A 144,179-nucleotide genomic window follows, 5' to 3' on the forward strand; every position below is an offset into this window, starting at 1 on the left:
CATTAAAACAGATTAAGTAAAAAATATGAGCTTTTATTTAAATTGTTTTAAGCTACCCACAGACTTGTACTTAATACACCTACCTATACATCCAACCTAGAACACCAACCTACTTACTTCTCCCCCTTTGACCATCATAAAAAAGAGAGGAATTATTCATTTAGCTTAAAATGCCTTGAAAGCATACTAAGACTAGTTTCATGTTGGTGAGGCGAGTATGTGCTGAACCAAAATGTCAACCTGCCTCGGTTGATTTCCATCGACGGTTTCAAGGTGCATAACCAAACCATTTCTAGTACTAGATTGGGTTTCATAGTTTATTCCATACTCATGAATACTTTTGCAATAATTAGAAGAATATCTCAAGGAGTATATAAAGCTAATTGACTGATCAAATATTTAATTAAGTGCTTATGAGTGGATCTCTTTAACTGTAGTATGGAATAGATACTCTTACAAAGGATACTTCAACAATGAATAAAGAAGAGTATAAGAATAAATTTTTCTTCTTTTGAATCAACCATAAGTTGGTGAATGCTCGACAACTAATCACATTGAATAAACACATTGATGCTCATGGTTGAGTGTGGGTAAATAGCTTCTTGATCAATCATGAATGATTATTTAGAGAACCTATTATTTCTTCAAGATTTTTGATGAGATGAATTTCCTATCTATTCAATGTTTGGCACGAATGAGTATAAGGATCTAAAAAGTTTTTTTCATCCTAAGAAGTTTCTTATTTGATTCTCAAAGCGAGACTTAACCTGATTCAAGTGAGTTAAGGATAAGATCTAGTATGTTCATCACTTGGCACTCGGAGGCTTCCATTATTGCCACTGCAGAGGACACATTTTCCTTTAATGGTAAGAGATTTTGATTTATGTGGCAAGTTAGTAGCTCTAGAATATGTCTATATAAGCATAGCAGAATGTATGATATTAAATTTTCCTAAGCATTTTGTTGAGCGTTTAAAGCTTTTGTTGAGCAAATATCTCAACAAAGTGAGTCTTAGATAAGAAGTAGATTAGTCCTATGTTAAAATAACCTTTTTGTTGAATCAGGTGTAATCCCAAAAGGGGGGGAGGGGGGGTGAATTGGGTATTTAAAAAATTCTTTGACACTTATTTACCACTTAAACCCTTCTTATATATTTACCAATGAATTTTTGTTACTCAATTACTTATGTGTAAGGCTATCCAACCTATACATGCAATATACACAATTTAAATGCAGTGCTAAAAATAAAGAGTAAAGGCAAGAGAGAAGACAAACGCAGTTTTTATGAGGTTCAGCCGACTTGACCTACGTCCTCGCCTTGAGCAACCACTCAAGGATTTCACTAAATCCCTGCTCCTTAAATTGGGACAGAGCTTCCCTTACAATCCGCTACTTACAAGAGGCACAACTCCCTTCTACTCCACTACTTACAAGAGATACAACTCTTTCCTCACACACCGGTTCACACATCGAACCGTGTATACAATAGAATCTGAAAAATAACACTCAAAAACGCTTCTAACAAAAGCGTGTGAGTACAAATCAAATTCCTAACACATTAACATATGATTAAACTTGAAGCTCATGAATGTATGAAAACGATACAATCGTTTTATGTATGATATGCTTCAACACACATACCCTCTTTAACCAAAACTCCTATGTAATGATATATTTAAAATGTTTTGGAGTATACTAGGGTTCTAGTTCACTTTGTAAAGATGCACACATATATCTAATGTGAACTTGATAAAAGCTTTATCTTGAATATTTTATCAATCTATATCAAAAAGCTTTCTATCAAATATTTAATCACAACTCGATCTTTGTAATATGTAAATGTATATGATATGTAATTCAAAGAACAAAATCCCGAGTATAAGATTTTCCAAACAAGATATCCCTTAATAAAATAGATATTTATGAATACCAAGGATATATTCTCAAGTGTTTTAATATGTATAAAATATGAATCCTATAATTGAATGCACACTTGAATCAAACCATTAAATCAATAACACAACCTTAATCAAGTAATGATCTTGTTTAAAATAAATATGTATATGTATAAGCAATTTCAAGATCAACCTTTTAATACCTAATCAAAAATAGATTTTTCAATAATATGCTCTATGAAAACTATATATATATATACTCTTGAATAAAAAACAATCAATTAATAACTAAACAACTTTATCAAGTAATGATCTTTTCAAAAATAATTTTTTTATATGTATGAACACACACAAGATCAAACTTTTCTAAAGATAATCAAGAACAAGTAATAAGATGAGAAGTTCTTGAAGATAATAACTTGAATGATCAAACCTCAATACTAGAATGAGAATTCAAATGAGTAAACAAGTTCCCTTTGAGATTCTGAGTTGATTTGCGTAAGCTTGATGGTTAGAGATTGAAGTGTAGGCAATCGTATAGCAATAAGAGCAAGTTTTCAATGTTCTTTCAACAAGATGTGTTCTTCTATATCTTGAGTGTCTTAGCTTGGTTCTTGGGTTTAGATATTTAGTATTTATAGTGTCTTACCCTTAGGATTGATCTCAACCATTTAGGATTGATCTCAACCATTGGATCAAAGAAATAGCTCGCGAGTTTGTTTAATAAAAATCTGATTTTTTAAACTTTCCCGCGACTTCAGGCTACTAAAGTTGAAGTTCAGGCTCCTAAAGTGACTTCAGGCGACTGAAGTTCCAGTTCAGGCAACCGAAAAGTACCTCGGCCTTCTTGCTGTGTTTTCCCATTAATTCTTCAGGCTATCGAACTTAATCGTCAGACTCCTGAAGAAATTCTTTAGGCTACTGAGGGTGAGTTTAGGCTATTGAAGTCCCCTTTTTCTCAATTTTACTTTTTTTTTTAAAATTTAAAAATCTATTTTACTTTCTTTCTTGGCTCTTTTATAACTTTCCAAGGTTTTAAGAATATTTCTAAGTCCATGAAAGTCCCTTAATGATATACATGAAATGCATGAATCTTAAAATCATTCTAAGTTATGTTGAGCCTCAAATTAAATCATATGAAAATGTAAGTACATGAGTTCTAAATACCCATTCCCAAGATGTTCTTGAATTTTACCGCTTGCATCTTGATTCTCGTTGAGTTCCATGGATCTTTCCAAGATGTGTCACCTTTACTTTAAGGCTTCCATGTCTCGTTATCTTTCCGTGCATGCTTAATATGGTTCCTGTTCACAAACTCAATGTACATATCAAACACCAAGTGATTTGTCATTATCAAAACCGAATTGGACTCATAGAGTCAACAATCTCGTTCTTTTTTATGATGACAAATACACGAGCAAAAAATATATAATGGGTTACGCCTAACAAGGCTCTCCCTAAATTAATGCATCAAATATTCAATGAATAAAAATATGCTCATGTTCATACACAAAGTTCCTGAATTTAAATGAAGTATGAAATATGCTCATGATGTTTCAATCCATGACTCATAATGTTTCAATCCATGACATCAACAACTGTTTCTCCCCCTTTGCATATCTCCCTCTTTGCATAATTAGTTTTTCCAACATTCTTTGGTTCCATTCTATTATTTTTGCTTCCAATTTTCTCCCCCTTTTGACATAAACAAAAAGGTGTAAAATAATAAAACATGAGTAGACGTGCCCTTATGTTCTTCTCCCCTTAGAAATCTTAAGGTTTTAAACGTGTCCAATTGTTGATTAATGCAATACCAAGTGATTATATCGTAAGTGACGTTGCTCCCCCTGAATTATATCATCTAATATAATTCTAAGCAACCTCTCGACTATACATGAGACCTAATTCACGCCTAATTTGGATAAACTTATCCTCCGCAAGTGGTTTCGTGAATATATCTGACCATTGTTCATCCGTGCATACAAACTCTAGTATTACATCCCCTTTTTGCACATGGTCATGAAGAAAGTGATGTCGTATTTCTATGTGCTTAGTTCGTGAATGTAATATGAGATTCTTTGAGTTATTTATTGCACTCGTATTATCGCATCTTATAGAGATTGTTTCATAACTTAATCCAAAATCCTTCAGTTGTTGCTTCATGTAAAGCGTTTGAGTACAACAACTACCTGCCGCTATGTATTCAGACTCAGCTATGGAAAGAGCAACTAAATTTTGTTTCTTGGAAAACCAAGAGACTAAGGAGTATCCTAAAAATGACAAGTACCACTAGTGCTCTTCCTATCCACTTTGCTACCCGCAAAATCAACATCTGAATAACTAAAAATCTCAAAGGATGTGTACTTAGGATACCATAACCCAATGTCCATGGTTCCCATCAGATATCTAAGTATCAGTTTAATAGCTAGCAAATGAGACTCTTTTGGTGCAGACTGAAATCTTGTACACAAACATACGCTAAACATTATATCGGATCTACTGACAATCAGGTATAACAAGCTACCTATCATTCCACGATATAGTTTGGCGTCTACTGGTATACCTTGTTCATCTTTGTCTAATTTCAATGAAGTGCTCATAGGTATACCTAGTATTTTCTAATCTTCCATATTAAACTTTTTAAGTAAGTCTCTAATATACTTTGATTGATTTATGAATATTCCATGATTTGCTTGTTTGATCTGAAGTTCTAGGAAAAAATTTAGTTAACTCATCATGCTCATCTCAAATTCATTTTGCATGGTATTGGCAAATTCATTACACAATTCTTTATCTGTAGCGCCAAATATGATGTCATCTACATATACTTGTACGAGGAGAATATCATCTTTCTTAGACTTTATGAACAGGTTTGTATCTATCTTTCCTCTTATAAATCCATTTTCTAATAGAAACCGCTTAACCTTTCATACCAACCTCTAGGAGCTTGCTTTAAACCATATAAGGCTTTCGTCAGTCTATACACGTGATCTGAATTCTCATGGTTTTCAAAGCTTGGGGGTTGTTCTACATACACTTCTTCATTTATGTAACCATTTAAAAATGCGTTTTTGATGTCCATTTGATATAACTTGAAATCCTTAAAAGCTGCATATGCTAAAAGCATTCGTATGGCTTCCATCCTAGCTACAGGGGCAAATGTTTCTTCGAAATCTATACCTTCTTCTTGATTATATCCCCGAGCTACTAATCTAGCCTTATTTCTCACAACTACTCCATGTTCATCTTTCTTATTCTTATATATCCATTTGGTCCCTATGATTGACTTATCCTCAGGTCTAGGAACTAATGTCCATACTTTGTTTCTCTTAAATTGATTTAATTCTTCTTGCATGGACAGCACCCAAGATTCATCCTCTATAGCTTCACTCACATTCTTAGGTTCTTCTTGAGATAGAAATGCAAAATGACTAACCATGTTCCTAAGAGAGGAGCGAGTGGCTACTCCACATAATGGTTCACCTATTATTTGATCTATGGGATGATTCTTTATGTATTTCCATTCTCTAGGTGGTTCATTAACCTCATTTTTAGTTTGATCAATTTCAATGGATGGTTCCTTAAGTTCATTTTTCTTTTCTGAATCATTCTCAATTAATAGTTCTTCAAATTCCTTGTTTAATTCAATTTCATCTTCATCAGTTCTTTCGGAGAAGGGATTTGACTCATCGAACACTACATGGATAGATTCTATGACCGTCAATGTTCGTTTGTTATATACTCTATAGGCTTTACTATCTAAGGCATACCCTAGGAAGATACCTTCATCTGATTTCACATCAAACTTTCCTACTTGCTCATTGTCTCTAAGCACAAAACACTTACAGTCAAAGACATGAAAATATTATATGTTTGGTCTATGGTCATTCCATAATTCGTAAGGAGTCTTATTAAGTGATGGTCTAATCAGAACTCTATTTAGCACATCGCAGGCGGTATTCACTGCCTCGGCCTAAAAATATTTAGGTAATTTATGTTCGTTAAGCATAGTTCTGGTCATTTCTTGCATTGATCTATTCCTCTTTTCAACTACACTATTCTGTTGCGGTGTTTTAGGAGATGAAAAATTATGGGCATTTCCTAATGAATTACAATTGTCTTCCATGCCTTGATTTTTAAATTCTCTACCCCTATCACTTCGAATTTTAGTAATTGTGTATCCCTTTTTATTTTGGACTTTCTTGCACAGGTTTATAAATTGTTCACATGCTTCATCTTTGTGACCTAAGAATAATACCCATGTGTGTCTTGAAAAATCATCAACTATGACAAAGGCGTATGATTTTTCTCCTAAACTCTGAATTGGGTTTGGTCCAAATAAGTCTAAATGTAGCATTTGGAGTGGCCTAGTAGTGGAGATCTCTTTTCTTTTTCTTTTTTTCCTTAAATCTTGTTCTTGCTTGTTTTCCTAGTTGGCATGCATCACAAATTTTATCTTTCAAAAATTTAGTCTTAGGCAGTCCCTTAACTAATTCTTTCTTAACTAGTTTTGAGATTAAATCCATGTTTGCGTGTCCTAGTCTCCTATGCCAAATCTAGCTTATTTCATTCATAGCAGATAAGCATGTCACACTCTGTGAAGTTAAGTTATCAAAGCTTGTGGTATATACGTTTTCATGACGCTTAGCAATGAACATTATCTTATTATCAGTTTTGTGTTCAACTATGCACTTGTCATGTTCAAATGATACTTTGTAGCATTTATCACATAGTTGACTTACGCTCAATAAATTGTGTTTTAAACCTTCAACTAATAAAACATCATCTATAATGAATGAGGAATCATTACCGACTTTACCTACACCTGTGATCCTTCCCTTAGCATTATCTCCAAAAGTAACAAACCCTTCATCCTTGGGTATGATGGATGTGAACTTTTCGGGTCATGTGACGTGAGCATCTGCTATTTATATACCATTTGTCTTTTGAGGATGCTGATCTTAAGCATATCTGTAAGACACAATTAAACAATTAGCTTTGGTACCCATATTGTCTTGGGTCCAGGGGGGTTAGTGCTAGATTGACCTTTGACCTTCAATACTTTCTTTATTTTTACATCTTTATTTTTGAAATGATAGTCGAATTGTTTGTGATCCAACCTTCTACATTTAAAGCATGTAGTATTTCTATAATAATTCTTAGTTGGAACATATGACTTTGATTCTTTTGTAAAATAACCCATGTAAAGATGTCTTTTCTTTAGATTTTCCTTACCATTAAAACCGAGCCCTTCCTTTTCTAGGGAATTTCTTTGAGATCATAGGAGCTTTTCAAAATTATTTTGTCCTTCAATAAATTTACAAATAATTTCAGATTTATCTTTCAAACCCTTTTCTAACTCCTCAATTTTCAAATCTTTATTTCTTATGAAAGATGCATGAGATTCATTTTGACGTTCAAGTAAGCTTGAAAGTTCTTTGACTTTACTTCTCAACTCAAAAATTTTCTTTGTTTTCTTCTCAAGCATTTTAATAGTGTACAGGTATTCTTGTTTCAGTTCATCATATGAAATCATATCATTTTCATTTTCAGAATCACTCGAATAATATAAAGATGATGAAAATGATGATTGTACCTCAAGGTCATCATGTGCCATTAGACACAGATTGGCCACCTCGTCATCACTGGATTCAGATTCTGAACCACTAGTACTGTGTGTATCCCATCCGACTTTCAGTGCCTTCTTCTTTTTCTTTGAGGCTTTTACAAGCTTGGGGCACTCAGGCTTGATGTGTCCAACTTCTCGGCAGTTGTAGCATGTTGGTGGATCCTCCTTCTTTTTTTTTTTTCATGCTTTGCTCTCCTTTTTCTAATTTAGAGTTCTAGAATTTTCTGTTGAACTTCTTGTTCTTCTTCAAAAACTTCCCGAACTTCTTTGTTAGCAAGGCCATGTCATAATCCATTTTGGAATCACTTCCTTCACTTGAATAGCTTGATGATGCCTTAAGTGAAGAAACCTTCTTTGCTTTGCTTTGCTCATTTTTCCTCTCGTTTATTGCCAGCTCATAGGTGATGAGCGATCCAATGAGTTTGTCCACCGACATCTCCTTGAGATTTCTCCCTTATGCTATTGCTGTAGCTTTCGCTTCCCACACTAGAGGCAATCCCTTGAGTATTTTCCTGATCAACTCAGAAGAAGGGTAAGTTTTTCCAATAGCATTTAAAGAGTTAATGATGTGTGAATTTGAATTCATGGATTGTATGAATTCATCAGTCATCATTTTAAATGCTTCATATTCACTAGTGAGCATGTCTATCCTACTATCCTTGACTTCCTTAGTGCCTTCATATGTAACTTCTATTTTTTCACAAATTTCTTTAGCTGAGTTATATGCCATTACCCTATTAAATTCGTTGACATCTAATGCACAGAAAAATAAGTTCATGGCAATGGCATTGATTTGTACTGACTTCCAATCCTCTTCAGTATACTCATCTTCCATTTTAGGTACACTAATCTTATCAATTACTTTCATGGGAATGTGATTTCCCTTAGTCACTATTTTCCAAACCTTCCAATCTACATTGAGTAGATATATGCTCATCCTACCTTTCCAATAGGTGCAATTTACACCACAGAAAATGGGTGGTCTAGTGGATGAGTGTCCCTCACCTAATGGAGTTACACCAATGTGTGTCATGTGATCGTTTTACAAATTGACTATCAAGTCTATGTAAACCCGCTCTGATACCAAATGTTGAATCAGGTGTAATCCCAAGAGCGGGGGGGGGGTGAATTGGGTATTTAAAAAATTCTTTGACACTTATTTACTGCTTAAACCCTTCTTATATATTTACCAATGAATTCTTGTTACTCAATTACTTATGTGTAAGGCTATCCAACCTACATGCAATATACATAATTTAAATGTAGTGCTGAAATAAAGAGTAAAGGGAAGAGAGAAGACAAACACGGTTTTTACGAGGTTCAGCCGACTTGGCCTACGTCCTCGCCTTGAGCAACCACTCATGGATTTCACTAAATCCCTGCTCCTTAAATTGGGACGGGGCTTCCCTTACAATCCGCTGCTTACAAGAAGCACAACTCCCTCTTACTCCGCTACTTACAAGAGATACAACTCTCTCCTCACACACCGGTTCACACACTGAACTATGTATACAATAGAATCTGAAAAATAACACTCAAAAATGCATCTAACAAAAGCATGTGAGTACAAATCAAATTCCTAACACATTAACATATGATTAAACTTGAAGCTCATGAATGTATGAAAACAATACAATCGTTTTATGTATGATATGCTTCAACACATAAACTGTGACGACCTACTTAATTTTCACTTTTTTTTATTATAATAAAATACAATACCACAAAGCTCAGCAGATCATAATCCACCTGGACCCGTACGTACGAGGGATACATTAGAAATACTTTACGGAAGCCTATGCAGCAGGAAACATAAATCATAAACACCTCATTATACCATATATCACAATACCAGAGTTACTACAATCACTGTATATATATGTACACAATACACGACCCAAAAGATATCTAGGGCCATCCCACAAAATACATCTGACCCTATTAAAACACTTACCCTTCTGGAAGGGCAAACTAACCGTCCTAGATCAGTGAGGCTTACCTGCTCGCCTATCAGGGGCTCCTGAAATGTTTATGAAATTCAGGGTGAGACACCTCTCAATAAGGGAAATAAACTAATAATAGTGTGTGGCAACATGAGTATTTCGTGATATACGTATACCATACATAACATATTCAATGTTAAATTTGAAAAAACATATATATCATCAAAACATGGCAGAACATACTACATTTTCATAAACAAATATCATCTCATATAATAATAATACGAAAACAATCTTGGTAGGTTAGCTGGTTGTTGTTATGTATTAGCCCCACATGACTAGGTTGTGTGGCCCGAAGGCAGGACTTGACAATAGTTGGCCGACCACTGCCAAGTTAATTAATACAGTCTGTAAGTCTGATGGGTCTGCCAGACCCGGTCCGTACACCAAGGGTAAAAACCACATCGACCACCAATCTCACACCACTCCGTACAGCAGCGTTAACACAAATATCATGATCATGATGACCATGGACACAAAGCAACGGTACCGTGCAAGTGCTAGCCTAGACCAAGCCAACCAAGTTCTGATATCATATAACATATACTGAAACGGTGATATATGGATATTTCATATCATTAATTATCAAATCAATCGTATCATTTTGCATATATACGTATATCATGAAAAGCATCGGCCCGTACACCGATATTTCACATTTTACCATAGTTTGACCCGTATGCCGATAAATCATATCCATAGCTCAGCCCGTACACTAGAAAATCATATCCATAGCTCGGCCCGTACGCCGGCAAATCATATATATAGCTCAACACGTACGTCGGAAAATCATACACATAGCTCAGCCCATATGCCGGCAAATCATACAAAATCATGGCCCGTACACCAGTTTTCACATTATAAAAATTCATATCTTATCATATTCCCAGAAAACAGTATTTCATATCAATTTCAACTCATGTCACATGAAATATGTTTTTCATATATTTAACATACCATCATTTTCAGTAGTATTTCCCAAATATAAATCATATATAAATATATTTATTTTCTTGAAATCAAATGTTGTAATAATATACAGACATTTTCATAAAAGAACTAACTTAGTTTATAACCTTACCTGATTCTTGAAAAGCCCCTAAAACAAACACTCCTGCACCCGCAAGGTTTCTTGTTCAACACCTTGAAAACAACATTCCCCAAAACTAAAGTTCAGTATTTCTATGCGTACAACACTTTCTACAACTTTCAAATAGGCAGATACTGAGCAGAAAGCCTTACCCTGGATTTGAGATTGTTTCCACCTCAGTCCCACCGATGATCCGCTCTAGCAGATTTGCAGAGAACTTTTTCAGGAGCGTCGTGGTGGCTTCAGATCCTCGAATCGGCGGAAATCTAGCCCAAAATCGAAGAGAGAAGGGGGAAGAACCGAAGGATGAGAGAGAGAGAGAGAGAGAGAGAGAGAGAGAGAGAGAGAGAGAGAGAGGTTCTGAGTAAGAAATGAGCTGAAAAAGCACATTTAACCCTATTTATCCTGCGGGATTCGTCGAAGAGCCACATCACCTCGTCGACAAGTCTTGTAGAAAGTTCGTCGATGAACCACAACCCTCGTCGATGAATTTTAGGATTCCAAAAATCCTTTCTTAAAATCTTCTCATCAACGAGATGGGACTTCGTCGACAAGATCCCAAAGAACCCTCGTCGACGAAACCTATGTGTTCGTCGACGAGGCCAGGAAAATTTCTCGGGATTGATCCATTGAAAATGCAACGTCGTTGACTGCCTCCTTTTGTCTCTGTTTCCAATTCCCTTTATTTTTATTATTTAAATACCATTATTCTTTGGGTTGTTACACAAACCCTCTTTAACCAAAACTCCCACGTAATGATATATTTAAAATGTTTTGGAGTATACTAGGGTTCTAGTTCACTTTGTAAAGATGCACACATATATCTAATGTGAACTTGATAAAAGCTTTATCTTGAATATTTTATCAATCTATATCAAAAAGCTTTCTATCAAATATTTAATCACAACTCGATCTTTGTAATATGTAAATGTATATGATATGTAATTCAAAGAACAAAATCCCGAGTATAAGATTTTCCAAACAAGATATCCCTTAATAAAATAGATATTTATGAATACCAAGGATATATTCTCAAGTGTTTTAATATGTATAAAATATGAATCCTATAATTGAATGCACACTTGAATCAAACCATGAAATCAATAACACGACCTTAATCAAGTAACGATCTTGTTTAAAATAAATAAGTATATGTATAAGCAATTTCAAGATCAACCTTTTAATACCTAATCAAAAATAGATTTTTCAATAATATGCTCTACGAAAACTATATATATATATACTCTTGAATCAAAAACAATCAATTAATAGCTAAACAACTTTCTCAAGTAATGATCTTTTCAAAAATAATTTTTTTATATGTATGAACACACACAAGATCAAACTTTTCTAAAGATAATCAAGAACAAGTAATGAGATGAGAAGTTCTTGAAGATAATAACTTGAATGATCAAACCTCAATACTAGAATGAGAATTCAAATGAGTAAACAAGTTCCCTTTGAGTTTCTGAGTTGATTTGCGTAAGCATGATGGTTAGAGATTGAAGTGTAGGCAATCATATAGCAATAGGAGCAAGTTTTCAATGTTCTTTCAACAAGATGTGTTCTTCTATTTCTTGAGTGTCTTAGCTTGGTTCTAGGATTTAAATATTTAGTATTTATAGTGTCTTACCTTTAGGATTGATCTCAACCGTTGGATCAAAGAAATAGCTTGCGAGTTCGTTTAATAAAAATATGATTTTTTAAACTTTCCCACGACTTCAGGCTACTAAAGTTGAAGTTCAAGCTCCTTAAGTGACTTCAGGCGACCGAAGTTCCAGTTCAGGCAACCGAAGTACCTTGGCCTTCTTGCTGTGTTTTCCCATTAATTCTTCAGGCTACCAAACTTAATCTTCAGGCTCCTGAAGAAATTATTGAGGCTACTGAGGGTGAGTTCAGGCTACTGAAGTCCCCTTTTTCTTAATTTTTCTTTTTTTTTTAAATTTAAAAATCTATTTTACTTTCTTTCTTTGCTCTTTTATAAAGGTACTTTCCAAGGTTTTAAGAATATTTCTAAGTCCATGAAAGTCCCCTAATGATATACATGAAATGCTTGAATCCTAAAATCATTCTAAGTTATGTTGAGTCTCAAATTAAATCATATGAAAATGTAAGTACATGAGTTCTAAATACCCATTCCCAAGATGTTCTTGAACTTTGCCGCTTGCATCTTGATTCTCATACTCTTTGAGTTCCATGGATCTTGCCAAGATGTGTCAGCTTTACTTTATGGCTTCCATGACTCGTTATCTTTTCGTGCATGTTTAATATGGTTCATGTTTACAAACTCAATGCACAGATCAAATACCAAGTGATTTTTCATTATCAAAATCGGATTGGACTCATAGAGTCAACACTTTTCTTAAATTACTTTGGTGTTGCTTCTAGATCAGCATCCAAATAATGAATCATACATTCCTTTGTAGGGGATGCTTATTTGGTTTAGTGTAGCTCGAGAGTTGTTTTTCAACCCAGTACTTGATTCCAAAGTAATTATAAGTGGACATTTTCAAAATAAGCATAATATTTGTGCATTAAGCATTATAAGTATGTCTTTACTATTTGGCAATGAGCATTCACAAGCATACAAGTGTGATGCCCCAAACCCGCCAGTGGGGCTCGGCGTGTTATGTGTTCCTTCCACCTATCTCTAATACCACAATCATCATGCACGTAGCGAAATTAATAATATATCCTCAATTAAATACTAGAGTACCATACTATATAACTAGAAAGGGCATATCCATTCCACCATATTACATATCCAGAACTATAAAACATAACCAAAATACATCAGAGTTTCTACAGCAACTCACGCTATGCTATACTATCAACCCTGCTCTGAAGCTTCCTAAGATCAACCACCATAAGGTCTTGAAAAAGATGAGTTGTATATTGGGGTGAGACACTATTTAGTAAGGATAGAATAAATTATTATCAATGTGTGGCAACATGAGTTTTAGTGTATACAAAATATAATCATTTGTTAAATGACAACAACAACTGTTAAGTCACTTATAGACTGTATTCACACATGCAACATCTTTTATAAGCAAGAGTTCCCGAGGATGGGGGAGATTACACACCCATACATGTAACGCCTCTTTACTCTGATACCTTATGTAACCTTACCCATTTAGTTTGGGTGTGGCTACAACTGATACCTATCATGGCACTCGCCTTACTTAGCAAGCCCTTGGGCGGAGAGTTTACTTCGCCCCAACCACACGTAGTACCACATTATAAATTACATTTAATACTTTGTTATAAATAAATTTCACATGCAAACTATAACTCACACCTATATAAATATTATAAACTGTAAGCTATTAATACTTTTGCAAATATAAGCTATGTACTGTAAATACTTTGCAACTATACTCTATGAATTGTAATCTCTGGAATACTTTGTTTTGTTATACTCTGGTTAACTCTAAAAATATGAATATAAGAACTCACCCTCGAATGGATAAATGACATGCTTCCCCCCATGACGAGTTGTGCGGCCCGTAGGCTGGACTTAACCTTGGCCGACCTACTACCAGGCTAAGTCAACTATAATGTATGTCTGCTAGTATGAATGACCATCCCATAGCTGGCCTAGACTGTAGGTGAGAACTCTACACTTCACTGAGCCACTCAACTAATCCATACCAACACTCTCCCCGAGACGTGTGGTTGCATTAAGCTTTTCATTACTGTAATTGCGGTACTGAGTGTTCTATGGTCCATCAAAGTTCTTAAACCTTACATTGCAGCTTAACAATAATAATACTTTATACTTTACTTTCTTTTCCAAAGTTCCAAAAATAGTGTAATACCCACAGATTTCAGTATATCAATATATCATACTATAAACTCATAACTTTAATTAAACAATAATATCCTTTCTCATGCCACACGATTTGGGTGTTTCTCATTATTATATAAATTACTAGAAAATTAGTTATTCTATTTTTAATATTTGTTTTACCGAAAACACCGGTTTAATTATCTCCCCCAATTATTTAACTCAAAATATGTATTTAAAGGAAAAACAGAGATAACCAACCCTACTCACTTTAAAATATGTATAATAAATCAAACCAATAATTTTAGCTGATCAAATCATTCAAAAAATCTACTACAATAATCCATAAATCAAATACTTTAATTAAATCAGTTAAACTTCGAAATACAATTACTATAAAAATCCCTAGGCTCACAAATGCCAGTTTAATCAACTAATAATAATAATAATAATAATAATAATAATAATAATAATAACCCAGAAACCAATTTCCTTATGTCAGAATATTCAAAAAAATATGTATATAATTCCTGTAATATCTTATTACAATTTAATCGGTTAATTTATAAAAATTCCTATCATAATTTATTCCCCTTACCTTATCCCAAGAGTGGTGCCTGTGACGCTCCTACGACAAATTCACTCCGGTTAAAATATTGGTAGTCGAATTTGGAACCCAAGGGTACTTTTTGTTTTTCGATCGGCACACATTTGGCCAAGAAAATCGAAAAGTGAGGGAGAGAGGTTGAGGAGAGAGAGAGAGAGAGAGAGAGAGAGAGAGAGAGAGAGAGAGAGAGAGAGAGAGAGAGAGACGAAGTGGGGGGGGAACATCAGGAGAGTTTCTGAAGCTTAAAGCTTCAGGAACTTATATATATATATATATATATATATATATATATATAGAGAGAGAGAGAGAGAGAGAGAGAGAGAGAGAGAGAAACGAAGTGGGGGGTGAATCTCAGGAGAGTTTCTGAACCTTAAAGCTTCAAGAACTTATATATATATATATATATATATAATATTATAATATTATATTATATTATATTAATATATTATTATATTATATTATATTATTTAATTTATAATTTTTATTTAATTAATTTATTTTTTTAATTTTAATTTTTTAATTATTTTTTATTTTTTTATTTTTTTAAGATCATAACCCTAATCAAGTATTACTATTTATGGGGTTGTTACATTCTCCCCTCCTTATAAAAATTTCGTCCTTGAAATTTGTGAACCAATAATTCTATATATATTCTGCTATTAATGAACCAACCTCATACCACACATTTCAGTATACTCCACAACTATAAATAAATACATTAATTTAGAACCAAAAATAACCATTGCTTGCCTCAAAACGTAAATATATTACCTGATTCTACACCACGAGCAATATCCGCATTAGTCGGGATCAGTGTATACACATGCGCCTGGCTGCCTCAGGGTGCCTGATTGCTCCCCTAGTTCTGATCATAAGTAGGTGCATTAATTGGTAGCCTACGACAATATTATGCAATGTGGCCTAGCCTACCGCACCGATAACAATTCACACTCCCAACCCGACAGTCACCCTAATGCCATCTGTTACATCTATAGCATAGAGGGTGCGACGAATTATCCTGATAACCTCGATCCCCTATCTCTTGCCTCTAGCCCACATTGTCTCTACCTTTCTTCTATGAACCCTAACTGACCTCGGCAGGGAAAATTGAAGGCATGGGCCTCTTCTTCTACTTTGGCAACTCTGTACTGCTCTGCAAGCTCTTCTCCAGTACTATGGTCTCATCCACCAAGTCCAAGAAGTTTTGAACCTGGAACCCCACCACCTGCTCATAAATCCTCCATTGTAGGTTTTTTTCAAACCTTCTTACCTTCCTTGCCTCATCCGGAATCATGTACAAGGCAAAACGTGACAATTCGACAAACTTGACCACGTATTCTCTCACGGTTAAGCTCCCCTGAGTCAGACTGGTAAACTCCTCAGCCTTATCTTCTTTACTGGGCGAGGGGAAGTACCGATCAAAGAACAACTCCTTGAATCGGTCCCATGTCAATGGTACTAGTTCTAACCTCTGCCCTTTGAGTAGCTTCACAAAAAGCCACCAACGTTTTGCCTCTCCAGTCATTTTAAACGTGGGGTAAAGGACCTTTTGCTCGTCGGTGCAATGAAGGATCTCCATTATCTCCTCGATTTCCTAAACCCAGTTCTCAACAGCTATTGGGTCAGGTTCTCCTATAAAAGTAGGAGGGTTCAAGTGAGTAAACTCCTTGATCGAATAGCCTTGGTTTGCATATGGGCAATTCTGCTCTCTAAGGTCCTGTCTCATCTCTCTCCTAACCTAGCGAGCTATACCTCGCAACACTACAGAGGTATCAAGATCGTCCTCGCTAGAAGCTTCCAAGTTATTGCTCCCTCCAACATTGACATTCTTATCTCTGAGATCCATCTTGAAGATAGGATAGAAATGAATTTAGAATTTCAATATCATAACTTAATCGGTGCAAACATTAAACTAAAAAACTAATATACATCGAGAACTAGTCTCACTACTTAGAAACATCATTGTCGATGGATTTTCCATAGTTTTCTAAAACCGTCGACTGATTCAGAAAATCACAAAAGTTCGTCAAGAGATTTCTGCCTCCAAGCTACAAAACAAAATTCGAAATTCTTAACAGTATCTTAATCTACCCATTCCTATACTTATCCTAACTCGAACCTATAATTGGTATTAATCCGCCCTAAAGTCTGCAAAACCTAACAAATTAAATCTCTAATACCACTCTATGACGCCCCGAATTTGCCAGTGGGGCTCGGGGTATTACGTGTTCTTTCCACCTATCTTTGACACCACAATCATTATGCACACTATGGAATTAATGATACATCCTCAATTAAATACCAGAGTACTATACTATCCAACCAAAAGGGGTATATCCATTCCACCATATTACATATCCAGAACTATAAAACATAACCAAAATACATCTGAGTTTCTACAGCAACTCACACTATGCTATACTATCAGTGTGTGGCAACATGAGTTTTAGTGTATACAAAATATAATCATTTGTTGAATGACAACAACAACTGTTAAGACACTTATAGACTATATTCACAGATGCAACATCCTTTATAAGCGAGAGTTTCCGAGACTGGGGAGATTACACACCCATACATGTAACACCCCTTTTCTTTGATACCTTATGTAATCTTATCCATTTATTTTGGGTGTGGCTACAACTGATACCTATTAGGGCACTCGCCTTACTCAGCAAGCTCTCGGGTGGAGAGTTTACTTCGCCTTAACCACACATAATACCACATTATAAATTACATTTAATAGTTTGCTATTAATAACTTTCACATGCAAATTATAACTCACACCTATATAAATATTATAAACTATAAGTTGTAAATACTTTTGTAACTATAAGTTGTGTACTATAAATACTTTGCAGCTATATTCTATGAATTGTAATCTCTGGAATACTCTGCTCTGTTATACTCTATTTTCATATGCTTTGTTTTTAAATACTCTACTCTGTTATACTCTAGTTAAATCTACAAATATGAATATAAGAACTCACCCATGAATAGATAAATGAATGCTTCCCCTTATGACGGGTTGTGCGACCTGTAGGCTAGACTTAACACTGGCCGACTTGCCACCATGCTAAGTCAACTATATTGTGTCTATTAGTACGAATGGTCATCCCATAACTGGTCTAGACTCCAGGTGGGAACTCTACACTTCACTAACCTACTCAACTATTCAATACCAACATTCTCCCTAATACGTGTGGTTGCACTAAGCTCTTCATTACTGTAGGTACGGTACCAAGCGTTCTATGGTCCATCAGAGTTCGTAAACCATACATTGTAGTTTAACAATAATAATACACTATACTTACTTTCTTTTCCCAAGTTTCAAAAATAGTGTAATACCCACACATTTCAATATATCAATATATCATACTATAAACTCATAACTTTAATTAAAAAATAATATTCTTTCTCATGTCACACAATTGGGTGTTTCTCATAATTATAAATTAGTGGAAAACCGGTCATTCTATTTTCAATATCTATTTTATCGAAAACACCGGTTTAATTATCTCCACCATTTATTTAACTCAAAATATGTATTTAAAGGAAAAACGGAGATAACCAACCCTAGTCACTTTAATTCTTTACAAAATACGTATAATAAATCAAACCAATAATTTTAACTTGTCAAATCATTCAGAAAATCTACTACAATAATCCAGATATCAAATACTTTAATTAAATCGGTTAAACTTTGAAATACAATTACTATAAAAATCCATAGGTTCACAAACGCCAGTTTAATCAACTAATAATAATAATAATAACCCAAAATCCAATTTCGATATGCTAGAATATTCAAAAAAACATGTATATAATTCATGTCATCTTATATTACAATTTAATTGGTTAATTTATAAAAATTCCTGACATAATTTATTCCCTTTACCCTATCCCATGAGTGGTGGTGCCTACAACGCTTCTACGACAAATCCACTCCAGTTAAAATGTTGGTGGTCAAATTTGGAACCCCATGATATTTTTCGTTTTTCAATCAGTGCACATTTAACCGAAAAAATTGAGGAGAGAGAGAGAGAGAGAGACGAAGTGGTGGGAAAATCTCAAGAGAGTTTTATTTATATATATATATATATAAAATAATATTATATTATATTATATTTATATATTATTATATTATATTATATTATATTATTTAATTAATAATTTTTATTCAATTGATTAATTATTTTAATTTATTTTTTATTTTAATTTTTTAAAATTAATTAATTAAATTTTTTTAAAGGATCATAACCCTAATCAAGTATAACTATTTTTGGGTTTGTTACAACAAGACCTTTTTTAACAATGCTCTAGGAGATACATTCTCCCGATTAGCCACTAATGGGAAAGTACCAAAGATTAAGAATATGCTCATAATTTTGAGCTAGAATGAGATACTATGAATAGATACTTCATTAAAAAATTTATTGTAGTTTGGTAAGCCTTTTTCTATGCAAGAGAATGCTCTTGTATTAATAATGGTTATTGAGTAGATCAAGCATAGAGAGAATATTTTCTCGATGAAACAATAACTCCTAAGCAAACGTCTCTAATTGAGCATGGAAGGATGTCTATTAGTAAGCACTAGCTGATTACTGCTTTAGAATCTATCATGATGATTAGTGCTCATAACTAGAATTAAGAAAGTTTTCACTAGTAGGGTTTGATATGCCACATTATTTGTGATGGCTAAATTTTCATTTTTGAATGCCTTTGAATTTGGATCAGACATTCAAATGTTCCAAGATGATTTTAGGGTTGGATGGTACACAGTATTTATGATGTCATGAATGACTCCCCTAAAACTCAACTTCATGTATTGGATAACTTATGATACGCTTTAGATATTCTTACCGTGTATCCAAATGTAAGCATATATCATCAAAAACAGATTATGTAACTAAGGAAGACATCTCTTGTCCATAAGAGAAGGATATACCTACTATAGCATGCTTTTGAACCTTTATTCAACAGCTAAGTTATTCATATTAAAAAAACAAGGTTCTTAAAAGATTTCTAGTGTAACCCTCAAATAGGCTAGTTAATCCCTTGACCTTTACTTTGGACCGATATCTTATGGATTCATGCGGAGATCAATATCTCACAAAAGCATTTGCAATTTTTTTCCTTTCTAGTCCTAAACAACAAGCCTAAGTATAGAGCTTGTGAGGGTGTGCATGCTAATTTATCCCATAATCTATAGCCAATATTTTTAAAAGAAGTAAACCAATCAACAAGGATATATATAGGAAAAAAAATCATATTGGTTTTAATATTTGAACTTATCAAATTGGCTTAATTTTATAAAGTCCCCAGCATAGTAATCAAGCAATTATAATGTGTAATCTGGGATTTTATACTTTGAGCGCTATTGTGGTAAGTTTCTATAATTTTTGCACTATATAGATTCACTTAGTCATCCCTATCCCTTCTTACGTAGGTGTGGTTAAATCTACCTAATTCCTATCAATTACCTAATCCTAGGTTCTAATGAAGCAATAGTCTAAAATTTAGGTACTTCGTTTTGATACCCGTTCTTCTTTGGGTCCCAAGGGGTTGGTCTTCTTAACTACCCATTCCAACTTCCTTTCTTTGCCTCTAGCACCTCTAAAGGAGAAAGTGTAATGGATATGACCATTTCTTTCACAATACAAACATATTTTGTTTGTGTTCAAGAGATTTAACTTATTTGCACTATTTGATGAGGCATTAATATAACCATGGGAATTAAAAGAGGAACCATAACTTAAATTCTTTTTATAAAAGTTATTTCTTTGGGTTCCTAAGATCTTATTAAAATTTTCTTTCCCATCGATGAATTTACTATAATCTTCATTTTTTTTTTTCAAGAGAATATTTTTAATTTGATTTTTCAAATTTCTTACTTCTACTTTAAAGATTTCATGGTCTTTTTGAGACATAGTTAAGAGCTCCTCATGTTTCTTTTTAAGAGATTCATTTTCTTCTTTCAAAGAAAATTCCCTTTGTTTAAATAAAGCAAGCTTTTTATCAATATTTTTGTTCTTTCTCTTTACTAAAACTAATTCATCATATATTTTAGCATAAGTATTCACTAATTCACTATATGAAGGAGCCTAATCATCATCATCGGAACTAACCTCTTCTTGCTCATTAGCTCTGAGACAAGAATGTTCCATGTCCACCTCTACTTCATTGTTGGTGAAAAGTTCATCAAGTTTGTCCTAGGTTGTAGCATCATCATCACCGTTCTTAACTTCGTATGTGTCTTGGAGCTTGCCCCAAATTTCTTATGCGGTTTCACATCCACAAATACGATTGTACTCTTCATCGCACAAGCTACAATAAAGATAATATTTTGTTTTGAAGTTAAGTTTTACTAACCTCTTTTCAACGGTTGTAAGCTCCATCAATGAATTGTGATATATTCATTCTTCTTGGTGAAGGAGAAGTCTCCATTTGAGATGATCTCCCACATATATAGGTCACATGAATATTGAATGGAGATGGTCATTATGCTCTTCCATGTTGGGTAGTTGGAGTCGTTTAACATCAGTGGTCTAGTCACGGATTGTCCTTGGGAAGAAGTGTCCACCAAATACACCATTTGATCTTTTCGCTCTAGAATTTACTTCCAAAAATTAAGCATTTTTCTTTGATACCACTTGTTGACCCCAGAGTAGAGTCTAGAGGGGGGGGGGGGTGAATGGACTCTTTTGCATATTTATGTTTTTCTCTACAAACTATAATATCTTGGAAAGATGCAAGTAATTATATCACAATATAAATAATATAAATCAAGCACAACATATAAATTATAGAATTTAGGGAAGAAAAGTACAATAAACAATTTTAACGTGGTTCGGCACCTTGCCTACGTCCACACCTTGAGACATACTCAAGTATTCTAAATCCACTATCATGACCTCTTTCATCGCCGGAGAAGCCTTTACACCACAAGGGAACAAATCCCTTAATGCTCACCAAGAGCCTTCTCATGGGAACAAATCCCTTTACGCTCACTAAAAGCCTTTCCAAGGGAACCAATCCCTTACCACTTGGTTGACAAAGAACCCTTACAATTTGGCTATGAATTACAATGATGTAGCACCCAATAATGCTCTTCAAATGAGCTGATATTACAATACAAAGAAAACCTCACACTAATCAATGCATATTACTAAATCAATGTTTAAAACAAGTCTTTGGCCTTGTATTTATAGGCAAAGTGGAATACTAGCCGTTTTATGGTTGTTGGGCATTTAATATAATTGTTTACTTTGAAAACTAGCCGCTTATAACCGTTGGGGCTTGAATCTCGACACAAACCATCAACTGTTTAACCTAATTAGTCGACTTTTTGCCCCAATTAGTCAACTAATTACCCTAATCAGTCAACTATTTCATCTGGGCCACATTCTACCTGAATCCATCAATTGTTTACCCCAAAGCATCGACTATTTTTCCCTTCTCATCTGTGAAAGTCTTCAACATGAAAGATGTGGGATTTTTTCTTAGCTTTCCATAGATACCAAGATCGCCCTTTTTTTGGAGTTTCTAGCAAAAGTTATGCTCCAAATACTGAAAGGTGTTTAGGAAATTTGAGAGGTGCATAAATGAGATCTTAAACCCAACCAAAACCAAGTTTTTAAAAGATTATATCACTAATATGATTTAAAACTTGTCTCATATAAAAATACATTTGAGTAAAGGATATTTTTATAAAATTCTTGTTTTGACTTTAAAAACTCATAAGTACTGAACTTATGATTTGGTGATATGCTATATACTCTTATGTCCTAGTATGCATATGCAATTTACTCAACTCTTACTCAATAAACATGTGTGAAACAAAACTACAAGAGTTACAACAAATATTATCTCAAACACTCCCCATTACATATGTTTCTATATTAGCTTCCATTGGTATGTACTTGAAATCTTCCGATTGAGTGTCCTCTTGACCTTTGCTGCTCAAATGTCGACCCGGTTCGATCTTTGCCTTTGATTCAGTACTTTCATGTATTTGTCACTTGTACCTATACTAAAGATGATATCCAAAGATAGGATACACTTGGAACTGCAAATAGGTTAATATCATTGAAACTCATTAAATATAATTATATAGCCACTAAGGCTAACAGACCGAATGCCTAAAATAGAGATAGTCCAACTTTTTTCGTATTTTCTTCCCTTTTACTTTGTGTTTTTTTTTTTTTTTCCTTTTTTGCTTTATTTTTCCAAGTTTTGGCTATCCGCGGGTGATCAAAGATGGTCCAAAATAGTAAGGTGGAGTCTGACAGCGATTTTGACTGTGGGTGTGCAAATTGAGAAAAAATCTCCATCATTATGAACTTTTTTGCACCCTTTTTGCCAAATCTACACTAGAAGATTTCAAATATTCCAAAATAGTAAGAAAAGGTATAACAACAATTTTGACTTTAGGCATGAAAATCGAGCTAAAACCCCTATCATTTTGAATTTTCTACTATCTTTCTACCAAAGTTTTCTCCTCATCTCCTTCTATTTCTATTAAAAGGGCATGAGGCCGCCTCCATCACACATGTGACTCTCTCTCTCTCTCTCTCTCTCTCTTCCCCCCTTCTTCTTCTTTTTCTTCTTCTTCTTCTTCTTCTCTATTTTTCCCCTATCCATGCATGAGTGTGTGTGTGTGTGTGAATGCAAGTGGTAGTGGCTGTGAATGTGTGCTCGGGTGTGTAAGTTCATATGCGTATGCATGAATGCATGTGAGCATGAACATGGTGCATGTATATGCATGTATGCATGTTGAATACACATGTATGTGGACATGTATTTATAATGTATGTGTACGCATGTGATGCATAATGGTACATGGGTATTTATGTGAATGCATGGGGATGCATGTGTATGTGACATGCATGAATGGATGTATGCATGGTACATAGATGATGTATGCATGAATGCATGGTACATGAGTGATGTATGCATGGATGCATAATGGTATGGGCTTATACGCACGTATGGCATGGACTTATATGTATGTGTGTGTGTGTGTGTGTGTCTATATATATATAAATTTATATGGATATGTATTAATATGTGTGTGTGTTTGTGTGTGCATGTAAATATATGTGTGTGTATGCAAGCATATACGTGGTATATATGTATGCATGCTAGTATGTATATGTACGTGTGTACGTGCGTATGTGTGTGTTTTCTAGTATTTTTTTCTCAATTTTAAAAGACCAATGATGAAGCTTTAGATTTCCAAAACTCATGCACCTCACCACATTTTTCAACTTAAAACTTTACTTCTCAAATTCACTTTTTTCATTCACCCTTTTCAAAAATTGATAAAACAAGTCTAATCCCCTGTTCTAAAACTTTGGCTTTGCAGACCGAAAATACAAACCCATCATTTTCAAATCAATTGTTTTCACCATTCATCATCATCATCATGCTTTCTTCAAAACCTAGGGTTTTGAGGCTAACCCCTTTTAGAGCAATAATTTGGGCTTCTCGAAGTCATGTTAGAGTGCTCGGACAATAATATCATTACTGAAGGACAAAAAGGATTTTTCTTTTGCATTTTTAGTTTTCTTTTCTTTTTGAAGGCAACATGTATATAATTGCAGTAACAATTCTATGAATAGGTGTTGTTAGGGGTGCTGAAACGCTAATTATCATTGTGATGATTTGCTAATCACCTTCCTTATGCACAAATGCACTCCCAAACTTTACAACTAGTTTTCATATACCTTTTCCAAGATTTTTCTTTATTTTTCTTATGTTTTCAAAAGAAAAAAAAAAGAAAAAAAAAAAGGTGGTGACTCCGTCTTTTAACTATTTTTACTTCTTTTTGCAAAAATGTTTCTTTCTCTTTTGGGACCGTCATTCCATCTTTGTAATGGACAAAATCCAATATCCATATTTGCATTGGGTGGAGAAAAGCATCATGGGGGTTTGTTTTAGGTTAACCCCTACCCTGTGTCGATTCCCATCTTACGGCGACTAGTTGCAGGGGCGGCTCTGCCTTTAGGCAATTGAGGTGCTCACCTAGGGCTCTCAAATTTTTGGGGCCCCTTAATTTTTTCTTAATATAATAATATAGTTTTTGGTCCCCAAATTTTTTTTTAATTAAATAATATTAATATTATTTATTATGCTCTATTCCCATAATTGACTTCCCAACTAACAAATAAATGAAATTATATTTTAAAATATAAAATAAATACAATTTAATTTTTTTTTTTCAAGTCTTATACTTCCCAACTAACAATTTTATTGTATTTCAAATTATCTATTACTCCCTCTTAGTCTCTCTAAAAATTTTTTTTTCATCTCTCACACTCTCACTCTCATCTTTTGGTCTCTCTATGCTTTTTGCTCCAACTATTGTGTTCATCATCTTCGGGCCTCTGATTCTCTGTAATTTTCTTCAACTCTAATTTTGATTTCAATGTTTGTATATTATTTTTCTATTATTTTCACTCTGAAATTTTTTTTTTTTTCTATTTTTTCTTAGATTTTGGAAGTTTTGAGGTTAGAGCGTTGTATCTGGCAAGAATCTGATAACTCTAAAGTCTCGCTCACCGATTGATTTGCAATAATAATAATAATAATCAAGTTATATTATTTCAATCTACTATTTTTATAGATTTATTAAATTTATTTTTATTTGTTTACATAATTTGTCAATTTATAGTGTTAATTTTGAAATTTAATAATGTCAACGAGAAAATATGAATCTAGATATGAAAAACGAATAAAGAAAAAAAAAAAGAGGAATTAGTGTCATCTCAAAAGAGAGCTCTTGATAAATTTATTTTTAGTTCTAAGCAAAATATAAATGAGCAATATGAAAATCCTCCCAAAAACAAGCAATCAATTCCAAAGATGGAATTAGAATCTAATAATAATAATAATAATAATAATAATATTAATAATAATAATAATAATAATAATAGTGATAAAGATAATATTGATATAGAGGAAATGTTCACTAATGATATTTCTTTTGAAAGACATTTTAACAATATAGAAGAAAAAAAATAATAATGATGATAATATTTATGATCCAAAATATTGGGAAAATATAGATACCAAATTATGAAATTTACTAGTTGAAAAAGGTCGTATTAGGGATAATGATTTAATTTTTCCAAAAGATGAAAATTCAAGACATTTTTCAAATATATATTATATTTAAAAATTATCAAATGGAGAGAAATATGAAAAAAAAATGACTTATATATTCTAAAGATTTAGATAGAGTATTTTGTTTTTGTTGTAAGTTATTTGGCCAAAAAGTAAATAACCAACAACTAGCTAATGAAGGGTGTAAAGATTGGAAAAGTCTTAGTACTAAACTTAAAAGTCATGAAATTAATGAAGAACATATTTTCAATATGAGTAAATGGGCTGATTTAGAGTTAAGATTGTTAAAAAATATAACAATTGATAAAAATATAGAAGAACAAATTAACAAAGAAAAAGAACACTAGAAAAAAAAGTATTATTGAGAATTATTTTTGTTGTGAAAACTCTTGCTAAAAATAATTTGGCATTTCGTGGAAAAAATGAACGAATTTATTAGAGAATAATAGAATTTTTTTAAGTTTAATTGAAATGATAGCAGAATTTGATCCAATAACGAAAGAACATATTCAACGTTTTCAACATGGTAAAATTCATAATCATTATCTTGGTCATAATATGAAAAATGAATTGATAAATTTATTAACTCTTAATATTAAAAAGAAAATTATAAAGCAAATCAATGAAACAAAATATTATTCAAATATACTCGATTGCACTCCGGATGTAAGTCATCAAGAACAAATGTCTTTAATAATACGATATTTGAATCTTTTTACAAGTCCAATTAAAATAGAATAACATTTTATAGAATTTCTAAAAGTAGATGATACGTCAGGAGAATGACTCTTTAATGAATTAATAAAATATCATACAAAAATTTGAACTTGGTATTGAGAATATAAGAGGGCAATGATATGATGATGGATCTAATATGAAAGGAAAACAACAAGGTGTATAAAAGAGACTATTAGATATAAATCCTAGAGCATTTTATACTCCGTATGGTTGTCATAATCTTAATCTAGTACTTTGTGATATGGCTAATTGTTGTTCTAAAGTTATAACTTTTTTTGAAGTAGTACAACGAATATATACATTATTTTCTTTTTCTGTGAAATGATGAAAAATTTTAACCGAATATGTACCAAATTTAACTGTAAAATCGTTATCACAAACACGTTGGGAAAGTCGAATAGAGAGTGTTAAGGCAATAAGGTTTCAAACTTCTCAAATTAGAGATGCTTTACTTCAATTAGAAAAAACTAGTGATGATCCAAAAACAAAGAGTAAATTTTATTATATAGCAACTTATAAAATAGAAAATTTTTAATTTTTACTAGGAATGATTATTTGGTATGACATACTATTGGCTGTTAATTGTGTTAGTAAAAATTTACAATCAAAAGATATGTGTATTGATGTCGCCATTAATGAATTAAAAGATCTTATTGTTTTTTTAAGAAATTATAGGGAGAATGGATTTATATTTTCTATGATTTCAACAAAAGAGATTGCACTTGAAATGAATATTGAACCTATATTTCGTAAAAAATGTGTAATTAATAAGAAAAAACAATTTGATGAGAAAGCTAATGATGATACAACACACTCAGTTGAAAAATCTTTTAGGATTAATTTTTTCTTATACATAATAGATCAAGCTATTATTTCATTTGAGAGTAGATTTGAACAATTTCAAACATATGAGAATATTTTTGGTTTTTTATATGATTTAAAAATATTAAAATCTTTAGATGAGAATAATTTGAAACAAAATGTTTGACACTTGAGAATATTTTAAAATGTGGAACACATTCAGATATTAATGGTTTTGATTTATTTTCAGAATTGAGAATTTTAAAAGAAAGTTTGGAAGAAACGAGTACACTAATTGAAACATTGAACTTTATAAAAAGATAGATTGTTTTTCAAATGTATTTATTGCTTATAGAATTTTATTAACGATACCCATGACAGTAGCTTCTACAGAAAGAAGTTTTTCAAAACTTAAACTTATAAAAAATTATTTGTGATCAACTATGTCACAAGAAAGTTTAAATAGATTGACTATGTTATCAATAGAAAAAGAAATACTTGAAATCTTAAATATAAAACTTTAATTAGTGATTTTGCATTTCAAAAAGTTAGAAAAATTAATTTTAAATAAAAATAAAAATTAAACAAAATATTAAGGGTTTTTGATTAAATCATTCACCTAAAGCCCCATATTGTGATAAGACGCCCTGACTAGTTGGACTAGTAAAGCCTAATCAGTCATCCAATAAACAAATGCCCCATTTAGTTGATCCTCAAGCTGTCTTCAACACATCCAATTAAAATAAGTTTATTTTTTCTTTAACAGCCCATCTTTGTTGACATAGTTCACACAAATCTAGTGGAAGTTCTTTAAAAAAAAAAAAAAATCATAGAAAATCCTTGAATTTTTTAAATTTCTAAATTTCTAAAAATTACTAAAAAAAAAATCTAAATAACAATTTATTGATAAAAATATGTTAGCCAGTAATCAACAATTAGTCAATGTTAAAATGGTATGTATTATTAAAAAAATTTTCTTTTTTATCCTTTAACTCAATTAATAAAATGCATATTTTATTTATTTTTATTCCCTTATACAAGGCTCAACTGTAATAATATTTATTTCAACATTAAAAATATATTACTCTTAAAATAACCTATCCTTTTTTTGAAAAAAAAAACACCTTCATCTTCGCATAAAACATGCATAAAACTCATTAGAATAATATAAAAATATTACTTTTCATAACTTGCATATTCTAAAGTGCAATAGCAAATGTTTATAAAATATTATTACTCTTTAATAACATGTATATTCTTTAAAAAAATATTGTAAAACAAGTTACTACTACTAAATACAAGTACAATTTTTTTTTTTCTAAAGTAATGAAGTCAAATTGTAAAATCATCGGAAGATAATGGGTAGAAAGATGCACACAAATCGAACAAATTTAAGAAAACATCCTATTAATAAAGAGAAGGTCAATCCAAAGATTTTATTCTATTATAAATTGGTTGAACGCAATGCGCGTACTTGTACCTGCATGTATGAAGGGCTGAACTGCTTCTAAGGGTATATGCTTTTTGTAATATTTAATTAGTATTCATAGTTATTAGAAATTCAGGGGATGCAGTGTGGTATTCATAAAGCTTGATGGTACCACTAGAATGACAATTGTATTTTAAATAAAAGCATAACTACTCAATTCCATATAGAATGTGTCATATACCAATAGTTGCATACTTGATTTAAATAAATAAGTAAATAGCAAAATTTTAACATAAAAATGAGAGAGAGAGAGAGAGAGAGAGAGAGAGAGAGAGAGAGAGAGAGAGGAATTAGAGAATTTTGTGAAAAATAAATAAATAAATTTCTTTTTAAGAAAAAAGAATTTTGGGTTTTTTTTTTTTTTTGGGCGGAACTAGAGACCAATTTGAGTTGTTTTCAATGTAAATATGAAAGTCTCTTTAAAAGTTGACGGTTGCAATGGCAAGGGTTTATAATTGCTTTCATCCCAAGCTCAGAAGTTCCATCAGTTCTTTAACTGGCTGGTTCTATGTACCTAAAAGTCAATAATGACAATGGAATCATATATTTGCAATAGTACTTTAATAAAAACTTCTAATTAACAACCACACTCATTTCAAACCTAAGCAGCTCCCAACAGAGTGCAAGGTGTAATTGCACATTCAAATATCTGGAGCATCAAAGCTGTTCTCGAGCAGCAAGATCCCATACAGTAACAAGCTTAAATGTTGCAGACATTTTAAGACTGAGCATAACAGATGCAATGTTTCAAGTTCATTCTGAAACTATTACTCGAACTGATCATGATGCATATCACTTCAAAAGATTAAAAAAAAAAAAAATTCGAAACAAAAATAGCACTAATAAGTGTAAATTCAGCAGGAACTTATACATTAGATTGAAGATAATTGTAAATACAAAAAAAATTAATGGCACCACAGAGGGGTGAATTTTGGGTCAGCTGATGAACAGGACATCATGCTCAGTTGACATGATATGAATGTACAGCTAGCACAGTTAAAAAAAAAAAAAACTTGGTAGTCTGTCAAAGAGCGATGCTATTCTGATATTTTACATTTTTCCTAAGCAAAACTTGTATGTGGACTAGCTTAAGAAACAGATTCTCCTTCTCTCTTCAGCAATTCCTTTACAAAGCCAAAACCCAAGATTTTAGTTAGTCAAATTAGGCTTTTTCGGAGAACCCAAAAGAACAAAAGTTTAACAGAATTTTCGTATGTCAAAATATGTACAGCATACCAGTTTGGTTGCTGCAACTGACAAGCTCTGCCTTTCCTTTTTCTCACGATGGCATTCTCCACACCAGCTAGAAAAATCTTTCTGATATTTCTTCAGCTCTCTAAATACTGAACTGTAAGAAGAAAATCATGGATGCAATTCACAGAAGTGGACAAAACAGAAATAAATTTTTAATAATCTGTTCTAAAGAAACATAAGCAGTAAGCACAAAATCAAGCCTGATAAAAAAATATATGATCCAAAAATGTTTGCACATTAAAGGCACACACACACACACACACACACACATATATATATATATATATTTATACATATATATTTTCCAGGTCCATACGGAGAATAGTTGGGACAATGCGACATAATGGGCAGAGAGCCCAGTCCCTTAAAACCCAACCCACTCATTCCCAAGGTTTGAACATAAGACCTCAAACATGATTAAGTCTCCTGCTCAAACCACTAGAATGTCCCAGACTGATCCGGTAATACATGATGGGGTTTCCTGATATAGAATAATTCATTAGAGTCCAGTGCATCACTCACACTTTGTATGGACTGATATTTTCAACAAATGTTTAAGAGGCAAACGCCTAAGGTGAGGTATTTTAATCGTTAGGAAGCAAGGTATAAGCCCCAAGGTGTTGAGGCATAAGCCTTTTGAGAATTTTATTTTTGGACACAACAACAACAAAAAAAAATTGTGGTATTTTTGGAAAAAAGTACGAAAATAAATTGTTAAAATTTTCTAGCCAAATGTAACTTGGTGCTTGAAAAATAATCACTAAGACTCTTTCAGTCTTTTGTCATGCAATCAAAGTAGACTATGGAAGCTAATTTCAAAATCTTTTTGAGCAATTAAAATGGGAATTTTTTAGGGGTTCAAGGTGGGAGGAAGAGGCAGTTTAATGAGATTTTTTAACATGTTACTGCCAATGTCAGCATTTTATTATAATGATCCAATTTTAAGGCCAAGAGAATTTCTGGAAACTTCGGAGCCTTTTGACTCAGCCAAAACATGAAGTTTCTCACTCCATAGCTTCCCATGCCATCTTATTCCAGCAAGTCATCCTTAGAAACCATTAGGAGTGTGCAGGTTTTCTCCCCAAGTACCTATTCCTTTGGACTTGATTTAACAGAAGGCATTCACAACCAAAATTGTCAATTAGACATTACGTTTCAACAATAACAATCCAGAATGATACTGATAAAACCATTAAAATACTTATTAAAACAAGATCAATTACCATGTATTTTTAGGAAATACTCAACTTATTAACAATAAAACAATCAATTTTCGCCCAAAGCACTCCAGAAGCAGCAGTTGAGTAATGACAATGTCACTTTGGAGTGGAAATGGACACTAGTATGGACTTTAATATCATAATGCAAGGTACACCCCTTCTATAATTTGTGTCACATTGAGACTCATACATGCACTGAAAGATGGAATTAAGCTGTACTACAAATCAGCAATCAGAATCATTTAACACATTAAATGTTAAGGTGACGTCAATAATAGTTTGCTAGCCAGACAAGCTACTATTATTATAAAGATTCAACCTAGGTTTTCCAAATTTGCCAATTCAAATTCTTGGTTTGCAAAACTTTTTTTGGTTTGGTGGGGGAACACAGGCAAAAACCGTACCTCCTGCACCACAATAGCAAGTTGATTCTGTGCCCAGTTGTTGTGGCTCTAGCACCATGGCGATGGCGACCACGATGAAGAACTGCGTGTCCCGGAACATGGTAATAATCTAAGATTTCCTGTATATGTACCACAAAGAAACACCATTGGAAGAGTCTTCAATCCATTATAGTGAAAATTTGCAAGAAACTAAGCCAATTTGTAGCTCAAACAGCATTAACAGACATCTTTTATGCATAAAAATAACTAGAATAAATTACGAAGGCTTAATGTCAACAATTTAAATCAGATAGTGCAGGGTGGAGTAACTTAAATCTCTAGAGCAATTTAGTGCTTCCTATTTTCAAAAGGCATCCCAATTCCCACTAATAAAAAAGTGTGCAGATTTCGGCTTCCACTGAAAGAACCAATCGAACCAAACTAGTTTGGTCCATTCCGTTCGATTCCATGATTTCATTCGGTTTGGTTCTGCCTTGATTCTTCTACCAAAATAAAATTGTTTCAGTTTCAGTTATTCCAAAAAAAAAAAAGTTCAGTACCAAAGTTTAACCCTTTCGACTGCTGGCTTGCCCTGCTCCAAGCAAGATGTAGGCATCTAGCAGTAATGGCACAAAGGATGGCTTCTGCCTTCAACTGGACTTGGGTAATTTTGGGGATGAAATTTAATTTTCATTTCCTGCAATTATTCTATTTCTTCAGAAATCGGTTTCCCCAAATTTTCATTTTATGCAAGTGATGCAACTCCCTCTCAGTTTGTTAAGCGCCATCTTCCTTTGTTGCTCCCTTCATTCAACTCACATGACCAAGACATGCTGTTGAGTGTGAGTGTTGAATTGGTACTCAACAAGTCATGTTACTCAACTAGCATTTTTTCAAGCAGCAAGAACAAAATTCAATGTCAGGCATGACATTCTCTTTCTTTTTTATTTTTCGCTCATTTTTTACACTGTTTTCAGGGATGGCATCTGATCAACCAATATTATTCCTGCAGCCATTGCCTATGCACATGAAACTTAACACAATGAAGATCATTGATCAAGATGCCATTACAATAAACTCACCAGATCACCCACGCAGATCTCAAACACCTGGGAGCAAGCTTTAAAATGGGCACTAGTGACCATCTTACAATGGAGTCCTCCAGCTTAAGTCTAAAATGTATGGCTAATACATCTCGTGTGCAGTGTTTCACACTTCATTGACAAAGTTGTAACAGAATCTCATGGATATGGCCACACCTGGGGCTGGTAACCAAGCTTGGTTGATGGAAAATTGAAGCTATTAAATATTTTATATATATACACAATCCACACGACCACACAAGAGGGTGGCAAACAAGTTGATTGCTTGCAGTCCCACATCCAAAAACAAGGCTTAAAATGTTAAAAAAAGCAATGGAGTTATCATAACCAAATAAACCAATATGTAACCCTTAGTATTTGTGTGTGCACACGTGCATGCAGACGTAGCATATATGCACATGCCCATAAAAATGCACATGCATTCGTATACAATACACACATAAACACACATACTATACACATACATATATTATAATGTTGCCACATATGAAGACAAACAAATCTGATGTGTATGTGGGATTATGTTTTAGGCTTATTAGCAACACAATTAGCAATGTTATGTTATACAGACTAATCAACCAGTGTTAAAAAGTTAGTTGATTACTGAAAGGCATGGAGAGTGCCTAGGAATTGCGCACCTGATGGGTAGATCATACAGGGTATCCTAAGGGTCCCAAACACCACCATTGTCAGTTCAGCCAGGGAGGAGTTAGTTTATGAAGGCCTTTAATTTTCAGATGAAGATTTGTGCTCAACCCATGAGAATCCAATTGAAGAAGAAGAGAGTAATGCAGGCATTCAAACATACACAACTATAAAAGAGATGTTGACAGCACTTCTTACAGTTGTACAAAAACTGGCAGAATATCTTGATGCAACTCCTGGAATTCTAGTTTAATTAGGTTGGGCATTGATAGAATATTTTAAAATGATTCGATTTCCCAAAATATGGGTATTAAACAAGGTCTTAAATTTTTATATCAACTAAAATTTGGAGGCTTCAAAAGTATAGAAATTTCTATGGAAGATGTCAATGTAAATTTTCATTTTGATTTCAAAAAAATGATGGAAGTATGCAGTAAAGCATGGAATTCAAACTTTCAAAACTATTAGTAAAATGATAATGCAAGATTTAGGACATGAGGACCAGGCATGTGGTGTATAAGGTGCAACAAATTGCAACGTAATCATATTAAACATATTCAGTCAGTATAAATAAAATCCATAAAGAATAAAAATGCAGATAACTTATAATTTTTTGATATACAGAAGCATGGAAGCGATTTATATATTTCTTATCTTAGTTTCAATAAAAGAAAAGAAAAATTAAGAGAGAAATTTCAATTTGGGTTTTGAATATCAAAATTGAATTTCAAATTAAAATTTTGTAAAATTTTGCTGAAATTTATTTGAAAAAATTTCAGTTAATTCGTGGGAATTTTGTAAAATGGAATTGACTGCCATTTCGATTTCGAGGGCAGTGGAAAGTGGAAATTTCAACAATTTCATGGAAATAAAGACCAAGGAATTAAAATTTTAATCATATCAAATTCCTCGGATTGCAAATTCTTTGCTTGGATGAACATTTCTAAGATTTTTTTTTTTTAAACTGTATTTTCTTCCAGCTGCTCTGCTTGCTGAATATGATCAAGTCGCTGATGATCCAATATGAAGAGGTTGGAGAGGATAATTAATGAAACATCCTGCAGAGTGAGGCCAACCAAAACTGATTATTCTGCACCTCTGATTGCAGTGCTTGCCGTAGAGCACCTTCACATGCATATGCCATGAATGATCAGTAAACAACACCATTCCCTTCGCTGGCAACATGTCAAAAGGAAGTGCCGAACCATCATAGACAGAAACCTTGCAACTTGAGAGAACCTCTGTGAGACAGGAATGAGATATCAGTTGCTCACATCTTCTGGGTTTATTTGTCAAGGGGACATTCCAAGCCAACATCAAATCAAAGCTGGAGATATTGAAGTTAATGTGAGATGTAAAGGGCTTTAGGTGTAATGAAGGTGTGAATGGGAAGAGAATGGGCACCACACCCATGAAGAAGGAGATAAGTTGCAATGATGGCACACATGAGGTGAGGCAAATTATGACACAGAAAAATGAGAGAAAAGTGTAGATAGAGAGGGAAGAGAGAGATCAGACTGAGATTGCAAATGACACCTATTCTTTCCAAGGATACTTCGTGGTCGGGTGCTAATACCCTATACAAATGCTTGGAAAATTTTAAGTTTTCTTGTTGACCATTAACTAGTTGTATTTGTTGGCCTAAAAAGGCTTAGAATCTTGTTTTAATGATAACAAATCAAGGGTGTACTTAACATGTTTGTTTAAGTATCTATCAGGTCTTCAAAAAGAGCTTACGAGATCGTGTTCATGTGTTTGAAGAAAATGGATGAAGTTTATACTCAAGGCAATGAGCTATGATAGATGTCAAAGTATATTGAAGTTAGAAAGCTTCAAGTTGGATATAGAAAGCAAGCCAAAGCATGAAGACTTTGTTCTTAAGATAGAGTTATATATATAAGTCTCATGCAAGTACTTCACCAATTCAATATTGATGCATGAAGCTCTTAGGAAAGTTTAAGTGACTTAGAGACCTTATTTCAAAATCATGGAAAATGTTTTAATGTCTTACTTATGTTTTTCCAAGATCCAAGTAAAGTTTTGAAATCAAAATTTGAAAAATCACTTAAGCTGAAAGCAGGACGGGCGACTGACATTTTTATGTGCTTTTTAAGAAAGGAAACATAGCCGAGACAGGCGATTGACCCTTAAAGCTCAGTCGACTAACCCAACACTGTGTTTTCAAAATACGCTGAACATAAAAGGCTTAGGCAACTGACCTCAGGCATAGTCGACTGAAGTTTGTGTTTTAATTTTTAAACAATGTTTGAAAAGTTTCCAAATTTGATTTCTTGGGTTCCAAACTTAGAGATTACTTGGGAAATACTGCAAGTAACTTGGGGAAAACGTAAAGTAACTTTACTACTCTATAAATACTTGATATTTTCACAAATTACATACAAGCAATCAAGCACATACAAATTACAAATTCGAAGTTCTCCTACTGAAATATTTTCTGTAGTATTGCTGTGTTTTTGCGGAAACAACCCACGGTTTTCTAATCTTTTCCATAGTAGTTAGAGGCGCGAGGCGAGCCGAGGCGCAAAGGGTCTTTGAAGCCGAGGCGCGAGGCGAAGGCGCACGCCTCATGAAGGTGAGGCGCACAATTATTAAAATGGTGTAAAATGTCTATTTGGGGTAATTGATATATGAACATATGAATATCTAGTAATATTAGAATTTAAAATGCCAAAAAATTCAATTACAAAATTGAAAATTTAGCCCAAAAGCATAAACAATTCAACATAGTTCATCATCAAAAGAAAAGAGTACAAATCAAAAAATAGTAGCTAAATTTTAATAAAAAAAATAAATATTATGTATTAATTATAATTTATAAACTCACATTAATTAAACAAAATATTACAAATTAAAAAATAGTAGCTAAATTTCAGTAAAAAGAATAAATATTATGTATTAGTTATAATTTATAAACTTGCATTAATTAAACTAAATATTTAATTAGTAATTACATATAAAGAAGAAGAGGAAAAAAAGTAGCCAAATTTTAATAAAAAGAATAAATATTATGTATTAGTTATAATTTATAAACTTACATTAATTAAACTAAATATTACAAATTTAAAAACAGTAGGTAAATTTCAGTAAAAAAAATAAATATTATGTATTAGTTATAATTTATAAGCTTAGATTAATTAAAGAAAATATTTAATTTATAAGCTTACATATAAAGAAGAAGAAAAAGAGAAGCAGCAGGCAGCAGGAAGAAGAAGAAGAAGAAGAAGAAGAGAAGCAGAAGGCAGCAGGAAGAAGAAGAAGAAGAAGAAGAAGAAGAAGAACTCGCGAGGGCTCCTGCTGGTTGGAAACGAAGTCGCGAAGGGTCGTGCTTCTTCAAAATGTCGAAGACGAACTCACGATCCTGGTTCGAAGCTCGAAAACGAAGTAGCGAAGGATTCCAGCTGGTTCGAAGGCTCGCAGACGAGCTCACGTTGCTGGTTCGAAGGATCGCGAAGTCTCCTGCTGGTTCAAATCTGCAAAACGAACTCACGAAGGGCTTCGAAGGGCCGAGAGGGGCTAGGGGCTATGTTCGTTCGAGTCGAATGAGGGCTACGGGTCTGGCTGTGGCTATTTCTCTACTTTAAATGACTAAAAATTCACAAGGCGCGACTCACTGCGCCTGTCGCCACAGTGCGCCTCGTCTCGCCTAGCGTCGCCTCTTGCAGGTCGCCTCGCCTCACCTGGTTTGAGGCGCAAGCCTCTTTGCTTCACTGCGCCTTGCGCCTCAGGCGCGCTTTTAACTAGAAAAGATTCTTTTCTACTGAGAATTTCAATTCAAATCAGAACCCTGGTGATATTCTACTGAGCTTCACTCTTCTATATTGATTATTGTTGAAGTATATTGTTTTTCAATTGTACAAATCTGCTCTAACTGAGAGTTTCAATTGTACGAACAAAGTTTGTTCTTGTTTCTTGTTTCCTTGACGATTCAGGATTGTTAGATCATTGCCTAGTGAGAGGGGATTCTCGTTAGAGAGGCGAACTCCACCTTTGAGGGAGAGAGGTTGTAACTTCACCTGGTAACAAAGTTGGAAAGGAAAATCCTCATAGCGTGTTGCTTGGGGCAAGGACGTAGGCTTCTGGCTGAACCTTGTAAAAAATCAGGTCTTCAGCTCTTCTTCCCTAATCTCTTTACTTTATTGCAAGGTTATAATCTGCGTGTATGTTTATTGAGAACTTGCTGCATATTGAAAATTTCTGAAAAACTGATTTTGGTTCATACTTGAAATCAGGGAACATATTGGTTATCATTGGTTGGTTTGACAAGTTCAAAGTAAAATTTGAATACTGATTTTTATATCACAGCTGAAGTTAATCTTGTTTAATTAATTAAAGGAAGTTTCAGGCTTTATAAAATTAATCTTCTGAAATTATTTTAACATTGTCACTATTTATTGTTGAAGAAAATTCTGATTCTGAATATTAAAGTTCTGAGATTTTTTATCAAGCTGATCTTTAACATCATTCATTCATAAAAGATTGAATTTGGATTGTTCAAAGGATTGTTGACTGAACTTGTAAGGATTGTTGATCAACATTATTGTGTTTGTGTGATTGCTGAAAATCAATTTGCTGGGTTAATACTTAAACTAAGGAATTTGTGAAACAAAGTTATAAAGAAATTTGAAAAACCCAATTCACCCCTCCCCCCTCTTGGGAGTATACCTAAATTCTCAATATTCTAATGTGAGCTTTTGGAGTAATTCATCAAATAGATTGAATTAACAAAAGTGGGCGACTATGTAAGCTTCACTGGTGTGTCCTCTAATACAAATCCAATATGCGACATCTCTATCAGGTTGTTGGTGACTAGGTTATGATTTATTTTTATGTTGCTTTTTTTTTTTTTTAACTTTGAGTGCTGAGTTAATGACCTAGATGAAGTATACGTATCATAGTTGCTCATTTCAATTACCAAGTGAAAGTTTTAATTTTGTTAAATCAGCACCCAGTTTCATTTAGCCAATTTGATGTTTTATGAGTTTACTTTGGTCTCATTAGTCATGCCCCTGAAATATGTGCTCAACGCACCCTTCTTTCGGGGATAATATCAAGGTTTGTTGCAGAGATTGTCAAGTTCAGGGGTTGGAGGGCTTTAAAGTGATGAAAAATATGAAATTTGTGATAGATAAATTGATGCAATTGAATAAAAAAGTGTTTGGGAATGTTGAGCAAAAAATATCCCATGGAATAAAACCAATATATTCCATGATCTTCAGAAAAAAATCTGCACCCTTAAAAACATTTTCTATAATTTATCAGTCTTTCTTTTTATCTTTTTAATGCATCAGTTTTGGATTGGTAAGCATTCAAGGACTGCCTTGGCTGTTGCACTATTGTCTATAATTTTTGTTGTCCATTAGCATGAAACCTAAATAAATTATAGCACTAATGACTTGCGCTTCTCTTTCTCCTAATGTGCATTCTCTTTGTCTTGATAGTTCTGAAACTGTGTCTCATTTCTTCATGCACTGCGCTTTTGCTTGGGATATATGGATAAGCTTTTTGGTCTTCTAGGAAAAAAATTGGGTTTGTCCGGGGTCAGCGGAGGATATGCTAGTCACTTCGTTTTTTGGTTTTGGTGAAAGGAAGGATGCACATGTTCTATGGACTTCTACGGTTTTCAAAGTTCTGTGGGGTTAATGGATGGAACCAGAGGCTCATACTTATAGGAGAAAAGTTCAACTTTTTTTTGTTTCAGGATAAGATTCATTATTTTGCCTTGCTTTGGTGTGCTTGTGCAAGTTGTTTTAAAGGAGTGAGGTTTTCTGATACCCAATGGGATTGGCTTTGCTTTGTTAGTCAGATTGTTGTTTCTTTGATGTATTATTGTTGTAAAGTCAGAGTAGGAGCAGAGAAGAAGAGAAGGAGAAAAGAAGAAAAATACTAAAGAAGGAAGCAAGTGAAAAAAAGGGTGGTCATTTTCTAGAGCCTTATGTACAGCTCCATTTATGCCCTCTTATGTATTATAAGAATAAAAAAGACTCGAGGATAGAAAATAAAAATAAAAAAACCCTGACTCATATTACCTAATTACTAAAATACCATATTTCTTCTAGCACTCCCCCCTTAAAGGTGTATAAATATAACCTAACCCCATGCTGTCACAAGACATCGTCTAAGTGATCCACAATTTTCACAAAGTCCCTACAACCTTTTTCAACACATCATCCCTCACAAAAATGAGGGTCAAGTGGTCAACTTCAATTTTCTGTCCTTTTATGAAATAATGAATTCCAGGAGATAAAAATGCCAGCTTGATCATCAGAAAACATATCTATTGGCTTCATTACCAAGAATCCCATGTTTGATATAAGAGGCTTCAGCCACATAAGCTCGCTCAATGTGAGCCATATCTCGATATTCTGCTTCAATACTAGATCTTGCTACAGTGGCTTGTTTCTTGCTATGCTCAGTAACAAGATTATCTCCCACAAATGTACAATATCCAGCAATAAACCTTTGATCACTAACAAAGCCAGTCGATCTCCATGTATCCCATAATTTCACAGCTTTTATTGCATACATTTATCAAGCCTTTGCCAAGAGAGCCTTCGAGATACGCAAAATCGTACAAACAACAACCTAATGTAGTTGTTTGAGATTTTCCATTAATAGACTCACCACCCCCAATAAAAGATACATCAAGTCTATTGATAGTCAAGTAGATCAATTTGCCAACCAAATGCTCATATTGACGTTTATCTTCAAAGTCGAGTTCAACATCCCTAGACAACTTCATGTTAGGATCCATAGGTCTATTAAATCGTTTAGCTTCAAACAAGCCAATCTCACCTAGCAAGTACAAGGTATATAGCTGAAATATATTCAACCCTTTTCCTACACCACACAATCTCAATATCAAGAAAGTAACACATAGTACCCAAGTCCTTGATTTGAAATTTAGCTTGAACCCACAACTTAACATATGCAACTGCACTTCGGTCACTACCAGTAACATATGGCCGTAACATAACGAAAAATGAGGGGGCCAAAACCGATACAAACCGATATTGCGGGGAGGATAAAATTCACGGCCCTAACGGCTGTTACGGCACCGTAACGGTCCATAATGGACATTACACAACGTTACACTTTGTAATGATCCATTACAGACCGTTACACTAGCTGACAGTCCCATTCGACCACTCTACTTGTCTCCTTCAAACCCACGATTCCTTGCTTTCCCCCTCTCTCAACCACTCATCCTCGCAGATCTACCATTCAAAAGATTGAAATTTTAAAATCGTACCTTTGATTTGTTGTTGGAACTTGGAAGCTGAAGAATAAGAAGGATTGTCTGTTGTAGTTGGCCTTCACATCCTCCATTTCTCCAATTTCGATCTTCAAAACCTCATATCTGCCCCCCTCAAGCAGTCGCTGACTCGCAGCCTTGCAGTAGCTCCGCAAGTCGCCGATAGCCCTGCATCAACTCCCTCCGCCAGTCGTTGCCACTCGCCAGCCCCATCTCCATTTTCGAGACTCGAGAGTTTGAGAGTTGAGACTTGAGATAGAGACTTGACTACTCGAGACTTCAGGCAATCTGGTCTAGCGCACGCAGGAGAGCTAGATTGGAGATTTGGAATCCAACGCACGCAGTCGCAGGGACTCGCAGTCCTTCAATTTTAACTTTCGAGTCTTTGTTGCTTCGAGACTCCTCGAGGCTCAGTAGTCCAGCACCCAGCGCACGCAATAGTGCAGTACCTAGCTTGGTCCCTCAGTGATTCTTCTTAATCCCTACTTTCCTTAATCCTTATCTAAGTTATCTACTTATCATAGTTCGAAATCGTGGAAGCGGGTAACGTCGCGTAACGGTCGCAGGTGTTGTAGGACGCGGGAGACGTGAGTGTTATGTAACGGGAAGCGAGCGTAACAGTAGTGAATTTTTTTCACGCATACACAACCATGCCAAAATCGAAAAATAAGCATGAAATCCATTAATACATGATTTTTAATGACTTTTGACGGCTTTCATTCAACCTACAAATGCTTTTTAATAGGCATTTTGATTTTTATATTAATTTTAGTGTGCTGCTTACAAAAGAAAGGCATATTTTTTTATAGTTTGCATTACTTTAAGGGGTAAAAAAGATGTGGAAATGTAATTAAAATGAAGAATCTATTAATTAAAGACATAAAATTACTAAAAATGAGTCAATAGACTCAATAATTTATATTACAATTTAAAATTAACAAAATAAATATGGAATTGTAAATCTTACAATTTAATTATTTAAATGGTAGTGTACTTGAGTCACTTGAGACTTAACTAATTGTGTAGAAATCAGAATTTATTATAAATTGTAGATCTAATATTAAATTATTAATTGTCAAGGTATTAAAAAAAATTAATATGTAGAACATTAATTAATAATTTTTTACTAAATCGGCACTCTAACTCTCTAAGTAACTCCATAAATTTTATATTTTAATAATTTTGTACTTATTTTTATTTTAATTAATAAATTCTACTATATAATCATTTACAAATTTACATACTAATTAAATAATAAATATAAACTGAAATTATAAAATAAACTAAATTATTAATTTAGAATAAATTGGTAATTTACAATTACATTAACCAATGAAGCATAAGTACTAAAGAAACATACTCACTCCCAAGTCCCGGGTCCCGATCGAAGCTGCAAGAGAGCTGCAGCCTGCAAGCCTCCAAAATTTGGAGGAATCAAAGGCTTAGAAGCTGATTTTTGGTGCGAATGGAGGCAACCTGCAGAGCACAGCTCCTTCAAGCGACAAATCGAAGATTGGAAGCTGATTTTTGGGTTCTTACGCTGGACAAAGGAGACAAACTGACAAAGAGGGAAAAATCAAACACCTTCAAGGGAAAAATTGAACACCTTCAAGACGATCTGCCAGTCAGCCGACCTGTGATGGCTGCGAACTGCAAAGAACACCTTCAAGGCAAAAATCGAAGCTGATTTGGGGATTTTGAACCTTCAGATCAGTAGATCGAAGCTGTACAAAGGAGACGAAAAGTGAAAGAGGGAACAGCACAACAAATCAAAGGCTTCGAAGCTGCTTTTCGGTTCTTTGGAGGCTTCAAATGAAGTGATCTAAGCTAGACGATGGAGAAACACACAAAATGGAGCAGATTCGATGAGACAAAGAAGGTACGCAGTAGTGTAACGGGCTGTTGGCCGTTACATGTTGTAACAGACGTTACGGGTATCAGAGACCTGATTTTCTGTTACGTAACAGCCATTACGCTACGCAATGGCTGTTATTTAATACCATGCTACTTATCTCTCACTTTCTCTCTCTTTAATCTTTACTTTACTAGTTTCTTTTTTTTTCCCCCTTTTTTACTTATATAGTTAAATCTTAAATTAGTATATAATTTATATATTATATTATATTAATATATTATTTATTATATCAGTTTTAGATTTATTTATATATTATATTCTGCTTTAATTATTTATATATCATAGTATATATATATTATATGAGGTTTACCTAAAATCCTAAATTTCTAATTTTTAAGATTTGAAAAATAAATTTAATGGTTTTAAATTAAATATATTGTACATAAATAATTAATATTTTTTTATTTTATGACTCATATTTTACTAATAATTAAAATATCTAATATATTAAAATTTTAATTATTTAAATATTTTAAATAAACATTACTTATTATTTTAAATCAAATATTATATTTTATTTTTAAGTAATAAATATTTGAAATTAGATGGACTATTTAGTACTTACTATTTAGTATTTACTAATTATATCATACCTTTCATTTTTTGATAAGGACTGTAACTTTGTATTTTCTATATGTTTTGTGTAAAGATCATCAAATCAAGTCTATCAAGATGCCACGTGAAAAAGGAAATGAGAACTTACCTAATGAGGACATTGGATGGCATTTTAGTACTTCGGCGGACAATAAAAGACATATTATTATGTGTAAATTGTGTGGGAAGATAATTAAAGGAGGCATTACACGCTTGAAACAACACTTCGCACATAAAAAGGGTCAAGTGGCTAGATGCTCAAATGTGACCACACAAGTAAAAGAAAAAATGATGAAGCATCTATAACAGTATGCTGAGAAGAAATGAGATAAACAAAAAAGGCAAGAAGAAGCATAAGCCCAAATTAGAAGAGATTTTAAGAATTTGAGCGATGAAGAAGACTCAGAAGAAGAAATAATGAGATTTGCTCGACAAGAAAGTAAATGATCACAGCAACAATGGGAAGAGAGAGAGAGATTTCGAGCAAGAACAAATGGAGGGGATAATATTTATGAAAAGGGAGGTGGCTCTAGCAAAAGCGGTGTCAGTGGTTTCAGTAGAGCTCGATCTTATAGTATTCGAGAAGATAGAGGTAATGGACGACAAAGGATCAATCCTGATGCCCCTAAAGCTAGACTAAGGGCAATGGATCCTATTTTAGAAAGAAGCAAGAGTATCAACACTAAGTTACTAAAAGGTTTAAAAAGTAAATTAGAAAAAACAATTGAAAAATTCCTAATTTATAATCTGATTTCAGCTAATGTAGTTGACTCTCCATTTGCGCAGCCTATGCTTGATGTTGCTACAGAGGTTGGAAAGGGGGTGAAGGGTTCATTATTTGGAGCAAAAGTATCGAGAAATGATAAATTATGTATCTTCTTTTGCTTGCATTTGGAAGGAGAGAGGTGTAAACATTATATGTGATGGTTGGTCGGGATCAACTAGAAAACACAAAATAAATTTTTAGTTTACTGCAATAGAGGCACCGTGTTTCATAAGTCAGTTGATGCCTTGATGTGCCAAGCCGACCAACTGAATATTATTTCAGAAAAATTTTCTAATTTTGATTGTATATGCAAATAGTATTATAGACTTGTATGTTTTTAATTAAGTAGTAGTAATTATTAAAAGTATAATTTCATTTTAGATTAATGGATGAGGTGGTTGAAGAAATTGGAGAGGAAAATGTTGTCCAAGTAGGGACTTATAAAGAAGTTGCAAAGAAGGCAGGAGAGAAATTATTTTATACAGAAGAGGCCTAATCTCTTTTGGACAGCACGTTCACCTTATTGCATAGACCTTATTCTTGAAGATATTGGTAAGAAAAGTAACGTAAAAAAGTTCTTAGAAGATGCAAAAACAATAACCTCCTTTATTTACAACCACACATGGACAGTGAATTTCATGAAGAAATTCACAAATAATTGAGAGTTACTTCACCCTATCATCACTCGATTTACCACCAACTTTATTGCCTTGGAGACTATTGTTAGCATAAACAAGCATTGAGGGAAATGTTCACATCTGATGCTTAGAAAAACTCAAGGTTTGGGATGGAAAAATCAAGCCCAGCATATGATGTGAAGAAGATTATCTTAAGTAAAGAGTTTTGGCAAAAGGCCTCCGATATAATTAAAGTACAGGACCCCTTATTAAAAGTTCTTAAATTGATTGATGGTGATGGAAAAACAAACCATGGGTTTCATATACAAGGCAATTGATAAGGTGAAGTTGGTCATTCAAAAAGATTGCTAGTTGTACAAAGACTATTGGAAAATTATTAACAACCGATTGAGTTTTCAATTGCACCAAGAATTGCACGCTACTAGTAAGTGTAAATGAAATACAATTTCTTATTATTTTAACTTCTAAATTATGCATAATTGAATTAAAAAACTATTATTGAGTAATAAGTTTGAAAATTTAAATTCTAGATATTTTTATAACCCCTAATTTCTTTATGGTGCCCCACCCTCTTCTGAAGTTGCTAGAAAAGTCATGGATGGGGTTAAAAAAGTGATAACCAAGTTGGTACTCGATATAGATACTCAAATTTAGGCTATTAATCAAGTATTGGTTCCATTAAATTGAATAATGAATTATTTTAGTATTCTGCAATACCTCCTAGAATAATTACTAATATATCTAATTAATTAATTATATTTCACAATCATCCTTTTTTAGTTGTTGCTATATCGAGAGACATTTGGAGCCCTGTTGGCTCAAAGGGTAGTGAAACAAACAAATCCTAGTAAATATAGCTAAATAATGGATGAATGGATATATTTTCTCTTTTTATGTTCAAATTTGTCTTTTGAAAAATACGCTATACTGACATAAAACTTTCTTCAATTATTCATGCAGCTGAATGGTGGATCCATTATGGCATGTGTGCTCCTGATTTCCAAAGAATAGCAATCAGAGTTCTTAGCCAAACCACATCAGCTTCGAACTGTGAGCATAATTGGAGCACCTTTAGCCTCATCCATACGAAAATAAGAAATAGATTAAACTACATGAGACTACAAAACCTTGTTTTCGTGCATTACAACATGAGGTTAAAGTTATGACATACAATGAGCCAACAGGAAATTAAAGATAGTTTCAATCCTATCCATTTAGACTATATTTTCGAAGAAGATGATCCTCAGAGTCCATGGTTAAAGGAGAGAGAGGCACCATTACTTGACGGTTAGGACAATTCAAATTGATTAGATGAAGAGGCTGGTGGTACTGTAGAAGGAGGTGATCAACCACCAATAAATGTGCATGATTTAAGTTCAAGCCCTGAACGTACACAAAGTGATGACAATCTTGGTTTGAGCCCACCAAGTGATGATGATGGTGGCAGTGGTACTGGAGGTAGGGTTGGGGGTGATGGTGGTGGCGGTGGCGGCGGTGTAGAATATGATTATGGGTATGACACAAAGGCATCATTTGTAAGGGATACATATCCTTCTAGTCGTTACGGACTACATGATATACCTAAAAATTATGACTTGGGTATTCCTCCAAGGTACCAATCTTCACAACCCAGGACAAAGAGTGCTACTAGTGGTGACCCTAGTGAGAGTCACAGTGCACAAACTAGAAGAAGTCACCAACACCGAGATTGTGATTCTGCTGAAGACTCATATGGTGTGGTTCGTAGTTTTGGCGACTTTGGTTTAGATGATTCATCATCACAATCATATGGATCTCATCCAGCATATCCACCATCTCAAGATTCTCAACACTATGATCCAAATTAAGCATCTCATTTTTATCCTAGTGGTTCAAGAACCTCAAGATCTAGAGAGTCTTCTTCTACGCACTACCTTGAGCCAGCCCCAGCCCTGACTTATAGATATTAATCAGGATATGGTCAAGGAGGAGAATATGCACCTTGTTAGGGGTTGACAGTGTGACCTCAATTAAATGGGGAGGAGAGATGTCTTCACTTGCCCTCGCCAGGGATTTTTATACTGGATGTCGAATCACTCGGATGTTGGCTTGTGTGGTTGTCTTGTTGATTGAATATAAAAACTTGTTCCATATGTCATTGAGTATGAAGGTCGCTTGTCTTCATGAATTCATTATTGTTGGAACTAATATTTCACCCCTATGATGGCTTTCGAAAATCCCTCGAGTGTTCATGACAGCTGGATTGAATGTACAGTTGTTCGCTGACTCGTCGAGGGAGAGCCTCGACGAGTGCCGCGCGACCCATTATTTGTGTTTAAATTGGCGGTTCGTGACGGTATCAGAGCACGGTGTGTGTGAGCCCGGTGGGCATGAACACTATGAGTTGTAAAATGAGAATTTATAAATTTTGTAAAAACTGAACAATGCGGAGGCATGTAAGGTAAGGGATGACTCAAGAGAAAGGCGTGTCAATAGAGTTTGAGGTCGCCAAAGAGAAAATTGATTTTTGAAAATTGAATTGTGCAACTTGAGTAAGTCACTCCATGCATAAGAATCCCTGGTAAGTAGTTGAAAGCCTTGAGAATAGGTTGAAATACATAAGGAGCATGATGCCATCTTCTATCTCATGAAGGAGAAAGACAAACAGGGCTTGTGGTATTCGAAGAAGGATTGGGCAATCGGAAACTCATCAAGGGTGCGATGACATACATAATCACAAGGAGTAGTGCCAATAGAGCATGAGGCCTCCCTACGGGAAGCAGACCAATAAAGCTTGAGATCTGCAAGAAAGTATTGAGTTGTCACTTTGAGTAGGCTAAAAACATATCGAGGGCGTGATGCCATCCATCATCCCAAGGGGTAGTGCCAATAGAGATTAAGGCCTCCCTACGGGAAGCAGACCAATAGAGCTTAAGGTCTACTAGAGAATATTGAGTTATTGGAAGCCTTGAGCAAGCTGAAACACATCGAGGGCACAATGCCAACTAGAATCCCAAAGGGTAGTGCCAATAGAGCTTGAGGCCTCCCTACGGGAAACAGACCAATAGAGCTTGAGGTATATCAGAGGGAATATTAAGTTGTTGGAAGCTTTGAATAGAATGAAAGACATCGATGTCAGATGCAATCCAGAATCCCACGGGGTTGTGCCAATAGAGCTTGAGGCCACCCTACGAGAGTTAATTGAGATCATTACTTATGTTGCGCGTATAGAGAATGGAAAAAGAATCCATGAAAATTTGATGGGTAAGTGAGCAGACGACTTCCAGTAGGACTACAGAGAGATGGTAATGGTTCCCGCCAAACACCCAGGAAAGTAGGCAAGGTGTCATGCCAAGGGCTAAAGGGGTTGGCTAGGTGAACGCTACACGCTCTGGTAAGTCAACTTGGCAAAGAAAGGGTAATGGTTCACGCCAAGCGCCCAGGAAAGTAGGTAGGGTGTCACACCATGCGCTAAAGGGTTGGCAAGGTGAACGATGCATGCTTTGGTTCGTATGGTGGGGAAGGATTATAGTTCACGCCAAGTACCTAGGAAATCAGGTAGGTTGACACACTGATGCACGATAAGGGTAGGCAGGGTGAACGCTGCACACTCTGACCAAGCTAATATAGAGACTTGGAAGCCTTTGATGACTTGAACAATGGTATGATGCGAGATTCGGTAGATTTCAAAACCCAAAAGACAACCAACTGGAATGAATGAGTCGTAGATCTTTTCGGTTCTTTACCTGTCAGTTGTCGTAGTTACCTCACATAGTTGATAAGTTGTATCCTCCACTGCTAGTTGTCATAGTTATCTCACACAATCAAAGATTCGTATCCTTTTTAGTCCTTTACCAGCCAGTTGTCGTAGTTACCTCGCAAAGTGGATAAGTCAGATACCTTTTTCAGTTCTTTACCAATCAGTTGTTGTAGTTATTTCGCACAATGGGTGAGTTGTATCCCTTTTCAATTATTTACAAGTCAGTGGTTGTATATTTCCTATACCATGGATGAGTAATATAGAGTAGGGATTAAATATGTAGAGTATTATCTAATAGACTTGTAGTCAATGACGAAGGTCATTAACAACAAGAGTGGAAAGTCTTCTTACAAATACATCGACGAGGTCGTCGATAAAGTGTGTGGGGGAGAATGTTAGGGGTTGACAGTATGACCTCAGTTAAATGGGGAGGAGAGATGTCTTCACTTGCCCTCGCCAAGAATTTTTATACTGGATGTCGAATCACTCGGATGTTGGCTTGTGTGGTTGTCTTGTTGATTGAATGTAACAACTAGTTCCACATGTCATTGAGTATGAAGGTCGCTTGTCTTCATGAATTCATTATTGTTGGAACTGATATTTCATGCCTATGATGGCTTTCAAATACCCCTCGAGTGTTCATGACAGCTGGATTGAATGTACAGTTGTTGGCTGACTCGTCGAGGGAGAGCCTCGACAAGTGCCGCGTGGCCTGTTAATTGAGTTTAAATTGGCGGTCCATGACACACCTCCTATATTAGTTGGATTTTCACCACCAGTAGATTTTCAGGAGCAACAAAGAAATAACAAAAACATAGGTTTATATAGCTATGTATTTCCACAAGGGTGGGGAGATAATTCCCAATCCCAATCTCAAGATAGAGATGCAGATTATGAAGACCATCCACATCATCTTTTTGGTGGTGACGTGTGCTATGTTATATATTTGTAAAATTGTATTCATGTGACGTGTATTCAACTATTGATATTTGATACCAATCATTTGATTCATTTTTCAAATTCATGTATGTGTATATTAATTATTGAGTATTAACTCATTTTTAGTAACTTTATGTCTTTAATTAATTGATTCTTCATTTTAATTACATTTCTACATTTTTTACCTATTAAAGTAACGCAAATTATAAAAAAATATGCCCTTTTTTTTGTGTAAACAGCGCACTAAAATTTATACAAAATCATATTGCCTATTTAAAAGTATTTGTAGGTTGAATAAAAGCCGTCAAAATTCATTAAAAATCATGTATTAATGGATTCCATGCTTATTTTTCAATTTTGGCATGGTTGTGCATGGGTGAAAAAAATTCACAACCATTACGCCCGCTTCCCGTTACGTAACACCTGCGTCTCCCTCATCCCGCAACACCTGCGACCGAGATTTTGAACCATGACCATAATGATGATATCATCAAAATAAACTACTAGGAGTACAAGCCCAGTCTCCTTTGGGGGAAAGAGATCGATAAAGCCAAACGTGGAGACCACCACACTAAATTTGTTCAAACCAAGCTCAAGGAGACTACTCAATACCATAAATGGCCTTATACCCAATATCCTCCCCTTGAGCAACATACCCAGGAGGTCTCCATACAAAAAAGACATTCTTCACATCTAACTCATGTAAGGGCCGGTCAATATTGCATGCCAACAAGATCAATGCATGAACATAGTTTAGTCGAGCAACAAGGAGAAAAGATCTCAAAAAAATCAATAACATATGTTTTGGTGTATCCCTTGGCAACCAATCAAATCTTAAGCCCTTCAACACAGTTGTGAGGAAGATATTTTATGTTGTAAACCCAACGTCTCCTGACCAACTCCTTACCACAAGGAAGATCAACCAAGTCTCGTGTCCATTGTATGCTTCCACCAGGATGAGCAAGTGCTTCAACATGTGAGAAAGGGATAGATAGCAAGGTAAAGGGATGGCATAGGACTAGGAAGATGAGAGCTGAAAGATATTGAGCAATAGGTTAAGAAAAAAAAGGACTACTCAACACATGTTCAAGTACATTTCCGGTAAGCAATGGGCAAACTCCAAGTCCCATTGGGATGGATCTCCAAAACCAAAAGCCAAAACAATGGTGGGCAAAAGAGGCGGTTGCATGATGATAGTGATATCTATGGTTGTTTTCCGTCATTCATAAACCCTCAGTTGTTTCTCTGGATCAGTAACTGCTGGATTTGAAAGAGTAGAACTTTTTAAGAGAGGGATAATTGTGGGAACGTACCAACACATAAGAGGATCAAAATCATTGATGGGCTCAAAATAGGTTCACGCAAGGAGAAGCATGCACTTGAGAGGTGTCCCCTCAAAGAAGATGACTTCCGCAATAACTTATTTCCTGCAAGTGTGGTGATCATAACACCAATAACCTTTATGAGTTTACATTACCCAATAGACGCATTTAACAGCACAAGGAGAGAACTCATCCTTACCAATATGTTGAACATGAACAACACGTGCACCAAAAGACAAGAGGCACACAAAGAACATGGATGTTCGCGGGTACACAATGGAGAAGGGAATTAGCCCACCTAGAACACCCACCCCATGTCAGAAAACAAGATGCAAGATCATCAGTCCAAAAGGTTTTGGGACATGCATATGAAGGAGAAGAGACTGTGGTATATCAAGTAAATGTCTATTCCTTCTTTCAACTACTACATTTTGTTGAGGGGTATGTAGGCATGATGTTTGATGAATAATCCCTTTCGATAAGCAAAAAGACTAAAGCTGATTTTGAACAAATTCAAGTGCATTATCATATTGAAAAATTTGGATACCAGTACCACATTGCGTTTTTATTTCCTAGCAGAATTGAGTTAATACTTTCAAAAATTCAAAAAGGGCAAATAGATCCAAGTCGTATATGAAAGTTCATCCCTAAAGGACACAAAATATTGATAACTAGTCAAATTCTCGACTCTACAAGGACCCCAAATATCTAAGTGAACAAGAGAAAATAGCGATTATTATGAGACTTCATTATAGATGCAAAAGCATGCTTCTATTCAACACGAGAAACAAACTTGAACATGGAAAAAGTTCTTGTAGTTTTTGAAGTGATGGATGACCCAAACAAGGGTGCCACTAATCAAAAGAAATGCCATGAATAAAAATGAGGAAGTAGTATGACAAGATCGAGACCTAATAACACCACCATCAAAATAGTGCAAGCCATAATAATGCAGTGAGAAGGAAAAGAAGATCATAAAATAGTTATGAGATATAGTAAATTAACTAATTGATAGCAGGTTCAAGGAAATTTTAAACACATATAACACAGAGGAAAGAGGCATAGAAGGAAACGAAGGAATATAGCCACAACCAGAAAACTAGTGTAACAAGAAAGAGTAACCTTAGAGCATGAAGTAGTGGTTTTCAAGAACTAAAATAAATTAGGACTACTTGTCACATGGAAGGAGACACTTGAATCAATAACCAAGGGTGAAGAGGATGAGGAGGCAAGAAGCTCGGCTGTACTAGAATGAGCCATAGTAGCATTAGATGTAGAAGACAGAGTTTGGATTTGAACCATGTGGAAAGATTGACAGTACTTGAAGTTTCAACCATGGAATCACCCTCTACAAGCGACTTATTGGCCCAAGTCGATGTCCCAAGAAGATCCCAACAACGACCAATAGTATGGTTAACCTTGCCACAATTTGTGCAAATGTGAGAATTGCCACAATGAACTCCTTGTCTTGATACACTACCTATGTTACAGCTGCTTTCAAAACCCTGTCCTTGTACTCAAACACTTCCTCTGCCACAATTGGAGGCAGTACTAGCCATGGTTGAGCTATCATTAGAGAAAATTGAGAAGAAGACTAAGCTCTGATAATCTGTTGGATTCTAGCATATGCTTCATTCATGGATTGGCTAAACCTCAGGACTCAACCCTAACCCCCCCCCAAAAAAAAAAAAAAAGCAGCCTTGGCAGCCAAAAATTCTGCCCTTTGCCTCCTAATCATATCCAATGTTTTAAAAAGCTCAAACGAGGCTCGCCTCAAGGCAAGACATGCCTAAAACACCTTGTGGCTCAATTTAAAATACCAAATCCCAAAAAGGTTGATGCACTACATGTGGAGGCTTGTGCATTTGTAAAAAATGCACGCCTTTTGCACCTTTTTAGCTGAGGCTTTAACCTTTAGGCGGTGCAATTCTCAAGTTAGATTTGGCTAGAAAATTTTACTCCATGTTTACATAAAAGGAATGTCATAACATGAGTTGATTTCTAAAACTTTTGAACATCAACCTTTCCAAAATAACTGAGATTTGTATATCTTCAAAATAAATTGATCTTTGTAATTTTATAGCTATCTCTTATCATGATTTATGTAACGCATTCAAGTTAGCAATTTTTGAATGGCTGACAAGTAGTTTGCAAATAATTTGATTTTTTTGTAGTACATTACATTTGTGATTTTCTTCTCTTTTATTTATTTATATATATATAAATTTTTTTCAAATTTTTATCTTAAAAAAAAAATCTCAAAAGGTTTACGTCCCAATGCCTTCAGGCTTATTTCTCACCTCTCAACGGTTGAAATGCCTTGCCTTACACCTTCACCTCCTAAAAATTGACCATCTCAATGTCAGAGTTAGTTGGTAGATGTTGAGTTCCTCCCACATACCATCCAATGTGCTCTAGTACTCACTAATGGACCTACCTTCTTGGTCATACTTGAAAAACTTCTCATATAGGTCAAAAACATTTGTTTGATTTTATCCTATGAGAAGCTTACAAGAAGATCATCCCACATGACCTTGGCTGTTCTATGAAACATCATGTTTGCAGCATTTCGTGGCTCCATGCTATTCCACAACCGCACAAGCAATACGTCATTCTCTTTCATCCAATCTTCATAATCCTTGGGAATCTAAAGACAGAGGAGAATGCAACAAATACATTCTTGGACTTCCCCTTCATGTTAACATACACACGTGATAGGTGGAGGATCCAACCATATGGCTGTGATATGTACGTTAATAGCATCAGATGAAGCTCTCTCTATAAGGGCCATCAAAACCACCCCTTACACACTACAATCAGCACACACTAGTAGCGGGAATGAAAAACACGACCATGCAAAATTAGGCAGCACACAAAGCCACAAAGTAGCACTTGAGAACTTCAAAGATCCAAAACTTCAAGAGGAAGCTCTAAGTTACAATCCTATGATGAATTACTTGGCTGCACAGAAGAATGCAGACCACAACAAGCACCACAGGCTAAACTACAGGGCAGCCCAGCAACTGCAGGCATTATTGCTCACAGCAACTAGAAGCAAGTGTAGGCAAGACCATGAAATATAGTTTTTGAACACCATCAAAACAAACAGATACAAGATTTCAAGAAAGCAAGCAATCACGAACACACAACATTAAAACAGCATCATAACGCCACAACCAGCCAGTGAACAGCAAAACAGCAACAGTAGTATACCCAAACACATCATAATTGCTTCACATCAGCAAATCATCAGAAACATACAAAGCATCCTATCAAGGATGTTGCACCACCAAACCAAGATGAGAGTGACTATGAAAGACTCTCAAACCAACCAGAAAAACATATTTGAGAACTAAGACAAGATAAGAGGGTAAAACAGCTCAGATAAATCAGATTTAGAGGAGATTACCATAGGTACCATATTGTAAATTTAGTGGACCAAAGAAGAAAAGAAAAAGAATGTGAGAGGAAAAAAAGAAAAGTGGTGGCAATTTCCTAGGAACCTTATGTATAGCTCTAGGTCTGGCCTCTTATATATTAAAAAAAAAAAAAATCCTTAGGACAAAATTAACCCCACCACTGTTCACTAAAATAACATATTTTCTCCTAACAATTGCTTTATTTTTTTCTTTTTTCTTCCTTTTTTGAGGAGGATTTTTCCTCATTCTCCACCCTGTATATTCTTCCTGCTATAATGAATTCATTTTCTTTTGCTATAAAAAAAATATTAATGAATTGTGTACTAACAATGTTGTTGTTGTTCTTTTTTAAGTCAAGAAAAAAAAAATGAAAAACGCAAGAAAAAAAATCAACAATGTTGAGTTGTATGCACTATGCAGTTAGGAAAATAACTGGTGTGAAGTTTTTAAAAAATGTATCGTCATATGGGCATGAAGACAGTTATATATAATTAGTCATATGGACCAGTAGCCATATATGACTAAAAACCAAACAAAACTCAAATAAACCAATCCCACTCAAAGTAAAATGGAACAAAAAAATCAACGTACCTCCGAGTGAGTTTCTGTATTTACATGTTTATCACAACGAACACCCCGAAAGAACAATTCTCCACCAGAAAATTCTTTACCCAAGCAAACATTCAAAGTGACTTCTGAATCATCCACATGAAAACCTGGAAATGAAAAGCCAATTGGATCTCCTAAAAGTTAATGAAGCAATGACATTCTCGTAAATAATATTTATCTGAAAAAAACAACCAAAATTAAATTAACATGTGATAAATAGTAAACAACTAAGAAAGGGAAAAATATGCACATGATAGGCAATTAGCAATTCCATGGCACCACAAAATCAAGAAAATGTACTGAAATAAAAAGATAGGAACCGAGAAGTTTGTAAGGATGCCCAGACCAGCACAATACACCAACATGAATACAGAAAGAAAGATGATAAGAGAAGGGAAAAGAATCAAGAAGTGTAACAACAAAGCCTCAACAGCAAATCTGAGGAACATTTTGAATTCTGAGCAAGAAAAATAGAAGAATGAAAATTTCTTCATTCACAAAATGCACTATGGACAAAATGATTTCAAAAGCTTGGCAGCCAAGAACTCTGCCCTTTGCTTCTTAATCATCTCAATGTTGGAATTAATCATTGATAGATGTTGAATTGCCACCACATATCCTTCAAAGGGCTATAATACTCATTAATGGACCTACCTTCTTTGTCATATTTGAAAAACTTTTGAGAAGCACAAGTTTGATTGTTGTCTTGTGAAAAACTTTCATCAAAGGTATGCTTATTGTAAGGGGGAGCATGAATGACTTGACACAAGCATAAGCTATAAAAATTTGAAATGAGAGCATGAATAACTTGACACAAGCATAAGCTATAAATATTTGAGATAATACTTTAAATAATGACTTGACACATGATCTTAATACTACGTATGCTGAAATGAGCTATAATACTATAATACTATAATACTTGATTATGATTTATTGAGCTTTGAACTTAAATTTGAATTCATCATTTTACATATTGTTATAAGGTATGCTTATTGTAAGGGGGAGCCTTATCAAGGTTCTCTCATCTTTGCTCCTTATTTGTCATCATCAAAAAGGGGGAGACTATCGACCTAACATGGCTTTCGAATCTTGTTTTGATGATAACAAATAAAGGTTAATTTAACAAGTTGTTGTTTAAGTGATGATGTTTCAAGAAACCTAGTATAACAAAGTTCAAAAGGTTCAAAGAAATGAAAGTTCAAGATCACAAGTACCATAAAGCTATACTTCATCAACAAGGTGATCAAAAGAAAAGCTCAAGAAGACCAAGATGTTCAAAACATGTGGAAGCTTAAAGAATACTCAAGCTCAAGGCAAATATGACTCAAAGCAAAGAAATACATGAAACTTCAAGATTCGAGAGTTTTTAAAGTCTTTAGGAAGTCTTATGTAAGTACTTCATTATAAATATCATTTTGAATGCTTTGAAGCTCATTAAGGGTTGATATGGACTTAGAGACCTTACTTTGAAAACCCCGGAAAATGTTTTTAAATGTATCAAAGCAAGATCGCTAAGGATTTTGGAAACAAACCTCAAAAACAGTTTTTATAACTGTTCATGCGACTGAGCTTTAGACCTCAGGCGACTGAAGATTTTCCTGAACTGATTTTGAACAGGCAGTATAGGTCCAGGCGACTGACCCCTGAATCCTTAGTCGCTTGACACTGTTTTAAACTAAAAATTTTGCAGTGTTCAGAAGGCTCAAGCGACTTACCCCTAAGGGCTCAAGCGACTTACCCTCGAATGGCTAGTTTTTAAACAGCTATTTAAAATTCAAATTCGAGATGCTTGTGCACCTAACTTTTCAGGGGGGGTGGACCATAGTAGAGATTGAAAACTTTTGCCCTCACGTGGCGCCTTTGGTGGTACACTCATCATGTGGGACTCTTAAAAAGTATCCAAAGTGGACAAACTGACAGTTTTTTTTCCCTTTCCGTGCTTTTTTAAGTGAGAGAGACGGCCAAAGGGGCAGTGGTGGGTTTCCTCAATATATAGACCCTTGTGAGCAACTATCAAAAGCTCCTTTTAAGAAGAATTGTATGCCATTTATGGTTCTGCTCCTAAGTGGATTGTTGGAGGCAATTTTAATGTAGTGATATTTCCTAAAGAGAAAAAAAAAGGGGGGGGGGGTGTTAGAGTGTCTGCTAGCATGCAGCACATTGATTCGTTGATTAGCGATAGTGGTTTGAGAGATATCCTCTTGGGGAATGCCTCTTTTACTTGGTACGTTAGGCCGACTAGAGTAGTGGCTAGTAGATTGGATAGGTTTTTATTTTGAAAGGAGTGGGAGGACAAGTTTTAGAACAGTTCCCATACTCTTCTTAGGATCACATCCGATTACTTTTCTATTCTTTTAGAATCCAATAAGGTGGCGTGGGGACCTGCTCCTTTTAGATTCGAAAATAGGTAGTTGAATTATGTGCCTTTCAAATCTCCGACCAGGGAGTTGTAGGGGTAGGAAATGGATTTTTTGGGGGGGGGGGGGGGGGAGGAGGTTTTAGATTCATGAAAACTGTAACTTTTGAAGGAAAAGCTGAAAGTGTGGAATAAAGAGTTTGGGGATGTTAGAATTAGAAAGTTGAGAATTATGGGTGAGCTGGAATCCATGGGTGGGAAGGAGGAGGAGGTTAGTCTTTTTTAGTTAGTGAGGAGAATAGGAGAGTTTCCTGGAAAGAATGAATTGGAAGAGATTATTTCCTAGGATTGAAGAGTTGGAGACAAAAGACCAAATTTAAACAGGCAAAATATGGTGATAGTAATTCCTCTTTTTGTCCACAGGCTAGCCAATGGACAGAGTAAGAATTTGACTAAGGAGTTAGAGATGGGGGATGGGAAAGTATCTAATAAGCATCATTAGATCACTTCCGTTATTACTAATTTCTTTTAGAATTTGTATTTAGAGGACGATAAGCGCAGACCAATGACAGAGAGGCTAGATTGGAACCCTATCATTGCCAACCAAAATAGTTGGTTAGAGAGAACATTTAAGGAGGGCGTGAGAGAAGTCGTTGTTGGGATGGAAAGGGACAAGGCCCTAGGTTCAAATGGCTTTGACATTACTTTTTTCCAAGATTGTTGGGAGGTTGTTAAGAGTGATTTATTGAAATTTTTTACTAAATTCTTTGATAATAGGAATTTGACCAAAACAATCAACTCCTCCTTTATGACCTTGCTGCCCAAAAAATCTAAGTCCATTAAGGATAAGGACTTTAGACGTATTTGTTGGAAATGTGGCTTATATTCTGAGTGGAACACATGCACCGGGGAAAGCACTGTGAAGGGAGGGACAAAGAGAGAGTTGCGGGATTGCAAGATTGAGAGCAAACCATTGACAGCTTGGGTGTAATCGTCGACAGTTTCAGGCAATGCTACAGAAGTGTTTTAGATTAACTAGAGGTCTTCTATACGCATTAGATTAGTATATAATCATTATTATGTAACACTAGTTTGATTAAGCTTCATGTAAGCTTCACAAGCTTGGTGTAAGCTTCATTGAGATAGTGAAAACAGCCGCTGCTCCCGTGGACGTAGGCAAATTTCCGAACCACGTAAATTCTTGTGTCTTTTGGTTATTGCTTTCATTGATTCTCATTGTTGAGTAGTTGCTTGTTTAGTATAGTTCATCATCGAGTGCTTTCTTGCTTGCTTGTTCCATTGATTGTTTCGTGAGAGTTCGTGTGAGGTCTTCAGCTGCACAGACTCAGCACCGACAATTGGTTTCTGAGTGCTGATTGTTTGGGAAGAACAATTGGCATCAGACTCGGGTGATTGTTGGTGTGAAGAACAACAATTCGTATAAGAGCTAGGTTGTTGTTTGCACAACAATTGGTATCAAAGCTATTAGTTCGCAATGGCTAGGATTTCTTCTGCAAGGTTCGAGGTTGGTAAGTTCAATTGAATGGGGAATTTCAGGCTTTGGCAAAGGAGGGTGAAGGACTTGCTGGTGCAGCAATGGATGGTGAAGGATCTATACGAAAAGAAGCTGAAAGGCATGGAAGACGCAAGTTGGAAGGAGCTGGAAGCAAAAGTTGTGTCCACTATCAGGTTATGTCTGACCAATTACATGTTTGTATCACGTCATGGATGAGGAATCGCCGGCAGTGGTTTGGCTGAAACAGGAGCGTCGATACATGTCCAAGTCATTGATGAACAAGTTGTATCTTAAGCAAAAATTATATTGGCTTAAGATGGCAGAGGGTTCGGACTTGACTCAGCACATCAACACATTTAATCAGATCATTAGTGATCTGGGGCGAGTTGATGTGAAGTTCGAGGAAGAGGACAAAGCGTTGATACTGCTGAATTCCCTACCTACATCGCCTAAGTACAAGAATCTCGTTACGACGCTGACTTGGGGGAAAGAAACCCTGGAGTTGGAGGACATCACGAGTGCATTGCTGAGATTCCATCAAAGGAAGAAGACCAGCAAAGAGGGTTCACATGGTGAAGGGCTCGTGGCGAAAGGTAATCAGGATCGTGGGAGAGGCAAGTCTTGGAGCGAATTGAGTGGTAATAAAACTCAATTGTAGTCCAGGAGAAGGAAGGACGTTCGTTGTTTTAGGTGCGGGATACTAGGACACATAAAACTGGAATGTCCAGAGTGGGAGAAGGGGAAAGGAAAAACTCAAGAGGGTTCGTCAAAATCCACGAATGTAGTGGAAGAAGGAGACTCGGGGAATAGTGATTTTGAGATGCATTATGTTTCATCGGGTTTAGAACACCTCACGGATTCTTGGATCCTAGACTCGGGATGTTCTTTTCACGTAACACCCAACAAAGCCTAGTTCACCTCTTATAGATTGGTGAGTTCTGATCCCATTCTAATGGGAAATGGTGCGGTCTGCAAAGTTTTCAGAATGGGGGGTATCAGGATCAAGATGTACGATGGTGTGGCAAGGGCGTTATGTGGGGTAAGGCACGTACCTGATCTACGGGAGAATGTGATATCATTGGGTATTTTGGATTGTAACGGGAATAGTTACAAGTCTAAAAGTGGGACGATGATGGTGTGTGATGGTGTTTTAATGGTAATAAGGGGACAAAGGATAGCAGGTAATATCTATACACTGCAGGGTAACACAGTTGTAGGTGGAACTGTAGTTAAGAGTTCTGAGTTAGAAAATACAGTTTTGTGTAATACAACCACACACAAAACGGAGAATATTCTTAACTGCATTGTTATGGATGTTTGGGGACTGGTGAGGGTAGCATCACGGGTTAGACATGGGTATTTCGTAAGGTTATCACAAAAGGTCTAGAGGTATCTCATGCGGCACAAGTTGGAGATGTTTGTCAGGTATAACTTGTGGCTGAGATAGAGTACCAAACAGAGAGAGAGTTCCTCAGGTCGGATATTGGTGCTGAGTACGCTGGTGTTCAAGGAGTTTTGTGAGCAGAGCATGGGGTATGCAGGTCTTGCAAGGAACTTATTGGTGAAGTCAACAAGTATGGCGAGTTTCTCGGTTAATCGATCACTAAAGGTATCACTACATGGGAGAGTTGGAGGAGAGGCTTTGACAGGTTATGCGGTATAATTCTCTGATTTGAGAGAGTTTGGAAGTCCAGCCATGCATGTTACTATTGAGGTGGGATCTAGGCTTGGGGTGATGTCCGTACAGTGCATCGTTTTGGTATATAAGAAATATAGGTTCAAGCTAGGTGATCCAATGGCAAATAGGATGGCAATTGGTGGAGACAAGGTTTTAGGTGTTTAAGTCATGAGACAACGTACTTAGGTAGATGAAGAGAAACGGGTGCCAGAAAGCTACAATAGCAGCAATAAGCATGTTGTGCAGATTGAGTTGCAGACTCAAGGCAGAAGTGCAGGGAGTTCTAACTTAGGAGGCTTGTACTATCATAGGACAAATTGGAGTGAAAAGGAGATTGTGATGCAGGTGGAGTTACAGACTCAAGGTAGAGATGACATTGGTCATAATGCAGGGAGTTCAAGCTCGGGAGACCAACAGGATCACAATGGGCTTAAAGGCATTATTAGGCCACCGCCCAAGTATGATCTGATGTCTTATGCATCCATTACTACCAAGAAAGATCCTACTACATTTCAAGAAGCAGTGCACGGCCAAGAGAATAGTAGGTGGACAGGTGTCATGGTGGACGAGATGGAGCTATTGTATAAGAATCAAACGTGAGGGTTGGTGGAGCTCCCATTGGGGGAGAGGATGCAAGTGGGCAATTATTCTATTGTTTTATGTGAGTGACATGTCGATTGCTAGGAAGGTTCCAATTGAGGTAAATCAGTTGACGACTTTGTCGAGAAAGGAAGTTGACATGAACATTTTGGGAGCTGGCAAGGGTATTCTTGCGTTGGAGATTCACAAGGATAAAGTTACAGGAAGATTGAGATTATCTTGGGGTGGTTTTGTGGATCAGGTGTTGGAGAGGTTTAGCATGGTTAATGTTAAACCAATCACCGATACACCATTAGTGAATCAAAGTAAACAGTCTACCGCTCAGTACTCGAGGACAGACGATGATGTTCAAGACGTTTCATAGGTTTCCTACCCTAGTGCAATGGGGTACTTCGGTGGGCAACAGAGTAATCTGTCAGTTGCGAGGTTCATGGATGGAGGCTACACAGGGGACTTGGATGATAGTAGGCTTACAATGGGGTACGTTATGGGAAGGCCTAATTGTTGGAAGTCTATGGTATAGTCTCAGGTCACACTGGTCGCAACTGGATCGGAGTTCTTGGCAGTGGCTAAGGCTGCCAAGGTAGCATTGTGATTTAGAGGATCGTTCAAGGAGCTAGGTGTTCAGCTAGGCGGAGTTCTCATTACCATGGTCAAATTCAAGCGTTGCTTGGACTTGGTTTACGTCTCCAGGTGTTAGACGGGAGGCGGGTCCCAATCGACTAGCCCAGGAGGAGCAACGGGGTTATGCTTTCAGATTTCTCCTAACTGGTGAATATTCACCAAAGTGAAGATTGTTGGGGATGTGGCTCATATTCTAAGTGGAACGCATGCACCATGGAAAGCACCGTAAAGCAAGGGGCAAAGAGAGAGTTGCAGGATTGTAGGATAGAGGGCAAACCGTCGACGGTTTTGGTGTAATCGTCGACGGTTTCAGGCAGTGCTGCAAAGGTATTATTCTCGGCTTCAAACCGTCAACGGTTTGGCCTAAACCGTCAACGGTTTCACTCACGGACGTCACGGAATTTTGAATCGGAGATCAGAAGATTGGGAGTTTTTGGAGGAATTTCCTCCGGGGGATTGTTATAGAAGTATTTTAGATTAACTAGAGGTCTTCTGTACGCATTAGATTAGTATATAATCATTATTATGTAACCCTAGTTTGATTAAGCTTCATGTAAGCTTCACAAGCTTGGTGTAAGCTTCATTGAGATAGTGAAAACAGCCGATGCTCTCGTGGATGTAGGCAAATTGTCGAACCACGTAAATTCTTGTGTCTTTTGGTTATTGCTTACATTGATTCTCATTGTTAAGGGGTTGCTTGTTTAGTATAAGTTCATCATCAAGTTTGCTTGCTTGTTCCATTGATTACTTCGTGAGAGTTCATGTGAGGTCTTCCGCTACGCACACTCGGCACCGACAATTGATTTCTAAGTGCTGATTGTTTGGGAAGAACAATTGGTATCACACCCGAGTGATTGTTGGTGTGGTGAACAACAGTATTAGTCTTGTTTCTAGTGAGTACAAAATTATTACTAAGATTTTAGCTAATAGGTCGAGTGCGGTGCTCGCTAACACTATATCTAGTGCCCAAAGTGTGTTTGTGGGGAGGCAAATAGTGGACGCCATTCTTGTGGCTAATGAGGTCGTAGAGGATTGTTGTAGGGATAAGAAGAGAGGGTTTGTTTTAAATTAGACTTTGAGAAAGCTATGTTGGAGTAAGTTGGAGCTTCTTGGATTAAGTCTTTATGAGGAAGGCTTTTAGTGAGCATTAGCGTCTTTGGATTAAGGGCTGTCTTTCGAATGTGTTTTTCTCGATGATTGTACATGGCAAACCCAATTCTTGGTTTAGCACTTCTAGGGGCATAAGACAAGGTGTTCCTTTATCCCCTTTTATATTTGTTCTTGTAGCAGATATGTTGACCATGATAGTGGATAGGGCTGTGGAGAGGGGGCTAGTTAAGGAGTAAAAGTTGGGGGAGATGATGTGGTGCTTTCCCATCTCCAGTTTGTTGATGATACCATGTTCTTTCTTGATCATAGTGCCTCTTTCAGAAGAATTTCTGGTATTCTCCAAATCTTCTAGAGGGTATCTAGTCTCAACATTAATATGGGGAAAAGTGGGTTAGCAGCTTTGAATGTACCCAATGAGTGAGTCAGGGAGAGGGCCATTGAAGTGGGGAGTCGCATTCTAGATTGCATGTAACAGACTAGGATTAATAGCAGCAGTATGTAGGGGCAAAGAGATCATCTTACACAGAAATGCAGCGGTGGAGGGCATGGAAGGTGCTGTTGGGTGAATCCTCAACCCACACCCACACTTCCAGATCTCAGGAAGTTCTGAACAAATAAGAATTGTTAAGCAAAATGGAAAGAAAAACTCTGTAATCCTTCAATATTTGGACTAGCATAAATAGAAGTGTAGAATTATTAGATATCTGTTAGCCTTTATTAGAGGCTAATCTTTAGGAGATTTACAGCTAACAAATCAGTTGATTTGTTAACAATTTTTGGTTCCACGATCCTAGGGGATTTGGGTAGCATGTTACCCGATTTTGTTGATAGTCTTTCCTATTTTACTGCTTTCCATTTTAAATAGGATATTCTATTTTCAGTAGGTTGTAAATATCCCTAGTAATTAGATAAGAATTATCATATATTTAAAGGGAATGTAATCTTTTTCATAAGTAAGTGAAATATTCAGTTTTCTTTTTCACATTTCAACTTGGTATCAGAGCATCCTCTAAACCCTAATCTTCTCATATGACCAAATACGGTATGGCCACTGGGAGACGCAACTCCACCTCTTCAGTCTCAAACATCACCACCATCAGGAAGCCATGGTCTCAGGCAACAGAAGCAGCTCAAAATTATTGCAGAAAATGTTCAGCCAATCTTCAGCAGCCCCTACTACTGTGGTTGGTACCAGTTCTTTGGCACACAAAGGTAATTTTTTAAGCGCTCTTAATGTTAAAAAGGAGAAGCTAGGTCCATGGATTATAGACTCTGGAGCATCGGACCATATGACCGGAGATAGAAATTTTTTTTTCTACTTATAGTCCCTTATATGAAAATTTAATAGTCAGGATAGCAGATGGTTTACTCTCAAAGGTGGCTGGTACAGGTTCTGTTAAAATTTCAGAGAACCTAACACAACTCAGTTCTATTAGTGCCAAATTTGGATTGCAATTTATTGTCTATTAGTAAACTCACTCAGGATCTCAATTGTGTTACTAAATTTTTCCCAAATATGTGTGAATTTCAAGTCTTGGACTTGCGGAAGACGATTGGCAGTGCTAAGATGTGTTCAGGGCTCTATCTTCTTGAGGTTAATGATCCTCCTCAAGGAACAACTCACAAATCCGATTGTTAAGTGTCTAGAAGTCAAAGTTATTTTTCTGTCATTCGTTCTAACAATGATGGTGCAATTATGTTGTGGCACTATAGGTTAGGACATCCAAATTTCTTGTATCTCAAGAAACTCTTTCCTTCATTATTCAATAATAAAAAAATCCAAATGATTTTCAGTGTGAGATGTGTCAATTTTCAAAACATGTTCGCAAATCTTATCCCAACCGACCCTACAAAACATCCCAATCCTTTTCAATGATTCATAGTGATGTGTGGGGACCATCTAGGATCAAGAATATTACTGGATCTCGCTGGTTTATTCCGTTATTACCTAAGCATTTCCAAACTACAATTAGGATGTTATCTAGTTCTATAGCTTTTCCATTTTTCATCTTTTCTACTGCAAACTAAACTTTGTTAACTCTGATCTTGGGAATAAATCTCATACTTTTAGTCTCACCTAGCAAGTACAAGGCATATAGCTGAAATATATTCAAGTAACACACAGCACCCAAGTCCTTGATTTGAAATTTAGCTTGACCCCACAGCTTAACATATGCAACTGCCCTTTGGTCACTACCAGTAGCATGGTTTTAAATAATGGCCATTATGTGGAAAATGAGGGGGTCAAAACGAACATGGACCGATATTGCGGGGAAGAAAAAATTCAAGACCGTAACAGTCCATAACGGACATTACGCAACGTTACACTTCATAACGGTTCGTTATGAACTGTTACACTAGCCGACAGTCTGACAATCCCATTCGGCCACTCTACTTGTCTCCTTCGAATCCACCCACGAATCCTTGCTTTCCCCCTCTCCCAACCACTCATCCTCGCAGATCTACCATTCAAAAGACTGAAATTTTAAAATCGTACCTTTGATTTGTTGTTGGAACTTGGAAGCTAAAGAATAAGAAGGACTATTCATTGTAGTCAGCCTTCACCTCCTCCATTTCTCCGATTTCGATCTTCGAAGCCTCATATCTACCCCCAACAAGCGGCCGCAGCCATGTAGTAGCTTCGCGAGTCGCCGATAGCCCTACATCAATGCCCTCCGCCAGTCGTCCCCAATTGCCAGACCCATCTCCGTCTATGAGACTCAAGAGTTGAGACTTGAGAGAGAGACTCGACTACTCGAGACTTAGGGGAATCTGGTCCAGTGCACGCACGAGAGCTAGATTGGAGATTTGGAGTCTAACGCGCTCAGTCACGGAGACTCATAGTCCTTCAATTTCGACTTTCGAGTCTTCGTCACTTCAAGACTCATCTAGGCTCAGCAGTCCAACACCCAACACACGCAGTAGTGCAATACCCAGCTTGGTCCCTTAGTGATCCTTCTTAATCCCTACTTTGTTGACTTTTTGAGTCCGATCCCTATTTTGATGCTGACAAAGCACTTGGATCTTATCTGTGCGTTGAGTGCTTAAACAGGTCTATAATTTAGCATGCACATGTGATAAAGGAAATGGAAGCCTGAAGGACCTAAAGACCACCACAGTCTGGCGTATTCCATAAAGACAAAGAAGAACAAAGGAAAAGAAGACATATTTTTAATTTGTAATGCACTTAGTCTATTTTGGTCTGTAATAATGCATGGCATGCATGATATGATTGCTAAGCTCTAGAATCTAGATCGACCATAAACTAACCTTTAGGGACCATAACTTTCACGAAAAACCCTTTTCATCAAAGACTAAAATCATATAAAGGTTCTATTATGTTTTTTGAAAATGTATAGAGTTAAAATCAGGGCAAAATCTCAATTTTTCAATAACCTCAGTCGACCGACCAATGCAAGTTTTAAATGCCCCAGTCGACTGACCTTGCACAAGTGGCCCGCTTAGTATAGCCTCGGCCGACCGACCTATTTCTCTTTTGAAATGGTCAGCCGACTAACCACTATTTCTTGACCTATCTAATTCCTCGGTTGACTGGCCCAAATGAACTAAGGAGTGCCCCGGCCAACCGAACCTACGTAGGGTTGGATTTCTCCTCTGGCTCAGCCGACCAAGCCCTTGCCCAGCCGATCAAGCCTCGCAAATTTTTTAAAAACACAAAGAGGCCAGCCAACCAGCAATTTGCCCAGCCGACCGACCTTCTTGGATTGACTTTGATTTTCACGTGGTCGGCCAACCGACACCTTCGTCAGTCGACCAACCCTCTCGGGTTGCTCGATATTTTGAGCACTAAACACGTTTATTTTCGTAATTAAACTATTCTGAAATTCCCTCCGTGTCCCTAAACGGTCAAAATTTTGAAAAATCTATATATACCCCATTCATAAGCTCAATTAGCAAGATGCTTAGATAGAAAATCCTCCCAAAATATTTTTGTGCTCTATTGATTTATACTCTCTTATACTTATTCCCTTCAAATCCTTTTTTAAGAGAGCATTCATACTTCATATCAAAAATCATCCTACTCTCTTCCCATATTCATTTGAAAAATTCTTTTTGAAAGAGAGCATTTACTTGAGGCATTTTATTTGCATCATCAAAGCATATACTCTCACTTATTCTTCACATTGAAAATCCTTTTTTGAGAGTAGCTTAAAGATTTTCCCATATATTTCTTGGGAAAAACCTTACTCTAGCCTTTGAATCTTTTGCACATCCATTGCAAGTTTCAAAAGCTCACATGTTCTCTATTACAAAAATCTTGTGAGCACAAGCTCTACTTTCCCTTGAAAATTATTTGAAAAATTATTGTTGAGAAAAATTCTCACAATATTGACAAGAGAACCTTGAGCATATTTTTAACTATTATATCTTTGTTTGAAAGGTCTCTTAATCTTGAGAAAATTATTCTTCATAATCTCACTTTTATTGGGAAAATCATTTAAGAGAAAAATATACATACTCACTTGAGCTTTATTTCATATCTATGTGAGTGCATTTTAGAGCTTCAAATTGTACATGTCTACTTTCTGAGAAGCAATTTATTTGTACAAAAAATTATTATCTATGTATTCCAGGCATGGTCTGAAGAGGGAGACTTCGCCCTGCAAGGAGTCCTGATTTGGCTTGAACCCGGTTAGGTTAGCTAGGAGATGCACCATCCTATAAAGGGTGTAAGGCTTGGTTCCGCCCGAAAAGTGAACCGAGGTGTCTCCACCTTGTAAGGAGAATTGGTTGAGCTGGGGAGACCCCGCCTCGTAAGGAGAGTGTAAGTGGCATCGCTCCGCCCAGTTAAGTGAGCAATTAGTGAAATCTTCTCGCTGGATAGCTTGAGGTGGGGGCATAGGCTAGTTTGGCCGAACCTCAATAACAATAACTGTGTTATTCTCTTCCCTACGCTCTTTATTTTCCGCACTTTAATTTTTGTACATGTATGTTTAATTTATTTAGTGTCTTGATCATTTTACATACATGCTTTGTATATCTGTGGAATTGGTAACTACTTAGAAAGACCCTAGGTTGCGAAATACTGTTTGTGATTTGAATTTAACCTAGGAAATTTAAAATTTCCAATTCACCCCCCCTCTTGGGAATACTCCATTCCTCACATACTTTAATTAATCCTTATCTGAGTTATTTACTTATCTCTCACTCTATCTCTTTAATCTTTACTTTTCCAGTTTCTTTTTTTTCCCCCTCTTATTTACTTAAACAGTTAAATCTTAAATTAGTATATAATTTTTATATTATATTATATTAATATATTATTTATTATATCAGTTTTAGATTTATTTATATATTATATTCTGCTTTAATTATTTATATATTATATGAGGTTTACCTAAAACCCTAAATTTCTAATTGCTAAGATTTGGGAAATAAATTCAATTATTTAAATATTTTAAATAAACATTACTTATTATTTTTAATCAAGTATTATATTTTATTTTTATGTAATAAATATTTAAAATTAGAAGGACTATTTAGTGCTTACTATTTAGCATTTACTAATTATATTATACCTTTCATTTTTTTTTATAAGGACTGTAACTTTGTATTTTCTATATGTTTTGTGTAGAGATCATCAAATCAAGTCTATCAAGATGCCACGTGAGAAAGGAAATGAGAACTTAGCTAGTGAGTACATTGGATGGCATTTTGGTACTCTAGTGGACAGTAACAGACATATTATTATGTGTAAATTGTGTGGGAAGATAATTAGAGGAGGCATTACACGCTTGAAACAATACTTGGCACGTAAAAAGGGTCAAGTGGCTGAATGCTCAAATGTGACCACACAAGTAAGAGAACAAATGATTAAACATCTACAACAGTATACTGAGAAGAAAAAAGACAAACAAAAAAGGCAAAAAGAAGCAGAAGCTCAAATTAGAGGAGATTTTGAAAATTTTAGCGATGAAGAAGACTCGGAAGAAGAAAGAATGAGATTTGCTCGACAAGAAAGTATATGATCACAGCAACAATGGGAAGAGAGACAAAGATTTCAAGCAAGAATAACTGGAGGGGGTAATATTTATGAAGAGGGAGGTGGCTCTGGCAATGGTGGTGCTAGTGGTTTCAATAGAACTTAATCTTATAGTGTTCAAGAAGCTGGAGGTAGTGAATAACAATGGATCAATCCCGATGCTCCTGAAGTTCGACTAAGGGCAATGGATCCTATTTAAGAAAGAAGCAAGAGTGCAAAACAACCAAAAATCAACACTAAGTTACTTAAAGGTTTAAAAAGTAAATCAGGAACAGCAGTTGGAAAATTCCTAATTTATAATCGAATTCCTGCAAATGTAGCTGACTCTCTATTTATGCAACCCATGCTTGATGTTACTGCAGAGGTTGGAAAGGGGGTGAAGGGTCCATCACCCTATGAGGTATCCGAAATTTATTTGGAGCAAGAGTATCGAGAAATGAAAGATTACATATCTTCTTTTGCTGGCATTTGGAAGTGTAACTATTATGTATGATGGTTGGTTAGGACCAACTAGAAAATACATAATAAACTTTTTAGTCTACTAAGGCACTGTGATTCATAAGTCAATTGATGTCTCTAATGTGCCAAGCCGAACAACTATATATTATTTCAGGTAATTTTCTAATTTGGATTGTATATGCAAATAGTATTATGGACTTTTCTGTTTTTAATTAAGTAGTAGTAACGATTAAATCTATAATTTCATTTCAAATTAATGGACGAAGTGGTTGAAGAAAATGGAGAGGAGAATGTTGTCTAAATAGTAACTGATAATGAAGCTGCAATGACAGCAAGAAGGAATTATTAATGCAGAAGAGGCTCAATCTGTTTCAGATAACATGTGCAGCTCATTGCATAGACCTTATTCTTAAAGACATTGGTAAGAAAAGTAACGTGAAGAAGGTCTTAGAAGATGCAAAAATAATAACCTCATTTATTTACAATCACACATGGACAGTGAATTTCATGAAGAAATTCACAAATAATTGAGTTACTTCGCCTTGTCATCACTCGATTTGCCACCAACTTTATTGCCTTAGAGACTATTGTTAGGCATAAACAAGCATTGAGGGAAACGTTCACATCTGATGCTTGGAAAAACTCAAGATTTGGGATGAAAAAATCAGGCCTAGCATATGATGTGAAGAAGATTATCTTAGGTAAAGAGTTTTGGCAAAAGTCCTCTGATATAATTAAAGTACACGAACCCTTAGTGAAAGTTCTTAAATTGGTTGATGGTGATGAAAAACCAACCATGGGTTTCATATATGAGGCAATTGATAGGGCGAAGTTGGCCATACAAAAAGATTGTTGATTCTACAAATACCATTGGAAAATTATTGACAACCGGAGGAGTTATAAATTGCACCAAGATTTGCACGTTGTTGGTAAGTGTAAATCAAATACAATGTATTATTATTTTAACTTTGAAATTATGCATAATTGCAATAAAAAACTATTATTGATTAATATGTTTGTAAATTTAATTTTAGGATATTTTTTGAACCCCCAATTTCTTTATGGTGCCCCGCCCTCTCTTGAAACTACTAGAAAAGTCATGGATGGGGTTAAAAAAGTGATAACCAAGTTGGTACCCGATATAGATACTCAAATTCAGGCCATTAATCAAGTAAGTATTAGTTCCATCAAATTGAATAATGAATTATTTTAGTATTTTGTAATACTTTTTCTAGAATAATTATTAGTATATGTAATTAATTAATTATATTTTACAATCATCCTATTTTAGTTGTTGCTATATCGAGATAGGAAGAAGACATTTGGAACCGCATTGGCTCAAAGGGCAGTGAAACAAACAAATCCTGGTAAACATAGCTAAATAATGGATGAATGGATCTATTTTCTCTCTTTTTCAAATTTTTCTTTTGAAAAATATGCTATACTGACATAATACTCTTTTTAATTATTCATGTAGCCGAATGGTGGATTTCATTACGGCATGTGTGCTCCTAAGCTCTAAAGAATAGCAATCAGAGTTCTTAGTCAGACCACATCAGCTTTGAACTGTGAGCGTAATTAGAGCACCTTTAGCCTCATCCATACGAAAATAAAAAATATATTAAAGTACATAAGACTACAAAAACTTATTTTCGTGCATTACAGCATGAGGTTAAAGTTAAGACATACAATGAGAAGAAGCCAACAGGAAATTGAAGATAGTTTCAATCCTATCCATTTGGACTATATTTTCGAAAAAGATGATCTTTTGAGTCCATGGTTAGAGGAGAAAGAGACACCATTACTCAACGGTCAAGACAATTCAAATTGGTTAGATGAAGAGATTGGTGGTACTACAGAAGGAGGTGATCAACTACCAATAAACGTGCATAATTTAAGTTCAAGCCCTGAACGTACACAAAGTGATGACAATCTTGGTTTGAGCCCACCAAGTGATGATGATGGTGGTAGTGGTACTAGAGCTAGGATTGGGGGTGATGGTGGTGGTTGTGGTGGCGGCAGTGTAGAATATGATTATAGGTATGACACAGGGTCATCATTTGTAAGGGATACATATCCTCATAATCGTTATGGGCTACATGATATACCCGAAAATTATGACTTGAGTATTCCTCCAAGGTACCAATCTTCACAACCCAGGAGAAGGAGTGCTACTATTGGTGACCTTAGTGAAAGTCATAGTGCACAAACTAGAAGAAGTCACCAACACTAAGATCGTGATTCTGCTGAAGATTCATATGGTGTGGTTCATAGTTTTGACGACTTCGGTTTAGATGATTCATCATCACAATCATATGGATCTCATCAAGCATATCCACCATCTCAAGATTCTTAATACTATGATCCAAATTATGTGTCTTATATTTATCCTAGTGGGTCAAGAATCTCAAGATCTAGTGAGTCTTCTTCTACACATTACCCAGAGCCAGCGTCAACCCCAACTTATGGATATTAATCAGTATATCGTCAAGGAGGGGATTATGCACCTCATATATCAGTTGGATTTTCACCACTAGTAGATTTTCAGGAGCAACAATAAAATAACGTAAACATGGGTTTATTCAACTACGTGTTTCCACAAGGGTGGGGAGATAATTCTCAATCTCAATCTCAATCTCAATATAGAGATGCAGATTATGAAGACCCTCCATGTCAATCTTTTTGGTGGTGACATGTGCTATGTTATATATTTGTAAAATTGTATTCATGTGACATGCATTCAACTACTGATATTTGATTCCAATCATTTGATTCATTTTTCAAATTCATGTATGTGTATATTGATTATTAACTCATTTTTAGTAACTTTATGTCTTTAATTAATTGATTCTTCATTTTAATTACATTTCTACATTTTTTACCCATTGAAGTAATGCAAACTATAAAAATATATGCCTTTTCTTTTGTAAACAGCACACTAAAATTAATTTAAAATCATATTGCCTATTCAAAAGCATTTTTAGGTCGAATAAAAGCTGTCAAAATTCATTAAAAATCATGTATTAATGGATTTCATGCTTATTTTTCAATTTTGGCATGGTTGTGCACGTGTGAAAAAATTCACGACCGTTACGCCCGCTTCCCATTACGTAACACCCATGTCTCCCGCACCCCACGACACCCGCAATCGTCACACGACGTTATCCGCAACCGCAACTTCTAACCATGCTCTTTCCCGTTCTTTTATATCTAATCTAGCATATAAATTATTAAATAATCTATGTTTAGCTTCACTAACAGCCTTTTGCATCTTTTCTCGTCTCTTTATATGTTTTAAAATTATCCATATTTCTATATTTTTGCCATGTTTTATGCCAAATGCTTTTTGTCTTTACGGATTTTTGAACATTTTGATCCCACCACTACCTTTCTTTGCTATTCAAGAATCTTCATCTTTACACACCCAAAATCTCTTATGCTGTTTTTTTAATGGAGGTAGCTATCCTACCCCAAAGAGTGTTTGTGTCTACACTATCCTCTATAGTCCAATTACCATCATTGATCATTTTATCTTTATATTTTATTATATTTTCTCCCTTTAGGTTCCACCATATAGTTCTCTTACACTAATTTATTTTATCCTTTCATTTCCACTTTTTAATACATATATCTAACACTAAAACTCTATTGTGTGTGGTTAAGCTTTCTCTTGGGATAATTTTACAAATTACAATCCTTACATGATAAACAATCTACCCTCCTAGTTAAGAAAAAATCTATTTGACTATTATTTTGTCCACTTTTGAAGGTTATTAAGTGTTCTTCTCTCTTCTTAAAACAAGTATTCAATGTAATAAAATCATAGCACATGGCAAAGTCTAAGATCATCTCCCCGGGCTCATTTTTGTCTTCATATCCATATCCTCCATGCATCCTCTCATAACCTTTATTATCCCTTCCAATGTGTCCATTCAGATCTACTACTATGAATATTTTTTTCAATCCTTGATATGTCTTGTATAATACTATCCATATCTTCTCAAAATTGTCTCTTAAGATTTTCTGATAAGCCTACTTGAGGAGCATAAGAATTGATGATATTTATTATCTTTTGGCCTAAGACCATCTTGATTTTTCTATCCTCTACTCTATTTATAGCTACAACACTATCTTTTAAGTTTTTGCCTACAATAATTCCTACCTCATTCTTATGTTTTACTTTTCTAATGTACCAAAGTTTAAATCCTGATTTATCAATTTCTCTAGCTTTCTCCTCCACCCACTTAGTTTCTTGAAGGAAAATTATATTAATTTTTTTCTAACCATTGTGTCCACAATTTCCATGCTTTTACCCGTAAGTGTCCCTATATTCCAAATTGCTAATCTAATTCTAGTCTCCTTACTAACTTCTTTACCCGCCCACAACCAGAATGATGCAGGAACCTTCACATATTAGTCACCATACCCGAGTGCCAACACGGCATGTCATAGTCCCACATCGGATGTGTACTAGGAGATCTTGGGCTTATAAGGAGGGTTTGGGCTCCAAGGGAGGTGTCTTTTATAGGACAAACCAGTTAGGCCAGTAAGCCAAAGCGGACAATTACCTCACCAAAGTTGGGCCCAAGACCATTACATTTGGTATCAAAACTACCCTAGGAGTACTATCATGTGAGCGGATTTACCTTAGGGGTATTATCATGTGAGTAGATCCTACACAGAGGTGTAAGCCACTTTGACGAGAACTTCATAGAACGGATGGGAGAGCATGCCTGAGATCAGAAAGGAGAGCCAGACTGAGATCGGAAAGGAGAGCCAGACTGAGATCGGAAGGGAGAGCCTATCTGAGATCGGACGAGACAAGAAAAGTTAAGAAATAAGTATACATACCCTCTTGTGAAATAGGATCAACCCAACACTCTAAAAAAGTTACAAACAAATTATTCTTTACTTCCCACGAAATTGAACGAAGTACAAATAAATGTGAGCATGCCTCCCACTTCAATGACAAAGCACACATACCCGGTGATAGAGCTTTGTTTGGCCTTCTTTGCAATAGATTATTAGCATTGATTCTATAAAGGGCTGCAGTCCAAGTATAAGCCTTGATTTTAGAGGAAACATAACACTTCTCAACTAAATGATTGAGATAAACTTCCAACAAAAGGATTAAGTTGGACAGCATTGTTACTAGTTAATGTAGTTATTTAGTGTTACTGCTGTGTAATTGCGGTGTTAGTAAGCATGAGTCAGTGCATGTTAGTAAGGTTAATATGGTCATTATTATGTACTCGGGATATATAAAAATAGAGAGAGAGACCGATCATTGTGATTAAGTCTTCAAATTTTCCAAATTCTTCAACTTGGTATGATCGTATGACAGCACGATTCCAAGACCTAAACCCTAATTGCCTCTGTCACCATCAAACTGAAGCCTAAACCCTAAGGCTGCTGTTATAGACCTGAAAACCAGCCAGCAGCTGCAGGAGGTCACAGCAGTTGCCAGAAAAACTATGGACAACACTGCCAGTTCAAGAGCACAAAAACCCTACTAGACTTTGCAAAACCAACACCAGAGCCACCCACAGACATTGACGATCTGTGCACCACTATAATCAGATCGCTGGAGCTGCCCACGCGCCCTCACGCATTGGTTGAAGGCACACAGGACCGACCCCACAAGCTGGCATGTGAAGCTTCTTACAGGCATATTTCTGGCCTGCATTTCTACTGCAATGTTCGAAGCCCACTGCAAGCATATTATTGAGTTTTTGTTGATGGTTTTTTGTCCAAAGATCTCACATTTTTAGTTGTTCATGCATGGCACTCCAGGAATGAGTATTTGATACCACCAGAAGTTGCTTGTCAATGTTTATTTAGTTCACTGGGACCAGAAAAAGTGGTATTTGCAGCGTTTCTGATTCATTCAGTTATTTATCTTGTTCGTCATGTGCTTGTGGTTTACGCTAGTTGTCAAAGGTCGAGTGTGTTAGAATGGGGTCCATGAATCCCACAAGTATGTTGTTCAATGTTTTTTGGCTTCCATATCAAGGTAGTGTGTATGTCAGCATGGAGTCCCCAAATCCCAATAGTATGTTTCCTTCACCAGTCACTTGTTTCAACTGTTGGTAAAACTGCATACTATAACTGTCTCAAAGGAGTATTCAAGGTTCCTGCAATATCAGGCATCCCAACAAGTATCTCATCACATTGCATCTTTTGCTCTGAAAGGTAATCCTACAGCCTGCAGTTCATCTGGTATCTCTCCCACTAGTCATGTGGTTATCGAATCTGCCACCACTAACCATATGACAAGTGTAACCAACTTCTTTTCTACTCTCCAGTATTCTAAGAATCTACCTTGAGTTGCCTGATTGATCGGCCCACTGCTAGATTTAAGGGGGACAGCAGCAGTAAATCCTACTCCCTCCATCTCTTTTTCTTCTTTTTTGTACATTCCTAAATCCCTCTTCAATCCCATGTCTGGTAATAAGATAGCAAGTCACTAAATTGTTTAGTAACCTTCTTTCCATGTTCGATTGTTATTTAGGATCTAAAGACGAGGAAGACGATTAGCACAAAAGTCAACCTACGTGAGGCTTTTACTACTTTGAGTCGCTCTTAGAGGGAGTACAAAAATTAGAGAAACACTGAAAACCAAGCAGTTTTACATTTCGGTTTAGTTTTTCGATTTTCGATTTTGGTTTCAGTTCTGAATTTAATATAAAAACAGTTTGTGGTTTTGGTTTCAGTTTATCTTTTTGGTTTTCTTGTGAAACCAAACCGAAAAACCAAATTATACATATTTGTTCTTTAATATTTATAATTTTGTTAAAAATGTATTAATAGTTAGTTGCTTTTTATCTAGCAATTTTAAATTTTTTCAATTATTAAGACAGCTGAAGGAAAGAGATTAAATATATATAAAGCAAGGACAGCTCTCCCATTAAGCATTTGTCATTGTAGGACAACCAACCAATGGAGAGGCAGTGGGCACTGGACAGTGAGCATTTGGAGAGGCTGGCAGAGTTTAGTTTGTCCCGCATCGATTATGTGAGGAAAGATCAGTCCTCCTCACTCTTATAAAACCACCCCTCAACTCCCACTTCTTCACACTCTGGTTGGCTGAAGCCCATGCATGTGCAGCTGAGTGCTCAATGCTTGGGCCGAGTTTTGTTCCATGCTCAACTTTAAGTTTAAATAATTTTGTTGACTTGAGTCCCTTTGTGGCCCTGAGGAACATGCAGCAAGGAATTTTTATTTTTTTTATAATCATTTAAAACAAACAAAAACCAAACCGAACAGGTTTAACCCTGGTTTTGATTATTGTTGAACCATAAATTTTCGGTTGAGTTTCAGTTTAAAAAATCTTTTACCGGTAACATTGGTTATCTGTTTTCGGTTTTGGAAAAAACCAAACCAAATAAAACCGACTACAACCCAAGTCACTCACTCCTCCTATTGCTTGCAGTGCTACTGCTTCTGCACCACTTCAATCCATTGCTGTCTTTGGTCATCCCAAATTAAAACTGCTAGTTCCTACTTTAAGTGGTCGTTTGAAACTACTTCTGGAAAAGTGTTTCCAGAAAAAGTGCTGAATTAATTAAGTGCTGAAAATAAGTGTTCAACTAGAAAAGTATGGAAAATCATAAGTGGTGTTTGGTTGTGTTTAAAATAAGTGGTATTTGGATACTCACTTTTTCTCTAGGGTGCTATAGGAATTTATATTATTATACTACATCAATAGTCAATATATTATAGTATTAAATAAAACAACATATGATTAATTTTAAATATATTTTAAATTAAAAATATTGATATTTTCTAATTAACAATTTAATTAATAATTATAATAGTTATTTTTAATTAGCATTTAAAAATTTTCTATTAAGTAAAAAATATAACATTATTATTTTTAATTAACAATAATATTGTTATTAATTTCTATTTATAAAATATGACTATTATATTAATTTATCTTAAAAATAATATTAGTAATTATGTCATAATTTTTAACTTATTTAATGCTAATTTAAATTAATAGATAGTTCTTAATTCCAAAACTGAATTATATTTCATTAATAACCAGTATGTCATAATACATAGAAAAATAATACATTATCATTTTTAATTTAATTTAAATAAAAATATTAGTATTTATAATTAAAATTTAATTGACAATTATTGTTATTTTTTAATTAAAAGTTAAATATTTTATATTAAGTAAAATAATATAATACTATTATTTTTAATTAGCAATAATCTTGTTATTATTATATATTTACAACATAGGATTATAACATTAATTTATGCTAAAAATAGTATTAATAATTAAATTAAATTTTTTAACTTATTTAATGTTAATTTAAATCAATAGATGGTTCTTTTTATTGTATCAACAGTAACATTGCTCCCTTATGAGCAATTAGTAACAGGTTCAAGTCCACGAAAACAGCCTCTCTACACAAAAGCAGTGGAAAGGTTGCACAACCCTCCCCTACCCTCACAGAGTAGGAAATCTTGTGGCCTAGGGACACCTTTTTTATGGTTCTTTTTACTCTTGGAATTGAATTATATTGCATTAACAATTAATATGTTATAATACATAATAAAATAATATATGATTATTTTCTAATATATTTTAAATTAAAAATAGCATATTTTCTAATTAACAATTTAATAACTAATTATGTTAGTTGTTATTTTTAATCAACATTTAAATATTTTTACTAAGTAAAATTAACATAGCATTATTATTTTTTAATTAAGAATAACCTTGTTCTTAATGTATATTTATAACATATGATTATCCTAATAATTTATGTTAAAATAACATTATTAATTAAATTAAGATTTTGAATTTATTTAATATTAATTTAAATTAACAGATGGTTCTTTTTCTTCATTCCAGAATTGAATTATATTTCATCAATAATTAGAACACATAATCAAATAATATATGACTATTTTCAAGTATATTTTTTAGAATTACAAAATCGTTACTAAAATTTATAATATTTACAAATCTGACCCACCAATGACTAGTGTCACTTACAAGTGGCCAAAAGGCTATCTTTCATTACTTGTCAAAATCCACTTATCAAGTTCTCAAAAAAGTGGTTCTGGAAAAGCAATTTTGCAATAAGTACTTGTTGCGGTACAAGCCAAACACCACTTTTTTTTTGTAAAAGTACTTATAATAAGTGATAAGTGCTATAAATACTTTTTTTAAAGTGCTACAAATGGAGACTAAGTTTTGTGTCTAATCTTGAGTGCGCCTTGTCAATTGGGAAAGCATCATGGTGCTCCCTTCACTCCCCAAATGAATAAACAAGCATTTAGCCCTATCATGTTAGTCCATTTCAATGTTTGAGGTCATAGCCTGACGTCAAAGTTGGGGTTCCAATGCTTTGTTACATTTGTTGATGACTACTTTAGGATGATTGGTTGTATTTAATGAAAGATCATTTTGAGTTGTTTAATATCTTTTGTGCCTTATGTTCTCAAATAAGGACAGTTTGATATGCCAATAAGGAAACTTTGTAGTGATAATGCTATGAAGTACATCAATACCCAAATCATTACCTATAATAATTCTTCCATTAGTCATGTGGAGTTGTGAAGGGAAAACAAAAATATTTTCCAAGTCATTCATACCCTATTGTAACAACTAACAAATGAATGTCCCTAAAATTTTTTTGAGTGATGCCATGCTCACTATTTGTTCCCTCATCAATAAAATATCATCCTCTATCCTTGGCGGTAAAATAACATATTCAGTTATCTTTCCAAAGGCTCTCTTGTTCTCACTCCCTCCTCATATATTTGGTTATGTGTCCATTTTCTATTAGTGAAAGTCCAAGAATGGATAGCTTGAATCCTCAATCTATCAAATCTATTTTTTTTGGGCTATTCTTATACTCAAAAATGGTATCCATGTTATAGCCCTACTTTACATCGATTCTTTGTCTCTATTGATGTCACCTTATTTGAGTCTACACCATACTATTCTTATTCCTTGAGTTCTATTGACTTTGATGAGTATCTTCCTCTGCTCAGCCTTCAAGATCCTAATCTATAATCTTTGCCCAGTCCTCCTGCATCTTCATCTAGTTTGAGTCATCACTCAAATCATCCTTATTTGCAAGTGTAGGCACAATGACTCAAGGAAGGAGAGTCTCCTCCAGCTTCTACTTCTAAACCTCTAATTCTCTCGTCAGATGACCTTGTTTCTCAAGATGTTGAATTGTTGTTTGGAAAGGTAAACAAACTTCTACCCAGTATCCAATATCTAATATTGTTATGACTTATTGTCACAATCATATTACTGTTTTGTTAGTACTTTATCTTTTGCTGTTCTTCCAAAATCTATTTCTAAAGACCTATTTGATTCTAGGTAGAGGACTACAATGGTTGAACAGATGTGTGCATTATAGGATAATGATACCTAGGAACTAGTATGTATTCCTCCTAATAAGTCTATCGTTGATTATCGCTAGGTGTAAATTTTGAAAGTCAACTCAGATGGTTCTATGGCTCATTCAAAGCCAGTCTTCTTACTAAGGGATACACTCCAATGTATGATTTGGATTATTCCAACACATTCACCTTAGTCAACCAACTTGTCTGAATTCATTTATTCATCTCCTTAGCCACCACATTTTATTGGCTTTTATATTATTAGATGTGAAGAATGCCTTCCTACATTGCAATCTGATCTTCAAGAGGAGGTCTATATTGGAGGAACCCCTTGGGTTTACAGCTAAGGGGGAGTCACGATTAGTGTCCACTTAAAAGTCCTTGTATGGTTTGAAGCAGTCTCACAGACCATGGTACTTGAGCTTGGTCTTCAATAGTGCGCAGTAAATCACTTGTATTTTAACATCATACTGCTGCTTGTGGTAGGATTCCACTCATTGGGTATGTGGATGATATTGTGATTACTGTGGTAATGATCAAGGTGTCAAGTGCCTAAAGTACTTTTTCTAGAAATTAAATTTCAAACCAAGGATTTAGGGCCATTTTCTTGGGTATAGAATTATCTAGATCTCATACAAGGACTATCTTGCCACAAAGGGGTTAGTATCGAAAAGTCTTCACACCGGGCTTGATATACATGGATGAGCACCAATTTGACCCAAAATCTTAAGCTATCGGGTCCTGGGCCCATCCATGTACACAAGTCATCCATCCTCCACTTAATTTTCTAATGTGGGACAACTCTCACAAGTGATTTCCAACATACTCTCCCTCACTTGTGAGTCTTTGTAACTCTCCCTTGAATGGGAACATTTTCCCTTTGTTCAATTCTCCAACAGCTGCTCAAGTGGACCTTACCACCACGCCTTACATGCCTCAAATTGCGTTCCACGTGCCTCCAAACTAATCCTATCTCTCGCGTTTTGACCCCATATGAACCTTATTGGCCTCAATCACACACTTGGTCCTCCAACTATTAACACATCAGGAAAATTTTTCTCTTATACCTCGATTTTTTTGCCCAAAGTTATGAATCGCCGGCTTTGATACCACTTGTTAGAATCAAAAAGTCTTCACACGGGCTTGATATACATGAGTGAGCACCAATTTGAACCAAAGCTTAAGCTAACAAGTCTAGGGCCCATAAATGTAACTAAGCCATCCATCCTCCATATAATTTTCCTATGTGGGATAACTCTCACAAGTGTATTTCCAACAAAAAGAAGTATGTTCTAGACCTATTAGATGAGACTGGGCAGTTGGGATCCAAACGTGTCAATACACATATAGATCCTAAGAGCAAATTAGCGCCAAAGGTAGGTGATCTGTTGGCGGACACTCAAAGATACCAAAGACTTCTTAGAAAGTTGAATTATGATTTGCTGGCGAACACTCAAAGATGCCGAAGACTTCTTGGAAAGTTGAATTATATCCCAGTCACTCAACCTTATATACCTTTCACAAGTGTGCGCCAATATCTCGATTCCTCGAGAACAAGTGTCATTTGTATCTTGAGATACCTCAAAGGTGCACATAGAAGAGTTTTGTAAATCGGGGTCACACTTATGTCAAGGATATATAGATGCGAATTAGACTAGGTCACCTTCCAACAAAAGATCCAAAACAGAGTATTTTGTTTTTGTTGGTGTTAACTTGGTATCCTGGAAAATAAGAAATGAACTATGATGGCCCAATTGAGTGTTGAGTCAAAGTATTGGGCATTTGGGCCATTGCTCACACTAAATGTGAGCTTCTTCGGCTAAAGATATTTTAGAAGAACTTGTTTTCCCTCTCGGCCTATGAGATTGATGTGTGATAAATTCATAATCAAGCTGCTTCATATTGCCTCCAACTTGGTCTTCCATAAGAACACATTGAAGTTGATTGTCACTTTGTTCAAAAGAAACTTGTGCAAAAGCTCACTACGATGATTCATGTGAAATCTAAATTATTCCAACTTGTTAATTTATTCACTAAAGCCTTAGGGGGTGCTTAGGTTAAATCCATTTGTAACAAGATGGGAGCATATGATATCTATGCTCCAACTTGAGGGGCGCTGCAATGTTAGTAAGTGTGAGTTAATAAGGGTAATAATATGGTCATTGTTATGTACTTGGCATATATTACAAATATAGAAAGAGAACTATTAATGTGATTAGGTCTTCTAATTTACCTTTCTTCAACAAACACGACCATTGGGATTGCAAATCAGATGTGTAAATAAAGACTTATAAGAAAACACACCAAACAAGTGCAAAACCTATCTTCTGCCATCACATCCCACAATAAAGCAAAAAAAAAAAAAAAGGTTTTAAAAACATTCAAAAACACCACCAAATCATCAATCACCATATCACTCAAATTATTAGTGAAATGAAAATTCCAAGAGTTAGAATACTCCTTAACAAACAAGAAATCTGCAATAGGACAATCGTGAAGAATAGAGCGATGATATAGACAAGAAAGCCTAGATCAAAAGGAGCATCCCTAGCTCAAATGTCCTCCGAAAACAAACCCTCCCCATTCCTAATTTTATAAATCACGTGTGGGAAGAAAAATGAGGAATATAAGAAACAAACTTACAAGGGCATGCCGCATGCATGGCTTATCATTAGTCCTAGCTCTAGCATCCTACTCATTTTGCTCAATCCCATAATTACAAAAAATTGCCTTATGCTAAATGGACTTAGGCTCTAAAGGGAACCGTCGTAACCACTTCTCACTAAAGAAATGTTTTTTTGGCACCATATTGCTATATGGCAAACCCTTCCTCACTTTTAGGTTTACAAAAAGTATACCAATTAACCAAGTGATCTCCCTCACAATCCCCAACTCCAGACCACAAACAATTTCTCATGATCTTTCCTAACGTATAGGCCACATACACTAGAATCCTAAACAAAGACAAATACTGTAAAGGAATAGAAGACATGCAAGTTTGAATAGAAGTAAATTCGACTGCCAAAAGTTAAGCAACCTCACCCCCCCCAAAAAAACCACCCTCCTCACAAACTCCAAAGAAACTATCAAAACCCCTCATGCTGGCTGTTACCTTGGAAAACCATGAGAAAACCTAATGACACTAAAATCACTTCCTACACTCCAATTAGGGGAGCACAAATTGTACAAGGCATACAAGTCTTCCTAAAAGAAGACCCTCAGCCTAAGACAATTAGGACCATACATTGATGCAAACCATCAAGGACCCTACCTCTCAAATCCAAAAGAACACGTAACAGAAAAAATGCTAGCAAACCTAGTGTCTCAAAAACAAAAATAAACCCTCCACCCTGAACCTCAAGCCACAAGAAATTTAACACTCCCACTTCTCACTATTTTTAATAGGAAATCATTCTTCAAAACAGAAACTAGAATACAAATAAACAGCTAAAAGAACAGCTAAAAAAGTGCTGCTCTCCAGTTCCTTCGGAGGTCAGACAACAAAATGTCCCCCAAAAAATCTCGCTAAAAAAGTGCTGCTCTCCAGTTCCTTTGGGGGTCAGACAACAAAAAGTCCCCCAAAAAAGCTCAAAAGGTGTGCTCCAAAAAAGGCAACAAGAACTACTCTATCCGTAACAAGTGCAAAGATGTAGTTTAAGCATCGAATTTGGAGGCACATACATTTCTCTCAGTCCACAAGGTCCAAAGAATAGCATAAACCACGTATTTCCATAAGGAGAACCCTCTCCGCTTTTGCCAAAATCCCAATACTGCATCAACAAGAACTTATCCACATATAGTGAAGCTACCCAAGTTTCACCAAAAATAAAGAACAAAGGAGACCAAAGCTGTCACACCAGCCAACAATGTAGATAGAGGTGCGCAATGGTTTCATTATTCCAAGCACATCATATACAAATATCTAGGCTGATAGCCTTACAGTATCCCCTTAGATACAACAAGCCATTTTTACGAATCCTGCTAAGAGTCATACTCCTAATGAATACACTGATCTTAAAAGGATCCTTGGCTTCAAAATGACATTAAGCCAAAGAAAACAAGAGGTATTGAAGGCAAGTGCTTTTCCTTGTGTGGATCCTTTTCCAATAAATGCGGAAAGAAAGATTGTGACGAAAAAGAGCTCGAAGAATCCCTAGGCCCTAAACAAACCCTAGAATCACTCCTTGAATGAGGTGCAACAGAATCCAAAACATTTAGCAAAGTGATAAGCTCATCAACCTCCCTTTCCTCAAGATTCCTTAGAAAGTGGAAATACTGAGTGCCCTCCCATGAAGAATAAAAAGAAGAGATCAGGGCATTAGAATGGAAAATAATCTAAAAAGATGAGAAATCGAAATCTCCAAGGTAATCTTCCCCACCTAAAGATCTTCCCAAAACCAAGTCAAATTGCCATTACCCATTTTGAAACAAGTGCAAGGAGAGAAAAGCTGGCAAATTGGACAGCCAATCCTTGAATCTAGATTCCCAATAGCACCAACCAACCACCAACCTCTTATTCTCCAATGGCATCACCAAAAAAGGTAAAGCTTTTACGATCACCTCTTTAATTTTACAGCACTTCTAAGGATCCCCAAGACACCAACATTCCAACTCAATGCCCCATTGAGATACCTTTTCCAACCCCTTCTCTTCTGCCCTTTGATCCCCATAGTCAATGGAATTGCTAACTTCTGTAACTCTTTCTCAACACTATTCTTTCTTTCCTAACATAAATCCTAGGAATCACAGCAACCTTTGCCTCCTGCCCATTAGGATTCACTAATCTCAACCCCAACCTTTCCTAAACCCCCTGCCGGTCCCAGGTGTCCCTCTCACCTCCTAGTGGTTCCTTTGTCAAAATTACCACTTTAGAATCTAATTCCCTTTGACTTTTCAGAAAAATACAGCCATATTCATTTGAGCACTAGTAGGTAAGATACATTTGCCAGATTTACTATCATACAAACTCACAACTCAATGTTCATTCTCATTTAAGGAGATAACAGTAGCATGAGAGTAAGAAACTATTGCAGAGAGTTGGTACCAGGCTCACTATCAGGATTAGCAACCTGAGAAGCCAAAGTATCTTCCAAACCGAGGCTAGGCGCCAGGTGTAAGGAAGTCCCTGTAGGATCAGCGCCAAGCCACCAATCTGACCAGAGTCAGAAGAATCAATTAAAGCTAAATTAGCCATCTGCATGCTGTCCTGCTCACCTTCTTATGCCCATGTGCAAGGAAGTCCCTATAGGATCAGCACCAAGCCACCAATCTGACCAAAGTAAAAAGAATCAATTAAAGCTAAATTAGCCATCTGCAAGCTCTCCTGCTCACCTTCATAGTGAACCACAAAATGATCTACTATGAGAGGCTTCAAATAAAAAAGTTTCATGAGATCTATGAGGATTACAAACATCCAAAAAGCCCCATTCTTTGCTCCATTATTGAAAATATCCATGTAATTTGTTTCCAAGCTCATCAAAGACTACCAACCTTTCAATATTGCAATATCCTTCTCCAAATATGCATTATCTTGTATCACCGCCAAGTTCCCAGAGCCACAGTCATTGCACTTCAGCTGGTAAACTCCATTCTTTTCTTGACTAGAGATTGTTGTATGATCTCAATAAACCAAAGCTTTAATGGCTTTGAAGAGATGCGACTAGCCTGATGCTTCTTCTCCATCTGAGATTCAGAGATACTGGATACCACCCGTCCCAAAACATTTTTTCTCAATAGAGATGAAACCATAAGATTTGATAAATGACAATCTCATAAGCAATAAGTACCCAGGAGCTCTAAAGGTTCTAATTCATCAATTACTTTTTGCCCCACATTCTTTGAGAATCAGAAAAATCCCTTTCTAGCTTTTCATTTGGAATCTGGCTTCTCCTACTTCATTTTATTTTTATTATTTATTTATTATTTTATTTTTTTCCCTCTCTTTTTTCTCCTTTCCATCATTCCTTAAGTCCCATAGGTTTGATCCTATAGTGTTTTTTTTCAAAAGTAGCAAAAGAAATTTAATTAATAGGGAGAGAATTTACAAGAGGGAGAATAAGACATCCCCCGACAAAGATCCTCGATCTCAGCACTTCCAGCCTCTGCTCAACTGCTTACCCAAAGGTGGTGGGGGTATTTGGTCCCACTCCCTTCAAGGCCAAAGAATCACAAGGCTAGGCCTCCCCAAATTAAAGCACATATCTCCCTTGGCCTTTTTTGTTGGGCTGTCATCCTGATTTAGTCCCATCCACAGATTGATCATTGAAACCAGTGTTTTAAAAGCGAAGGCGTAAGGCGAGGCATTTTACCCTCGGCGAGGCAAGGCGTAAGCCTTTTGGGACTGAAATTTTTAAAATAATTAATAAATAAAAAATTATATATATAGTATTAAAATGAGAAAAATGTTAGAATAATGGAAAAAATAATTTATGTATTTACTATTTCCAAGCTAAAACTTTTTTTTGCCCCTTGAATCAGCTTCAGACATTTCAGCGGCAAGATTTAATTTAAACAATTAAAATATGAAACAAAAACGTGAGAGACGAATAAAGAACTTAGACACATGAGACTTCGAAAGAGAGAGAGACCAGATGCTTCGAGAGCGAGAGAGAGCAGATGCTGAGAGAGAGAGAGAGAGACTTCAAGAGAGCAGAGGCTTCGTCAAGCTTCGTCCAGGCTTCGAAAGAGAGAGCAGAGGGTTCACCGAGCTTCTTCAGCTTCGTGGAGCTTCGTCCAGGCTTCGAAAGAGAAAGCAGAGGGTTCGCCGAGCTTCGTCGGCTTCGTGGAGCCTCATCCAGGCTTCGAAAGAGAGAGCACAGGGTTCGCCAAGCTTTGTCCAGGCTTCGAAGAGAGAGTGAAGGCTTCTTCAGGCTTCGGCGACAGAGCAGAGGAAAAGAAGCTTGCAGGAGACCGAAAGGCGTACGCCTTGCTTATGAGGAGTAAAAAAGCGTGGTCTTTTGGCTGAGGCATACACTTTGTTGGCTGAGGCGAACGCTTTCTTGGATTTACGCCTTGAGGCGTTTTTTTTTTTTGTCCCAAAATGCCTCAAAAACGCCTTTCAAAACACTGATTGAAACTATTAGCAACGATCAGCCTTGATGTTTCTTTAAGCCCAAATATTCCTCCAAATTTGAATTTTGACAATTCCAGCCGTCCTGCACTACTTGAATCCGTATTGGCCTTGTGCAACTAAATTGGTTAGCCCAGAAAAGCATCTTAGTCCACACTCGACCAACCTAAAAACTTCATTGCTGAACACACACTACCTCCTCGTATTCAGCCAAACTACCCCAACAATCAGAACAGGAACCACCAGCTCATACTCGCTGCATGAAACTCTCCTTTGGAACACACAAAACTCCTATTGCCTCACTCAAAAACTTTGAGGGCTAAGCCCTATTTTCTGTTTTGAATCTGACAAAACCAGTTTGTCCAGAAAATAGGGCTTCGCTATTTTCTGTTTTGAATCTGACAAAACCAGTTTGTCCAGATCTTCGAAGCAACAAAAGATTTTCCACTATCCCTTTCCTAAGAAACCTGCTGGCGAGATAATTGCTTGAGCCCCTCTACTATAAAGCCTCATGAGCACCATCATACTTCCATTGGAGTAGCACTCAATCAACAAATAAGGATTGCCAACTTGTCTACCATTGAAACTCTCCCTTTTCATAACAAAGTTTATTTCAGACCTTCAACAATTATTTGAAAACTCCTCTATTTCTAACTAAATTAAGATTCTTCTCCCCTCATATTCTCTATACTTTTACGATTTTACCAAATCTTCCTTCTTACCTTCCAGCATGAAGTCAAAAAAATTCCTCTCAATCACAACAGATCTCCAACAATCACTCCTCCAACCCATCTTAGTCAGAGTTAATGCTAGAAAAAGTTGAATACTTGCAATGAGATTAAATGAATACTTGCAAGTAGCAAATGAGATTACTAGGTTGGATTAAAAGATATGCCATTGGAAACATTCTACAAATTCAAGGGAATTAGGACGTTGGCAGTTTTTTGGGGGCTCAGGGAGGAGGGGGCTCTAGATCTTTGTATCTGGCTCCAATAATGGTGACAGCAATATTCAGAAAGGAAAATTCAGTACTACTACACTGTTTCATTGTCATAGTAACCAACCCAACTGCACTTTCCTATCTATTCAATCTTTCTGTTATGCTTGTATCTTGCAGCTGATTAAACTTGTGAGCATAATTAACAACAAATAACATGGATAAGCATAATTTTATACAGAATCTAATGACAAAAGGAAAAATAATGTTTAAGCAAGTACTACCAAGGTCAACATCCCTATCCATTCCATATTCAACAACAAAGCCATGATGAGAATCCAATGATGATCCACCAACTTCAGGAAAGAAAACTGCACAAAATTTCATAAAAGCCATCAGCTAGATGATTCATCGAGTTCTAAATTTCTATTTGCATTTTCATCATGAAGTGACTATGTTACCTTTAGATAGAGGACGTATAAAATCATCCATTAACTTATCAAGCATGGTTTCCAGGCCAAAGTCATCAAGAACAGCACCATATTTATTCATAGTATTTGGTCTCATAATTCTGAATTTTGTTTCATGTACCCATCTTTCAAAATTTTCCACCTAAGCAATCACAACCTAATAAGAAAAAATAAAAGCTGAAATACAAGGAGAAAGTTATTCTAACATGCCAATGTCAAGAACATAAATAAATGATACCTCAGACAACATCAATTCACAGAAACTTGGCCTAAGCATCTCAAATTTGTAAACTCCTGGAGAGGGTTCACACATTATCCTCCTAAAACTCTCCTCTGTATTCTCATTGATTGCAGTGAGAAATGATGGGGCAAAAAAGTTTGCTGCATGCATTGTATATAGCTCCCTATGTAAAGGCTGCACAGAGCAGGCAAATATTACAGGAAATATACAGGGAATCCATTAAAGAGTTTTTACATTCCCCTTATTCGCAAAAAAAAAACTGTCCATCGAAATTAAGCTCTAATTTAAATTGTCAGTTCCTCATTTCTAAAACACGTTTGGATAGAAAAAAAAAGTATTTACTAGAACCAAAAGGAGAATGAACAATGAAGGGGACAGGGAACTTCCAAACACAAAGGGAAAACAAAAAAACAAACTACAAGAAATACAAGCAGCACAATAAAGCCTACCAATCACACTCAACATCCTCAAAATAAAAGCCTTCGAAACAGCCTGCATAAAAGTCCAATGAGATGCCAAATACCATACTCGCTCCCAAATAAGGGTAAATACAATCTCTTGCCGAAAAAGATACACACGTTCAGTTCCAAATAACCCCCCACAAAAAAGCAAATAGAACACACATTCACAACCTACCAGAATCCTTACTCTTTCCAAATCCCCTAAAAGAAAATACACAGAGCTCCTCTGCCAATTTCAGACACACCAAAAACCTCACCAAATAATCCAAATACTCTATTCCACATGTCCCAAAGAAATGAACCGTGCAAAAACAAATGGAAAACAGTCTCCGAACTGCTAAATGAAATAAAACACACATCAAGGGACAAAACTTTTGAAGGCCTCATACTCTGCAATTGCTGGTGTCAACTCTATTAAAGGCTACCAACCAAACAAATACTTAAATCCTAGCAGGGACATAGCCTTCTTATGCAATGATGAATAGGAAGACATATTAGACCTGATAAGGCAATAAAACAAAAACTTACAAGAGCACTCAACTGAAGAATCCAAAACCCACCCATGACATCCCTTTTATTAGAGATACAGCAATCCTCCAACACAACAAGCAAAGAAGAAAGCTCCTCCATCTCCCTATCATTCAAATACCTTCAAAAATTGAAAATACCTAGAAAAGAATCACTATCTAGAATTAGAAAGGAAGAAATAACAGCATGATGGCGAAAGGATAAACATAAAATGTCCATGCAAGGCAATTCTCCCCTCCTTTGCCGCAACACCCATTACAAGTGTCAATATGAGCTACATCGGGCAACAACATGAATGGAAATATCAAGAAAAAGCTTCAATATTCCCGTCCCAGAACCTATTCCTTTAAGCAACGAAGCATATATTATTTAAAAGATGGATTTTGCATGGACAAGCTTTTGCTGGTTATTTTTAACAATTTCTGTGTAGAAAAGTATGGTACAGGACAAAATTTTATTGTAAAGACAGTAAATATTCAATTTCCTTTGACTAAACAATTTTTCCCCTTTAAGGCCATTAGTGAGTAACAACTATCATATGATTCATACAAGTTGTTGGTCCGAAAGTTCTCAATCAAGAGTTCACATGAAAATACCTGATAGTTTGATATGATCTTCTGCCTGTATTCTCTATGCCTTTGAACCTGTTAAATGAAGTAGAGACTATGAACAATTGTTTGCTCAAGAGAAGCAATATTTGACTCTATCTGTGAGAATGCACGTGTTAATCATAGTGTAAATCATTTCACTGGAAAAGATATCCCTACTTTTTTTATTTTCAAGAAGAAAACAAAACACCCCTAAAAAGAACGAAGTTTGACCAGAATCTACATCCATCCTACATGTAAATTTATAAATAGTATGAGTAAATCATTTGCTCAATAAAAATATCCTCATCTTTTTAGAACAAAAGCATCCCTTCTAAGATGTTGAGTTTGGTCAAAATTTGGTAAAAGTGTATTTAAAGAATTTATTTTAAATGATTCAAACCTCAAAAGCTTTGTGCATGACTTCAATTTCCTTCCTATGTTAGTTGAAAGGACAATGTTTCTATTGCAAAATATTAATTACCTTTTTTACAGTCAAAATTTTGGAGATTTATTATCATTCTTTAATCCTTGAACTTCAACAAATATCCAACAAAAATAATTTCTCAGCAACATCGAATAAATTGCAAGTTACATAAGAAAAGTTCCCATTTTAATACTAAAATGAAATTTCATACGTTCCATACACAATTTATAACAACAACAGCAGCAACAACAAAACCAAACCTTAAATCCCACTAGGTGGGGTTGGCTACATGAATCCTTTTTCCGGCAATTTAAGCGATCATGGACAATTTCTTTCGACAAATTCAGGGCTGTTAAATCCTTGCTCACTATCTCTTTCCAAGTTATTTTAAGTCTACCCCTACCCCTTCTACTACCCCTCACAACAACTAATTCACTCTTCCTCACTAGCGCACCATGTGGCCTACGTTGCAAGTGTCCAAACCATTTAAGTCATCCCTCCCTTATCTTATCTTCTACAGGAGCTATGCCTAACTTACTATGAATATATTCATTTTTTAATTTATCTTTCAATGTTATACCATTCATCTATCTAAGCATTCTCATCTCGGCAACTTTCACTTTTTGGATATGTTGTTTCTTAGTTGCCCAATATTCTAATCCATATAGCATAGCTGGTCTTATAGCCAACCTATAAAACTTTCCTTTTAATTTTAAGGGTATTCCACGATCACAAAGCGCACTTGAAGCACTTCTCCATTTTACCCAACTTGCTTTAACTCTATGCATTACATCCTCTTCAATTTCTCCTTCATCTTGCACAATAGATCCAAGATATTGAAATCTACAAGTGCTATTTATTTCTACATCTTCAAGTTTAACTTTGTCTCCAATATTCCTCCTACTATTATTGAAATTACATTTCATGTACTTTGTCATATTTCTACTTATCCTAAAACCTCTTGATTCTAAAGCTTCTCTTCATACCACTACTTCACCCCTAGTTTCATCAATCAATACAATATCATCTACAAACAACATACACCATGGAACCTCATTTTGGATACTCCTAGTCAGTTGATCCATCACTAAAGCAAAAAGATAAGGGCTAAAAGCAGATCCTTGATATACACCTATTGTGATTGGAAATTCTCTAGTCTCTTCACTTGTAGTCCTTACGCTAGTCATTACACCATCGTACATATCCTTAATGACATTAGTATACCTACTACATACATCTTTTCTTTCTAAAACCCACCATAAAACTTCTCTAGGTACCCTGTCATAGCTTTCTCTAAATCAATAAATACCATATGCAAATTCCTTTTCTTTCCCTAAACTTTTCCATTAATCTTCTTAAAAGATATATAACTTCTATAGTAGATCACCCAAGCATAAAACCAAATTGATTTTCTAAGACCTTCATTTCTAGCCTTAATCTTTGTTCAACTACCCTTTTCCACAATTTCATCGTATGACTCATAAGTTTAATTCCACGATAGTTATTACAATTTTGAATATCATCTTTATTTTTATATATAGGTATGAAAGTGTTTTTCCTCCATTCATCTAGCATTTTCTTAGTTTTTATAATTGTGTTAAATAAATTAGTTAACCATATAACTCAATTATCACCTAAGCATTTCCAAACTTCAATTGGGGTGTTATCCAGTCCTATAGCTTTTCCATTTTTCATTTTTTTAGTGCAAACTTAATTTCGTTAACTCTAATCTTACAAATAAATCTCATATTTTTAGTTTTTTCCTCATTTTTCAATTTTAAGTTTAAGCCTTCTATATGGTTTTCATTAAATAGCTAACTCAAGTAACTGGGTCATCTTTATTTTATGTCTTCTTCCTTAACCAAGACAGTATCATCCTCACTTTTTATACATTTTACAGTACCTAAGTCGTTACTTTTTCTTTCTCTAACCCTAGCAAGTTTAAATATATCTCTTTCCCCTTCTTTTGTATCTAATCTATCATACAAATTATTAAATGATCTATGCTTAGCTTCACTAACAGCCTTTTTTGCATCTTTTCTTGCCTCTTTATACTTTTTAAAGTTATCCATGTTCCTACATTTTTGCCATGTTTTATACCAAATTCTTTTTTGTCTTTACAGCTTTTTGAACATTTTGATCCCACCACCAACTTTCTTTGCTATTCAAGAATCTTCCTCTTGACTAGCCCAAAATCTCTTTTGTTGTTGTTTCAATAGATCTAGCTATCCTACTCCAAAGAGTGTTTGTGTCTACACCATCCTCTATAATCCAATTACCATCTTTGATCATTTTATCTTTAAATTTTATTATATTTTCTCCATTTACGTTCCACCATCTAGTTCACCTACACTGATTTATTTTATCTTTTCTTTTCCATTTTTTAATACACATATCTAACACTAAAACTCTGTGTTGTGTGGTTAAGCTTTCTCTTGTGATAACTTTACAATCCTTACATGATAAACGATCTACCCTCCTAGTTAAGAAAATCTATTTGACTTTTATATTGTCCACTTTGAAGGTTATTAAGTGTTCTTATCTCTTCTTAAATCAAGTATTCATTGTAATAAAATCATATGACATAGCAAAGTCTAAGATCATCTCCCCAAGCTCATTTTTGTTTCCATATCCATATCCTCCATATATCCTCGCATAACCTGATTATCCCTTCCAATGTATCCATTCAAAACTGCTCCTATGAATATTTTTTCAATCCCTAATATGCCTCGTATAATACTATCCATTTGTTCCTAAAATTGTCTCTTAAGATTTTCTGCTAAGCCTACTTAAGGAGCATAAGCACTGATGATATTTATTATCTCTTGGCCTAAAACCATCTTGATTTTTATATTTCTATCCCCTACTCTATTTACATCTACAACGCTATCTTTTAAGTTTTTTCTACAATAATTCCTACCTCATTCTTATGCTTTACTTTTCCAATGTACTAAAGTTTAAATCCTGATTTATCAATTTCTCTAGCTTTCTCCCCCACACACTTAGTTTCTTTAAGGCAAATTATATTAATTTTTCTTCTAATCATTGTGTCCACAATTTCCATGCCTTTACCCATGAGCATCCCTATATTCTAAGTTGTTAATCTAATCCTAATCTCCTGAACTAACTTCTTTACCCGCCCACATCCAAAAAGATGTGAGAACCCTCGCATATTTGACAACATACCCGGGCCCCGACACGTCGCATTGCTTCAGAGCGACGACCTAGCCCACCCTCGCCCACTTTTCACTACACCAGGTGGTATAAGTGCAACGTGTCGCTCGTAGGGGACGCCCTAGGGAATATTCCATAAGGATTCATATCAAAGTGAGTTGATAAGTTTTATACTGGCTGTCAGCTACCAAATGCAACCCTCTTCCTTTACCCAAGCTTGGGACTGACTGTGTGTGAAAAGATTAGGACACTAAGTGCATCATAGGAGGAGTTGTTCCACACACAATTTATAACATAATAAAATTTGATATTCTAATCTTTTGTGAATTTAATTAGTTTTTGAACTCCCAAGTCAGTTAATTCATTCTTTAAGCAACAATATAATTCCTTCCATATCTAATATGAAGTGAAATTATCATAATCATCTACTCAAACGCCTAGCCTCTATTTATTTTCATATTTGTTTTTTTCGTATCTTTTAGTACCTTTTGCTTACTATTTAATTGTCATGAATCAAATGATTCAAAGCTTTTGCATATGGCATCTAGCTCCAACTAAAAAATGTCAAATTTTATATTAATTATTAAATTTCATGTGTTACACACCCAACTTGTAATATAATAAAGAAAATGAAATCCCAAACATAATATTACAACCATATACCTGATCTTTTGAGAATTTAATTATTAATTGCATATGTTCCACATTTGACTTATGATAATAAATACTAGAATCATAAGGCAAAATTTTATAATCATATACCCACTTGTGAATCGAATTATTTTCTTTTCTGCACTCATAATTAGTTTTCTAAAGTGTCAAATTAATAAGTCCATACTGCTCTTTTTTATTTTTTACTATTTTGTTCATACTTTGTAATATCTGCCTAACATATTCCACATATTGTTTAATTCTGTCATCAAAAGGTTCAAAATTTACATGTGCTTCAGACATACTTCTGTGACTAGCTCCAACAGTTCAACAAATCCCCAACACTACAATTTTTCAACTTTATTGTGCTAGATTTATAACATAGCAGAAAATTCAAGAAGTTGCTGGTAAAGCAAAAGGACAGCACCACCCTCTTCTTCCTCAAAAATGTTGATGATAATCCAATTTCCATCATTTTTTTTATATAGAAAAAAGAATTTTATCAACAAAAAAGAGAAGAAATTACAAAGAATGGAGGATAAGATATCCTCCTAAAAACAAACAACAAACAGTCTCTCCAATCGCTTTGGAGACCAGACAACAAAATTCCCTTGAAAGAACCCCAAAGAATGAGCCCAAAAGGAAGCAAGGAAAACAAATCCAACCATAAAAATTGTGGGGGAGTTGTTTTGCCATTAAAAATCCTTGCCTTCCTCCACAAGGTTCAAAACAAAGTAAAAATAGTGCATCTTCATAAAACCATCCCTTTGTTAATCCTCCCGAAGCCTGTCCGCTGCACCAGCAAAAAGCATCGATAGTTTGTGGCAGCACCAATGCCTCATCAAAAACTAAAAACAGGTAGGGGCAAAGCTTCTTAGCCACCCAATAATGGAGGAACAAATGATAACTAGTTCCACTCAAGTCCAAAGAGTCCAAACACATAATACAAATATTCGGCCTCCTCACAAACAATAAATCATTAGCATTAAGCCTATCAAGAGCCAAAGTCCATGTGAAAGCCCTTATTTGAAAGGAATCTTACGGGCCGTTTGGTATCCTGTCAAAAATTAGAGAAACGAAAACCAAAAACCAGAAACAGAAACTAAAAACTAGAAACCAGCAATTTGTTTGGTTAACATTTATAAAACTAATACAAATTAAAAACTTAATTAAAAAATGCTCACTTTCACCTTTAAATCAAATAATATTATAAAAATATAATTAAATAAAATTACAAATAATACACATTAATAAAATTACTATAATAAAAATAACATTTATTATAATTATTTTACTTAATTATTCTACTTTAATTTTATAAGACACGAAAATTGAAAAATAGTAAGAAGTATTTTGTAATTGACTTTATTATTATTTTTTTGAAATTTATGCATATAAATTCATATGATCATTTAATTTTTATTTTAACTTAAGTGTATAAAATGAATAATTTAATCCAAAAAACTATTTCTGGATATTAAAATTTCTAGCAATAGGTTTCCAAAACAACTAAATATCATAAAATTTGGTTTTCAGTTTTTTTTGCAAATAGCTAAAAACCGACAACAAAAACAGAAAACTGACAACATAAATAAATGAGTTTTTATAATCTGGTTCTTCACTGTGCAGAAACGAAAACAAAAAACAAGAAGAAGAGTTCAAGGTTTTCAACAATTGAGATACAAAAGATTTTGCATTACAAGAACCAAAAGTAGTCCTCGTATCATTCCTCACTTCAAGAACAAAAGAGTCCAACACCCTCAACAAAGTGGTCAGATCAACAACCTCTCTCTCATTGAGATCAATTACTTCTGAGTGTTTTAAAAAGCACGAATGACAAAATGATGTTTATAATTCAACTACTTAATAAATTCCTCATCATTTAAAAATAATATATAAAATCAAAGCACGTCCTCAAAAAAATAATTGATCAAAAAAACTTGATGTAGCATATAAAAACTCTCAATCAAATTGAACCAATTTTCCTCACCTACTTTATCCAACTTATGTAGAGCCGCAATACAATTTTGTTGAATTTTTTTTTTTTCCTTTCTTTTTTTATAGAGAAAGTAGCTTTATTGAAACTAGCAAGGAGAAACAGAAGCAATAAAGCGACAAGAAGTCCCCACTTGGTAAAACCAAAAAAAAAAAAAACGCAAAATCAACTTAATAATGCCTCCCAGTCTCAGTTGACATCCTTAAAACAGCAGTCCTTAAAACAGCATGCGCTATAAGCCCAAAGAGAACTCAAATATGGCACCCTATCCCAAAGAAGTCCCATTGACAATCTCTGCCCAGACGATTTTCTAGCATCCTTTTCCAGCCAAATTCCCCTTAGCACAGCACAAGAAGCACTCCTCCACAACTTCTTAACATCCTTACCCTTCCCAAAATCAGTAAAAGAAACATTCAAGCTCCTCCACCAAGTTTGGATAAAGCCACACTCCACCAATAACTCCAAAAAAAATTGTATTCCACAAGCCCCATGGAACTGAACATGTAGAAACCAATGAGACACGTCCTCAAAGCTATTCCCACACATGAGACGCATATCAGGAGAAATCTTTAGCAGGCCTCCTACTCAGGAGCACATTGTTTGTGTCAACTGTATTAAGTGGCACCAACCAAACAAATGCCTTTATCTTAGAAGGAACTTTAGCCTCCCATATACTCCCATAGAGTGGAAAAATCATATCAGCCTTAATAAGGAGATAGAAAGATTTACACAAATAATATCCCAATGAATCGAAAGACCAAACTCTATCATCACTCCTACTAGAGATATGGCAACCCTCTAGCGCAATGAGCAAGACAACGCCTCCACCTCTGTATCATTTATGTCCCTTCTAAAAAGAAAGTCCCAAGAAAAGGAATCTCTCTGAAGAATAAGAAATGAGGAAATCACATCATTGTAGCAATAAGAAAGGTGATGCAGTAGAGGAAAGGAATGGGATAACACAGCTTTGTCCCCCCCCCCCCCCAGGCCCCTGCGGACGCACAGGCACCCAAACATCTTCCCAAACCCTAATACAATTACTGTTACCCAGATGGAACCTTGTTTTTTCTCTATGGAAAAAGACATTCATTAATGTATAGCAGAGGGAATTACATGAAAGGAGAATAAGAAATCCTTCTAATACAAAAGTAAGCAAAGAAATAAATAAAACAGTTTAGAGGGATTGGTAAGGGGTTGTTGTTGGATGAGATTGGAAAACAATATGGGTACGTTTTTCATTCTTGCAACAAAGTAGGGCATTTATCTTATGTTCATCCTCCCCTGTTGGAAGGTCTGGAGGGCATTTCTATTTTTGAAATGATGGTTTGGTCAACAATTTACAGCCTAGGAATGGAATATTGCCTACTCCTATGGAGAAATTCTCAAGAAAGACTTAGAAGTTCAAGATCTTTTGGATAAATGTGTTTAAAGTTGAGTGCTATTGGAGGAAATAAAGTCACTTGGATGGTGGAAAAAGTCGTAAATTGAAGGGTCAAAGGGAATTAAAGAATTTGACAAGCTTCGTAAATTATGATGGAAAGGATTTAAAAATGGGTTTCTTTGGTTAATTTTGTCTAGTTTCATGTTGCGAGCTTTTGTTTTTTGTTTTTTTCTTTTTTTCTTTTTTTTTCTTTTTTGGTGGACTCATTGTCCCCTCATGTTGTACCTTATTTTTCCCTATCTAATATACCTTATTTTTTTATTGAAAAAAATTTAAAAAAAAAAAAAAACAAAACAAAACAAAGCTGCTTTCCAGTCCCTCCAAAATCCAATAACAGCATTCCTTGAAAGAAACCCAAAGAAAGCGCTCGAAAAAAAGAAGCCCTGAAAGTAACTCTATCCCAAAGAAAATAAACAGAATTTGTTTTTCCATTGAAGATCCTTTCATTCCTTTCAATCCAGAGTCCAAAAAAATGCCAAAAACTGCACCTCTCCATACATTTGCTCCCTTTTGTTGATCTTATCAGGCGAGACTGTGCAGACCATCGCTCCCTCCCTCTCTCATCTCAAGTCTCAAAATTCTCTCTCGCTCTCTCTCTCTCTCTCTCTCTTTCCCTCCCTCAACATGCCTCTCGTCAAGTGTAGTTCTCCTAGTCCAATAGATGAGCTCCCCCCACCCTTTTTCTGTCTTTCATTTTTATCAGGTGTGAAATGTGAATGCAAGTAGCTGGCATCTTATAGTCCATGGGCACAACCTGTTTATGTGTTTAGATTTTTTTCCCCCTTAAACTATTTTTAGTTCTAAAATTCAGAAAAAAAAAAATTATAATTTATTTTAATAAATTTCATATTAATTTTGGTATATATAATTTTCTTGTATATTTAAAATAAAAAATTAAATTCTCAAAGGCTTACACCTCAATGCCTTGAGGCTTACGCATTGCTTCACCAAGGTAAAATGCCTCACCTTACACCTTCACCTTTTAAAACATTAGTGCCAAAGGAAAATTCACCTCCAAAGAACCCTTAGGTTTTCGGGGCATTGGATTCTCACCAATTTTTGTGTTACTCAAGGCAACATTCTCGCTTCCATTTTGTCCACCGCTGCTCGCGCATATTCTTGCACAACCATTTAGCCAAAAGGGCCATACAATTAAATGCCAAATGTTATCTCCTCATCCCTACACATCGCCAAAGAAAATCCCTCATGAGCCTCTCAAGCTTTTGAGAAACCCATCCCAAAATCCAGATAGAGATTTAAAGGTACATACGAATGGTAGAAAGGCTAACATATATGGGAATAATCCTACCATTCTAAAAAAAACAATGTTTTTTTTCCAACCATCATATGCTTAGCTACCTTGGTCACCACCAGATCACAAAATGCCAAAAAGCGTGGCTTTCCTCCCAAAGGAACTCCTGAATGGGTCAAAGACCACTACAAAACGCCAAACTCAGATAGGGACGTCAGTTCCAAAATCCACTCAGAACAAAGATTAACCAGCAACATCACTCTTCCCCAAGTTAATTCTAAGACTAAAGACCCTCCAAAAAATCTGCAATATAGTAAGGATATTCACAAAAGAGTCAACGTCATCATTTAAGAAAATAATGTTATCATCAGTTAATTGCAAATGAGACACAACTGCCTCCTTCCTACCAATCCCTGACAGCCCCTATCTACAGCCCTATATATCATCCTACCTAACACATCCACCACAAGGACAAATAGAAAATAGGGATAAAGTATCCCCTTGCCCAACACCCAAACCAACCCCTAACAAAATAAAAAGGGCAAAAGACACCCACCTCCCCTGAGGTTTGGTAAAAAGACAGAGATCTCCTCTGAGATTTCAAAAATTCCACGAACCTCCCCTGAGGTTTGTCAAAAATGACACAAACCTCCCCCCGAGTTTCAAAAATGTCACAGACTTCCCTTGAGGTTTACTAAAAAGACACAGACTTCCCCTCAAAAAATTTGTCTTTTGCAAAATACAAGGAGAGGTTTGCGTCTTTTTGGCAAACCTCGGGGGAAGTCCCAAGAATTTTTGAAACCTCAGGGGAGGTTCCTGGAATTTTTGAAACCTCAGGGGAGGTCATTGTCTTTTTTTCAAATCTCAGGGAAGGTTAGTGCCTTTTGCCCAAAAAAAAAATCTAAAGCAGTCCTTGGCCTACCCATGAATTATCACTGAAAAATAAGCATTAGATAAACACCCCCTTATCCAATTCCTCCACCTAACTCCAAACTCTCTCCTCTTATGCACCCTATCCAAGAACACTCCCAAGTCCCAAGACTCCCAATTAACTCTATCAAAAGCCTTTTTTTCAAATCTAATTGGAACACAATTTTTCCTTCTTTCTACGATGAACACCCTCCACCAACTCATTAGCAACTAATAGCATCCACAATCCCCCCCCCCCCCCCAATCCCCACACCCACCCCTAAAAAAAATTAAAAGTTAAAAGAAAGCATTTTGAGCAAGATAAATAGTATCACTAAGAACACAACTAAACCTAGCCAGAACCTTAGCAAAGATCTTATACACGCTTGATATAGAACTAATACGCTGAAAGTCCAACACCTTAATCGACCAACTTTTTCTTTGGCCTTAAGGTAATGTAGAATTAACACTTTTCCCCAACTTTCCATTCCCATGAAACTAATAAATAACCCTAATTAAATCCTCCCCCATAACATCTCATCGCTTCTTTGAGAGAGAGAGAGAGAGAGAAACTATGTTAGTCCGGCTCTAGAGCGTTATCCCTCTCTAAACTTCCTCAAAAGGCCTCTCCAATCAAGACATTTGTGTATGAGTATTAGAAATAGGACTCCACTCCAACCCCTCGATCATTAGCCTTTCTAAATCTTCCACAGTATACAACTTTTTAAAGAAACCGGTCACTACCTTCCTAATCCTCAACTCCATTTCATTTACACAATTACATTGCATTTTCCCATTTACCACCTTGAAAAAAATTGGGCCTTCCTTGCCCACATAAACTTCGTTTTTGCCACCAACTCCTAACCTCCTAAGATTCCAACTCATTAACCTCATATTTTAACAATCTTATCTCCTTTACCCAACACATGCCCTCCCCACTAGTTAACTATAGTTTCTAAACTTTTCAACACTTTTTAAAATCCTTTTATTTTTTATTTCTCCCATAAGTCTAAGGCTAAACAATCTCTCTAACCTCCTTCCCTAAAGGACACCAATTTAATCCACATCTACTCTGAAAGGTACTGTGAATCTTGATTGTCTCTCTCACCCCCTAAAGAACAAATGGTTATGTCCTCACCCCTTTTTAGCTCCCTCCCTTTTGCACAAAGAAATATCCATATTACCTAGAAAATGGCCCATCACCCTCCACATCATTAAGGCAGTAAAATAAACCTAAATGGAGCATGGCCTCATATCAACACAATTAGAAGCATGCTATAGTATCATAAGAGATGAGATAAATAAGCAGGCTTGATCATGTTTTTGAGGTTGTTGACTAAACAAGTTAAGCTCAGGCACAACTCACTTAGTCCTTGAACATTGTCAACCTATGCACAAATGCATAGAAAAACATGTCATAGGTTCAGCTAAATGATTGTTCATAAGATAAATAAGTCAACCCAATATTAATTTGAAGCTCACCTAGATCTGAATATGATTGATCTACCACTCAACTCAACTCAATTCATCTTGCCTACAACTGTGCATCAAGAAAGAGAGCCATAAAAGGCTTCTGAATATAAAAAGTGAACAATGAACGAAGTACACTTTCCCTCATCAATTCTTGTTATATAATAGGAGAGGAAGCAAAAGCATACTAATAATTCAACAAAATTTCTTCAAACAAACAAGGTGAACTCATTTTACCTCTTTCTCTAATTTAGTTAATGGGAATGTGCATATAAAATCAGAAAATGAAGGACATTAAGGCGAATGAAAAGTTTAACACCATATCGAGTACAACAAAAGAACCAATTACAGCTAACACTTAAAATAACATCTCTATCCATTTGCACTCAGCAAATGAAGGGCATTTCCTATAGTTTAAAAGAAACAAAAAAATACTGCCTTTTTTCCATTAAGGCCAGATTAGAAAATTTGGAATGATTCCACGGGAATGGGAATGGGAATGAAGGGTTTGGGAATCGGAATCTGATATTTGGGATAGCAGGAATAAGAATCAATTTGATCTTTTTTTTTTTTTTTTTTTTTGCTTCGGTGAAAATCATTAAGCTAATGCTCTGATCAAAACCAATTTTCTTTTTTTAATAGAAAAGGAAAACTTCATCCATAATAAAGGATAACACGAAGTCATTATCGATACTTATTAGAGGACATCCCGTCCTCTAGCTCTTGTACATTTCCTTCTTTCTTAATAAATTTCTTTTCCTATCAAAAAAAGGGGTTAAACTAAGAAAATCGTACATTTTACTTCGCCAACCAAGGGGAGCAAGCACAATTCAAAAGCCCAAAACCCCAATGGAATGAGCAAAACAATAACAAAGAAGCTGAGTAATTCTTACTCGAGTGCGTTCACCCTCGGGTGAATATCGAAGCAAAATCTCCCTCATGTACTGAACCTTAACTTCTCGAGAGACACTCAACATGGCAGGAGGCAGGTATCGCTCCAGCGAGCTGAAGAGCAGAGGGCTGAACTCCAATTGGAGATCGTCGTAGTTGTCAGGCTTGTGATCAGTGTTGGGGTTCAAGCGAAGCCGGTGGGAAGGGTGAGAAGGCATGCCCGGCGCAACGACGCCATTTCCATTACCCGTACCGGCGGCACCTGCACCGGTGCCTGTCCTTGCATCTGCACCTGCCTGAGACTCCTTTCTCCGGTCGGCATCGAGAGACATGGCTCCAGAGAGAGAGGGCGAGAGAGGGACAAGCCGCAGGGTTTGCACACACAGGAAGATCAACAAGAACCAGATGGGGCTTCTTTCTGGTCCAGGGCAATTACTTAACAGAAGCCCACACATTTTGAAAATGTATAAGAAAACAATAGGTTAAATATTTTTGAAAAACTACAATTTTATTGTCAGGTAAATTACATTATCATTATTATTGTTCTTCAAGGTCAAAATCATTTTTATGATTTTAATGTGTGAACAAAATTATAAATTTTTTTAAAATAAAAATCTTTTTTATGATTATAATGTGTGAACAAAATTATAATTTGGTCAAAATATATATCATCATTTATAATCTAGTAATTTAACTTTTTTTTATCCATTCTCCAATAGTTTGTCATTATATAGGTTTTTTTTCTCTTTTAAAGTGCATCCCCAATCACAAGTTCCACTTTGCAGGGATAGGGGAGGACTATCAAAGTGTATGCAGTCATATCCCTAATTTTATGTAAAGAGATTATTTCTTTAGATCCGAACATATGACTAACCGATAACAAAGAAGAAACCTTACTATTGACCCAAGACCAGTCCTCTTAGGTTTTTCCCCTTCTAACAAAATATTAAACATATAAAGTGTTATTTATAATGTCAAGTTAGATGGTTATGTCACTTAGATTGGCTAGTTGATTTATCATGTCACTTAGCTTAACACATCAAGGTGTTGCAACACCCAAGTATGAGTCAGATTCACAGTGCAATCTAAGATGTTTTTAAGGGAAACGCTCACTAAATGAGTTAGTATGCCCTTAGTAATGAAGATCATGAATTTACAAGGACAATTGTCCACGACAATGAATGGCTAAATTAAGTATGCTTATTATGAGGATCATTACTGAAGATGTGATTTACATTTAAAAAAAAAAAAAACGTAGGAGGGAAGAGACCTAGAGAAAGGCATGCAAATCATTTCGACTTTCTAAAAATTAGGGGATCATCATAACTTTTAGCAACAAGACAATACATCTTAGATTCCCATTGCAAAGGGGACAAAGATCCTCAACAAGGTAGTTAAAACGGGCTAACTATCTCACACCTCTTTCACGTTCCTCCATAGAATGATGTGGATGTAAAGCTGCAAGCACAAATAAAGTCAATAGGCTAACGTTTGAAAGTGAATGGCAATAGGCTAGACGATATTCTCAATCATTACACAAAGTGCAATACTCATTAAGGAATGAGAGATGAGTTGACGTGTTTCACTGGCCACAATTCCTATTTAATGAAGAAATATGCCTTGTGACAGAGGTTCAACAAGATGAAGAACAAAGGCATGAAGGGCACTCTAACATCTGAGACCAGCTAATCACCAATTAAAGAATAATTTTATCTGACATACATAGAGACAACTAAAGGAGGATGAAGCAAAAAGTCATGTTGGCTTGATAGATAAAGCAAACAAAGAGCAAGAAAAGTTGAGAGAATTATAGGTATCGAAAGAGGCACTTGAGATATTAGAAGAATGCATATAAGTAAAAGAAAAAATTGTCGAAAACGCTTGATAAGGGGAAGAATGTAGCCACTTTGATAACAACTCCTTGCAAATACTCCTCTAAAGTAGTAAAGAATGTGTAGGACTCTTCTATATTGAATCACAATCAAATAATGGTCTAATAATTCACCATAAGATTTTGCATAATGGGTTAATAAGTTGTTTTCATACACAGACAAGCACATTAAACTTGTTGAGTGTCAAGAATTTAAAAAAGAGAATTTTCTTTTATAAATGAGGAAAGAGGAAGGAGATATCATGAATATTTGCACTCTCAACTTTGAAGGCTCCAAATTTCCAAACTTAGACAGTAAAAGGAGGAGAGCAGAGCCTCAAGGATCTTCTAACAATCATTCACCACTTAAAAATTCCCTTGTAGAAAATTTTGATGATAATCTAAGATGATGACAAATTAAGATGCACCAATGATGAAGTCATGATTAACAAGCAAGAAACCAACAAGTACCATTGGTTTCATTATGATCACACTCCACACTATGGAAAAATACAAAAATTTAAAGGATGAGATAGAGTCCCTTATTAGAGGTGGCTATTGTTGGAAATTCATGGTCGATGATAGCTGAAGTAGAGACAATTGAGGTAGATGGCAAGATAATTATGCCAAAATTAAGAATCGACCTACCATAATAGCCTTAAAATGTCATCTTAAGAGGTCTAGTTGTTGAGGTGATCTTGATAGTTCAACGAAAGGGGGTTGAATTTTTTGGCATAAAATGTCGATTTAGAGTAGGAGCGAAGATAGGTTTTCCTAGAGGATAACAAAGAGATGTGTCATATCCACACAATGACGCCTTAGTAATTACAACAGGCATTGCTCATTATATAATAAAAATGGATTTGATCAACAATGGCAATGCAATTAACATGATGTTTTTATCACATCTTCAAGCAAAGAAATATAACTGAAGATTGGTCGAAACCAATTCGTAGCCGATTAACTAATTTACAAGAGAGGTAGTAATAATCATCTCACAAGTTATGGATGGGGATCATCCTCGACAAAGCCACTATTGCAATGGATTTCCTAGTCATTAAAGGAATCTTGCTATACAACGTAATTTTTGGCCAACCTACCCTAAGTGAGATAAGTCCCATGAAGTCAACTTATCACTTCTTGATAAAAATTATTCATTACCTTTATAATTGGAAAAGTCTAGGAAACCAGAGTGGCAATACTATGTTGATACTTTAAAATAAAAATTAAAGGCCTTCTGATAATTGATAACTCAAACTCGGAGACCATGAGTTGAATCAAAGAGTGACCTTTTAGAAAGCTTGATTGAGGTTGGACTATGCCCTAGAGAAAAAAAGACAGTTCGGTCTAGATTATATCAAAACTTAAGAATTTGATCAAATTCGTGTTGGTGGACTTCTAAAAGTCAATGCTAATGTGTTTGCATGGTTAGTACATGGCATGCCTAGTCATAGGCAAATCCATATTCAACTGAGTCTAGGCTATAACCCCTACCAAATTTACAAAAATAACCCATATAATATATATGTAATAGGCTTAGGCTAGCAAGCTTTTTTGGGATTGCACCCACTCAACATGGGTCTAAGTCCAAATAAACAAGGTTTTTTGGAGACTAGTTCAATTTGAGTTATTTTGCTACGAGTCCTAATTTGAGATGAATCTTAAATTGTTATTTTTGCCTTCTTGATTTCATATTTATGGTTATACTTATTTGCAACTTGATTCTTAGATTTCTCTCAATATTTCCTAAAAAAAAAATCATTAAATATTTTAGAGCATTATGAGTCCAAATTTGATATGAACCATAAACACACAACATTTCTTCTAAATTAATAATATATTATTTAATGATTATGAATGAACAAATGTAAACACTTCTTTAGTAGAAGAATAAATTTAAGAATTTAAATCTTATCAAATGAAAAATTTTGAAAAGCATTTTGCATGAACTTAGCCCCTAATGATTACATGCCTTAAATCTACAATACACCTCGTCAGAGGTGATATTACACAAGACAATATCAATTTTCCATAGTCAATAAAATAAAATAAAAGGAAATATGCACATGGAAATGATAAAGGCAATTGATTTGCTTAAGGATAGATTCATAAAGGAGGTTCACTACTCTGGGTGGACAACCCATGGGGACATGGTAAAAGGTGAAATGTAAATGAAGGACATCTTCATAACATATGTTCGAAAGATAGTTATGCACTCCTGGGAATTAGTTAGCAAGTGAATGCGACCTCCAAATGTTGACTTCTTATATTCATGGATACATATTCTTTCCATAACCATGTCAAAATACATTCCCCAAATCAAGACAATACCTCCTTTATCACAAATTATGACATTTACTATTATAATGTGACGTCATTTGAGTTAAAAAAAAAAAATAGGAGCAACATACCAAAGGTTGCTCAATAAAGACTTGAAGCAACAAATAGGTCAAAATATGAAGGTATATGTTGGTTAAGAATACCCATGTTGAAACTAGATTCTGATGAGTGACAAAACTTATATGGATGATGTTAGTGTGATTGCATAATGGCTTAACAAATTCTACCCTACATTTGTAATAATAGTTATGTTAATAGATGTACTTATAGTTACATTCAAAGATACATCAAAAAATGCGTTGATAGATGCATGCATGGATGCATTGACAAAGGCAATATAACCATTGATAGATGCATCAATTAGACATCTATTTAATACACTTTTTTACAGTAAACAAACTTGCAATGTTTTGACTAAATTTGAATATCTTCCTAGTTATACCTTGATTTACTATCTTAACTAGAATTTTCATTTAAACTAATGCCAAGGGATTGAATGTTGGCATAAGCTGTGAGAGATAAATTTTTTAGCTGTAGATGTGTAAATCCTTAATTGCTGTGATATATGTATTATCGAAATAGGATATGAGTTTTTTCTATTTAAATGTATTCTATCAATGTAAAAAAAAAAACATTGGAGAGAAAATAAATCTTTGCTGAGTGAACTGCAAATTTAACATGGTATCAGAGCAAGGTCGTTCCAATTATCCAGTGAATTTGTTCACCACCAGCTCCGCTATCGCACCGACGAAGGAACTACCAGTCCTCGTCTAGACGACGATAATGAAGGAACCGCTAGCACTGCTACTGCCAACAACAACACCCCGGTATCTTCTCTAAACCTTTCTGACTTGCCCTCCAAACCGGGCAAGAACCTTCCCGATTTGCTTCGACGGCACCAAGATCGTGAACAACACGTCTGATCTTCAGACGCTTCAACGAACTTGCCTAACAGACACGTCCAGACCCGTCAGATGCTTCGGCGATCTCGGCTCTTCGCCATTGCAGGCCATCAGATCACTGCCATTGTTGTCGCGACCACGCCTCACTACCATCACACTGAACCAGCTGCGATCTGCTAGCAGCGATCATCCCCCCATCTGCCAGTTGTGATCATCCTCGCACTGAACCAGTACGACGCCGAAGTCTCTTCCGAGACATCCGAACCAACAACTCCATTTTTTTTCCGGCGACATCTCGCTCGTCACCAACTCCTTCAGTCAAGTTTGATCATCTGCAGCAACCCCTTGGTACACCATCAGGTTTGATCATGGTTAAGGTCTGCACCATTAGTCACGTGATTGGTTCCATACTAGCTTGCAAAGTTGGAGTGTAGGAAAGGACACGTGGTCGTATGGGGCTGTGAGAAACATTGCTTGACAGTAGTGTCGTCACTGTTACACACTACTTGTTTTTTTTTTTTGTTCACGTTGGATTTTTATTTGGGAAGAGTTTCTTAACAGTTGCACACTCTCCCTCCATGGCCAGTAAAGATTAATCATAAAAATGAAGGAAGTTTTGAACAATGCTTCGGTCTCAATCCAGACCATTGATACTGCTATCGCCCCAATCAGTATCAAGTTGGATGACATCAACTATGTCCTTTGGTCTTAAGTTGTCGAGACGTACATCTCCAACAAAGACAAAATGGGCTATATCAATAGCGACTGTCCACCATCACCACAGTCTGATTTTGAAAATGACGTACCGATAATGCTATTGTCAAAGGATGGTTGGTAAATTCTATGGATGCGCACTCATTGGCAATTTCATCCGATTTCCCGTTGCAAAATCGATATGAGACGCCATTGTTACGATTATTTCAATGGTAGTGATACTTCTCAAGTCTATGAACTCCGATGACGTGTGGCTCGCCTACGACAAGTCGGGGGCTCTCTTGAGAAGTTCTACATCGAATTATAAGGACTCTGGTGAGAAATAGATTTTTGTCATCTGAATCCAATGGAATGCGCCACCGAAATCCATCACTACTACAACATACTCCAAGAGGATCGTGTTGACACCTTCCTTGATGGTCTTGATGACTGCCTTGACAACATCCGTAGCGATGTGCTTTAGATGCATCCAATTCCTACCATTGAGCAATCTTGTGCTCATGTTCATAGGGAGGCTCTTCGACATGCAGTCATGAGCGCTAGCAACTCTGACAATACCTCCGGCGCGGTTCTAGCCACCAAGGGCCTAAAATTGAATTTAGCCACCTCACCCTTTGTTGCGGTCTCCAACTAGCTCATCAGAAAATCCACTACAACCCCAAGTCACGGACTGTTTCTGGTGGAACGAAATACTCCCATTGTGGCAACCAACGTCACACAAGTGAGAATTGCTTTAAAAATTTTGGCTATCTTGATTGGTGGTATGAGTTGCAGGTAAAGAAAAAGAAGGACTTGGTGGGTGCAAACACGAGCAAGGTGGCTGTAGTGTCAGCCGAACCCCACCTCTCCTTGATTCCCTAGGCTAAGTCTTCTCAAAATATGGAATTCGTCCCAGATATAGGTAACTTTGGTTTTGGTTTAGTTATCTCCTCCTGTGATGTTGATCGTGGTGCCTAGCTTCTTAACTCCAGAGCCACAGACCACATGACTTTTGTAGCTACCGATTTTGCAATGACATGTCCACCACAATGCACTAGTGTTGCATTTGCTAATGGGGGAGTCTCTCTGGTCACAAGGGCCGGATCTGTGTCTCTGTCTTCTTCCCTCCAATTATCGAATACGTTACTTGTACCATCGTTTTCACATAAATTACTATCTGTTAGTCAAATTACTATAGAATTAAATTGTGTTGTCCTAATTTATCCTACATGTTTTCTTCTTCAAGATATTCTCACCAAGGAGATAATTGGGCGTGGTACTAAAAGGGGGGGGGGGTATTTACTACATGGAAGACATCGGCACGGGTTATGCTCATCACATACAAAGTGATGGGAAGGAACGACAAATCTAGCTATGGCATTGAAGTCCGGGGCATCCAAATTTTAGTTATTTGAAACATTTATTACATGGTCTTTTCCCTAATGTGGTGTTTTATGACCTAAAATGCAGTACCTACATTTTAGCAAAAAGTCACCGTACTTCATATCTGCTAAGTATGAATAAAAACACTATTCCATTTGCTTTAATTAATTTTGATGTATGGGGTCCTTCTCCTAACTATATTGGGTCTGGTGTTCGTTGGTTTGTTATTTTTGTTGACAACTGTACTCGTATGACTTGGCTTTAGTTGATGACACATAAATATGAAGTGTTACACATGTTTCAATCATTTCATGTAATGATCCAAACTCAGTTTTCAGCCAAGCTACAAGTTCTCTGCTCTCATAATGGTGGTGAGTATGTTAACTAGCGTTTCTGCACCTATTTCAAACACCATGGACTCATTCATAAGACATCGTGTCCTCAAACTCCTTAGTAGAACAGCGTAGCTGAATGGAAGAACTGCCATATTCTTGAAACTGTACGAGCTTTACTACATGGAGCTCCTGTGCCGCCTCGATACTGGACTGATGTGGTGTCCACCACTGTATATTTACTTAACAGACTACCCTCCAAAGTCTTAAATTTTAAGACTCCACTCCAGGTTATGGCGTCCCATGTCTCCCTACCCACAACCCTAATGTTTCCTCCACGAGTATTTGGATGTGTGGCTTATGTGCACCTTAAATAAAATCAACGAACCAAACTAGATCCGTGTGCTCTCCGTTGTCTTTTCTTGGGCTATGTCATGCACTAGAAGGGATATCGGTGCTATGACCCCTCTACCCGACGTATCTATCTGACAATAGATATTACCTTCCTGAAGTCTGACACATTTTTCCCAGCCCCCAATTCTTCTCTTCAGGGGGAGACATGGGATGAAGAGCATAATTGGTTGCACTTTGACTAGCCAAATAGTGAAACAGTGGCAAATGAAGTACCAAGCCCAGGGCCGGTCAAGTCCATAGGGCTGGTCAATACATCTTCAAGAAATAATACACCTTTAGAAACTGAATCAAGCTCCCCCCTTCCTTAGCAGCTGCATACCCATATCCTGAGAATATCCCTGAGGTAAGCACTCTAGACACGCCTTTAAATACAAGTGACTTGAATAATCCTGTTGGATATACATTACCTTTCAGGGAAAATCGTGGCAAGCTACTGAATAGATACTCTCCTGATATTGAAGAACGAATATCAAAGTATCCAATTTCCAACTACATGTCTACCAGGAGATTATCCAAACCCCTTAGAGCATTTGTGCATGTACTTTCCTCAAGTCAAGTTCTAGATGGAGTCCAGGAAGCCTTGTTTGATCTAAAATGGACTTAGGCAATAAAGGAAGAAATGGAGGCACTACTAAAGAATGACACATGGACCATAGTTTCGTTACCTGATGGGAAGAAAGTAGTAGGATGCAAATGGGTATTTTCCATCAAACACAAGGCAGATGGATCAGTCGAAAGGTACAAAGCGAAACTAGTGGTAAAAAGGCTATACACAGACATATGGGGTAGAATACCAAGAGACTTTTTCACCAGTTGTGAAACTGAGCACTGTAAGGATATTGTTATCTCTAGTAGCTAACCTTGACTAGCCATTACATCAATTTGATGTAAAAAATGCCTTTTTACACAGCGATCTTGAAGAAGAAGTGTACATGGACCTTTCTTCAGGCTACATGACTTCCACTGAAACCAAGGTCGTGTGCAAATTGCAACGACCACTATATGGATTAAAACAATAACCTCGGGCGTGGTTTGGGCGATTTAGTCTAGTAATGAGGAAATACATATTCAAGAAAAGCAACTCAGACCATACATTGTTCCTGAAGCACAAATTAGGCAAGGTAATCGTATTGATAGTATATGTGGATGACATGATTATCACAGGAGATGAACAAGAAGAAATATCTAGATTACAGAAGGAGTTGACCATCGAATTTGAGATGAAGAACTTGGGAGGACTCAAGTACTTTTATGGGAATTGAAGTTGATAGGTCTAGACAAGGAATATTTCTTTCCCAAAGGAAGTATGTGTTGGATTTATTACTGAGGTAGGAATGTTGGAGTGCTAACCAATGGATACTACAATTGTCAAAAATCACAAACTTGAAGAATACTTAGATCAAGTACTAACAGATAAAGGGAGGCACCAAAGGTTAGTTGGCAAACTTATATACCTCTCACATACTCGTCCAGACATTGCATATGTTGTAAGTGCAGTTAGCCAATTCATGCATAATCCTAGTGAAGATCATATGGATGTTGTAATTCAAATATTGAGATACTTAAAGTCCTCGCCTGGGAAGGGACTTATGTTTTCAAAGAATAGTCATTTAATAATTAATGGCTATATAGATGCAGACTGAGTTAGAAAAATCTCAGACAGAAGATCTACGTTAGGTTATTTTATATTTGTTGGTGGGAATCTTGTTACATGGAGAAACAAGAAGCAGAAGGTGGTAGCACTTTCTAGTGCCGAAGCAGAATTCCGTGGAATGGCAAAAGGTCTTTGTGAACTACTCTGGATCAAGAGACTACATGCTGAACTAGGCTTCACCTCTACTTCAAAAATGGATCTCTTTTGTGACAACAACCCAGCCCAACATGATCGTACAAAACATGTGGAAGTGGATCGACATTTTACCAAGGAAAACCTAGAAGCAAAAATAATTCGATTTCCATTTGTGATGTTCGAGGAGCAACTAGTAAACATACTCACAAAGGTGGTATCAAGCAAAGAGTTTCACAACTCACTCAACAAGTTGTGCATCAGAGACTTCTATGCATCAACTTGAGGGGGAGTGTTGGCGTGAGCTATGAGAGATTAATTTTTTAGCTGTAGATGTAAATCCTTAATTGCTGTGATATATGTATTACCAAAATAGGATAGGAATTTTTTCTATTTAAATGTATTCTATCAATGTAAAAAAATATTGGAGAGAAAATAAATCATTGCAGAGTGAACTGCAGATTTAACATTGAATGGACATTATTTTCAAATTCAAAGCTTGAATTTGAATTAAAATTACTACATTCTTGGTTGCTCAAATTGTGAAGATTCAATAAGCTCTAGTATCTTATATCCTGGATAATTCTTACTCGCTAAGCATTTAATGTAAACAAAAGATTTTATTTGAAGATGAAAATTGACTCTTTATATATTGAACTCGAATTAAAAAAAAAAAAGCAATTAAAACAAATATCAAAAGGAGCTTCCCCTACCATCTTATTCAAACAAAATTGTTCTTGAATTTATATTTTATAATGTTATCAATGATACATCTTCCTATTAGGTTGGGATTCATATAGTATCTCTAAGCTTGTGGATTATGAATTCCAAAACATGGGTGTGAGCTAGAAAAAAACCTTGAAGATTCTTTGATACTTTTGTTTTTGTATTATTTTAGGGAGCTTCCTTGTGGGGCTGTGTTGTCGTAGGTGTTGTGATAGCGTATGTTGGCCAAAGAGCCAAGTAGCATAAGAGTGAGAGTGTCTCATTTTTTATGGAGTCATCTCATGAGATTATGTTGTACTAAGTGCATTGGCACTATGTTTTGGCAGCTTTCTGAAAGGAAAGTAAGTCTGAGATAGGATGGTTGTCCTTACTATAAGATGTTGAATATATTTAGTATTAGATCATAGTGGAAATACTAAAACTGGTTGGCTTGAGGAGTGGATTTGTTCGTCAAAATGTTTCTTGATAATTATTGAACCAGTATCAACAAGAATAAATTTGTAAAAAAGTTCGGATTTTGAAGGAGTTTCGATAAAGAAATGAAAATTTTGAGGGAAGATTTTTTATGCAATTTATTAGCTTGAGTGAATAGAAAATTCTAGCTCAATAATGGAAAGGATCATGATCAGTTCTTTGATGAAATATTGAGGTTTGGTGAAGTTGGAGGATACATTAATTGGAGATTGTGTTCCTCTGATTGCTTGTGAGAAATTTGAAGGAGAATTAGTGGAGGATGAAGATGGATTAGGGTTTAACAAATCAAAATTAGGTTGAGAAATAATGACAAGGCTTGATTTGGAAACGAGTCTTGAAGAAGAGGGAGTTTGGAGAGCATAATCATCTACTGATTGAACTTCGAATCTATTTGGGTTTGGAGAAGCTTGCCCCTTTGAAGGGTCTTTCCCTCTAACACTCATTGGTCTTGCTTTGGTTGAAAGTAGAGATTTTTCCCTGTAGAAATTCTCTCATTAAAAAGTTTGGAAGAGAGTTTGATTCTCCTTTAATAAATTCTATTTGACAATTGAAACTTGATGAAATGGCTTGCCATCTAGCAAAATTTTGTTTTGAAACTAAATTTTGAACATCCTTTTGCAAAATTTCCTTTGCTGATTTGCAATCATTATGTAATAAAAATTATTTATTGAAAATATCATCTTAAAATTTTTGAATACATAAAACTATAGATAAAACTTCTTTCTTGATCATAGAATAATTTATTTGAGATCCTGACCAGACACTGAAATGGAATCTAACCAACTATTATGAACCTTCTAGATTTTGCTTGAGAATTCCTCTTAAACCTATTTTAGAGGCATATGTTTCTACAATCATTTTTCCTTTTGGATGAGGAAGACTAATGACCGGTAATGTCTTAATTTGGCCTTCCATTTTTCTAACAATATCAGTATGGAGTTGAGACCATGCGGGAGGATTTTTCTTAAGTCGTTGAAACAAAGGTTTGATTAGTTTTCTTAAGTTTGGATAAAAATATAAAATATAATTAAGGCATCCTAAAAATCTTTGAAGCTGATTTTTATTTTTTATTTCATCGGGGAATTTGTCCATGAAACTTAAATACCTTTGAATTGTTTAATCATTCCTTGATTAATCTCCTGACCAAGAAATATTATTTCTGTTTGAAATAGTTTCATTTTAGTTTGAGAAACTACTAGTCCATTTTCTTTGATTATTTTGAAAATTGTATTTAGATGTTTGAAATGTTAGTCTATTGATTATGAGAAAACTCAAACATCGTCTATATAGACTAGTGAATTGAGTATATGGGTTGAATATTCGTTCATGATATTTTATAATTTTGATGGAGCGTTTTTCAATTCAAATGACGTTACATTCCATTTGTATTTTCTAAAAGGGACATTGAACACCGTTTTGTATCTATCCTTTTCTGCTATTTGAATTTGCCAAAAACCCGATTTCATTTTCACTTGGATAATATTGATGCATTATGGAGTCTTTTTAACAAATCTCCTTCATTTGGAATTGGATATCTGATCCATTGAAAAACCTTATTAAGGGGTTTGTAAGTTATTAATAATATTCGAACACCTCTTTCAATTTCTGCTTGATTCATTTGAATTGGTCTTGAGATTAAAGATGTACTCCTAAGAGGGGGGGGGGGTGAAATGGGTGATTCAAATTTTCTTTGCGGAATTTTAGTTTATTATTATTACCCTTTTAATTTAGATCACTACAATCACACAAACACAATCTAAACAATGATCGTATTATACCTATCGAGAATCCTAGATATGAATATGAATTTTTAAATTATAATACAAACTCAATACTTCAATTAATTTAGTTCAACAATTATTAAAATCAGATTTTCAGCAATATTCAATAATATTCTCAAGATACAAACTCAGTAATTCAGTCTTAAATATCTTACCACTTTTTCCTTAATAGATAACATCCAATTTCACACTTGTTTTAACTCAGCTTTATATTCAAAAATTCAGTAATCAAAGCTTGTCTAAATTTTCAATCCAACAACACAACCAATATAGTTCCTTGATTCAAATACAACCAAAATCAATATTCAGCAAATTCCCAATAATTTGCAAGTACTCAATGAATATACACGCAAGTTATAATCTTGCAAGAATTAAAAGAGAAAGGAAAGAAGAGCTGAACACTGGATTTTTTATAAGGTTCGATCAGTAACCTACGTCCTTAACTCAAGAAACCTACTATGAGGATTTCCTTTCCACTTCGTTACCAGGTGAAGTAAGCCTTTCTTAGTTCAAGGTGGAGTCGCCTCTCTAACGAGATCAATCCTCTCGCTAGCCAATGATTCAAAGTCTTTGAATCATCAATAATAAAAACAAGTGTTGCGGGGTAAAATTTGCTGAGATGCTCCTTCAACTTTCGTTGACCTGAAAGGGGAAGAAAAGAAAGGCTTGGAGGACCCGGGGTGTACTTCGGGGGATCACTCCGATGCCTAAGTAAGAGGAACGCTTTTAGAGAGGCTGAATGCAACAGTAGAATGGTGTTCAGTGACTTACCTTGGCCTCGTCTCTAGATCCCTTCTTATAGGGGCTCGAGTTGACCATAGGTTGGTTCATATTTATTGCGCGGGGGCATGAATCGCTCCCTAGTCATAAAGTGTTTGCGCCTATTACTCAATTATTTAAGCCGCTGGCGTGGATCTCTCCTCCTCTTTATTAAGTTGGAGTTGATCACTCATCAGAATGTCTGACCCGGAGAAGGCGCGAGACAGGTGTTGACCTGCCCTCATTGGTTAGATTATTTTGGGCGTATCAGTTGTCCCCCCCTCAGTTTCAAATTTCTGGACGGAATTTTAAATAATTGCTTTTTCTGCATCTTTCCCTTTAGAAGGTTTAATGCTCCCTCTTTTATTTTTTTTTGGGCATAGTTTACCGAACGAGTTGCTGAGCTGCTCGCGCCGAGCTGTTTTGCCGAGTTGGTTGGCGGATCTGTCCTAGCTATTTTGTCGAGCTGTCCGAGCTGTTTTGCCGAGCTGTCTGAGCTGTTTTTTCGAGCTGTCCGAGCTGTTCCACAGAGGGAAATTAGGCGAACTGTTTGAGCTGCTTCATAGAGGGAAATTGGACGAGCTGTCTAACCTGCTCCATGACGGGAAGTTGGCCGACCTATCCGACTTGCTCCATGTAGGGAAATTGGACGAGTTGTCCAACCTGCTCCATGAAGGGAATTTGGCCGACCTGTCCAACCTGTTCCATGGAGGAAAATTGGCTGAACTGTCTAACTTGCTCCATAAAGGCAAGTTGGCCGACCTATCTGACCTGCTTGATGTAGGGAAATTGGCCGACCAGTCTAACCTGTTCCATATAGGGAAATTAACCGAGCTATCCGACCTGCTCTATGAAGGGAATTTGGCCGACCTGTCTGACCTGCTCCACGGAGGGAAATTAGCCAAGCTGTCTGACCTGCTCCATGAAGGGAAGTTGGCCGACCTGTCCGACCTGCTCCATGCAGGAAAATTGGCCAACCTGTCCAACTTGTTCCATGTAGGGAGGATGGTCGACCTGTCCTTATAGAGTGATTATGCCGGTCAGTTCGTGCCCAGCTGCTTCATGGAGCAAAATTTGTCGAACTGATCTTACCGAGCAGCTTCGTGGCCTTTTACTTCTACTGAGTCGCGCTTATTTGTTCGGCTGTTTTTGGCCTTCCACTTCATATTTGTCCGTTTGGCCTCTTTGCAAATGAGTTGTGCTCATTTGCTGGACTGTTTTGGCCTTACGAGTCGTGCTCGTCAATTTGGCCTCTGTGCCTGATAAGTCATACTCAATGAGTCGTGCTCATTTATTAGGTGTTTCATCTACTCCTTTTTCCGAGACGTCGTCACATCCTTCTTATCCTGCGAAAGATTGGTAAATGCATGTTTTAAATGCGCCATACCTTGGGAAGTGAGTTGGATGAAATGTTCTTATTTATGGTCGCCGATTTGACATTGTGTTCGAGGCGACGTGGTCTTTCCGAGGCACCGTTTGTCCTTGGGAAGCCGCGGTTGTGCATATGTCAGAGATCTTCTGTGATTCTCTGTGTCCTTTTTCTCCCTCGAGACGCAATCATTTTTTGCAGATGAGAATTTTTTGAGATTCCCGCCTCAGGGATTCGTGTCTTCCTCTCTTTATAAAGGTCAGAAGACTCTTTCATTCTGCACTCATCTTCAGTCCAGAGGACTCCTTCATTCTCTTCTCTTCTTCAATCCACGGGGTCCCCCATTTGTCATTAGGTACGCTCTCCCTTTCAACTACATGTTTGTTTTGTTGTTCTTCATGTTCTTCATTGTTCTTGCGTTTACTTTGTATGTTTGATCTTTTCTTGTAAGACGACTTTGCTGTTTGTGTGTGGAATTTTTCTATTTTGATCTGCTTTGGCATCTTTTCCTCTTTGTTTTGCTGGGTGCTTGCCCGTTTGATCCGTTGGTAAAGGTATTGTTTTGTTCACGCTTTGTTTTCCCAATGGAGTCTTCTTCACAGCCTTTGAGGGTTCCTACTACAGTGCGGAACGCTCGTTGTGACCTCACCCCCTCCAATTTGTAGAATGTTCGTTATTTTGTTGCTATACCACAGAGTATTATTGTTAGGTTACCCTCTATTTCTGAGTCAGCCCTTGATCCAGGCTCCGAAGAGCTCTACCTTTATACAAATTACTTAGATTTGGGTCTCAGACTCCCTTTTCCCCCATTTGTCTCTAATGTATTACGTTTTTACCAAATAGCACCTTCCCAACTTGTTCCGAACTCCTATCTCTCGCTTACCTGTTTTGTCATCCTTCTGCTCCGCCTGGGCCACCAGCCTACAGTTCCTATCTTTATGAGTTGTTTCCAAATGCGAATGCATTTTGTAGAGAAGGAGCTATACTATTTCAACTCTCTACTAGGTCATAAACTTTTTTTGCCAGGCAGTTTTTCCATACATAACTGGAAATCTTGGTACTTCTTTGCCTCGGGGGAGTTGAACTACACAGGCTCTCTGGTCTGGTCTTCTCCTCTTGATGGTAACGTTGTATATCCCTTATCCACCTTCTTTTGTAGGGCTACCAGTAGGTTATCCGCTGACTCACCTTTTTTCCTTTCATCCATTTCCCTTTGTAGTTCGAATGAACCACCTTCTTCCAAGGCTTTCCCCCGAAGAGCAAGCCATCCTGAGAGAGCTGCGAGCCCTTGGCGAGCAAGGGATCATCCCTTACGAGGAGTTGCTCCAAGAGTGTGTCCTCGTGTAGTGGGGGATCAACCCCATTTCCTTAATTCTTTCCTCGCCTCTGATTTCTATATATGTGTTCAGATATTATCTCTATTGATGGTGTTTTTACTTCTTTTCTCTCTGTCCTTGCAGATATAGACTTCACCAGATATGAATCCCTCATAGGGGAAGCCAGGAAGCAAAGGGTGAGTAGGAGTAGGAAGAAGAGAAGGGAGATTGATGGGGAATCCTCCTAAAGGGATGCACCTGCTATAGCTGATTCTGGTGCCCTTCCTGATGAGATCAATGCTGCTCCTCCTCCGATCCCCCAATGTCAAACTGAAGTGATTTTTCACGAGCCGACCCGTTCAACCTCTGCTCTCCGTCGGGCGGTATACGTTGAAGATTTTGTGCAGGCCTAGTGCACTATTCCTAACGCTCTTTCAGCGAAGATCCGCCACACCTCATACCAGGTATATATTCTTCAACTGGCTTATTTTTCTCTCCTTATACTTAGTTTTGTTAACTGTTCTGCATTTGGTATTCTTCCTCAGCTGGCGACAATGGCTTTAGCCCAGGAGGAGAAGGTTGCCAAGATGTATCGGTAGACCTTGGATGCTAGGGAGAAGTACGTTGTTGCTCAGAACGAACTGCATGAGGCCGAGGTCCGTGAGCGGGCTCTACAAGCTGAGGTTGAGCACCTTCGTAGGGAGGAGTTACCCGCCAGAGAAGCTACCGCTACTACTACTGCCTCTCGAATTGCAGTAAAGGAGTACAAGGACTCCAACCAGTTCGTCATTGATACCTCCAAAGCTTACCGGGTGGGGTTCAGGAGGTGACGGGACCAAGTCAAAACCAAACACCCTGAGCTTCCACTAGACGAAGTGAGCTCACACGGTTATAGCAATGAGAGTCTTGAATTCGCGGAAGATCTGGACGAGGATGAGGAAGGGGAGGAGGAGGAAGTTGGAAAGGGGAGTAAAGCAAACTAGTTTGTATTAACTGAACTTGTAATATAAATTTTTCAAACTTTATTGACGTAGTACAACTATTGTAATTGGTACTTTTATTACTGCAATGTGAGAAGCACTTTTAAGAATAGTATTTTTTTAATATATCCGAGTTCCATGTGTTATTAATCTTTTCCCCCCCTACACCTTCCAACTTGTATGTCCCTAGCTTTATCTCGGTTGTGACTCTGTATGGACCCTCCCAGTTTGACTTTAACTTATGCGACCCTAACTCCGATGGGTTGTTCCGCGTCTTGCTTAGGACTAAGCCTCCGAGTTGGAAATTCTGTACTTTGACGCGATTGTTGTAGTACTTTGCTACCCTCTGTTGGTACGCTGCAACTTTTAGACTCGCCTGATCCTGTCTCTCTTCCAGTAGGTTTATTTCTTATCTGAGCTCTTCGTTGTTGGTCTGCTGTTAAAGTATTGCCTTTGCTAGGAGGGTATCCCTACCTCTGCTGGGATGACCGCTTCTGCGCCAAAGACAAGCATAAAAGGAGTTTCCCCTGTTGCTACTCTCTTGGTGGTGTGGTATGCCCATATGAGGGAAGGGAGTTCCTCTGCCCATCTACCTTGCATAGATTTGAGTCGCATCCTCAATCCGTGCAATATTGTCTGGTTTATGTTCTCTACCTTTCCATTGCTCTGGGGGTGCGCCATTGACGCGAAGACGAGCTTAATAGATAGGTCCGAACATAACTTTTTGAAGCGTTCATTGTTGAACTGCCTCCCGTGGTCTATAACTATTGCCCAAGGGATTCCGAAATGGCAAACCACTGATGTCCACACAAAGCGCATAATGTTCCGCTCTGTTATGGTTGTTAGAGGTTCGACCTCTACCCACTTAGTGAAATAATCTATTGCTACCAACAAAAACTTTTTTTGACCAGTCGTTTGCGGTAAAGGTCCCAAGATGTCTATGCCCTACTATGCGAAGGGGCAGGGACTGGTTAGAGGGGAGAGTAGACTAAAGGGTACGTGTGGTACTGCTGCGCATCTTTGACATCTGTCGCATCGTTTGACAAGCTCGACCACGTCTTTCTTCATTGTGGGCTAGTAAAATCCCTTCCGCATGGCCTTGTGGGCTAGGGCCCTACTGGCAAGGTGGTTTCCGCGCACTCCTTCATGGATTTCCCTTAGTATGTATTGCTCTTCCTCATTGTTTAGACAATGAAGGTAGGGCAGTGTTAGGGATCGCCTATACAGCTCCCGGCCTATCAATGTATATCTTGCTACTTTCCTTCTCACTTTCAGAGCTTCCTTGTTGTCCTCTAGTAGGGATCCGTCCTGAAGGTATAGGAATAGAGACGCCCTCCAATCATCCTTGCTGATTTCAGACTCCACTGAGTTAATTATGTCCTCCTCGTATGAGGGTTTCCCTATCCGCTCTAGATAAATAGCGTCTTTCCATTCCGAATCGGTTACTGAGGCCAATTTCGCGAGTGCATCGGCCTTTTTGTTCTCTGTCCTTGGTACGTGTTCTATATCGAACTAAACGAATGCTTTTGCGTATTCTTGGGCCTTAACGAGATATTTCTTCATTCTTTGATCCCTAACGTCAAATTCTCCTTTCGCTGCTCTACCACCAGCTGAGAATCACTCAATACCTTGATCTGTGCCACCCCTAATGCTTCTGCCAAGCGTAGGCCTGCTAAGAAAGCTTAATACTCCGCATCGTTGTTGGTTGCTGTGAAGTCTAACTTTAGTGCGAAAAGAGTTTCATTGCCGTCTAGGGCTGAAAAGATGAATCCAACTTCCCCTCCAGCAGCGTTAGATGACCCATCAACATGTAGTGTCCATACATCTGACTTAGTGGATGACTCGAGGAGCCTTTCTGCTGTAAAATCAGCGAGCACCTGGGCCTTGACAGCGGGCCTTGGTTGATATTGTATGTTGAACTCACTTAATTTGATTGACCACTTAGTCATCCTTCCCAAACTCTCTGGCCGCTACAAAATTTGTCTCATTGGTAAGTTTGTTAACACAATTACCTTGTAGGCCTGAAAGTAGGGCCTTAATTTTCGTGCTACACAGATGATGGAGAAGGCGGCTTTTTTCACCGTGCAATAGTTCATTTTGGCTCCACTCAACACCTTGCTAGTGTAATATATGGGCTGATGCTTCCTGCCTTCTTCTTGGACCAGGACCGAGTTGACAGCATTTTCGGTGGATGCTATATATAAGTAGAGGTCTTCCCCATTCTTTGCCTTCGTCAAAAGGGGAGGGGATCCGAGGTATTGCTTGAGCTATTCAAAGGCTTTAGCCTGCTCCTCCCCCCATTCGAATCCTCCCTTCTTCCGTAGTACTCTGAAGAAAGGTAACCCTTTGTCCCTTGAGTAGGAGACAAACCTACTGAGGGAGGCTATCCTCCCTGTCAAAACTTGGATCTCCTTTTTTGTCCGTGGAGCTTCCATTTCTAGCAGCGCTCTTATTTTATCTGGATTTGCTTCTATACCTCTATGAGTCACCATAAAGCCTAGAAACTTTCCTGCATAAACACCAAATACACACTTTGATGGGTTCAGTTTCATGTGGTACCGGCGAAGGAGTTTGAACATTTCCCTCAAGTCTTTACAGTGTTGCCCTGCTTCCAAGCTTTTTACCAGCATATCGCCAACGTACGCCTCCATTGTTTTTCCGAGCTGAACTTTAAAGATCCTGTTCACCAATCTCTGATATGTGGCTCCTGTATTTTTTAGCCCGAAGGGCATTACTCAGTAACAATACAAGCCCCTTTCGGTGATGAAAGAAGTTTTTTCTTCGTCAGCTCTACTCATAGGGATTTGGTTGTATCTCGAGTAGGCATCCATGAAACTGAGGAGCTCGTGCCCCGAGATTATGTCCACTAACTGGTCGATTCGGGGAAGAGGGAAGTTGTCCTAGTGAAGTCTATGCAAGTGCGCCATTTTTCGTTCGGCTTCCTTACTAGAACCACGTTGCTCAGCCATTCCGGGTAGTCTACCTCCCTGATGAAGTTGGCTTGCACCAGTTTCCACTTCCTCATCGATTATTTTGATCCACTCCATCGTGAAGCTCCTTTTTTTCTATTTCAAAGGTCGGTGATTGGGATCGACTTGCAACCTGTGCTCTATGACTGCAGGCTCGATGCCTGGCATGTCTGCGGCCGACTAGGCGAACAAATCAGCGAATTCTTCCAATAGTTCTCTCAACTCCGCTTTCAAGGTGTCGGATAGGTGACTTCCGATCTGTATGCTTCTCTCCTGGTGGCCCTTCAGGGGTATATGTCTGATGTCTTCATCTACTGTACTGATTTGGGGATACTCTCCCCTTACTTCTAGATCTTCCACTGTTAGAGTTTCTCTAGCCGCCATCTTCCCTTTTAGGGCCATTACATAGCAACTCTGTGCAGCAGCCTGATCTCCCTTGGCAAATCCTATCCCTTGTGATGTAGGGAATTTGATTTTGAGGTGTTATGTCGACGTTACAACCCAAACTGCGTTAAGGAAAGGGCGACCCAAGATGACATTGTACACTGAAAGTTAGTCGACCACAAGGAACTCTGTCAGCGTTGTAACTTGCTGCGGGGTCGTCCATATTGTCATCGGTAACATGATTGTACCCAAGGGTTGAACAATGTCTCCCCCGAGTCCTACCAAGGGGGTCGAGACAGGCTTGAGTCGTTCCTTGCCAATCTTCATTCCAACCAGGACCGACCAGAACATGATGTCAGCCGAGCTCCCATTGTCTATCAATATGCGTCTGACCATGTAATTGGCCACAAGTTGGGAGAGCACCAATGCGTCATCATGTGGCTGCTGCACCTCTTCTTCGTCTTCGCTGTCAAACGTTATGATGTCATCTTTTTTGTTTCGTTTGCTACTAGTTTCCCCCTTCTCCATCGATAGCACCTGTTTAGCATATCTTTTGCAGGCACTCTGGCTATCTCCTCCACTAGCGGATCCTCCGAAGATCACCACAATCTCCCCTATGACCTGCTCTTCTTTTTCTTTTGCGTCATGCCTCCTCTACTCGAGAGGTTCCCTTGTTGGATCTTCTTTCTTTATAAACTTTGACAGGTGTCCTCTTCTTATTAGGACTTCGATTTCTTTCTTCAACTGAATGCATTCTTCTATGTCGTGGTTGTGATCCCTATGGAATGCATAGAACTTGGACATGTCTCGCTTGTGAAGAGGCATTCACATGGGTTCAGGCCACGAGATGTAATCCTTCTTTCTAATTTGCATCAGTAATTCCAAGCGCGGTACGTTTAGGGGTGTGTAGGTGGAGAACTTGTTGTGCCGTCCTCTCATCTTTAGACCCACGTGCAGCGTACTAGTCTCGTGTCTTTTCGCGGATCTATAGGATTCTCCTGTTTCCCTGCTACTGTTTTTCCTTTTCCGCTCTATGCGACTTACTATCATATCCATCATCTCCTCTAGATTGATGTATTTCTGTGCTCGGACCATCAGCTCCCCCATATCTACCAGCGGCTTTTTCCCTAGGGAGTATAAGAAGCTTCCAGGCTGGAGAGCTGTTGTCAAGGCTGCCAAGGCCACCCCCATGTCTAAGTTGCGGATTTCTAGGGTTGCCATGTTGAAGCGATGCATGAAATTTTTTAGAGTCTCCTGCTCTCCTTGCGCCATACTCATGAGATGGCCCGTTGTTTTAGCAATTCTTTGGCTACTAAGGAAGTGGCCAGTAAACAGTTGTTCCATCTCTAAGAAGGAACCGATGGATCCGGGTCGTAGTGTTTGGTACCAATCTCTAGCAGTACCCTTAAGGGTAGTTGCAAAAGCTCGACACATGATGCCGTCTGGAGCCCCTTGCAACTGCATCAACATTTTAAAATTATCCAGGTGATTAATTGGGTCAGACAAACCTTCGTACCTTTCAAAGATGGGCATCTTGAATCTACTTGGCAATGGAGCCTCCATGATTTCTTTATTGAATGGCAGCTCTGAGGACCTCAGGGATGCTTCCCCGTAGTAGGGTTTGGTTCTTCCCTTTTTCATCATCTTCTCTATATGATCTATCTTTTTGATTCTTTCTTCGAGCTCCGTGGATCTTTGCTGGTTGACGTCCACGCTGTTTGCATCTTCTACCTTCTTGTTGAGGTAGGTTTTCTCCTCGTTCTCCACTGGTTTGTTAGTGTGCTTGTTTGCGTTGGGGTTCTCTTGCGGTTGGTGGAGGACGTGCCCTTTTTGACTCTTTTGTTGTAAGAGTCGGTTGAGTATATCCTTCATTTCCTTTTGGAAAGCGAGGAACTGCTCCTTACTGACACCCGATATCTTTGCAGGCGTGGAATGAATGGACTGGGACGATTCTTTCGCAGTAGGGATAGAGGTAGAACTATGTGAGGTCGGCATTGCTGGAATGTCGAAAGTCGAGAGCAAGTTATGATCGCCTTTTAAAAGCAAGTTCCCACAGACGGCGCCAATTGTTGTGGGGTAAAATTTGCTGGGATGCTCCTTCAACTTCCATTGACCTGAAAGGGGAAGAAAAGAAAGGCTTGGAGGACCCGAGGTGTACTCCGGGGGATCACTCTGATGCCTAAGTAAGAGGAACACTTTTAGAGAGGCTGAATGCAACAGTAGAATGGTGTTCGGTGACTTACCTTGGCCTCGTCTTAGATCCCTTCTTATAGGGGCTCGAGTTGACCGTAGGTTGGTTCGTATTTATTGCTCGGGGGCGTGAATCGCTCCCTAGTCATAAAGTGTTTACGCCTATTACTCGATTATTTAAGTCGCTGGCGTGATTCTCTGCTCCTCTTTATTAAGTTGGAGTTGATCACTCATCAAAATGTCTGACCCAGAGAAGGCGTGAGACAGGTGTTGACCTGCTCTCATTGGCTAGATTATTTTGGGTGTATCGACAAGAAATAACTTTGTTCGTATAATGAAATACTCTCAGTTAGAGCAAATTTGTACAAGTTAATATCACAATATACTTCAGTGAAAATCAATAAAGAAGATGAAGCTTGAGATTATATTGTCATGATGTCCCGGAGCGTGTGTGCCTCGGGCGGCGAAATAAAAATCAATTTTAATTTTCAAGGAAAAATAGGAATATTGGAGTCGCCACTAACCTTTTAGTGTGGTTAGAACACATGATTACTACCCTGTTAATGGTAGAATGAGTCTACGTTACCAGAGTTGGGATTGGTAGTTCAATTACGCGAGGGAAGGTACGAGCACCCCCTACGCGCCCGTTCTTAAGAACGGTACCTAATTAATTTGGAATTATCCCTAAGTTAATCTAATAATTCTTTAAAATTACTCCTCTAATGAATTTACCAATACACATGCAAAATGAATAAATAAATACATAAATAAATAAATAATACAAAAATATACGTAATATATAAATATTTATATATTCCCTCAGAACTAAAGGTACGTGAAGTCCGAAAGCTCATACCCTCACATTAAAATCATAGGGAGATATGTACAAGAAAATAAATAGTACTATTTAATATTAGTAATAATAAAAAATAATAACAATATCAATAATAATGAAAACATAATACTATAATAATATCCCTATACTAATAATATCAAATGGATATTGCAACGCTATATTACAGTAATAACATACAATGATATTACAAAGACACTACATAGATAATTAAAGTATAATAATTATATACTAATAACGATATCACATAATAATAACACTACCTTAGCATATGTCTATATAATAATAATAATAATAATAATAATAATAATAATAATAAATAGCCTTTACTCTGATATATAGTAATAATAATAACACGTAATTCAAATATATATTCGTGCACAAAAATGATGATAATAATAATAATAATAATATACAATAACACCATACATCTAAAAAATATACGTATGTATATAATGATAAAGATAATAATTACAGCAATAATAATATTAATAATAATAAGCATATCTTAATAATACCAAACCTGCCTTAATATTAACATATAATTAATGGTAACATGTACAATATGGAAATAATTAAAGAAACAAATTAATCCTATAATTAACATGTAAACTATACAATCATGAAACAAATTGATTCTAAAATCAATATATAGACATGCAAGGATAAGTATGGCAGCAGATTAACCTTAACATTAATATGTAATAATATACAATGCGATTAATAACAATAATTATATAAGTATGTAAACAGTATTAAAAAAATAACTGATCAAGAATCCTACTTAAATGTAAACAATAAAGATGAATAATGTAACAACAATAAGACAAACCTAATGATGTGAATACAATAAATCAAAAACCCTAAATATATTACCAATACAATGACAATGAATCCAAAACCCATATACGTAATGCACATGATAAAAGAAAAAAAAAAGAACTTAAACTTACACAATAACAATAATCTAAACAATAAACCAGAATTATGGATTTTTACAATCGTAAATAATATTATAACGTTTAATAAATATACAAACAATAAAAATCAAATGTATGACCAAAATATAAACACCTTAAGTATTAGAATAACACAATAAATCAAAACATGAGTAACAATACCCTAAAACCCATGGTAACATAAGAATAATCTGAAAAAGAAAACCTAAATAAACATAAGCAATCAATATGCACAAAACAACAATAAATAATATGTAAATAATAAACAAATATATAAAGTGCCTAATAAGTAGGTGTGTGCATTGTGTATTGTGTGTTTACTGTGTATGTGGGTGTGCAGTGAGGATGGTGAGCTATGTGGAACTGTGGCTGCTGAGAGGAGGGGCACCGCCGGAGTTGCCGTGGAGACGCCGAAGAAGTGCACGACGGCTGCGAACGGCGGCATCAGAGGGACTGGCCTCGGAGGTTGGTGATTGCAGAGGCTAGAGCAGGGAGCGATGGCGGTGGTGACAGCGTCGTGGAGTTCCGTTGCTGGTGCGGTACTGGTATGACGGAGAATAGGAAGCCGTCAGAAGTGGATTGCCGGAGCTTGAGGGTGGCCGTTGCTGTGGGGCGGCTCACCGCAGAAACTGGAGAATTCTGAAGGTTCACGGGTCTCGGTTGCTCCCGGCTGGTGCTAGAACTGTAGCTGGTGGTGGCTTGTGGTCTCTCTGCTAGCCGTGGTGTCTGCTGGTCTCGTGGCTGAGTGGACTGAAAGGAGGAGGCTGCAGAGTAGTTTGGGAGAGGGAGACTTGGGAGACAGGGAAGAGGTGGTGCGGCTTTCTCGGCTGTGCAGCGTCTGGAGATGGCTCACGGATGGTAGCAGGTTGGCAGCAGGGGGGGCTATGCTAGAGGGTGCTCGGGTTGTCAGCGAGATGGAGATGGAGAAGAGAGGCCGGGGGGTCGTTGTTGGCGGCTACGAGAAAGAAAGAAAGAGCAAGGTAAGGTTTTTGTTTTTTGTTCCTTTGGTTTGTGCTCCGCCCCCTTTTTGTGTGCGACCTCAAACACCTATATATAAAAAAAAACTCAAAACCCTAAAAATTCTTTCCTTTTTTGTTTTCTTTTTCTTTTATAATGATAATAATAATAATGATAATAATAATAATAGTAAGATGATAGTAATAATAAATACTAATAATAATAATGATATCAATAATAATAATAATAATAATAATAATAATAATAATGATGATGATGATGATGATGATGATGATGATAAAAGTGATAAAAATAGTAATAAAAATAAAGTACTAATAATAATATAGGAAAATAATAATAATAATAATAATAAAAATAATAATATAGTGAAAATAATGATAATGATAATAAATAATATAAATAACAATAATAAAAATCATAATAATGATAATAATAATAAAGTATTAACATTAATAATAATAATAATAATAATAATAATAATAATGTATTGGGCCCTGGGCAAAAATAGGGTATCTACATATATCACCAGTATTTTGATTAAAGATTGTGAATTTTGAAAGTTTGAATCAGAAATTCGTGAGAAATTTCAGCAAGAACACAACAATTCTTTCAGACGAACTTTCAGTAGTATAACTCAAAAATTTGAATTGTATGTATGTTAAGTGTTAACCTAATTTGCGAAAATATAATGTATATATAGTGCAAAAAGGTTTCTAACCATTTTCCCCAAGTTTTCTCTGAATTTGGAAACCAAGAAATCAAATTTGGAAACAATATCAGCACTGTTAAAAGTTTAAAACATAGACATTAGTTGACTAAGCCTGAGGGTCTGTCATCTAAGCTCTTTTAAAAATAGCGCATTCAAAAAGACAGTACCGGATCAGTCGACTAGACACGATGGGTTAGTTGCATGCTCCTATTCTGCTCGTTCATTAATAAAGTCAGTAGCACATCAGTCACTTGATGATGAAATATCAGTCGCCTGACAACATGACCACTCTTTGTTTTTCAAAGTTTGGTTCCAAAATTTAACTTGTAACTTGGAAAAATTATTTGAGATTCTATGAAAATATTTTCCATGATTAAAAATAGGTCTCCAAGTCCACGAAATATCCTAGGAGGTTCAATCAACAATATTAAAATTTGAAGTACTTACATGAGATTTTAACAAGATAAAACTATCTAAGATCCTAAGTCTTCACGTCTTATAGCTTCCATACTTTGCCTAAGCTTTAACCAATTCTCCAATATGCTTCAATCATCATGTCTTATAGTCTTAAGCGTAGACATCATTCAAGTTCTTTAAGTATACTTTCATAAAAGCACTTGAGCCCTAAAATTTAGCTTAAGCAAACATGTTAAGTAACCTTAATTTGTTATCATCAAAACGAGATTACGTCTTATTATGCCAACATGTCTAACTTTAGTTGGAATATTCTTCTCATTGAAATCCTTTTCATAAGGTAAATTGACAATATGCCTTTTCCTTTCCCAAAAGACATTTGGGATATCTGAGCAAATTTGTTCTTCAAATTTCTTTTTCTTTTAATTAATATTTTCAATTATTTTGGAGTCTTAAAGTTGTTTTTGGATTCTTTTGTTTTTCATTTCTCTTGTTAAGGTTTTGATACTTTAATTCTAGCAATTACAAAACATTTTGTAGGGATCCCATTCAAGAAAAAGATTTAGAAATATTTTCAAATTTTACATTGTTGGAATTGGTGTATTCCCAAAAAGGGGGGTAAATTGGGTAATTAAAATTTTCTAAGTTGATTTCAATTCCACAATCAGTAATTTCCAACTTAAGGTCTGTCTAAGCACATACCAATACCCCAACAGAATAATACTGAGTAGATATATAAAATAGATGCAGCACACTTAGTATTTCCCAATCATTCACAGTATTTAAAACATGCATATCATTCATATAACAATTCAAATATAAACATACATGTGCAGAAATTAAATTGTAGAAATATATATAAAGAGTATATGGAAAGAAAGAGCCAACAAAGGATATGTTATCAGGGTTAGGTGAATTCAGCCTACGTCCCTGCCTCTAGCTCGCAAACCTGAGGATTCCACTAAAGTTGCTCACTTACGGGTGGTGCGGCACCGAATACGACACCTTACAGGATGGTGCACCTGACTTTCCTAACTGGATTTATGTCAATTCGGGACTATTCACAGCGCTAGTCTCCCTCTTCCGATCATATGTCGGGAATACAACAAATATGAACATATTTGTACAAGTAGATGCTTCTAATACAAGCAAATGTGTACCAATACGCACAAATACATTCACGTATGATATGAGCTAAAGCTCAATGTATGAATGTGAATTTCCTTAAAATATTTTGAACTCTTTGAATAAGATATTTATGATAAGCACTTCAAAGATTTGAACCCAACTAAATTTCTCCAAAAGTATTTTCAATAAAGGGTGTAGGAGAACTTAGGGTTTTGCTTTCAAGCAATTTTTTGTAAGATAAAAATTTGTCAATAAAAGCTCAAATACAGGAAGACAAATCCAAGCACAAAACAATATGAATGTAAAATATGCGCTTAAGTCTTTCAAGAAAAATCAATAAAAGTTTTCTCCAAAGAAATATTTACCAAGAAGATGTATGGAGAAACTCTAGATTTACTTTCCAAAAATGATTTGTAAGCTAAGATATATAATGAAAGTAAATGCAAAAATAAATCTTATGCCCAAGTAATAATCCTCCAACAATCTTAAAATGCAATAGATTTGCAAGTGAAGAAAGTGAGTAAAATCAATGCTCACTTTCAACAAGAATTTTTCTAAAGATTTGTCAAGAGAATAAAGAAAAAAGAGTAAAGAATATGAATAATACAAAAATATTTAGGGAGGATTTTCAATCTAATCTTGTGTTTAAAAATGTGTAATGGAGGGGTATATATAAACTGCTTAAAAAATCTAACCGTTAGGGATATATTAGGGATTTTTAAAAATGTTTAATGAAAAAATTACCCTAATTACCATAGTAAAATTATGACAACCCGAGACACATGAGAAAAATAGTTTTTCCATGTTCGGGTACTCGAAGCAATGTTCAGTTTACTGGCCAAGGCTATTTTCCAACCTGCTCGAGGTTCAGTCGCCTAGTCTCAAGTTTGGTTTACCGAACTTAAATGTTTGGTCGCCCGAGGGTGATTTGAATGTTAATGTTCGGGCGCCCAAGTAGTTGGACAAAGTCAGGGTAAATGTTCGGTTGACCGTGGACACTCAGTTCATTCTGAGTTTGGTCGCCCAAAGTCAGGTCAACACGCTGACTATTCAACGGTTCAGTCGACCGAGGTGTTTTCAACACCAAGGTTTGGTCGCCTGAAACCCTTTTTTAATTTAGAACCTAAGCCATATTTTTACCCTTGATTGTAGATGATAGTAGGGATTTTTCCTAAGTGATTTGTGCAATGACCTAGGGTCTATCTAAGGTCTTTTTAGCCTACCGAAAAAATTCGGCGTCGGTTGCCCTAAGGTCATTCGGTTCCCTATGGTCAATCTACGGTCTTGTTGAGCTTATTCATATAATACATGCAGATGCAAATATTACATACCCAAGATACAAATACCAAATGCATTTACGTTTAAAATAAGTATTTTCTTCTTCTTCCTTACTCCTCTGATCATGGAATATGCTAGACGATATGATCGTTATGTCCCTCGGGTTTCCATCAATCATCTCTCATGTGTGTGCTGTATTGTAAACCCGTTCACAACCTAGATGCACACATAAGATCCTTGTGTTTCGATAGCATAAAAACCAGAGATCGGACTCAAAAAATCAATAAGCATGTAGAAAACTATTGGAAAGAACTAATTATATAAGGTTTTCCAAGTTTGCTGAGAAAGTTAGATCAAGAATTAGAAATAAATATAATGGTATAATCCCCTACAAGGAATTAATATATGGAGAAATAATCAATTTTATCAATCAGGAATGATTATCTTTGTACAAAAATCTCAAGTTAAATGCAAAAATGAAAAATGAACTTAAACAGAGCAGACAAGAATTAGGATCATTTTGCTCTGAGTATGGTTACAAAAAAAAAAAAAAAATAGAATCTCTATCATCAAAAGCTAAGAAAATTAAGAGACACTATAAAAAGAAACTGAAAAAATATAAACCAACAAAATGCGTCACATAGCAAAATCCAAAGAATAAGAAATTTAAAAGGAAAAAGCAAAAAATTTCAACTTTTCAGATAAACCAAATAATATGTTATAAATGTGGAAGATACGGACAATACAAATCTCAATAAGATGAAAAACAAATTCAAAATTTAGATTTGGAAGAAAACCCATTCAATATGTTCATTAATGAATCAAGCTCTTTTAAACATGATAATTTAAGTTTACTTAGTAGAACTAAGGCTTGGTTTTATTGTTGTTGTATGAAGGAATCTTTCAAATCAATGAAAATTTTGAAAATTCAAGCTACTCTTTAGAATCTAGTCAAATAGATTGGTATTGTGAATGCCTTGGTCTTTGCATTTGCAATATTAAAACAAATCAATGTTAGTTCAAAAGATAAGAAAATTATATTAGAATTAATTGATGAAGTAGAAAACCAAAATCTCAAAAGAAAATATTTTGAAAAGTTAAAGGAAGCTATCATTCAAGAAGAAAGTCCAAAAATCTTCAGCCCTTATAACTTTAAAGAAATATTAAAAAGTGAAGAAGAAAGACCAGCCAATATTCAAGATCTTCAAAGAGAAATAAAAAAAATTAAAATTGAAATAAAGGAACTTCAAATACAAAATAACTATATACAATCAAACGAAGTAAAAATAAATAAAAAAAATATCATCAATAAAATAAAAATTAAATATTAGAACAGAAAACTTATTAAAAAAAGAAATAGGAAAATCCTCAATAAAATTGAAAATAATCAATATCCATAAATTAGGAACTCATTTTAGAAGCAACTGCTTTAATTGACTCATGAGCATATCTCAATTGTATCCAAGAAGGACTAGTTCTATCTAAATACTTTGAAAAAACGCTTGAGCAACCATACTCCGCCAATCAAACCAAGTTAGGAATTAAATACAAATTATCAAACACTCACATTTGTAACAATGATATATGTCTAAAAACCTCCTTTATAATTTTCAAGAACTTAGGCTAAGCTATAATTTTAGGAACGTCATTCTTAATCCTAATTTATCCATTCATCACATATGAAAAAGGTATCAAAACTAAAGTTGGTGAAAAAGAAATTTGTTTCAAATTCTCAAATCCAATGAGAGAAAAAAAGATCAATAAGGTAAAAAATGACAATATAATTGCAAATCTTATTCAAAACAAAAGAAAACATATCAAATCCTTAACAAAAGAAATAAAAAATAAAAAGATCCAAGAACAAATTCAAGACTCCAAAATAATTGAAAAAATTAATCAAATGAAAAAGAAATTTGAAGAACAAATTTGCTCAGATATCCCAAATGCCTTTTGGGAAAGGAAAAGGCATATTGTCAATTTACCTTAGGAAAAGATTTCAATAAGAAGAATATTCCAACTAAAGTTAGATGAATCCAAATGAATTAAGAACTCCTAGAACAATGTAAAAAGGAAATTCAATCCTTATTGGGAAATTGACTAATAAGAAAATCACAATCTCAATGGGGATGTTCTGCCTTTTATGTCCAAAATCAAGCAGAAATTGAACGAGGTTGTAACACCCCATCCTGGGTCTGCTAGGGAGACCTGCGTCTTTTCTCCACCACCTGGATCAGACCACTAAGGAGCTAGGGGTCTTATTGAACTGATAACCGGCCCCATAGACCAACACGTATCATTTTCAGTATGTTTTGTCTCACTCACACACTTCCTGAGAAAACTTCCAAGAAAGTCACTCATCCCAAGATTACTCCAAGTCAGGCACACTTAACTGTGGAGTTCTTATGGGAAGGGTTCCTGAAAAGAAATGTGCACCTTATTAATATGAGTAGTAACATCTAATCCTTTAAACTTGTCATCCATGGGGTATCACACGAGGTATTCCAATATTAATAATAAATTACAAATCCCTTAATAAGGTTCTTCAATGGTTTAGATATCCAATTCCAAATAAAGGAGATTTGTTAAAAAGATTCCATAGTGCATCAATATTCTCCAAGTTTGATATGAAGTCGGGTTTCGGTAAATTCAAATAGCAGGAAAGGACAAATACAAAATGGTGTTCAATGTACCTTTTGGACAATATGAATGGAATGTAATGCCATTTAAATTGAAAAACGCTCCATCAAAATTCCAAAATGTCATGAACGAAATATTCAACCCATATACTCAATTCACTATAGTCTATATAAACGATGTTTTAGTTTTCTCAAAGTTGATTGACTAACATTTCAAAGATCTAAATACATTCTTCAAAATAATCAAAGAAAATGGACTAATAGTTTCTCAAACTAAAATGAAACTATTTCAAACAAAAATAAGATTTCTTGGTCATGAGATTAATGAGGGAATGATTAAATTTATTCAAAGGTCTTTAAGTTTCACGAATAAATTCCCCGATGAAAAAAAAAAAAAAAAAGAAGCTTAAAAGATTTTTAGAATGCCTTGATTAAATTTTAGATTTTTATCCCAACTTAAGAAAACTAATCAAACCATTGTATCAACAACTTAAGAAAAAGACATATACATATATGTATACACACATATAAATATACATGCATGCATACATACATATATATATATATGTGTGTGTGTGTGTGTGAGAGAGAGAGAGATATATATACACATACATGTATGTATATATATATATGTATTCGTATTCCATACACACATATATGCATACTAATACACACACACATATAACACATACACACATATACAAATACGAAAAGACATATATACATATCCATGTAATATACACTCATACATATAAATGCAAGAATATATACACACACACACACATACTCTTACAATGTATATATTAATATAAATACTAAAATACATACACAATTAAATATACTTACGCATATTTTTTATACACATATCTTTAAATGTTAGCAATATACATATACATAGATAGATATATACATATATGTTTGCGCATGTGTGCGCTTGCACCTGGATGTAGGCCTTATGTGTGGACATGTGCACTCACGTGCCAACGTATTTTAATTTAATTTTTAAAACAAATCAAAATGACATTATTTTATTTTTTAATTTTAGAAAATGTCGAATATTTTAATGTTAATGTATATTATATGAATTTTTGAAAATAAATATTTTATTAAAATAAATAAAATGTATGTGGGGTCCATAAAAAGAAGCCAAAAAATTCTAAAGTATCCAAAAAATAAAAAAAAAACTTCGAAAAATCCAAAATTTCACCTTTATTTTCGTACAAAAATCTAGAATCACAATTTGACCCCTCAGCATTTCGCTAGATCACCGGATGAAGTCAAATTTGGCAAAAAGAGCCAAAAAGCAAGAAATGACTTTGCCTCAATTTTCATGCAGAAGGGTAAAATTATAGTTAGAAATTGTCATATACTATTTTGGACTACTCTGGATCACTCAATACTATTAGAATTAACAGAAAAGACCAAAAAAGATAAAACTAATAGGATTTTGCCTTAATTTGCATGTCCGAAAGTCAAAATTGCTGTTAGGCTTTTTTTTACCATTTTGACATGCTCCAAATCACCTGGTGTAATCAAAATTAACAGAAAGAGAATAAAAAGGTCTATAATGATAAGGGTTTTGCCTCAATTTCTGTGCTCGAAGCCAAAATCATTGTTAGACCTCTTCTTATCATTTCCCACTACTTTGAATCACCTAATATAATCAGAATTGGCAAAAAGAAAGTAAAAAAGTTTGAAATATTGGAGGCTTTGTGTCAATTTGCATGGGCGAGGTCAAAATTGTTGTCAAACCTCTTTTTACCATTTTGAATTACTCCAAATCATTGGGTGTAGTTATAGTAGATAGAAAAAGAGTAGAAAAGCTTGAAATAATAGGAGCTTTGCTTTGATTTATGTGCACGTGATCAAAGTCGTTGTCGGACCCCTCCTTACTATTTTGACCATCCCAAATTCCCCAATATAATTAAAATGCCAAAAAGTAATGTAGAAACACCAAAGAGCACATTAGGGTTTTAAATACCCCTGACCCCTTGGTGGGAAACCTACTTAGACAAAAGACAGTTGCCCCTTTTTGGCCAGTGCACTTTGAAAAGGCAATGGCTAAAGAAAGAGATGTCCATTTTTTATAAGAACAAAATAAAAAATAAAAATGGAAGAAAGAAAGAAAAATAAGATGCCAAAAGAGCAAGAAAACGTATAAGTACCAAAGCTTGACCTAGTTTTCATGGGATAGTGAGACTAACCTACCTCATTGAGAAAAAAAATAAAGATTTGGCCTCAGGGAATTTCAATCCTAAAATACTTCTTCAAACACAACAAAGACTTGATCTCAGGTGATAGTAACCTTGACCTACCTTGTTTAGAAAATCAAAGATTTGGCTTGAAGGGATTTTGACCTTGAAATGCCATCTCCTACATAGCAAAAGTTGGTGTCAAGGGATGGTAACCTTGACCTACCTTATCTAGAAAAAAAAAAAATTTGGTCTTAGGGAATAGTGACCTTGAAATACCTTATTTAACACCACAAAGACTCAGTTTAAAGGGAGAGTAACTTTGACCTACCTCACTTGGAAAAATAAATATTTGGCCTTGAAATGCCATCTCCTACACAACAAAAGTTGGTCTCAAGGGAAGGAAACCTTGATCAACCTTATCTAGAAAAATAAAAATTTGGTCTTAGGGAATAGTAACCTTGAAATACCTTATCTAACACCACAAAGACTCAATTTAAAGGGATAATAATTGTTGACTTTTTGAGTATGATCCCTATTTTTGATAATAACAAACCGCAAGTTACTAATGTGTGTGTTTAAGTACTTGAACAGGTTAATCATTCAGATCACATGCATGAAAGTGAAGTGGAAGCCATAAAGACCTTAAACGAGCACATACTCCTGGCATATTCCATGGAAATATGAAGAGCAAAGAAGAAGACGTGTTCATATTTATTTGTAAATGCATTTATTATTCTTGGGTCTGTAATAATTATTATGGTCTGTAATAATGCATCTGCATGCATGATAGGTTTATGCTCAAAGGCCATAGTATGACCATAGGGAAATCAAAAGACCATAGAAAAGGGTCGACCGATGCCAAATTTTTAGGCTTAATTAAAAAGCCTAGACTGTAAATTGACCCTAGGTCCTTACATATAACTTGGAAAATTCCCTCTATCTTACAAGTCATTTCTATGAAAACATGGGAAATTTTTTTAATCTCAAACAGGACAAAAATAGGTCTTTGGGTGACCGAACCTATAGTGTTAAAAATGGTTCGGGCGACCAAATGTGCAAAGGGTCAACAGTTGACCAAGCCCCAGGCGACCGAACTTAAATTGAACTAATTGTCTCCGATCGACTGAATGTTTAAAAGGTACTTTTCCACTATCCCCGGGCGAGCGAACGTTTAGTTCAAAATAGGCTCGGGTGATCGAAATGTGAAGTTTGGCAGATCAAATTACTCACCGAGCGACCAAATTTCAAACGTTTGGGAAATCACCTTGGCTTCAGCCAACCGAACTCACTCTCGGGCACCCAAACCCAAAAGATGACCTTTTCCCTGTGTGTCTGTTCGGGCTACCGAACTTGAGCTTTGGGCAACCGAACCTCTCGAGTTGAAAATTTTTACCTCAGGTAAATCAAGGATAAAATTAATTAAACCCAATTAAACTTTTTCTAAAATTCTCCTTGTGTCCTTGACGGTTATATTTTCATGAAAATCTATAAATACCTCCTCATTTATCTTAATTAGTGGGATATTAGGAAAATCATTAACCAAAAAATTCTATGAAATTCTTTTTGTTTGTACTACTCATTTTGATCAAATTCTTTCTATCTTTTGAAAATACATTTGCTCATTCTCCTTATACTTTGATTTGAAAAACGTTTCTTAAGGAGGATCATTTATTTACACTCCTTGTTTTCAATTTGAAAGGGAGTTTGAATTTTTGATTATTGTGCATATTTCCATTCATCTCCAAGCATACAACTCTCACCTTGCATAATCTTTTGAAAAATATTTTGGAGGGTTAGCTTAGAGAGTTTGTACCATAGTATTTCATATTGATAAATATTGATTGGGAAAACTCTATATTTGCTTGAGATCTTGCATCCTCATTGCAAGTATCTAAAGCTTGCATATTATTATTGATATATATCATATCTTTGCAAGCTTTAATCCTAATCTCTATTCAGCATTATACCAAAAAATATTTGTTGAGAATATTTGATTAGGATTCCCAAGTTCCTTTCATTATTTTTTAATTATAATATCTTGAATCAAAGGTCTTACTCACACATACATTGATATACACAAATTGTTGTGAGTTGATATATCACTTGACCAATCTCACCTGAGCATAAATACTAATATCTGTGAGTGCATTAGTTATTGTTTGTGTGTATTGGTACATATCTGCTTATTGGAGAAGCACACATATTGTACACAAAATTTGTGTTTCATTATTTTTTGTGTTCCAGGTGTGGCATGAGGGGGTGTTAATCCAGCCTGTAAGGATTAGTTGTAAAGGTTGAGGTTAGCCTTGATAATTTGACCTAGAGTTAAAAACGGTGTTGCTCCACCCGGTAAGCCAGCATTAGTGGAATCCTAGGACTTGCGAGCTGAGGCGGGGACGTAGGCAGTATTGGCCGAACCCCGATAACATATATGGTGTCAGTTTTATTTTCCGCAATCTACTCAGTAGTTTATTTGTTGAATTGGTATGTGTTTTAGACATACCCTAGGTTGAAGTATACTGCTGTTGGATTAGTTATAGTTAGGAAGAAATAATTTTAAATTTCCAATTCACCCCCCTCTTGGAATACACCAATTCCAACAATTGGTATTAGAGCCTCATTGCATAGACTTAAATGTTTTTTGCAAAAGATCTCAATGGCTTACATTGGTGTATCCCCATTCGGCGAGGGACAGTCACCTACTAGCCCTCCTGTATTTTGGGGTGTTAATTACACTCATTGGAAAATTAGAATGAGCCTATTTATAAAATCAATTGAGTGGAGGGCCTGACAGGTGATTGTCAAAGGAATTTGTATGCCAGCTAACGAAAATGATATAAATTGGTTGCTTGCAAATTCATATGCCATGGATTTATTATACTGTGCTTTAGAGACTGATATTTTTCATGAGATTATGACATGTAAAAGTGCAAAAGTATATGGGAAGAGCTTGAAAATAAATATGGAGAGTCCTAGGAGAAGGAGACCACCACTTCGATAGTGTCAAGCTCAAATGATCTGGAAGTGGTAAATCACGGGGTTAGTGAACTCACAGAATAGGAGGTATATGATTCTCGCTCTAGCTCGATTGAATATTCATGTGTTGAATGCTATGTTGCTTCATGTGCTAAATCATATATTGAATATTGTGATAATCATGTTATTGATGCACCAAATGATTTTTATATAGAATACGGGAATAATCTATGCGTTGAATCATCTGTTGAAAATTATGATTATACTACTGATGTTGCATGCAATGATTTTGATAACAAATATTGTGACATATCTTGTGATGAATCATCTGATAGCTCATGTGATGTTTTGGCTAACAATTCATGTAGTGATTCATATGATACTTATTATGTTAAATTCTGTATTAAATCATATAATGAATTTATTGATGGAAGCTTGTTTTTGAATGAAAAACTAGAAAATGCTTTATCAAGAAAGCATAAGCTTCTAGTTAGGATGAATAAGCAGAAAACACTTTTGAAAAATGAGAATAAGGGGATAGCTAAACAATTAAAGGAATTAAAGGAACATTGTGCTATCCTTGAGAAGAAAAAGATTAAGAAGGTCTTGAAAATCATTTGCTTGAAGAGGAAAATTGAAGATTATTTTGAAATGATTTTTAAACCCACAAATGAAAAAGATAACCGAAATCAACCCTTAGGAGCTAAAAGAAGTAAATGGTTCAAAAAAGGTTCATCTTAAAATCTCATTGACATGCCTTATGATCGGTGCAAAACTGCAAGTGCACAGTAGCGTAATTTTATAATATAATGATGTGTAAAGTATCGTCCTCAGGGATTGATGTCTTAATTTTACCAAGTACCGAAATTATGCTAACCTTGATTTTATTTAGAAAGATTAATAATTTTAAATTGCGAAATTGAAATAAGGCTACTTTAAATAAACTAAAGAGAAAATAAAGCTGACTGTCGCATATCAAATTACTGAGGGTGAAAACTTCTAGGAAACCAATTTCACCTAACTTCTCACTATACTTTACTCATCTAACTAATTAGATTTTCGTTTTCTCTGTTTGTTCGCAAATCTCCAATTTTTTCCAAAAGCCTCTTTCGATAGTCAAATATAACCTATTCTTGTTTATTATTTAACATAAGAATATGCAATTTAATAACGCAAGAACGCAACATGACCCTCGATTTTTAATTCTACGTAGGTTCATACTAGTCTTTCGATCTCTATATTTACTTACGCTGAATTATCCAAAATTTATCCTATAATCCCCCCATTCGGTAGCAAATCACAAGACTAACATCATCTAATTAATAGTCAGTTAATTAAAAGCATTAAGTGCAGAATAACTCAAACAAACATTAACGAAAATTACTTCAGATTAGCATAAAAAAACAAGCATAGTTTAAAATTGGGCTACATCGTTTTCCTAGAATACAAAATTTAGCTCATGCCAAAAATTAAATAAAACATAAACGATTTCACCGTGCTATCTTTTATTTGGAGAGTAGAGTACAAACGACACCCACAACACCGCCATCGCGTGCCGCGAACACCCCCAACACCACCATTGTTCGCTGCCTTCCGATCCTGAAAAGATTTTAATTTTCTACGTGTCACCAACTTTCCTTTGCTGCCCGTGTGTGTGTGTCTTCTAGCACCAACTCTCAGAGACTCCAAGTAAAATCCAAAAAAGATGGCTTTTTTTTTTTTTTTTTCTCTTCCAATCCGTGTGCTCCCCCAAAGACTTCCAGTGCATGTGTGGCCTCCCAAAGAAACCTTTCTCTTTTCTCCCCCCGAAAAAAAATATCCTTTATATCCTCACAAAAATAAGCCAAAAGAAGGATGGCTCCCACTCCTCTCTCATATTCTCCACAACCCCCTAGAAGAAAACCCTAACCTTTTACTTGCAATAGCTCCACTAGCCCCCCACTTTTGACTTTTTCAAAATCCCTTCCTTTCTTTCTTTCCTTTTTTTTTTTTTTTTAAATATATTTTCTTTCTTACCTTTCTTTGCCTCACCTAGCGCATCACCCACGCCCACTAAGAGAACCCGGCTACATGGCCGGGTCACATCATCTTTTATATATTTTTGTAAAATTTTTTCTTTTCTTTTATTTTTTCAAAAGCACACGGTCTGCCGTCCACTTTCAAGCCTGATTTCGACCCTCCTACAGCTCGTAACTCTCAAATGTCAAAAAACAAAAATTGTAGAGAATTTCCTCAGCTTTCCACAAAATTTTGAATTATTTCAAGCGGAGCTCGTACGAGAAAGTTACACCCAAATTATGAAGTAACGCCGAAATAATCCATAAAAACAATGTATGGTAACTTCACGTCCGATTGTGACCTTGATGCAGCTAATATTTCTTAAAATGCAAAACATGAAAGTTGTAAAGGGTTCTATTAGCTTTCTGTAACATCTTGAATCATCTAAATTGGAGCTCCAATGAGAGAATTACGCACAGATTACAAAATAGTGTTGAAAATGGTCTCTCTTTGCGTGCATAACTCGACTTCCAAAAATTATCCTACAATAATAAAATATGAGTGTTCGTAGATTTTCAAAAAAAGTAGGCTAATTTATCTTAAAATTATTGGGTAAGATCGATGATTAAAATATTAGACAAAATCGGACATTTTAATTAAAATTATGATCTTGAATGCATGAATTTAAATGCATAATTACGCAACTGTGGTGCGTAATCACACCCCCTAACTAACATTTTGCTAGTCCCTAACAAATAACGTGAATGCAATTTAGGGTGATACCCACAAATTTCAATGAATGAACGCACATGCAACACAATCATACCATTTCACATATAGGAATATCACCAAAGTACACATAAGCTCATTTATACACAATTCACACAACTTTGACGCAAGTCACTTATGCAGTTTTGTCTTTATATAGCTATTAAGAATAGTATATTCATGTAAAATTAACTAGCAATCACAATTGAGAGTTAATGTAGTCATATAAATTCAAGTATAAATAGGTGAACTCTCGAGACATGTGTAATGTGTATGACTTGTTACACCCAGGATATCCGTGGATACCTAAAGAACTGTCGCTTTGACTCGGCTTAATTGGTATACCCTAAAAAACACTTAAAAAGGATGGGTTCACTCGTCATATGTGAGGAGGAGTGTTATGATCAAACATCCCACATATTTTAAGGAATAAACGCTAAATGTACAGAGTGGACTAGTCTGAAAAGGATCCAGCCTATTTACGAGGTGTCGGGTCCTTCACCATAGTGTCTTCTCACCTACTCGTCATATCCAACCAAGACCACCTTAGATCAACTTATTCACAAACCAAGCATGAATATATATGAGGCATTAAGCGAGTGAAGAGTCTTCATATGTGGAGAACATATGTCATGTCCCTGACTTTTGTTGTAGTTGTGTGGAGCAAGCATTAATCTTTCACCTCTTCTGGGGTATTTCTGTTTCTCTTTTTATTTCTTCTACTCATTTTTCAATTTCTTTCTTTTCATGGTCAGTTAGGACAATTATAACATTTCTTTTATTGTTTTCATACTACCCATGTGCTTTACGCTCGAACAAGAGTCCATGAAATAAGTCTATTTCTAGGGGTGACTCTGCCTTCACATCTTAAGTAGGCTACAAGACCTAAGTTTTTTATTTCCCCACTAGATGTCACCCCTAGGGTAGAAATTCAAAAACTAAGACTAGTGTACAAAGAATATCCAAAAAAATAGGGAAAGTTGAGTTTCATGAACTCTGAGTTGACGTCAAAAACTCAAAAGAATGATAAATGGCTCAATAGTACTTCACAAGGTGTCAAAGTTGCCATGGGTGCTTTCTTAGTGTTCACAAGGAACCCTAAGTGCCACAAGTCATGTGAACATGTATTTTTTTTTTAGCCTTTAGAGATACTATGTAGATACAAGAGTTTATATAGCTAGATTAACACAATTGAACTACCAATCACCCTTCAATGAGTTACTATTCCTAGTTTAGCCATATAAAGAGAAACTACACATAAATGACCCAAGTGTGTACTCCTAAGTTATATGCAAGTTATATGAGAAAATTAAGGTAGCTCAGGGTGATGACGCTGAATTGGCAGAGGTAATGGCTAGAGTGTGGGATGGTCAAGGAGAGGAGTTCAGCATATTAGATGATGGAGCCTTGCGATTCCATACTAAACTATGTGTTCTTACAGATACCGAGATCAGGAGAACTATATTGGAGAAGGCTAACAGATCCCTATACACCGTACATCCAGGTAGTACTAAAATGTATAGGGATTTGTGAGAGTATTTCTGGTGGAGTGGAATGAAAAGAGAAATTGTTGAGTTTGTACAACAGTGTTTGACATGCCAGCAGGTTAAGGCTAAGCACTAGAGACCAGTAGGATAGTTGCAGCCACTGTTCATCCCATAGTGGAAATGGGATCACGTCTCTATGGATTTCATTATTGGGTTACCACCGATACGACAGGGATTGAATGTTATCTGGGTGGTTGTTGATCGTCTGATGGAGACCGCTCATTTCATCCCGATTAAAGTCAGTTACTCCATTGACAGATTAGCAGAAATATATGTATAGGAAATAGTTTGTGTCCATGGCGTACCATTATCCATAGTTTCAGACTGAGATCCTCGGTTTATTTCATGATTTCGGAAAAGTTTTCAAGAAGCTATGGGTACGCAGTTAGCATTCAGCATCGCTTTCCATCCCTAGACAGATGGTCAGACTGAGAGAACAATTTAGATATTAGAGGATATGCTTTGGGCATGCGAGTTGGATTTTGGGGGTAGCCGGAGTCAGTTTATACCGCTAGTTGAATTTGCTTACAATAACAGTTATCATGCTAGTATCGGCATGACACCTTACGAAACATTGTATGGTAGGAGATGTCGTTCTCCTCTTTTAAGGGATGAAAAAGGCGAGAGGTGAGTTTTGGGTCCAGAGATTGTACAACAGGTGTATGATAAAGTCCGACTAATTAAAGAAAGAATCAGTATTGTGCAGAGTTGGCAGAAAAGTTACGCAGACACTCGCCGCCAAAAATTAGAGTTTAATGTGGGAGACCGGGTATTTTTGAAGGTAGCTCCTCTGAGAGAGGTTATGAGATTTGGAAAAAAAAGGCAAGTTGACCCCTAGGTTTGTTGGCCC

The 144,179-nt window shown here is 35.9% G+C and overlaps 1 protein-coding gene across 2 annotated transcripts; it reads right to left on the reverse strand.

The window, feature by feature from the left end:
* Positions 1-30,014: 30,014 nt before the first annotated feature.
* Positions 30,015-102,685, reverse strand: LOC131152711 (2-oxoglutarate and iron-dependent oxygenase domain-containing protein CP2-like). Of its 2 annotated transcripts, XM_058104523.1 has the most exons (9): positions 102,225-102,685; positions 90,021-90,068; positions 88,433-88,609; positions 88,186-88,336; positions 88,009-88,095; positions 54,971-55,095; positions 32,048-32,166; positions 30,406-30,517; positions 30,015-30,293 (listed from the first exon to the last, which is right to left on the reverse strand). In XM_058104523.1, the coding sequence occupies exons 1-9, from the start codon at positions 102,675-102,677 to the stop codon at positions 30,258-30,260; spliced, it is 1,308 nt and encodes a 435-aa protein (XP_057960506.1). In that variant the 5' UTR covers positions 102,678-102,685; the 3' UTR covers positions 30,015-30,257. The 2 variants fall into 2 exon arrangements, with proteins under 2 accessions (XP_057960506.1, XP_057960507.1); XM_058104524.1 differs by lacking the exons at positions 90,021-90,068; positions 102,225-102,685 and adding an exon at positions 89,425-89,488.
* Between the last annotated feature and the right edge of the window lie 41,494 nt (positions 102,686-144,179).

The sequence above is a fragment of the Malania oleifera genome, chromosome 4 (assembly GCF_029873635.1).
Source record: "Malania oleifera isolate guangnan ecotype guangnan chromosome 4, ASM2987363v1, whole genome shotgun sequence".
Lineage (NCBI taxonomy): Eukaryota > Viridiplantae > Streptophyta > Magnoliopsida > Santalales > Ximeniaceae > Malania > Malania oleifera.

Bases quoted from the DNA above. Each gene is read 5' to 3' on its own strand.
- LOC131152711 (XM_058104523.1), bottom strand. From the start codon at position 102,677: ATGTGTGGGCTTCTGTTAAGTAATTGCCCTGGACCAGAAAGAAGCCCC. The intron at 30,518-32,047 runs GTACGGTTTTTG...TTCTTCTTACAG, and splicing joins TTGCTATTGTGGTGCAGGAG to TTCAGTATTTAGAGAGCTGA. The intron at 30,294-30,405 runs GTATGCTGTACA...GGCTTTGTAAAG, and splicing joins CAGTTGCAGCAACCAAACTG to GAATTGCTGAAGAGAGAAGG.